This window comes from Lacerta agilis, chromosome Z (genome assembly GCF_009819535.1).
Source record: "Lacerta agilis isolate rLacAgi1 chromosome Z, rLacAgi1.pri, whole genome shotgun sequence".
NCBI lineage: Eukaryota > Metazoa > Chordata > Lepidosauria > Squamata > Lacertidae > Lacerta > Lacerta agilis.
The window spans coordinates 8,635,153-8,760,914 of NC_046331.1; the positions used below are offsets into that span (position 1 = coordinate 8,635,153).

General features: G+C 43.9%; 4 protein-coding genes across 4 annotated transcripts; 2 read left to right on the plus strand and 2 right to left on the minus strand.

Moving 5' to 3' along the window:
• The first annotated feature begins 4,104 nt into the window (after positions 1 to 4,104).
• Positions 4,105 to 9,250, plus strand: LOC117040439 (putative UDP-GlcNAc:betaGal beta-1,3-N-acetylglucosaminyltransferase LOC100288842). Its single transcript, XM_033138218.1, has 2 exons — positions 4,105 to 4,110; positions 7,898 to 9,250. Exons 1-2 carry the CDS (start codon positions 4,105 to 4,107, stop codon positions 9,005 to 9,007), a joined length of 1,116 nt encoding a protein of 371 aa, XP_032994109.1. The 3' UTR covers positions 9,008 to 9,250.
• Positions 9,251 to 11,212: 1,962 nt separating this feature from the next.
• PSMD5 (proteasome 26S subunit, non-ATPase 5) lies at positions 11,213 to 27,801 on the minus strand. The gene is made up of 10 exons (XM_033137371.1): positions 27,588 to 27,801; positions 22,745 to 22,889; positions 21,770 to 21,883; positions 18,240 to 18,368; positions 16,440 to 16,549; positions 15,162 to 15,304; positions 14,426 to 14,617; positions 13,739 to 13,848; positions 12,915 to 13,055; positions 11,213 to 12,104 (listed from the first exon to the last, which is right to left on the minus strand). The coding sequence occupies exons 1-10, from the start codon at positions 27,770 to 27,772 to the stop codon at positions 11,847 to 11,849; spliced, it is 1,527 nt and encodes a 508-aa protein (XP_032993262.1). The 5' UTR covers positions 27,773 to 27,801; the 3' UTR covers positions 11,213 to 11,846.
• A 3,749-nt stretch (positions 27,802 to 31,550) lies between these two features.
• On the plus strand, positions 31,551 to 43,864 carry LOC117040440 (protein CutA homolog). The gene is made up of 6 exons (XM_033138219.1): positions 31,551 to 31,649; positions 33,968 to 34,161; positions 41,533 to 41,592; positions 41,727 to 41,772; positions 42,153 to 42,202; positions 43,497 to 43,864. The coding sequence occupies exons 1-6, from the start codon at positions 31,551 to 31,553 to the stop codon at positions 43,597 to 43,599; spliced, it is 552 nt and encodes a 183-aa protein (XP_032994110.1). The 3' UTR covers positions 43,600 to 43,864.
• A 7,266-nt stretch (positions 43,865 to 51,130) lies between these two features.
• PHF19 (PHD finger protein 19) lies at positions 51,131 to 75,230 on the minus strand. The gene is made up of 14 exons (XM_033138220.1): positions 75,051 to 75,230; positions 74,000 to 74,081; positions 71,074 to 71,169; positions 69,781 to 69,881; positions 67,854 to 68,002; positions 64,439 to 64,534; positions 64,105 to 64,173; positions 62,348 to 62,468; positions 58,634 to 58,701; positions 58,087 to 58,257; positions 55,856 to 55,931; positions 54,228 to 54,313; positions 53,107 to 53,202; positions 51,131 to 51,546 (listed from the first exon to the last, which is right to left on the minus strand). Exons 1-14 carry the CDS (start codon positions 75,228 to 75,230, stop codon positions 51,195 to 51,197), a joined length of 1,743 nt encoding a protein of 580 aa, XP_032994111.1. The 3' UTR covers positions 51,131 to 51,194.
• Between the last annotated feature and the right edge of the window lie 50,532 nt (positions 75,231 to 125,762).

A 125,762-nucleotide genomic window follows, 5' to 3' on the forward strand; every position in this document is an offset into this window, starting at 1 on the left:
ATAATCTATTAAACATTAAAAGCTTCCCTAAACAGGGCTGCCTTCAGGTGTCTTCTAAAAGTCTGTTAGTTGTTTTTCTCTTTGACATCTGGTGGGAGGGCGTTCCACAGGGCGGGCGCCACTACTGAGAAGGCCCTCTGCCTGGTTCCCTGTAACTTGGCTTCTTGCAGCGAGGGAACCACCAGAAAACCCTCAGTGCTGGACCTTGGTGTCCGGGCAGAACGATGGGGGTGGAGATGCTCCTTCAGGTATACTGGGCCGAGGCCAATTAGTATTTAAATTATAACAATTAGATGTGATATTTAGAAGCACGGAGGCCGAGAAAGAATCTCCATCACATCGGAAGGACTGAAATCAGCCTGGCGACTCATAAGGCACGCTGCCATCCGTGGACACCAGTCTCTCATGTTGTAGGTATTCCAAACTGGTTAGCACATCAGTTGCCATTGCAATCACAGCCTTCACTTGGCAGTGCACAGCACAGGCTGAGGCAACAGGGGAGGCAAGTCGAGCCGTCCAGAGAGACACAAGAGCAGCTGTTGGAAAGTTCAAATCGCTGAGGCGTCGGCTCGCGCCAGGCTGGTTTTTGCACCTGTGAGGAAAGAGATCCCTTCCACATTCCGTAAAAACACTGCATTCTTGGCACGATCACCAATCCTCTTATTCTAGTTGGGGAACTTAGATGGGGGTTTGTCACAACAACTGTCACTCGTACCACTCAGTGGCCAACACTACATGTTCAAACAGAAAACAAAGAGCCGTGACAAGAGACAGTGAAAAATGTATAAATATACTATAGCAACAGTGAGAATAATAGCTGCAAAATATAAGATGCAAATGCAATGGCCTGACACGTATATTCAATGGTGCCTAAACACTACTAATCAATGCCAGTCTGTAGTGCAATAAATCAGATAGGAATCATAAATGTTCCAGGTAAGTATAAAGTTGATATTCAGTAATATTCTGACCTTGCCGACCTTGTAGATTGTATGTAATGCAGGAGCTTTTTAGCCATTGTTTAATTCTTTTATATTGTTTCCATTGATAGAGCTTGTTCCTTTGAGGAAACTGGATTTTCACCAGTGAAACCGGAGGTTTTTCAGCTGGCAACCCGTCAGGAAAGACGAGGAATTTTGCTTGAAACAGAATATTACTGAATATCAACTTTATACTTACCTGGAACATTTATGATTCCTAAGTGATTTATTGCACTACAGACTGGCATTGATTAGTAGTGTTTATGCACCATTGAATATACGTGTCAGGCCGTTGCATTTGCATCTTATATTTTGTAGCTATTATTCTCACTGTTGCTATAGTATATTTATACATTTCTCACTGTCTATTGTCATGGCTCTTTGTTTTGTGTTTGCTTATATTTTCCATGACTGTTTGTTATTAACACTACATATTCAGCATAAACCAGAGCAGGGTTGAGGAACTTTTTTTCAGAACTTTCAGGGAGCGCATTTCATTTGTGGGCAGGTCCGGAAACAAAAGTGGGCAGAGCAACATGCAAATTTTACTTTTGTGCAGCAGGCTAGTTTCTACAGAACCCTCAACAGATTAGCTTTGGGTCCAGTCTAGTTGGAATGTGTTCCTGACCTCTGCTTGTCTGAATGGATGGTGGAGGGGTGGCAGTGGCGGGTGTAGACAGTAGTCTACTGTGCAAAAATAAACAATCCTACATCCATTGCTCCACCCACTGTTGCCTCTGGTCCTTCCAACCAGTAGCATGTGGCCCCCCAGAAAGTTACCCAGAGGCTAATATGGCCCTCAGGCTGAAAAGGGAATGCCACCCCCTAGGGAAGCACCACTGCCCTCAAGAGCTGCTTGATGTTGCAAGTATGTGTCACCATCTCATAATAATAATAATAATAATAATTATTTGTACCCCAGCCACTCTGGGCGGCTTGCAACAAATATTAAAATACATTAAAATATCACAGATTAAAAGCTTCCCTAAACAGGGAACTGATTGCACCCTCCAACTGAATTAATAGGAGATGATGCTATTTGGATAAACACATAGTGCTACTGTAATTTTGTGTGTTTGTGTGCAGGTACACAGCCTAACCTCACCAAATTGTAGTAATTCCCATCTCTGCTCTGCAATAAAACACTGACCTCTGCTGGACCCCACTGTGCATCACAAGCTAAAACCCTCTTTTCTTTTTTAAAACTCATCCTCCTGTTTTGCATTATAGAATAATGGAATTTTAAACTTGGAAGGGACCACAAGGGTCATCAAGTTGTGGAGGTTGAACCCACAACCCTGAGATTAAGAGTCCCATGCTCTACTGCCTGAGCTATCCAGGAGATATTATTGATCCCTCTAATTTGTTCTGGAAGTGATCATTGCAAGCTACAACTGACATTGCTCATGTTGCCAAAATGGCAGCAAGAGAGAGGTTGTACCAGGGGGTTTTCAGGGGTGGGGAGCCCAAGGTTTGCAGAAATACAATTATTGTTTAGTTAAATATAAATATATATGAGTGGAAGGAGAACCCCAAAAAGAGTCCAGCGGTGACTGAGCAACGTGCTCAGCAGCTACAAAATACTGACTATGCCTTTCCACCTGCCTTGCCCCACCCTGCAGCCCTGGGAGCATTTTCCAGACCATGACTTTGAGAACAGCAGAAGCAGCTGGGAACAGAGGAGTTCAGGGATATTTTTTTTTAAAAAAATATAATAATAATTTTGTAAGTTGTGCGTCCTTGTTTCTCAATTTGATCCTTTTACAGAGTTTTGTATGTTTTGTCATATTTTATTGTGACTTGCCATTATTTTTATTGATGGTAATTGATAAGTGTAAACTGTTTAATTTTACTGTTTACTATTATATTCTAATGCATTATTGAATATTGCTTTATTTGATATAAGTTAAAACAAAATAAAAAAATTAAAAAAATCCTTCCAGTAGCACCTTAGAGACCAACTAAGTTTGTTCTTGGTATGAGCTTTCATGTGCATGTGTGTATCTGAAGAAGTGTGCATGCACACTTAAGCTCATACCAAGAGCTTATTTTGTTTTGACTATGGCAGACCAACACGGCTACCTACCTGTAACTTGATATAAGTTGTTTATCTTAAAGTTATTGTCACCTTTTTTGTATTGGATCAGATTGTTATTATTAATGTTTGATGTTTTTAATTATGTTTTTATATGTGTTGGAAGCCACCCAGAGTGGCTGGGGCAACCCAGGCAGATGGGCGGCGTATAAATACAATAATCAAATTATTATTATTATTATTATTATTATTATTATTATTATTATTATTATTATTATTATTGGTGCAGCAGCTGGGAGAAACAGAAATCTGAATGGGAATGGAAACAGAACCAGATATTGTTAAGGCAGCCACAGTGGATAACAGTGTGGGGCCTCCGTGGTGTAGCAGTTAAGAGTATTGGGTTTTAGTCCCTGCTCAACCATGAAGCTCATTGGATGGCCTTGGACCAGTCACTGTCTCACAGCCTAAACTACCTTGCAGGGTTGATCTGAGGATAAAACTGGGAAAGGGAGAGAACCATGTATGCAAGGGGTTGGACTACATGACGCTTGTGGTCATTTCCAACTCTACAATTCTTTGGTCCTATGTGACTCACTGAAGAAATCCCATTAAAAAAAATACTTTATATATATAGTTTTTTTAAAAAACTTACAGATGAAGTTCTGCTTAAATGAAGTCCTTTGTATTCTACCTAAGAAAGCATATTTGAGATTCATTTTTATAAAGTACCTCCAACAATAATGACACTATTGTTTGAAGAAGTGTCATTCATACATTTTAATATCACATTTGCACAGCCCCATTTTTTTTTCTTCGTGTCAGAAATTAATGATGTACAGAAGGATAATTGGCTCATTTTGATGCCACTGTAATACAATCACCACCCTCTGGAATTACATTTCCTTTGCTCAGAGCCAGAGCCGAATGGAAAAAAGAAAACCGAACTTGATTGTTAACACAGAGGTAACTTTATCCAGCTGGACCTACATGCCCAACACTGCTTCAAGTGCAGAAATACTGCCTATCTATCCAAAACTGCACACAATCTTCAAGGCTTGGACGATTCAAGCATAACCTACCAGCATCATGCAGGTAAGTCTTGAATTATCTTTTTATCGACAGCCCCCTGGACTACCATGTATACATGAAGACCGTTCCAAATGTTAAACCTCACTTTAAAAGTGAAGAGAGACATGAAATTACCGGTAACTTCAACATCAGTGCAATATGGAGGACAGGTCTGCCACGCAAAATACCAGTCTAAGAAACTGCCTTATACTGAGTCAGACCGTTGGTCCATCTACCGTGACTCACTGCCCTCCAGATGTCTTGGGATACAACCCCATCAGTCATGGGCCCCCCCAAGAAGCGAAAAAATAATAATAATTAAATGGTTATTGGCAGCCTAAAAGGGGAAAAAAAAACCTCTCCTAAAAATGCTCATGTACTGGTCTTTCTCCCACTCCCAAAATCTAAATAACAATTGAGCTCTGCCAGCCGGCAACCGGCCACTGCGTGTGTGTGTGTGTGTGTGTGTGTGTGCGCGTGTGTGTGTGTTTTGCGCCGGCTGATAAATTATTAAAAGGCATTAAGCAACTATTTTACTTTTAAAAGACAACTGAAGGCAGCTCTGTTTAGGGAAGTTTTAAATGTTTGATGTTTTATCATGTTTTTAATATTCAGTTGGAAACCGCCCAGAGTGGCTGGGAAAACCCAGCCAGATGGGCAGGGTATAAATAATAAATTATTGTTATTAAATTATTATTACTTGGATTCGGGATTGGATCAAATTAGAAAAGGAGGAGGCAACAGAGTTGGAGGGACATGATAACAGATTTGGTGGGCATGCATATTTGTGGTATGGGAAGGGGAAAGTTCATAAAGGATTTCACAATCATATAATAAGAAAGTTGCTAATAAAAGTATAGGGGAAATATAGAGATCTATTAAAACAAAAAACACCTTGGTGGTTATCTCCTATTGAAGCTTCATTTCTTAAACCGTTAAGCAAGAAAGGAATCTGGCCTACATACAGAGATCTATTAATAGAATAAGAAGGAAAATTAAAATAGAAAGGTTGTTGTTGTTGTTGTTGTTCAGTCATTCAGTCGTATCCGACTCTTCGTGACCGCATGGACCAGAGCACGCCACACCCTCCTGTCTTCCACTGCCTCTCGTAGTTTGGCCAAACTCATGTTAGTAGCTTCGAGAACACTGTCCAACCATCTCGTCCTCTGTCATCCCCTTGTCCTTGTGCCCTCCATCTTTCCCAACATCGGGGTCTTTTCCACGGAGTCTTCTCTTCTCATGAGGTGGCCAAAGTACTGGAGCCTCAACTTCAGGATCTGCCCTTCCAGTGAGCACTCAGGGCTGATTTCTTTAAGGATGGATAAGTTTGATCTTTTTGCAGTCCATGGGACTCTCAAGAGTCTCCTCCAGCACCATAATTCAAAAGCATCAATTCTTTGGTGATCAGCCTTCTTTATGGTCCAGGCAGCTCTTATGTCCATACATTACTACTGGGAAAACCATATCTTTAACTATACGGACCTTTGTCGACAAGGTGATGTCTCTGCTTTTTAGATGCTGTCTAGGTTTGTCGTTGCTTTTCTCCCAAGAAGCAGGCGTCTTTTAATTTCGTGACTGCTGTCACCATCTGCAGTGATCATGGAACCCAATTGAAAGGTTATGAAGAGTTAAAAGAACATGTTCAGAGTTGGTTGCATCACAGACAACTAAATGAGATCTTTAAGGAAGACAATAAGAAATGATTTAGTTATACAATCTCTAGATTCCAAAAGGAAATTATAGAGGATAATTCCTAATTATTAAAGAAAGCATACAATATATTATTAGAATGGGAAGCTAAAGATGAAGAGGTTAAATCAGTAGTGATTAAATGGGCACAAGATCTGGGACATAATATACAATTTGAACATTGGGAAAAATTATGGAAAGTGAATCTGAAATTCATGGACTGTGTATTGTTGAAAGAGAATGACATGAAAATGATGTATAGATGGTATATTACACCGGTAAAAATGGCAAAAATGTATAGAACAGGGTCAAATAACTGTTGGAAATGTAAAGAGAAAGAAGGCACTTTTACCATATGTGGTGAGACTGTAGAGTTGTAAAGAATTTTTGGGAAATGATCTATAATTAATTGAAAAAAATATTTAAAATGACATTTGTAAAAAAAAAAAAAAAAGCCAGAAGCCATTTTGCTCGGTATTTCAGGTCAAGAATTGCCAAAAGAAAAATGGAAAATATTTATGTATGCTACAACAGCGGCAAGAGTTTTGCTAGCCCAAGGCTGGAAGACAGGAGAAGTACCAACGAAAGAACAATGACAATAAAAATTGATGAACTACACTGAATTAGCAAAGTTAACAGACAAATTACATGAAAAGGACAATAGTGACGTCAAAAAGGAATGGGAACCTTTTACAACTTACCTACAGAAACAACAAAAAGAGATGGACTCACTGGCAGGTTTTGAATAAACATTCACAACTTTATTTAAGTAGAATATGAAGAAAGACAGCGCAACAACATGTATAGTTATTTAACATGCAGAAGGGTAACAAGTAATGTAATAAACCAGAAAGGGAAGATGAGGGAAGTCAATGGGAGGGTAGGGATTGTAAAATATAATATTTGGATAACTGTATTTGCAAATTGTTACAACAAAGAAACCCATATTTTTTTATTTTAAAAAATCTATGTTTTTAAAACCTACCACTCTCCTCCCAAAAGAGGGTAATAGCACATGGCTTTAGTATGCATGTGAAAATAAGAATGATGCTGAATATAATTTATCCATCTGGCACAGTATCACCTACACCGACTGGCAGCAGCTTTCAGGGGCTCCAGGCAGCAAACCTTCCCAGCCCTACTTGGAGATGCAGAGGATTGAACCTGGTACTTGCTGCATGTAAAGCTGATGCCCTTTCACCGAAGGGGGTGGGGACACTGTAGGCAGATGAACATGCCTGGTAACCTTAGGCACTCATATAGAATCACAGCAGAAGGAAGTAGTCCATATACAACTATGAGAGGAGGTGTTATTATTATTAATTAACTTTGTATGCCACCCTTCATCCAAGGATCACAGGGCGGTTTACTATATAAAAATACATAACATAGCAATAAAAACCACAAACACACACTGTTTAAGAAGCCATAGATTGTTTAATTAGCCAAAGGCCTGGGAGAAGAGGAACGTTTTAGCCTGGCAACTAAAAATGTGCAATGAAGGCAACAGGTGAGCCTCCTTGGGGAGAGCATTCCACCATAGAAAAGGCCCGTTCTCATTTTACCACTCTCTGGACCTCTCACAGAAGAGCCTCAGATGATGGTTGCAGGATGCTGCGAGTTGGTTATGAGTACGTTTCTGAGCACAATTCAAAGTGTTGGTGCTGACCTTTAAAGCCCTAAACGGCCTAGGCCCAGTATCCCTGAAGAAGAGTCTCCACTCCCATTGTTCAGCCCAGACACTGAGGTCCAACTCCGAGAGCCTTCTGGCGGTTCCCTCCCTGTGAGAAGTAAGATTACAGGGAACTAGGCAGAGAGCCTTCTCGGTAGTGGCGCCCGCCCTGTGGAACGTCCTCTCATCAGATGTCAAGGAAATTAACAACTATCTGACTTTTAGAAGACATCTGAAGGCAGCCCTGTTTAGGGAAGTTTTTAATGACTAATGTTTTAATGTATTTTTAATATTTTGTTGGAAGCCACCCAGAATGGCTGGAGAAACCAGCAAGATGGGCGGGATATAAATAATAAATTATTTGTTGTGGTGGTGGTGGAAGAATCCCTGCACAACACACTCTTGAAGAGGAAGCAGACACTAATCCTCTCCTTTTTTTTTGCCCTGCAGCTAATCTTCTGCCGGCTAAGGACCCACCAGTGGTGCTTCATTCTTTTTAATGTTGTTCTTTTCCACATTTTGTTCTTCGGAGCTGATCTTGTGGAAGAATACTTCTTGCGAGCAATCCCCACCACCTACACAGACATGAAGGTCCTCGAAGCCAGGGAGAGAGCACGGAAGCTGGATATGACCCCCTTGAAGGCCAGTATCTCCAAGGCTTATGTAGCTACCAGATCAGAGGCCTGTTCCAACCAAGAGATCTTCCTTCTTGTCCTAGTCTTTGGCAACCCCGAAAACTTGTCAAGGCGCAACACCGTTAGAGAAACATGGGCCAACCAGACACACGTCAGGGGTTATGGTACTCTCGTTTTGTTTGTGTTAGGGAAGCCCTCTTCAGAAGGCACCCAGCTGCAGGTAGTCCAGGAGATGGAGAAGTATCAGGACCTCATTCAAGGCTCCTTCCTGGACTCTGTAGAGAACCAGACACTGAAGACACTGATGGCTGTGGAGTGGGCGATAACTTTCTGCTCCAGGGCCCGGTTCATTCTCAAAGCAGATGAGGAGATGTTCATCAACCTCCCAAGTTTGGTCGAGTACTTGCTCAACTTAAGAACCCATCCCGAAGACATTTACCTTGGGAGGCTGGTTCATCAAGAGAAACCCAACAGAGACCCTCAAAGTCATGGCTTTGTCTCCCAACAAAAATACCCAGAAAAATATTATCCTGACTATTGCAGTGCAACTGCGTTTGTCATCTCACAGGATGTGGCTCGGAAGATCTACGTAACCTCTGGAGAAGTTCCTCTTTCACTGCCTCCTGGTGCCTTTGTGGGACTCTGCAGCAAAGCAGCTGGTGTGATGCCTGCTCACAGTTCTCGATTTTCTGGGAAAAAGCACATCCGCTACAACCGCTGCTGTTACAAGTTCATTTTCACCTCCTCCACAGCAAGAGATACCCAGCTGCTCCAAGAATGGGAGGAGATCAGCAACAGCAAGGACTGCACTGTACTAGAAACGTATTATGGGTTGGTATCCTGCAAAGTCATGACATACCTGGATGGATTTAAACACCTGAGTGTTGATGCCTTACAGAACGAGGCTCTCCATTTTGCTGATTAAACTGACCCCAAAAACTCACATTCCAAAGTTTGATTTTAACCATGGATTTTCCCTGCTGAACCATTTATGTTAGGAGCCATGGCCAGCATCCTGTTGCAAGGAGTTCCACTGACTACTTGTGCTTTGTGTAAGTTTTTCTCTATTCTGAACTTCCCATTTAAAACATGCACACAACAGAAGAGTATAGATGATGAACACTCACAGAACATGAGCAGGAGTCACAAGGTCATGTGAACTAGTCCACTCCACAAGTGGATGGAAGTTCTTTAAATGATGCATCTATGCTTGGATAGAACCTGTTTCCACATGCACTGGTGTGGATGATAATGTGACAGCCAGGCGTGGCATCAACCAGCTCCCACAGTATTCCTTGGACATGTATAGATGATTTCACCCACCCAAACACTGAATAGTCAGGAGCTCATCACCTCTCCTCCCTTCCCTGTTCCAATATCAGTGATCAAAGGATAGACCAATCCACCACTTACTACCCTTTTCAAGTTACGTTAGGGTAGCAGACAATCAAGAACAGGGGAGGCTGTTGTTGCTTTTACACTTTCTTGCAAACTTCAGTGGCATCTGGTAAGTCAGCATTTCCCAAACCTGGGTCCTCAGATGTTGCTGGGAGTTGCCCATCAGCCTAGGCCAGTATCCCCCAATGGGCAGGAGGAATGAGAACTGCAGTCCAATGATATCTAGGAATCCAAGATTGTGGTAGGTGACTTATCAGAAGCAGAGCAAGATTAGAACTGGGGGTCTTGCGCAGCCCTCTGGATGAGGTTGAGGAGGCCAACTCCCATTAGTTCCAGCCAGCATGGTCAATGGACAGGGATGATGGGAGCAACAACAACATCTAGGAGGGCATCAGTTTATCATCCCTAGAGTAGATTGTCCTCTGGGTCAATTGAGCAAATCAGTTCTCTTATATTAAAACTGTAGCTCTTTGTGTAAAGTTGTTCTTAAATTTTAAAGAATTCTCCTCTCTCAGAATGAATCACTAGTTGACCAGCTGTGTTTTCATACATATTCCAGTCCTGCCTTTTTCATGTTAAGAGCATCACTTTCATGTTCAGACTGAAAATAGTCAACTAAATCTCTTTATTTCAAATGAGCCACAAAGCATAATTGGGCAGACATACTTCAAACTATTGAACCTATTAAGTGTTCCCCATCCTGGCCGTGCAGCGTGAAACAGTTTTCACAAAACAGTACTAATATAACCACCGAAGTCATTTTTCTTTCCAGTGACATAAATCATAGCAAGGGCTCAAAGAAACCACAGAACAAGCCCAAGAGAAAACCTCTCAGACATAGAGAATCTCTTGTCTGTGTATATTTCGATTTATAATTCAAATCACACTTTCTGCTTATTTTCTAGCAAGCACCTTCACTAATAACTCTTAAATCAGTCCTCATGTCATATTTCGCATGAGCACTTAAACAGATGTGTAAATAATTTCTGAATTAATTTATAATGTAGTTTCAAAGGTAGTTAAAAAACAGAAGGAAAGGGGGAATGGCAGGTCTTTTCACTGGAATAATCTCCAGCATTGTAAGTGCTGCTTGGGGCAGTGTTGAAATTCTTTCCCACTCCCAGATCACTCACTCGACAGGATTTCTCTATCCCTCAATGGCGGGCATTCCACTCCAGAGTTTCTGGAGATTAATTCCCTGTTATCTGACTGCAGAAATAAGACTGCAAACAAATAAATCTGCTGTTGAACACCACTTAATAGCGAGTTTCAGAGCTCTACTGGAAGCTCCTGAGAGTTGTGACAGACCTGGATAAGCTCCTCCCAGGAAATCCCGAAGGATTGATTTTTCCAAATAGCATGGGATGGAGAAAAATTGCTCAACCTCTGAAGAAGGTAGTGGTGAAAATAAACCCAGATCACCTCAAAGCTTTGGTCTCTCTGCAGAAAGTGTTACCCTTCGAAGTTTAGTCATACTAACTTTTGTGTCTCTGCAGCTGCTGTTAACAATTAAGAATACAAGCCAACAGCATCTGGTGTATCCCTGTCTAACACACTACTGCACTTGGTAGAAAAGCTTAAGATGGATAAGAAGTAATAATAACAATAACAATAACAATAATAATAACCCCGTCATGTGAATTTTTTTCCTGGGCTGTACCAGTTCACACTGCACAGAGTGGAGAAAATCCTCCTGATTTCCTGTAAGATCTAGCATGCCAGGTAACTGTAGTTAGCCTTCTCAAAATTCAACCTTTATTTTATGTCAGGGAGCATTCCTCACTACAATCTGAATTGGAACAACCCAGCAACCTTCCCATTTGACACCTGTAGCAGCCAGATCTCTCCCTCTGCCCTTCACAGATCCAATATGTTAAAGGGTTTGCTCACCTTTCCTGTAAACAACAATTGGGGCAGTTTATATGCTGGAGGAAGCATCAATGAAGTACAGGCAAAGCATTTAAGATCAGGGCCAAAAGACTCAAAACACACACACCTCTACACTGCTTTCACCACTTTTAGGAGTCTGGCTACCTTATAGTGTTCAACTATGTTAACAATTCATCTCTCACTGAGGAATTAACAGAAGGCAGAAAAACCACTGTTTGTAAAGGATCCCATGATTTGTAGGCCCCATGCCAGCTGCTGACTAAGCATCCGAACTCTTAAATAAGGATAAACTTGACTGGCATAGTCCTTAACATGGTCCTCAACATTATTTCCCAGCTATGTGAAATTTCTGAATTAGAAATGCAGGGGGAAAAAATGACCAAACCAATTCCTTCCTCAGATATTTTCCCCCCTCCACATCCAAAGCAAAATCCTATCCAGAAGTCCATTATCACCAGAGAGCAGCTGTTCCAATGTTATTCAGCTCCTTCTACAGCTGTGGTCGAAACAGCCTTGACATAATAAGGCCCTTCGCGCAGGTATGCCCTGAGCCTCATGTAATGCTGGTTTCCAAAGATTTCAGCAATGGTCTTTGAATTGGCCAGAGCCTTCACAAGTTCATATTTGGCCTCCTTTGAAGATTTGTCTGGTTCCACCGATCTGTCTACGATGTATTCCACAAAGCCTGGACTGCTGAGCATCATCCTCTGCGCCCAAGGTTGACTAGCAATGGCCTACAGCATTAACAAAAGAGAAAGATTTAAGACATTATTCCTGCCCTTCTGTTCCAAAAATTGGATTTCCAGGGCAGTGAATGCTCCTACTAAAACAACCATTTAAAAGTAAAATATAGCAGCAGCAAAACAAAACCACCAACAACAATTCAGCCTGGAGGAGAACTAACACATCATAGCAATATTCTTGATTTTTTTCAGAAAACATGGAACAAGTCCAACACACTTCATGGGGAACACTGATCTAGAGCCTGGGTGACTTCAACTCACCTTCACCATGGGGAGAACACAGACCAAGAAGAATCAGAGATGGGTGTCCTAATCATAGCCAGCATTAATCATGTGAAATCTTGGGGTGGATCTTAGCTCAGGGATGGGAAATCTGTGGCCCTCCACATGTTGTTGGACTCCAGTTCCCTTCAGCCTCAGCCAGCATAGCCAACAGCCAGGGATGATGGGGAGTGGAGTCCAACAGCATCTTGATGGCCACCAGTTTCCCACCCTTGCCACTGAAGGCAACCTGCATGCCTATGGTAGACACAAGACTTTCTCCCACAGCCCATTTACTTAATGTCAGTTCATTCAGTTTCAGCTCTGCTTTTATCTCACAGTTAAATCAACTGAAATGTACAGTCTGAGCAGAGCTCCAGATTCCTCAAAGTCTGGAGTCCCATACAGGATTTCATTAAATCTGCAAGGACAAGACCACTCAAACAATGCGCTTGGGTAGTGCTGTGGTTCCCAAGGTCTCTCAAAAGGACTATTAGATACATTCAATCAGACAGATCTCTGTTGTGAAAAAGCACTTACAGTGAAGACCTTTAAGGCACCACAGTGGAGATCAGGGAAGGGCTGGGTACTGATGCTCCTGAAGAGTTCCAAGGGCTGGCTGGACAGAGAGGAGAACCACGATTCTGTCATGCCCAGAAGGTCTTCTGTCTGCTGGTCTGGCTGTATGTAAAATATAGCAATTGAGTTTGCAAATGCAGCTGATAATTTACTGTCTCGAGGGGCAGAACAAGGATGGTCAACTTGGTGCCCTCCAGATGTTGTAGGACTCAATTCTCATCAGACCATGGCCAAAAGTGTGGATGGGATGATGGAAGTTGCAGTCTAATATCTGGAAGGCACCGTGTTGGCTGTGCCTAGGACAGAGGAACACATCAGCCTCAAGCCATCCTACAATTTACTCCACCTACACACATGAAGTGTGCAAAACTTCCATGCATGCAAAACCTTTATAACAAAGGCAGCATTCTGCTTTTAAGCAAGTCTGTAAATGCACATTTCAGACTGATTTGTCCTGTGCACAAATATTTGAGGGTGAGTGGAAACACAACATTTTTTTCTTTAACAGTTTATTTATCTTTTAAAGGTATTATACAGAACCATAACGTTCAATAAACTCTTGAAGCACTTAATTTTTGTTCATACTTTTGGTAAATCTGCAAGGCTGACAAACAACAAGTCAGAAAAATGTGTGTTATAGTTCTCTTGCTTTAACTCATCACTAGTGGATATCACAGATGCAGAAAGCCACCCAATTGTTATTGCTTTCTTCCAAGGGCAGATTCAAACCTTTAATGCTCAATTTTTTATAAGAAACAGAATGTTTTCAATTCCATAAAACTTACCTGCAGATACAAGAGAGATGAAATTGCCTCAAGACACCGGACTCTCAGCTCTGTCGGGGCATTTTTTGCTTGATGTCCTATTCTGTTTAGCACATGATGAAATCTACTCCCTGGGAAGACAAACTTTTTTTTAACCTTTCCATTACATAGGAAGTTGCCTTATACAGAAACCAGACTATTTCTCCATCAAGCCCAGTATTAGAAAATACCTGCTTTTGACAGTAATATCTTGAATTAACAATCATTTTTGTCTGTGGACATGGATCTGTTGCTTGAGCCACAACTAAAACCAGAAAATCTCTAACCACAGTTTGTCAATAAAGTGGCTCCAGATCTTAAAACCAAGTTTTAAACTATGTTTTGACTCTCCCTCCCCAGTCTAGCTGCTTATGCCACGATAATAGCAGCACTGAAGAAGGTTCTGCCCGCCATCTATCCCAGCCAGAATGGCCAATGCCTGAAACACCTGGAGGCTGACAGATTCCCTATCCTTCCCTCCAGAGAGTATTACATTCATTAGCAACCCTTGTACTTGAGATGCATCATTTTCCCACTTCCAATCAAACCTCCTTTCAAACTGAAGTTCAGAATTATGCAGGGTACATTTACACCCTTCCTACATTCCTGTGACAAACTCTTCAGACCGATATGATTATAGCTACACATACACACAAATGTTGTACAGACCCTTCTTCTGTAACACTAGCTTCCCTTCCACATTTGACCCCAAGATCCCAAGTGTGTCCACTGCCACGCCAAACATGGTTGGGTCTTGGCTTTCTGCCATGCTGAATACTTTCTCCACAAATGCGGGGTATCGCTCACATATCTGCTGAGGACTGTCAACAATAGCCAAGTTGCCAAAAAATTTCACAAAGCCTGAAAAAAACCAGAAAATAAAACAACATGAGTTTGGTCACACTATACATGGAAAATAGCATCTGGAAAGAGAAATATAGGCAGGCTGGGACAATGTGCACAAGCAATGCATGTAGTGAAAAGAAAGCCTACCAAAAACAAAAAGAACCAGATGGTCAAGGTCGGGAGGTTTTGTTTTACATGCCAAGCAGACAAGTTATTAGTACAATGTCACCTGTCAGAATAAACTTAAGTCTAGGATTGGGGGTGGTCATCTCAGGGTCCAAGGCCTACTATTCTTCCAATGCATTCTATATCAGTCACCAGGGTTAAACTCAAACCTGCTTTCCTCTGGGATGCTGTAGCCATGTCTCTACCTGCTGTTGTTCGGTGCAGAGCAGGTAGGCACGATTTGGGGGAAACAGCCTGGAAGGCAAAACAGGGAGGCCTAGGAGGTCGAATCTGGCTCTTGGGCGAGAGGCTGCCTGTCCCTGAACTAAATAGTGATTTAAAAAAACAAACACCAAAGTAAAATCATGCCAAGAAGGAATACTTTTTAAATCACCTGGCAAGTAGAAGCTCGAGAAGGGATCAGAATCAGCCCCGATGATTATGTTGGAAATCTTATCAATGATTCCTTGTTGGGCAAGATATTGGCGTCCATGGTAAATATGGGCGAGAGAGGTCACCATCTCTATACACGTAGCTCTGCAACATAGACAGAACATTCAGGTGTATTGTTTAAGATTCCTTTCATCCTCAAAAAAAGTCCATCACTGAGTAATTCCTGGAGAAGAATACTACTTAATTAACTGTTAATGCTTTCTAGGTACTGTGCCAAGGTTTTATGTTTTGTTTTAAGTGGCACAGGCCCTGCCCTCGGGCTTACAAACCAGGACAGAGTATAAAAGGAAAGAAGGCAAAATTAAATAGCCTCCCAGTTAAATAGCAACCTGGTAAAATGGCTACTAAGCTGACAGCTCAAGGCAAGAAGCTGAAGTGCAGCTGCTCTCAGTTTAACAAATTGAATGGACTGTTGCCATCTCATATCTGAAACCTCTGCTGTTTGTTTGAGACAAGACATGTCTGAGCAGTAGGAAGTAGAAGGGAGGCACTGTGTATTTTTACACTAACCATGCATTTGTAATAATGAGGTAAAACTAATTTTATGAGCAGTTTTACTGGTATTATTCACTGCTGAATCACTGTTATGACTTTGTGGTTTAAATGATAGGTTTTTTGTGATAGTTTATCAATTTGTTCTTAACCACCCTGAGTTTCTGATTGTATGGAGAGAGGAAGAAAAACTGTGCAAAGAAAGCCCCTACATGATTAGGTGCCATTGTGTTGAGATATTTTGAGCTGCATGGTGAGGAAGGGAGGGCTACACAGTGAAATCAAACAATTTCCACATAAATCATGATATCTAAAGTAAAGATACAAAATTTAGTATCGGTAACAGCAACAATACTCCCGCCCTAGAGTCTGTTCTGCAGTCTCAGCTTTTGTAGCTGGAGTCAGTCAGTCAGGGCCCCACCCTCCCAGACCAAGTATAAAAAAGGCCTGCAAGACAGACAGCAGGTCTTCCAGGATTCACAGCTTCCAGCCTCTTCAGCAGCCTCAGCTTTTGTATCCAAAGTATGAACGTAAGAATCAGGGCAGAGACAGGCAAGAGGCAAAGCATGCAGGGTTTGGGTTCATGCACAAATACGCACAACTCTCAAAACTCTGGCATGCCAAGAAATAAAACCTTCTACTAACTCAATAGCAGCAGAATCACTCCCAAAGCCATACGTAATATGAAACAATCTAATGAGCGCCCATGACTGCTTATGCCACACACCTTAGAAGCACATCATTCCCCGTCAGCTCCCCAATCAGCTCTGATATTAATCCACTGTTCACACAGTAATTCAATGAATCTGCCGACACCAAGGAGATATTGATAACCAACTAAGACAGGAGAAAAGACAGGAGAAAAGGACATTTGAGATTTCTTTTTTAAAAAACAGAACACCTACAACAAACACACACTATATGCCATTCATGCATGTAATTGTGCTTGCTCCACTTATAACGTCACTTACTGAATGAGGCTGTAGCAACATTCAAGTCATAGCTACAAGCCTTGTGGTGGCTGCAACAGGACTTAAAAGGAATCAACATCATATTTCATGACCATATATCATGGGCCTATGGGGATGGCCACTGCCACCTCCACACCCTGGAACCATGTTCCTCATAGCGTCCAATTGCTCCAAGGCGCATTTGTAGCCCCATTGTTTATTTACCTATATAAATGTGTTTTATTTCATAGCATCATAACTTCACATTAAAAGATTAACAATAACCAACATTGGTCTCTTGTGGTTTATTTTACAGAACATGGCATTTAAAAACAATACAGCACAAGTGGATAAAGCAACATCTACACACACAATCATATTCATAAAGAGGGGGCATGCAATCTCAGTGTGATCCCCTTCAGGTGGTGGTGGTTGCACCAGCACACTAAAAAGACCGAGGGGGCGGATCTTGTAGGATTTTCATGTGGATTTTATAATAAAGGTCACATATTAGTGCAGAGATGAGAAGGAATGGACTTAAGACAGACTGCATAGAAAAGTGACACAGAACAGAGACTGGATTCATCCATCCATATTTTTTGCTCATTTTTTGTTTATATTTTACTGCATGATCCTCTGAGAGTCACCTTTTGTGCAACATTGTGAGGCAAAAAGGCAGGATGCAGGCATTTTGAGGCAGACTACTGTCTTGTCCATGCCTGGTACCATGGACCAAGTCAATCCTCATAACTCCAGTTGAGGATCAAACTGTTCAGGGTACAACCATACCCTGTAGGCAGTAAAAGAGCATCATGACCTGCTCAGATCACATTATTTAGAGCAACTACCGATGGGACTATTAGCAACATGTATCAGTGCACAAGCTCTTCACAATGAGCGTCTCCCAATTGAAGAAGGAAGATGCAATTAGGCATGGAGGCAAGACAACGTGAACCCAACAAAAGCTTTAAGACAATCATATTCCCATGGCAATGAATGGGGTGGGAGAGCTGCCAGTGTTATGATAATAAAAATAACTGTAGGTAAGATAACAAACTCACTTAAACCTCCAGGGAAATTGTAAAACCAGATCGGTCCAGAGACTCACCCAGGTGATTCTAAGCAATACTACATAGAAACTTGTGAACTTTGATGCTATTAGTCCAATTTGTACTTCTGCTTTATTTGAGGGGCAGGGAATCTTAGGTCCAGGGCAAGGGCCAAATGCCTCTCTATCTGGCCCTTGGGAATCTCCTAAGCAGCTAATTCAGTGTTTCTCAAACTTGAGCCCCCAGCTGTTGTTTGTCTACTACTCCAACCATCCCTAGCTAGCAGGACCAGTGGTCAGGGATGATGGGAGCTGTAGTCCAACAACAGCTGGAGACCAAGTTTGAGAAATACTGAGCTAATTGCATTCCCAATCTTTTCTTGGCAGCTGTGGCTATTCCACATCTGATGCCACATGCTGTCAGGCAAGTGACAAGTTGGCATGGCTGGCAAAAACTGCCAGAGACTCCCCACCCAATGAATTAGAATTAAAGGGGCAGTTAGAACACTATGGGAAAAGGGATGCTTACCTCATACACACGACAGCGAACAATGTCACTCCTGGTCATAACATTTTTCAAGTCAACTAGCAAGTTGCCCGCAAGCAGTGCCTCCAAGCTCTCTGCAGTTTGCGCTACCTTTGTCAGTGACATAATGGCCTAGAAAACAAAGGGGAATGGCTATGTGAACCGGAGAAAAATAGACAACAGAATTAGACACAAAATTAGATTTCAGTTGAGGAATTCATCCTCTAAATGTCAACATTTAAGTGCTTCAGGTGTTACGTTTTCCAGACACATGGCACTAAAGGCAGCCTCTGCAAATGGATATTCACACATTTATCTGGATGTTTAGCTCCCCCTACCCTCAAGAATTCAGGGGAGGAGGGGGCAGTGACATCACCGAAACAAGATGGTGATTTGATCTCCTGCTGCTTCCTTCCCCAAAAGCAAAACACTGGAAAAAATCATAATAGAAAATTCAATGATAAACATCTAGCAAGATCTCTGCATACAAACGCTGCAGAGCAGACATGAACTTAAAATTTACATCACAGCACTCTGTGAAGCTGACATAGGGTACTGATGGGGTTACCCATTCAAACTCCTAATAATTTATGAAGGAGTTTCTAGGTGTAGGGATTTTTCTGTTAGCAAGGTTGTGATTAGGGAGGTGGAGTTTGTGTTGAAGTTAATTCCTTTTGGAATTCAGTGCATCTTTATTGTGTGCTGATGGAGTATGAAATTACTGTGGTGCATAACAGATCTATTGCCTGGTATAGGCCGCATAATTTTAAATTTGCCATAGATTGCCACACTGTACTGCAATAATTTGGAATGTAAATGGCCTGGCTAAGTCAAATAAAGCAAGATTATTATTATTATTATTATTATTATTATTATTATTATTAATAGAAACATTAAAATAAATGAACTGCCATACTGATACAAAAACCTTCCTCCCAAGTGGAGGTGGAGGTTCATACACTTCACAAGTTATTTCCAAAAGTAGAGGATCAGCAATCTAGATTTCTCCCAAAACTGATTTTCAGTTAAAATTTATACTAAGTGCTTTATCTTCCTCAAAGGTCTGTTAGATTACTCCTGGCCTGCATTATGTTCCTAATACTCAACAAGAACAATTTCTGGATGAAACTTTTACATTAAGTAAGGCAAAGTGGTGATAGGTGGTGACTTAAATCTCTCATGTTAATAATAGGCAAAAAAAAGTCTACTAAATTTTATTTATGCAAGCAAGAGACCTCTGCCACTTCATAAAATCCTACACGGCCAAGAAAGGGGGCATAGTGGTACATAACCTAAAATGGTATAAGGCAGTGTTTTTCAACCTTTTTGGGCAAAGGCACACTTGTTTCATGAAAAAAATCACGAGGCACACCACCATTAGAAAATGTTAAAAAAATTAACTCTGTGCCTATATTGACTATATATAAAGTAATTTTCCCATGGCACACCAGGCAACATATCGCGGCACACTAGTGTGCCGCGGAACAGTGGTTGAAAAACACTGGTATAAGGCTCCACTCATAAAACACAATATCCTTTTGCTTTTACAAGGCTCAGACCAGGTCCCATAGTTAAAAATGGAGGGTGATAAGAGATCAGGATTTTATGTGCTCAGTCCCTTATCAGAAAATGGACAATAATGCACTAGAATATATTATTAACCCCTTTCTGAAATAAAATTTGACATGAAAATAAAAGAGATTGAAACTTTTAGCTTTTAATTCACCTTTAGTCCCAATAACTCAACACTTTTTCTTTCACAGGCTGATCTGCTAGGTTTTTATAAACTCGCGAGACTTTATATACACTAAACAAAAGACTGTTACAGCTCCAGGATTAAATTTTATTTAAATTTTATATTGGGAGATACACCAGATTATACATTTTCAAAATTAGTCAAAATTTAGGCATTATACAGCTTAAATAGTTTTGGCAGTTACTCAACTCAGGCAACCCACTGGGAAAGGGAATAATCTCCCAACTATAAAAAATCCTCACACAATAGGTTACCCTTCCTCTTACTTCATTAAGAAAAAAAGGGGGAAGATTCTGGAGAAGAATTAGAGGAACAACTCTAGGAACTACCATTTGGATCCATCTCAATTAGAAAATGCTGGTACCTCACTGGTACCTGTGCCCAGCCAGGTTATATACAATTAATCATAACACATCCAATCTTTGCTGTTGAGAATGGTTCTCTAGTACATACGTGGTGGTTTTGCCCAAAAATTATTCCCTTTTGGGAAACAGATTTTCAAACAATTAATCAAATGAGGGGATAATTGCTACAGGCAAACAAAAAAATAGCCCTGTATTATTTTAATGGTCAGATTAACAACCTAACCAATAAAGACGTCATCCTCCATTTATTAACTGCAGCCAGATTAGTGATTGCAAAAATTGGAAAACTTTAAATACAAATCTTTCTGAAGCCTGGATTTCGCAAGTATGGGACACTGTGCATATGGACAAATTAACAATTTCACTAAAGGAATATTGATCTGGAGGAAGAAAGATGCACACCTTCTAGACCAGGAGTCAGCAACCTATTTCAGCTGTGGGCCGGTCCACCATCCCTCAGACCATGGACTATATTTTTTTGGGGGGGTGGACAAATTCCTATGCCCCACAAATAACCCAGAGATGCATTTTAAATAAAAGCACACATTCTACTCATGTAAAAACATGCTGATTCCCGGACCGTCCATGGGCCGGATTCAGATGGCGATTAGGCCACATCCGACCCATGGGCCTTAGGTTGCCTACCTGTTCTAGACGATACAGTATCCTTTTATTAATTGATTAAGATAATCAAACATGGTTTGCACCCTCCATTGACTCATGGAAACTTATGGAGAAGTACTTTCATTTGATTGCCTTTTTGGAACATCTAAAACTACAACCATCAGTTACTATTTTGCTTTCTTTTCTGTACAACTACAAAGCTCTTCATTCCTTGTATGGGTATGTTTAGCTACTTGAAATTAAAAATCAATTTTTAAAAACTATAAAAAGAAGTCAGAAGAGGTAGCACATTATCATACACAAACCTGCAAGTTTGTAATCAGAAGAGTTTGTCTGTTTTGTGGCAACAGCTGCCCTGATTCACAAAACCTTCCCTGACATGGCACCTGGAATCCATCATTGCTCACCAAGGGCAACCAGGCAAGTGCTTATTTGCAAGCCTGTGTTTTATTTATTTATAAAATACCACAATGTCATTAAAAGTATCAGATCTGGTTTACAAAAACCACACAAAATTAAAATCACAGATCACCAGCTAATTATTACATCTCCCCCTTAATTATCTGCATAAGTCTGACAGCGCAAAAAGCCTTGAGCAAGCATTTAAAAATTCCTACAGAAACAGCTGGTAAAGCTCTAATGTGAGAGCACTGCCCACCTATTGCTGGGCCAATAACGCTGAAGGCTCAGTTTTGCACTGACATCAGAGGAGCCTCACCCACTTGATGATTATGCTGAAGGCTCTGTAGCCAGCTGCTGTTAAGCTGGCTCCAGTTTAAAGCTCTTACCTCTTTTGCCACTGCTAGTTTCTCATCAGCAATGCAATAAATGACCTGCCTCAGCAACTCAGGAGTGTTGAGGATTTCTCTAGCAGCACTGGAATCTTCAACTATCTTTCCAACCTACAGATTCAACATGGTGTTGAAAGGCATTAGGCAGTTTCCAACAACTACTCAGTGCACAAGTTTAGTTAAATAAAGGTTACTTCCATTCCCACCCCCACTACCAGCCTTTTTAAACTAAGAAAATGTTGCTGAAGAGCTGTAACATTTCAAGGAACTAGTGAATAAAAATAAACTGAAGGGAAGGGTTATATATTTGCTCCTCTCACTTTGTTGTTGTTGGGTTTTGTTTTTTTTTAAGGAGAGTGGTATGCAGACAGAGTGAAGTTTTATCCACTCCCTCTATGTAAAGAGGCCTAGGAGCTGGGCTCACAATGCCAATGCCCCAAATTGCTTTTGCTAATCCACTGACTGGACTGAAAAAGATTAAAGCTGCCCCACAAAAACTAGCTGGAGCACTTAAAAAAATCTGTATCACCCAACGATAGCTTCTTCAACAAGTGTGTGGATCATCTAAAAACAACATCCACAGAATGGTTTATCCTGAGAACTATTTTATTCCTATACAAGCTTAGCAAATGTAAATCTATTAAATTCATGATCCAAACACTAGCCATACAAATTTTAAGGAGTCATTAAGATTTGCTCCCCGGGCCTGGTTCTCCCTCCTGGCTGATGTCCTCTAAAAGTCACAGGTTGCTCAGGGCCATTAAACCCAACTCACAGCAATCCATGGATGTGTCCCAACCCATCCAGACCCTTCCAAATATACCTGATTTGGCTTAGGACTCGCCAAATCCTATGCAGAGCCCTAATGTATATGTATGTACATTATAAATAAGAAAGAGACAGGAGAAATCTCCTCCTTCTTGATAAACATCTCCAAACATGTAATTTTAACAGACAAGTAATCAAGCATACCTGAGCTATTGTTAGAATTTTGACTGAATTATCTGGATGGAAGAGCCCTTTCTGAAGTTCTTCACCAAAGTTTTGGATTACATACAAGGGATCCATGATCTGCAGTAACCGCTCCAGGATGGAAACACATAAAGAGATCTGCTCACTGTTTTGAAGGGAAAAAATAAGTTAGTTCAAAGGCTTAAAAAATAAAACAACCATTACAACCCCAAATGGTTTAATACATGGGTATCTGCTTCTTTACCAAAATCCACTCAAGGGACTTACTGATTCAAAAGAAAGGTAAGAAAGTACAAGAAACAAGACCCCTTTCTGCGATGGTATCCAGAGCACAGTCATACCTTGTGCTGTATCCGCTTCATATTGCATCTTTTCGCATTACGTCCTGCGGCAACCCGGAAGTACTGGAATGGGTTACTTCCAGGTTTTGCCGCTTGCACCTGCGTAGAAGCACTAAATTGCGCTTCACACCTGTGCAGAAACGCCAAATCGTGTTGCACGCCTGCACAAATGCAGCACTTCAAGTTACGAGCATTTCACATTACGAACGGGCCTCCAGAACAGATCCCGTCCGTAACACAAGGTACCACTGTACATTAACACCCTGTCCATGCTTATTAATTCAGCACCAAAATTTGCTCTTTTTAAAAGCACCAATTAATATCTGTTATATTCTTGTTTATAATAATGTGAAGTTTCTGAGTGCCTAGTCATTTGCTTCCATTAATTATCCTGTTTTATTCTTATTTATCCATAAAATGTACATACCATTTGATTGTAAGGGGGGAAAGCCTCTAAGTCAGGCATCCCCAAACTGCGGCCCTCCAGATGCTTTGGCCCACAACTCCCATGATCCCTAGCTAACAGGACCAGTGGTCAGGGATGATGGGAATTGTAGTGCAAAACATCTGGAGGGCTGAAGTTTGGGGATACCTGCTCTAAGTGGTTTACAAAGGAAGGTAAAAACAATGAAATCACCACTAGAAAATATACAAACAATAATCTAAAACATACAGGATGTTAGAACAGCAATAAAATAGATAAAACAAATTAAAATTCATGTCACCTTCTAAAAAAATGCCCCAAAACCACCTTGGTGAATTAAAAATGGTTGGAGCTACAAGGTATTTTAAAATTAAAATATAAACTAATACTATTTTTAAAAATAAACAAACAACAACTACTACTACTACTACTATGAGCCACATCCACATCCCAAGACATGGTAAATGTTAACCTCACCACAGGGCCGGATTTAGATGAAGAGAGACCCTAGGCTACTCCACTTGTGAGGCCTCTCCCAATCCCCTACCCTCACAACTAGAAGAAAATGGAAGTGTTATAAACAAAACTGAGTGAAGCCAAGGATGATGGTGGGTATTTAAAATTCTTTAATTCACAATTTCTCCTCTAAAGGACATCAGAAAACTTCATCAAAATCTAAGTTTGTCACTTTCAATGTACAGGATGCTCAGAGCAAACAACTTCCCTTGAGACATCATGACCCTTAATTCATTTTTAATTCTTTTGAGTCTTGAAAAACTCCTCTCCCGAGCAGTTAGTGACCATAAAGCTAAGAAATAGCCAGAAAATTGCTTCCACATTAGGAAAGGCCATCTGAATTTTTTTCTTGTATATAATTTGATACAGATCTGTATGAAACAGAGTGCTCTGCTGTAAGCCTATGACTTTGTCTCACGTACAGGTGAAAGTGCAAAAAGTTCATCAACAAGTTTCAGGTCAATATCTTCTGGGTATGCTTCCATCAACAGTTCAACACCTTGCTGAATTTCTTGCTTAGATGCTATCAGAATATAGCAAGAATGGAAAAACAATTGTGCAGTGCAACATCACTGTACACAGTACTTCTTTTAAATTGGCTTCAAGTGCATCTAATATAGGAATAAAGGATTTTATCCTAAACTTGTCTCTTGAAGAAAGTGCATCTAAGGCATCAGGTGCACTTCTGTCATTTCTTTGCCGTTCCCTCACTCTTTGTCTCCTTGTTTTGTGGCAAGGTGGCTTTTGCTTGTTTCTCAAGCTCATAAAAATCTTCTCTAATTTTCCTTTAAAAATCCAGAAGTGAACTGTACAAGCTTGCACAAGAACTCAATAACAGGTCTACCATAATTTCTGAAGGGCTTTGCTGACCTTGTGAAAATGACCTAGCACGCGGATTTATATCTCTAAGATTCTGCAGTTTTGGGCTGTGAACTAGGGCCCCACAGAAATTTTTCAATTTGGACAGTACTAGAGTTTCAAAGTGGGCCCCACTGTCTGGCCCTGAATCTCATGAAGCATCCTGCCCTTGCATGAAGTCTTGGGTTTGCAATTTTGGAAACTGCAATTTTGGAGAGACTGCCCACTGGGGGTGGCAGGCCGGGGAGACCCCCTAGATTTTGAGGCCCTAGGCTCCAGCCTACTTAGCCTATACATAAATCCGGCACTGCCCCACTCTTTTCTTCCCAACCCTATACTGCATATAACACCAATGTCTCACACCAAATGTACCGGTAACTGAAGAACCTGAAGAAAGAGACAATGCATGTGCTTTTGAAAACGAGGGGAAATTATTTTAAAGAAGGAGTGTGCGGCAGCCCCCAGTATTTAAAGAGCCCCCACCCCTGTTACATCATTAGAACTAGAACATAAACCTATGAAACTAGAAAAGAGCAAAAAATATCATTGTTTGGTCCAGATCCTAGGTACTCCACCCTCGCTAAAGGAGACTGTATGGATGATTCACTAAATGATTGTAGGATGTGTACCTCAGCTTATGGCCTCAAATTCTCTTTATCTTATATGTTGCTTTATTACAAAAATGACGACTAGACTCCTAATCCTTAACTGAATAGTTAGTTGCCCAACCACCCTCTCCAGAACCCACTGCTCTCAACTGACCCTCAACTGCCTCGCATTCAAACTCCCTTTCAAATCCTCATCCAATCATCACTCACCACCAGAATTCCACACTCTCTCTTTTCCCCTCCCTCCCTCCTTAACATTCCCAGTCGAGAACAAGGGGGGAAAGGCTTAAGAGTTCAGGTAGGTGGACATGCCAATTGAGTGAACTATAGGATAGGAATGCTTTCTTCCCGTGTCCACCACCCTCATGTGCCAGACTGGTGCTAGCATGGCTGGGAGCCTGGCGCCTGCTGATTGCTCCGTTTTCTTTGCAGGGAGGGAGCCTTTCCCCAATATATACTTTGTTCTGGCCAAATCCCTGGAGAGACATGACGACCCTCAGGCACTGGGGCAGAGGGAAGGAAGGGGTCCTTGTGAAACACATTTGGGGAGTCTGTGGCTTCCAGTAAGTGCTTTTCAGAAGCATGGCTCCCTCCAACAGGGGAGGCTGAGCATATCACAGCTAGTCACCTTTGATAGACATGCAATTGTCTAGCCCTCTTTGAAAGCCATCCCATCCAAAATGCTCTTGTGGTGCATCTGATTCTCCTATGCTTCCTTGCTCCTGCAAGGAGATGACTGTTGTGAGATCCTTCGGTTAACATCTATCTGGGCTGGAAAATATTAAAGAATCAGAGGACTGGTGAGCTTTCCTTGAAGCACAACTGATCAAAGGCAGGCAGATCCGTTAGCATCTTGAATAAAGATGCTCAGATGACAAAAGATGCTATCATACCCCACAAGCGATTCAGTAAAAGCTCCCAAGCTGATGGAGAAGAGAGCAGTTAAGTGGTCAGCGGAGCTCCAGGTTGCCATTTCTGGATCCCACCACAGCCCTTCCAAATTGCCCAAGAAATCAATGTCACAACAGTTTTTTCCTTGCGCCTCCTCCCCATGATTCCTCGTGGGGCCTTCACAGACATATGCTGTGTCTGAACCAGCAGATCCCACCAAACCAAGTAATCGAGGACCCAGTCAGAAAAGTAGTGTGTGCAGTCATACCAGAAATAAACAAAATAACTAAACAGGTTTGTACTAGAAGACACCCCAGAACTGGCCCTACTGAACATCTTCCAAGATAACAATGCCCACTCACACTACGAAGAGTTCATAACCCACCCACAGCATACCTCAATATGGCTAACTTAACCCGACAACCCCCCCCCCACCCACGCACAAACAAATCCCACTGCAGCCATCCAAAGACAATCAACCACACCTTAGGCCACCCCAACCTCTCTCACCACCAAGGAAACATAACAAGCGAGTAGAAAGAGAACTTCCCCAAGTGATGCTGACAGAAAACCTCCAAGCATACAATAAATAAAAGAACTTAAGCTTTGTCACCCCAGCCCCTCTCCCCCGTCCCCGCCTCGCCTCCACCCACACCCCTGCAATTCAGAGACAACGGGCTGTCGCCAGAGCTGGCTCTACCAGAGAACAAACTTGCTGAAATTAACAAACATGAGCAATTAGACGTTTGTGGGAGCGGAGCGGAGAGGCGGTTATTGGTTTGTGCTTTGCTTTGCCGTGTATTTTGGGGACCTCGTTTTCCATTTTTATGTTGCTAACCATCCCTGCGATCTTCCGGGTTAACGAGGGCGATTCTTAAAAATCTAATAAACAAAAATGGAGAGAGAAATAGAATCCCCCCCCGCCCTTTACACACACACACACACACACACACACACCTTTAAATAGGCAGGTGGGTCTGTTAAGCGCCACAGAATCACAGACATGTACAGTTGGAAGGGACCCCGAGGGTCATCTAGTCCAACCCCCTGCAGTGCCGGAATCTCAACACGCGTTCTCCGTGGCGGGCATCCTCCCTCCCCCGCAATTGTTGTTTGTTTTATACCCCGCCTTTCCTCCCCCCCCCTGACACGAACCCGAGGCGGCTTAATAAAGAGCAAGAGCCGCCCGATCTCTCTCCACTCACCTTCCCCCGCGTGCCGTGAGAGCGAAGAGTCCCGCCAAGGGGAGCTCGGACCGCCGCTCCCGCAGGGCGCTGAGAGGAACGGCGAGCAAGGACAGCCGCAAAGCGCGCAACTCCTCGAGCGGATCCTCCATCAGCGGGACCATCGCGAGCATCTCCAGCGCCTCATCCACCTCTGGCGCCGCCATAGCTGAATGTGTGGAAGAGCAGAAGAGAGTGCTGGGGGTGGGGTGGGGGGAGCGGAGGAAGAAGAGGAAGTGAAAGGAGTCTCGCGAGACTTCGGCCCTTAGCAACCGAAGCGGCCGCGTAACCAAGGCCGGTGCCTCATCACGGCCGCGGCACTCAGGTACAAAGGCAACGCCTCCTTTATCTTGAGAGCCCCTTGTGACTCGGAGCTCGGGCTTCTGATTGGCTGGGGGAGGAAGGAGGGCGGGGCGTGCTTAATTTTTTTTTCCTGGTAAAGAGTTAAAAGAGTCAGTTTTTAAGACTCGCTTCAGAGTTCCCACATGAAGGATATGCGGGGCTAAAACGACAGATAAATATAGATTTCGAAAACAGAAGGGGGGGGGGGGAGAACCGAATCAGAACAATGAGATTCTTGGCGTTGTTACGCGCTCCTCGAAACACAAGTTCTCCGCCTGCTGCAGGCAGGCAGTTTGAGCTCCAACCCCATGAATGTCGTCTCTTCCCTGGTCAGACGGTGACCGGAAATGATGTGGCGTTAATCTTTGCATTGAGTGCCTTCCGTTCTTCGCTCAGCAAAAGCAAATGTTCGCTGCCTGCAAGAGCGACGGAAGCAGCCATATTGGAGTTCCCAAAAGCGCCTCCGAGCATGCGAAGAGTTCCCTTCACAGTCGCCCCCCCCCCCCCCGGCCATTTAGCAGTATCAAGATCATAAAGAAGTGTTAACATTAAAACATGACGCGCAAATCCATAAAATAAATTATGGATTATTTGGTTAAAGCGTGTTACTGATAACATCAAGGTCACAGGTTCGATCCCCAGGTGGGACATCAGTATATTCCTGCACTGCAGGGGGTTGGACTAGATGGCCCTTAGGGTCCCTTCCAACTCTACGGTTCTGTGATACTATGAAATCAACGCACCGAGAGGTTAAGTATATCAAGCATTCCCAAAACCCCATTTTACACCAGGGGAAACCTCGACCAAAACACGGTTGCCAAGGTTTGACTGTAAGCACTGCTGTGGATATTTAAAGCACACATTTCATCCCTCCAGAAAATCGTAGGGAACTGTAATTTGTTAAGGGTGCTGGGAATTGCAGCTCTGTGAAGGGTAAACTACAGTTGATAGAATTTGAGATGTAGGAGTTGCACTTTAAATGCTCTTGTATGCATCAAATAAAGGAATGAATGAATGAATGTGCAGGGTGTCTTTGTTCAAAGGGATTTATCAAAAGAAAAAAAGAGATTTAAGGGCAAAGTTTGGCCATATAACAACAATGCAGCGAGATAATATAGTACTCGCAATAAGGCAATTAAAGTTGGTCTGCTCTGCTGCATCACTTGGGATAACATTTGGGTTTCACACGATGAAGCCCCAGTTACACCACTCCTTAATAACTTGGAACCAGTTTATCTACGAGATTGCCTTGTCCCCCACATGCCCACTTGACTGCTTCAGTCGGTGGAATTGGCACTAAGTACCACAGGCGCTGTGGGTTAAACTATAGAGCCTAGGGCTTGCTGATCAGAAGGTTGGCAGTTCGAATCCCCGTGATGGGGTGAGCTCCCATTGCTCGGTCACAGCTTCTGTCAACCTAGCAGTTCGAAAGCACGCCAGTACAAGTAGATAAAAAGGTACCGCTCTGTCGGGAAGGTAAACGGTGTTTCCGTGCGCTGCTCTGGTTCACCAGAAGTGGCTAGTCATGTTGGCCACATGACCCAGAAGCCAGGGGCGGAGGAAGGCTCTGCGATGTCCGGGGCGGCAGCGCGGAGGAGGCACCCCCTGGGGGCGGGATGTACTGACGTGTTGTGACATCACGACGCAATGTCAGGACGGAGCGCGCACGCGCAAAATGCCGCACATGTGCACTCTGTCGCTGGGCGGAAAGGCGGCTTGTGCGGCTGCTGCGCACAACCGGCAGCTCCCCACAAGCCGCCTTTTCACCCGGCAGGCTCGCAACGTCTCCACGAAAGCAGCAGCGCCAGCCCAGATGGAGTGCGCACACGCAAAATGTGCATGACTGTACCAGAGTCGTGCATGACTGGACCTAATGGTCAGGGGTCCCTTTACCTTTACCACAGGTGGCGCTGTGGGACGCAGGTGGTGCTGTGGTCTAAACCACAGAGCCTAGGGCTTGCTGATCAGAAGGTCGGTGGTTCGAATCCCTGCAACGGGGTGAGCTCCCGTTGCTCAGTCCCAGCTCCTGCCCACCTAGCAGTTCGAAAGCATGTCAAAGTACAAGTAGATAAATAGGTACCGCTCTGGCAGGAAGGTAAACGGCGTTTCCGTGCGCTGCTCTGGTCCGCCAGAAGCAGCTTTGTCATGCTGGCCACATGACCTGGAAACTGTACGCTGGCTCCCTTGCCCAGTAAAGCAAGATGAGTGCCGCAACCCCAGAGTCATCCGTGACTGGACCTAACAGTCAGGGGTCCCTTTACCTTTACCTTTACCTTTACCACAGGTGCCGGGGGACGCAAGTGGCACTGTGTGTTAAACCACAGAGCCTAGGGCTTGTTGATAAGAAAGTCAGTGATTCGAATCCCTGTGACAGGGTGAGCTCCCATTGCTCAGTCCCTGCTCCTGCCAACCTAGCAGTTCGAAAGCACGTCAAAGTGCAAGTAGGACCTAATGGTCAGGGGTCCCTTTACCTTTACCACAGGTGCCACATAATAAATACCCTGGCTATTGAGATCATGTAGGCACCTTTGCCTTTACTCTTCTGTGCCTGCTTAAAATATTATTATTTAGACAAGCCTACCCAGGTGCTTAGAAAGTTGAAGTAATTTTAATCTTTTTTAGTATTTTAACTTTTGAATGTTTTGAAGTAGGGATGGGAAGTTTTCATCATTTTACTGGTTCTTTTTGAAAGCCACTTTGAGGGGGGGTTCCTTCATTTTAAGCAGTGTATAAATTTCATTCAATACTTAAATAATAATTATTATATATCTTATTTACAAATTTATAATCTGGACTTTCATAAACACATAGCAAGACATAGTACAACATATAAGATAAAATGATCCAAAGATCCAAAAAACAACAACTAAAGAAATATTAAAATTGGGTAAAGGAAAAAAGGGAAATCATATTGCAAAGGCCTATCTAAACAAGTTTTCAAAGGATGCCTGAAGGAAAGGAAGGATGGTTGTTGTTGTTGTTGTTGTTGTTGTTGTTGTTGTTGTTGTTGTTGTTGTTATAAAAACGTTTATTTTTTATTCATTGGATTGGTATATTGCCTTTCTTCCCAGACAGTTTACAGTTTAAAGTACAAAGACATACTGTAATATAACATTCAAAATTGGGGTGGCGGTGGAGACTTCCCTTGCACTTTGAGTAATTATTATACAAAATCAACTAATGCACTGTTTATATTTCGGATAGGTTTTGCAACAAGTGTGAATCTGGTTTATCCCCGCGGGTGTTAGGCACCCGAACCAAACCGTTTCAGTGTCCCCAACCAAGCAGAGTACTTTAAAAGCCTTAGAGACGCTGGAGCGGGTTCAAATGGGGGAAGATGTACAGAGGAACGAGCCAAAAGGCAGCGCATCGGGGCCGTCAGCGGGGCTATGCCAGGGAGGCGGGCACCAGCCGCTTGGAAGGAGGAGTTTGCCAGCCGTCAGTCGGCTTTCCTTTGCAAGCAAACACACCATTTATTTATTTTTTTGCTTGCTTATTTCACAGCGATAGTCACGTCTGGAAAGGTGGCGAGCAAGTGGGCGAGGAAAAGGAACCGCAGCCTCGGAGCAAGGGCTAGTAGCAGCCATGGGCAGGTGTGCTAAGATGGCAAAAATGCCGATGGAGTGGTTTGGTCAGCGTTGCCAGGCTCTCCTCTCGGCGTCTGACTCGGCGTTGCGCCAGGGATACTTGACTTTGGCGCTGGTAAGTTTCACATCACTACGTTGCAAAGTTGAAGAGCGAAGGGAGAGCCGAAATTGAGCAAAAGCAGGCGAGAGCCACAGGGGAATTCCCCTAACATGACGTCGCACCTCTCTCCCCCGGCATTAAAAGACAAACTTTAAACTTGGCGGGGGGGGGGGGGGAGAGAATGTGGATATCATATGGGTTTAAACCAAATGAATTTAATGATCGTGCGGTTTTCTCAAGTTTTACTCAGGAGTAGACCCATTGAACTCAATGGAGGTAGGTTAGTTGTGTCCATTTTCAATGAGTCTACTCTGAGTAGGGCTGCTGCTAATATTGGATGCAGCCTCATTAGCCAATGTCTGAAATAAAAAGATACAGCTTCTCTCTTTGGAAGAATATGACTATCTCAGTGGTTTTGGCCAGCAACACTAGTTCTAATTTCTTGAAAAATTAATGCTGTTTCTTGCTAAGATGATGTTGTCTAAGAGGACACTGCATCTCTGCCAAATTGCCATGGACATAGTATTGTTTTACACTGCAATTTATCCTCAGAAATTAGCTGGGTTTTATAGGGTTTGCTCCCTGGATGTGTTTGGCTTGTGCAAGAGTTCACTGTGAATTGCAACTTTCCTTTGACTGTGTTGTAAAAGGTAAATAAGCTGCCCCCTATCAATAATAAACTTGGGAACTATTTTAATGCATCAGAAGAATTTCTGGTTTAATTTTTACCGAGGTTTTAATGATTTAGCAAAACATTAAATTGTGGTTAATTTTTTGTGTATCTTTCTCCCCATTGGGGATTATGCAGCTTATAAATGAGTTTAACACAGAGGTGACCCACCCCACAGCATCAGGAACAGGACTTTGCAAGCATGCATAAGGGTGGTTATGCTTGTTGCTGTTGTTGTTCAGTCGTTCAGTCGTGTCTGACTCTTAGTGACCCCATGGACCAGAGCACGCCAGGCACCCCTATCCTCCACTGCCTCCCGCAGTTTGGCCAAACTCATGCCAGTCGCTTTGAGAACACTGTCCAACCATCTCATCCTCTGTCGTCCCCTTCTCCTTGTGCCCTCCATCTTTCCCAACATCAGGGTCTTTGCCAGGGAGTCTTCTCTTCTCATGAGGTGGCCAAAGTAGTGGACCCTCAACTTCAGGATCTGCCCTTCCAGTGAGCACTCTGGGCTGATTTCTTTAAGGACGGATAAGTTTGATCTTTTTGCAGTCCATGGGACTCTCAAGAGTCTCCTCCAGCACCTTGGGTGGCCCTGCATGGCATAGCTCATAGCTTCCCTGAGTTATTCAAGCCCCTTCGACACGACAAGGCAGTGATCCATGAAGGAGGTGGTTAGGTATGCTAGATGTATTTAAAAGGTTTCAGTTCTGCCTTGTGCCTTCCCATTTCTGTGGTAGAAGAAGAAATCCCTGTGTTCCTCTGTGGCAGGGATGAGGAACAACAGATATGGTTGCACTGCCACCCCCCTCATTCCTGACACTGGTCGTGCTGGCTGGAGCTGCTGGGAATTGGTGTCCTAATACATATGGAGGTTAGAGCTGGAAATGGATCAAAAGGGGACAGCCAAAATGAGGAAGTGGGTGGAGGAAAGGTTTGTTGAGACAAAAGACGAATAAGTAGCGACATGATAGATGTGTATGAAATTAAGCATGGCAAGGAGGAAGTGGACAGAGAATTTCTCTCTCTCACACACACAATACTAGAACTCAGAGACATCCCAGTGAAGCTGGAAGATTGGAAGGTTCAGAACAAATAAAAAAAATTAGTACTTCTTCACTCAGTGGTTCCTAAGGTTGGGTTGGGTCTCCAGCTGTTGTTGGACTACAACAGCATCCCTGACCACCGGTCCTTCTAGCTGTCGTAAAAGAAACAGCTGGAGACCCAAGTTTGAGAAACATCGATTAGACTTCGCTCCCACAAGAGGCAGTGACGGCCACCAACTTGGAAGAGGAGTAGACAAATTCACAGAGGGTCAAGCTGTCAATGGCTACTAGCCGTACTGGCTATGTGTTGGAGGTAGTATGTCTCTGGGCAGCAGTTGCTGGGAATCACAAATAGGGAGAGCACTGTTGTACCTGGGTCCTGCTTGCAGGCTCCCATCAGGCATCTGGGGTTGGTCACTGTGAGAACAGGAGACTGAACTAGATGGACCTTTGGTCTCATCAAACAAGGCTCTCCTTATGTTTTTATGTCACAAGTGCTCCACTCCTGTGGTGTTATTAAACAATGACTGTTTCCCCGTCCCCCAGATACATTTCCTGCTTTTCAGAATATTTCAAAGACCTGTATTTGCATTGTCTAAGTTTGGAGGCCTATTCAGCTGATGTATGATCTGGTTTTTTTTCTCCCCCCCCCCCTCCTCCAGATTATGAGTTTCTCTTTGCTAATGTATCCAGTGCTGAGAACCATTGTCCTCCATTTGCACTCTGCTGTTACTGGTAGCTATATTCCTGGATCTCATTCCATTGCACTCGTCAATTGCCCCAATGAACAGACTGCTAGAGACATTGCAAGGTAGGGTGACTTGACACATTCTTGGCTCCAGCGGGTCATTGAATAATTGAAATATACTCGTTTGTTTGCTGGCTTGTTTGTGCTGTTGTTACAAACAGCTGAGAACATTCCACTCTTTATTCTGAGGTTAAGAGATCAAGGTGGGATGGGAATGAGCTTCTACGGAGCAGAGTTATATTTCTCTTATACAGAGCTAGATCATTTGTCTGTCTAGCTCTCAAGGGTCAGGAATGAAGGGAGTTGTGGTCCAAGAGTAAAGTCTAGTTCTGTGGAACAACATTCCCGTCAAGATATGACAGGAACCCACTATCTGCACCTTCCAGAAACAATTGAAGACTTTTTTTGTTGTTGCTAAAGGATTTCTCAGCAGGATAAATGGGTCTTTACCATGAATGTCCATTTGTTAAAGTTTTATTCTTGTTTTAAATGTATTTGAATTGTGGGTTTTATATTAATTGCCTTCAGATGGTGGTTTAGAAGGTGATTAATAAATTAGAAAGAGGAATAGCTGGAGGGTTGCAAATTCATCACCCTGCTCCAAGACTTCACCCTATCAAGCCAATATTCATAAGGACTAGAATCTTACTTCTAAAAACAAATGTGAATTTGGCACTTGTGTGGTATGTTAGCTGAAACTTAAGAAACAGATTCAGCAATCAGACCACACAAGCCTTGCCTGTAAGTGCCATAAAGGGGACGTGGCAAGCACCTTTGAAACGTCCGAGAGGGGAAATTCCACATGTCCAAAATCTAGCATGGTGGGGTTACATCCAGCTTCTGTTTCTGAGTTTGAATGGCTCTCTGTTTCAAGCACTCTCTGCCAATGAAATAAATGTTTACCAAGCAAAGCAGAGTTCCCTGGGACACCTCTGTATAAATAGAGGAAACTTCTCCCCACCCCACCTCTTGCCCCATAAGCAGAAAGGAAGTACAAACAGGCTGTTTTGCCCAGCAAATACAAACATGTTGTGGCAGCCTCTCCTTTACATTATGAATATTGACCCCTTTCAGCTACCAGTCGCAATGACAAACCTAGACAGCATCTTAAAAAGCAAAGACATCACCTTGCCGACAAAGGTCCGTATAGTTAAAGCTATGGTTTTCCCAGTAGTAATGTACGGAAGTGAGAGCTGGACCATCAAGAAGGCTGATCGCCGAAGAATTGATGCTTTTGAATTATGGTGCTGGAGGAGACTCTTGAGAGTCCCATGGACTGCAAGAAGATCAAACCTATCCATTCTCAAAGAAATCAGCCCTGAGTGCTCACTAGAAGGACAGATCCTGAAGTTGAGGCTCCAGTACTTTGGCCACCTCATGAGAAGAGAAGACTCCTTAGAAAAGACCCTGATGTTGGGAAAGTTGGAGGGCACAAGGAGAAGGGGACGACAGAGGATGAGATGGTTGGACAGTGTTCTCAAAGCTACTAACATGAGTTTGGCCAAACTGCGAGAGGCAGTGAAGGATAGGCGTGCCTGGCGTGCTCTGGTCCATGGGGTCACAAAGAGTCGGACACGACTGAACGACTGAACAACAACAACAACAACAACAACAAGAGTGAGGCTTGATGTGCAATAGTAGGGTATGTGCTTTGCATGCAGGTGGTCCCTGGTTCAATCCCCAGCGCCTCCAGGTGGGGCTGGGAATGACTTCTGCCTGCCTGAAATCCTGGAGAGCTACTGCCAGTCAATATAGGTAATAGTGAGCTAGATGAATGCATAGCAATCTAAGGCAGCTTCCTATGTCCTTTTGGGATAGGGCCATAGCTCAGAGGCAGAGCATCTGCTTTGCATGCAGGAAGTCCCAAGTTCAATCCCTCCAAGCAGGGCTGAGAGAATGATTCTTCTCTGAATCCATGGAGAGCTGCTGCCCGTCAGTGTGTAGATGATGCTGGACCCAATGTTCTAACTCAGCAGAAAGCAGCTTTTTAAAAAAATAAGTTTTATTACATAAAATGTATACAAAAGTTTGTAAATTTACATAAGAGTACATACTTACATAAAAAACAAACGAAATAGCCACTAGAAGGAAAAGAAGAGAGAGAACAGAAGAAGAAGAAGAAAAGAAAATAATGGAGTGGAAGAAAAAAGAGAAAGAAAAAAATAATTTTTTAAAGGAAAAATTACATTACAATTGGTTGACTTCCACCGCTGCGTAACACTACCTATTTCCAACTGAAATTTTCTGCCATTCTTTCCTTTGACACCATGCATTTTTTAATGTTACTGTAATTCCGCTTTAAATTATTCTACTCCAAACACAACCAAAACCTTTCATTTGATCCTTGTTTACTTAAATATTCATTAAAACATTTCTTGTGTTCCTGTTCATGTGTACATGCCATGCACAGTGAGCAACTCCTGAACTCAGATGGTGAGCAATGATAAGTCTGGCTCTCAGAAGGAGCCACTGAGAAACAGGAGAGAAGAATCAACATGACTGGAGCAACTCTGAGGTTCACAGGATTACAACAAAGCTAAGCTTGTTGTTTCTTTAAGGGATGGGTGGCAAAATCAGTAGCCGTGGTATTTGGAGCATCCTGGGACTTTGCCTGAGTAAATCCATCCACTAGGAAGCTGCCTGAAAGAGAAAATCCACTGGAGGAAAAGAGGTCACAGTACAAACAACAGCTGCCTTTTTATCCTACCCTTGAAAAAGGTCCTAGTCTTCACTGCTTCTGTGTAAGGGAAAGGAACTAAACTTATTTCCATGCATCCCCCCACTGTGGAGGTTTTGACTGTCTGGACTTTGCTCTTAAAATGGTGTGCTAAGCGCAGCTCTGATCACGATCCAGTTTGTGGATTAAACATTGTTCGGTCCTTTTGGGAACAGGGTGCATTTGTGAAAAAACTTCGGTGCACCCACTGTCTGCTTAAGCAATGGTGTGTCATGACTATTCCCTAATTTCATAACCTAAAATTGCATAAGGGGCACACACAGAAAATGTTTGTCAAGACCATTGCTTATTCTCACTAAGGACATGTGTTGTTTATTATCACTAAGGATCAGGCAGGACTACTGCAAAACAAAGAACTTGGTTTAAACAAGCTTTCTTTAACTCCTCTCTTTCTCTGACCCTCCTGCTCACTCTGCATGCTTTCTGTGTTGAATCACTTCCAGGTAGCTTCCCCTTAACCTATGTCTTCCTTTTGTGTCACTATGTTCGCTTGCCAACTGCTGTCCTAGCCCTCTTAACTTAGTTCCACATACATTAATGCATATTTCCTTTTATAACTTTAATAAAATAAAGTTATTATTACAGTTAACTATAAAGTTTTAAAAGTCCATATACCCCCTTGAACTTAGTCTTTTAGGCAACGAGTTTTTATCTGTTTTGCCACAGGAGGAGACATAATTTAACTAGAGGCAATATCAGGGGGGAAATTAAATATGGACACTAAATGGGCAACATACAGAGAGTTGTTAATTGAAACAGAAAACCAGTTAAAATTGAAAGACTTTAATGAAGTTAGAGAGAACGTAACAGATTGGTTACAATATTTTCAGCCAAATGAAATGTTTAAGAATGATAAAAAAGATAGGCTTTGCGTATGAAATTTCAACTTTTCAGAGAGAAATAATAGAAAATGATACGAAATTATTATCTAAAATGTACAATCTGTTGCTAGAATGGGAAACGAAGAATGAAGAGGTCAAATCAGTCATGATTAAATGGGCACAAGATGTGGGACAGAATATTCAGATGGCGGAATGAGAAACGTTATGGAAGAATGATATAAAATTCACAGCATGTGTGGCGATTAAAGAAAATTATATGAAAATGATGCATAGATGGTACTTAACTCCAGTTAAATTAGCAAAAATGTATAAAACTAGAGAAAGCAAATGTTGGAAATGTAAAGCAACAGAAGGGACATTTTTTCATATGTGGTGGGATTGTAAAATTATAAAGAAATATTGGGAAATGATTTATAATGAATTGAAGAAGATGTTTAAAATAACCTTTGTCAAAAAAAACCCAACAAAAGCTTTCTTACTAGGTATTATAGGAGTGGACCTACCAAAATTACAATAGAACTTGTTTATGTATGCTACCACAGCTGCACGGACTTTATTAGCACAATATTTGAAAGACGAAAGTGTCCCATTCAAAGAAGATTGGCAAGTTAAACTAATGCACTATGCTGAAATGGCAAAATTGACAATGAAATTAAGAGGAAGAAACGACAATGAATTTAAGGAAGAGTGGAAGGTGTTTATTGCATGTACACAGAAGCAATGTACACAGGCTAATACATTAGCAGGGTTTTAGGTTTACTTGAAATTTTACAATGAATGGATAACAGGTGATTTAAATAGGTTACAAATTTAACAATGGACATGCAGCATGTTGATAAATAAAAGAACCAAGGAAGGGATTAGACTGAGGGAAGTCAATCTGGTTTGTTTTGTTTTTGCATTTTGTTTTTGGAAAATCAATAAAATATGATTATTATTTTTTTAAAAAAGAAGAGCTGCTTCGTTCCATATGCATTGATACAAAGGCAGTGGTGACTGGTGCCCATTGGAATTGATAGGGTGCATAGGAGACAACTACAGGGGGCTGTGGGTGCAAGGGCACCCACAGTAATATAATTGTAGGGGCTGGGCACCCACACAGTCAATGAGAAAAGCCAGCAGGCAGCAGCGGTGATGCCTTGGAAAGAGAAGCAGTTCAACCAGGTGACCCTTTTCCGGGGGGGGGGGGCTCAGGTGTGGAGGCAGAATCAAGCCCCTCTCTGCGGAAAAGGGTGGCTCGCTGGCTGTGAAGAGGGGGAGGAAGAGGAACTGCTGTTGGTCACTGCAGTGCAGATGTTCGATGTCATACGTACATGCCTGCATGTACTGCATGGGACATCACATGCACTATGTGCAGGTGTGTGCATGTGATGTCTTAAGGCAGCCCTGTTTAGGGAAGCTTTTATTGTGTTTTAATATTGTGTTGGAAGCCGCCCAGAGTGGCTGGGGAGGCCCAGCCAGATGGGCGGGGTATAAATAATAAATTATTATAATATTATTATTATGTCACACGTCTGCATTGTGGCAGCAGGCACCCAGAATCCTGAGGGTGAGATGGCATCCCTGATGGGGAGGAAGACATGAAGCCCAGCCGTAGCGGGTGCCAGAGCCAATGCTAGTCAAAGCCAAATAATTATTCCTTTGCCACCATCCTCCTCCCTGCTGAATTCTACAAGGGAACACTGAGACTAAAGGTACCCCTGACCGTTAGGTCCAGTCGCAGACGACTCTGGGGTTGCAGCGCTCATCTTGCTCTATAGGCCGAGGGAGCCGGTGTTTGTCCGCAGACAGCTTCCGGGTCATGTGGCCAGCATGACTAAGCCACTTCTGGCAAACCAGAGCAGCACATGGAAACGCCGTTTACCTTCCCGCCGGAGCGGTACCTATTTATCTACTTGCACTGGCGTGCTTTCGAACTGTTAGGTTGGCAGGAGCTGGGACCGAGCAATGGGAGCTCACCCCGTCGCGGGGATTTGAACTGCCGACCTTCTGATTGGCATGCCCTAGGCTCTGTGGTTTAGACCACAGCGCCACCCGCGTCCCTTGCTGAGACTAGGGAGGAGTAAATTGGAAGGCAGTGCCTTGCTGTAGGCTGGTTGTAAGGATGAAGGCAGGTGCAGGCAGGTGGAGTCTGCCTGAGAGGCTTTGGGGATTGTGCCCCATTTGCCCTAAGGCTTTGGGGATTGTGCCCCATTTGCCCAGGCTTTGGGGATTGTGCCCTATTTGCCCTAAGGGACCACCCTCTCTGTAACTTTCCACCCATCTGTCTGACATGCTGGTTGTTCAGATGTGAGTAGCATGTGTTTTATTTTATTATCAGGGAGCAAATTTGAAGGAGCCTTATCACTTTGCAGAGTGGGCAGTACCAGCTTTGTGTTTCAGAGTCAGGCAGCAGTTTCCTATAGCAGGTTTTTCTCCCTAGCATTGAAATCCGATGCCTACCTCCCTTCAGTGGGGAGTAAGCCCCACTGAACGCAGCAAGAATTACACTTGAGTGAGTTACAAATAGACTTAGGATGCACAAGGTTTAACGTCTTGCTTACACCTTGGATATTTTGAATTTAACTTTTTCCTTCTGAGATTTGGGGGCAGAGGAGACTGTATCATAGTGAATAGGCTGGGCTATTAGGATACTGCCCTGTCGGTTTCAGTCTTTCCTCACCTGCCTGCTTTCTTACATCCAGCCCTGGGGGGTGATACTAATCATCAGCTCCCTCCTCCTTAGCCCCCTTGCAGAACTCAACATGGAGGAAGATGAAGGCAAAACTAGAATTGTTTGATTCTGACCACTCCCTGCTTTCTGCCCCACCGGTCCCAATGGGCACCAGGCACTACTGGTATCCTGATCACCACTCCTCAGGAGGAGCTCAGCAGCCTGACTGTGGTTTAAGCCATTTGGCATGCAGCACAAAGTGTGCCTATTTATATTCCCCGGGCATTCCAAGATGCAGCATTGCAGCGGGAGTATTAGCAAACAGTACTTTCTTGATCATCTGACTGTAAATGGTGGAATATAAAATGCCCTGAGATCTATAAATAGAATAAAGAAAACAAGCTTATTCAACTCTGGGTGAATTTGAGAGAGAAAACTGGGAGAAAGCAAATTCCGGACTAGAGATTATTTGGGGAGGGATTGCAAATAATTCCAGGCTCCGTAATAGCATTGTATACCGGAAAATTAATGCTGAGGCTGCCTTGGAAACACTGTGCCCAGTTTTGGTTGCCCAATATGAAAAAGGATATCATAGAGCTGGAAAAGGTGCAAATAACAGCAACCCAAGTGACCAAGGGGTCGAAGCAACTCCCCTAAGAAAAAAAGGCTACATCAATATTCCTCCCCTTTAGTTTATTTAAAGTAAGATGAGGATCGTGATATAAAACAAATGTGGGGGAACTTTTTCAAGCCGAGGGCCACATTTCCCTTCTAAGCAACCTTTCGGAGACCACATACCAGAGTGGAGGGAAGGGCCAGAGGCAAAAGTAGGCAGAGAAACAAATGCAAATTTTACTTTTGTTCAGTAGGCTGCTTTCTGCTATACACTCTCACACACCTCTGTATCCTCCATCCAATTAATCAAGAGGCATGATCAGAGTTCAAGGACACATTCCAGCCAGGCAAAAACACTCAAGGACATTGAGGGCAGGGCCAGTGAGGGGTGTGGCTGGGGAAAGAGAAGGTGACTAGGGAACCTGGGGGATGTCCTAAGGGCCAGATAGAGAGACCTCGAGGGCCACATTTACCCCTCACCAGGCCTTAGGGTCACCACCACCCTGTCATATCACAAAACTGATGACACTGGGAAGCCAGGAGCAAGGATACTTAATGTGCCAATTAACCTCTTCTGTTTCTCCTAGGGCAATTATGGAGAGAAAATTGGCTGCTTGCGTGAATATCCTGCCCAAGGCCTCATCCATGTGAGTCAAGAACCAAACCCATTTGACCACTCTGGATGAATCGTGTGTGATTGTATGTCTCTGAGAATACTCTGCATGTTTTGTTTGGTTGTTTGTAATTTTTAAGCATACTTTCTTCTTGGCTTTTTGTATAGGTATATTTGGAATGGAGAGATAGAGGAAACTACAGAGATACTTCTGGTAAGTGCAGTGGTGGCTGGTCCATTAGAGTGAATGGGGTATTGCACCACCACCCCCAACCTGCCCTCAGCCAGCCCCCACCTGCCTGCCTCCTTCCTTCCTTACAACTGGTCCAGAGAGTGGCCTTTGGCAGTTTCCTTCCTTTCCCCTTTAATCTCACTGTTGCCCCTTGTAGAACTCAGCAGAAAGGGTGGGGGACAAAACTAGACGGAAACAAATTATTTTGAACCCCAATTATCAATTTTTTACCACCATTCATTATTTCATTTCAGCTTTGTCCATCTACCAAGTGGTCTGCTTGGCTATAGCTTCACAAATAGACCTTATCATTAATGCATTGTGATGACGCCTGATCCTCATATTTTCCCTTTCTGTTACAGCTGATGAAAACAAGGACCTCCAAAATCAATGAGTTGTCAGAATATATCAGGTGAGGTTTCTTATGTGGCTATTTTTGTTCGTTGGTTTGTTTTGTTTCTGCAGAGGGGCAGGGACACGGCACAGCTTAAATCTGTCCCAAAGAGTTGCTTGCAGCAAGTGACGGCTGACTCCTATTAGGACTGGTAGGACAGAAGGCAAGGAGCCCAACAGCAGGTGGTGCCAGAGCAGCAGAGCCAACTAATTCTGGTCTAGTCCCCTGTCATCCTCCTCCCTGCTGAGCTCTACAAGGGCAACACTGAGACTAAGGAGGAAGAAGCTGAAAGCCAAGGCTACCCCCTAGACTGGTTGCAAGTAAGAAGGCAGGGCTGGCTGAGAGCAGGCTGAGGGTGATGGTGCAGTGCCCCATTCACTTTAATAGAACCAGCCTCCCCTGGACTTATCAAAAGTATCTCTGTAGCTCCCTTTGTATCTCCATTCCAAATATACCTACACAAAAAGCCACGATGAATGTCTCAGCTTGGTGAAGCAGTGCTTTGTAAATAGAAGCTGCTGTGTGACAAGTTTAAAAGTCACACATGCAAAGTTATTAGATGGACAAGCCAGTCCTGAAAGTAAGGTGGCCCACCCACCGGGCACGCTCTGGTTGTGGCCCTCTATGCCGAATACCAAATCTGCAGCTGGTTGCTGGTTGCAGGTTTGATGGGGCTCCCTCGGGTTTTTTTTTAAGGAAATGATAACAGCCTGAAAGCACTCCCAAGCAGCTACTGACTGCCATTGTGATTTCCCACAATGCAGTGTTACTCCAGGGCATTGTGGGAAATGAAAATGGCTGTTTGTTGTAGACCCACCTGACCAGAATGCAGGGGGTGGGTGGGGCCCACATTGACACAAGTGGGTACTGCCATGATGCTGGGGCCTTGTCAGCTGGCCTAGAATACCAGGTACCTACACCAGGCCTGACCAGATCCCACACATTCACGGTACCGTTGAGTGAAACACACAGTTTTGTCTGGCCCACCAGACCTCCCAATTTGGCGCATTAATCAGTTTTGCCCAAGTCACACCCATCAGCCTCATACCTGATGTCATATGGGTGAGGTATAGATGCAGGAAGTTCAATCCTGCTTGGTTACTATCTTCCCACTCCTGTTGGCCAACTGTCCATCACCTGACATGATTGACAAGTGCGTGGGCCTGCCGGCTGGAGCTTTATCTTCCCCTACTATGCCAAAATGCTCCTGCACACCTGTTCTGATATGCGGCTCGTATACTGTTTTTACCTGTAGTAATTCCATTCTTGCTTCATAGTAAGATGCAGATAATCTGTGCATTTCTTCCCTCAGCTCCTTGCATCCATTCGCAATCCCTGAATTTATCAGCCTGCTCATTGACCAGGGGAACCCGGCCTATTTAAAATGGATGGAGGAGAGTATCCCGTATGATTAGCCGCCATCATCTAGAAGATGCTTCTGGACAGACTTTCCCAAAGGACTTGTGGATATTGCCAGCTACCATAGCATGGCAGTCCTCTCTTTTCGCAGACATGGTAAGGTGGAAAAGCTGAGAATGCTCCGTTAGTGGTTCTGAGTTGCATGAGAGCGGGATCCTCTCTGGAAGAAACAGGATCTTTGTGGTGCAACTTGCTCAGTCTTGCTGTTTCGGTTTAATATTTTGTGGCTATAATTCTCCAAAGAAAGTAGCTGTACAAGAAGCAAAGTCTGAAACGTCTCCTAACATCCAGACCCTGCTTGCGCAGTTGCCTCTCTCACATTTTCGCTGGTATCTCAGAAGGAATTCGGTGAACAAGAAGTAGCATTGTGAGCCAACCCTAAGATTTGGTTTGGACTCTGATTAGGTGCTTTGGAAAACAGCTCAGTCTGAGAAACTTCATGGGTTGCCCAATTTGGCTTGGGAGGTACGCAAGTCTGCTTCATTTCCACTCACTCCATTCACTATTTCGGGGTGGCAGGGGAGGGGAGGGGAGGCTATAACTTTGTTCGCTTTTTTGCAAAAGTGGGTGAAATTTACAGGCATTCCATTACAAGGATTGCAATGCCAAATTACAAGTAAAGAGGTCAAAGGGCTTTTGTACTAGACACCGTTAGAGATTGACTTTTAAAAACAAACACAAACACCTATATTTTCTTATTTTGGGAAGAACTGAGTGAAGTTTGCAGCCATGATAATCCCTTATGAGTGCATGACACTTACCCAGAAGTGGTTTTCCTGCAAGGACAGCTGCCACAGGTTGGGTGTGTGTAAAAAAGGAATCAAGACCCTGGTGTTGGGAAAGATTGAGGGCACAAGAAGGGGACAACAGAGGAGGAGATGGTTGGACAGTGTTCTAAAAGCTACCAACATGAGTTTGACCAAACTGCACGAGGCAGTGGAAGACAGGAGTGCCTGTCGTGCTCTGGTCCATGGGTTCATGAAGAGTTGGACACGACTAAACAACAACAACAAGGAATAAACCTTCATTGGTGTTTTGTCAGCAATTGGGTTTGAAAACTGCAGACATGAGATAGGTGACTCTGAATCAGAGATCTGCCAAATTGCAGACAAATAGGTTCAGGGGTTTGGTGGTTTGATTTTGGGGTGGGAAGAATGAAAAAGGATTATCCTTCTAGTGGGCTTCAGGGGTTCCCACTTCAGCTTGTGCCCTCTGTGGAAAATATTAATCACCTCCTAAAAAGCTAAAAACCTTCTTATTCTTTAAATTCCCTATTCTGGCTTCTCCCTAAAAATAAAAATATATAAGCACCCCTCTCTTTCTCTATCCTCTGAAAAACACTACTCACTTCCAATTCCATTTGCCTAGACATAAGTGGATTTCGTCTATGCTCCTTGCACACAGACTAATCTCATCAAATTCAGTGGGTGGCTGCAAATAGCTTCCATCTCATTCCAAAATGGCAGCCTTTCCCAACATGCTGTCCTTCTTCATGCTGGCTGAGGCTGGGAGTTGTAGTCCAAAACATATTGGAGGGCTGAGGAAGGCTGGCACAAAGCCTTGCATGATGATTTTAAGTGCATGGGAAATTCCTCCTTAATCTGCTGTCAGTCCATTATGTGATAAAGCTCCTACAACATCTGGAAATGGATTCTGCTCCCCTCCCCTCCTCAAAGTTATTAGAACTATAGTAGCTGAAGCAAAACGACATGGTGTGTGTGTGTGTGTGTGTGTGTGTGTGAAACTAATCTGTTTATTCCCCCACCCCTTAAAATGTAGTTGTCATTCTCTACTCAAAAACTGAGAAAAGAGGGGCGGAGGGATTTTTCTTCTTCCTCTGGTTCTGCTAACAAGAATAAGCCCAGCTGATTTTTTCAACTGGGAAGGGGGGGGGGGTTCAGTGCAGTGGAAAACTGGCAGATGTGGAAAGGATTGACCTATGACTGCCCTACAACCCACCTTACCCCCTGTCACAAATGTGTTGGTTTAAGAACATTTCTATCCCACCTTTTTGTTTAGAAAGCAAACACTTCAAACCATTTATCGCATCTGAAAACTGAAATACTGTAGCCAACAAACTATCTCCTTGCCTGCCAGTGTTGAGCAAGAAACACATGTATACAACTAATGTCTGAATAATGCTTTCAGAAGCACAAGGGTAGAGATCTTGCAACCTTTCAGATATTGCCATGCTTAAAGCCCCCATCATCACTGGAAGCAGAGTCCAATCAACATGCAGAGGAACATTTTCTCTGACCTTTGTCTACCACAGCTCAAGGGCCACATGCCCTTGTGGGCAACCTCCTGAGGGCCATATGCCACTGGTGGACAGGGCCAGAGGCAAAAAATGGACCGAACAATGAATGTAAATTTCATCTTTGTGCAGTAGGCTAATTTCTAAGCACACTCACAAATATCCAGGCAAGCAAGAGGCATTATCAGAGCTCGAGGACACGCTGTGCCCAGGCAAAAACACTCATGTTTATGAAACAAGGGTGTGGTCTGAGGAGAATCCCAAGGGTCAGAGAGAGAGAGGGGCGTGGAAGGCCACATTTGCCACTTCCCCCACCCCATCCCGGGGCTCATCACACCTGGCCTAGAGTTTTCCTTTGTTTATGCCTTTGCCTTGTTCCTTCATCCCCACTCAACCCAGGATCTCCCCCCTCCCTTCTGGTCTCTCCCCCCCCCTGTGAATATCCGCACCCCCAAATCCATCACCTCTGCCAAGCATCTCACTTTGTGCAGCAGAAACGTCTCCATCCCAAGAAACGCGAATGCCTTGGTGAAGTTGAAAAAAAAACTTTATTTTTTTAATAATAATTGTACATCTGTCATATTAATTACAACTTGAATATAACAAAACAAAAGGTCAGTTATTAAAGAGCAGCAAGTTGAAAGACTGAATCTTTTCTCTCTCTGGTTTTAATAAGAAGGTGCACAGAAGCATTAAGAATATCAATCGAAACTAATGTAAAAAAAAAGAGGGGGGGAAACCCCCTTGGGAGGGGGGAATGATATTTTTAGAGCCCCACCTTCCCCCCACCCTCTCACTATGGCAGATTAGTCTGCTCTGTTGTGGGGCCTAGATTTAAGTCGTGCAATGAGAAACGTGCAAATACAACCACATTCAGATCCCTCTGCAAACTACTGGTAATGATAACAGATTCTTAACTTCAAAACAAAACAAAACAAAACAAAAGTCAGTGCTTGGTCATTTCAATGTGTCATCCACAATGCTGTGCCCAGTACTTTTTTTCAGGTAGAACTTGCCAGAACTCAGTTTTTGGGAGGGTGCCATTGCCATTCTAAGAGAATGAGGGAGACATTCATGGTGAATCCCAGCACCCCTTTTTCTACAAAAATAGCACTGGCTGTGCCTTTCATCGTCAAAGAAAATGCTAGGAGACAGAAGCGAGTCTCTCTCTTTTTGGTCTTCCTCATTTTGAGGAAATGTCCCCTTTTCAAATCTTCCCTGTGGTGAAGAGTATATTGAATGGTGTGCATACTAAACCTCAGGTGTCAGTGGCAATTCCCCTCCCCCCCCCAGAGCTACAATTCCCAGAACTCCCTGTGTGTAGAGGGGTTAATTGTTGAACACTCTGAGAACTGTGGCCCTGGGAAAGGGATAGGTGTCTCCTCATCGCTCTAAGCCCCCTTAATAAACCACAGCTCCTAGAAATCTTTGGGGGAAGTCGTGGCCATTTAAAGTGGTATCAACATGAAGGTGGCCTGTATTTGAATTTAGAGGCACTCTCCCGAGAGAGCCTTGTGGGATGGAGAACCCTTGTCGGAAACTGAAGGGAGCTCAGCTAACTCCAAAATGGTGGCTCTTTCCCCTGCTTTGTTTTAAAATTCCTGTTATCAAAGAGATCGTTCTGTCACACCTGCACTTCAATTATTAAACCCACAGACATTGGTGCAGAAGCCAGACGCGTGTTTAGACGCACAAACTGGCCAGTCATCGGCGATTTGGCTCCATAACAACATTAGCACTGCCTAGTGGTTCACAGTTAATGGCACAATGAGCTCCGTTGTAGGCAGTGGATGCCAGACAACACTGAAAATAAAATATGTCAATATCAAGGCTGTAGTTCTAAACATGCTTCCTTTGGAGGAAGCTCCATAAGTAAGTTTTCCTTGGAGTAAACCTACTGAAGTTAATGGTTCTAGTTTAGGGCAGAACCCTAACCTGAGATCCACCGAGATCCATCAGACTACAATGTGGCCGGTCTCTGGCTCGGCTGGGCTATGCTGGCATAAGCCCCCAGCCTCAGCTCAGCCAGAGATACACCAGCTTCGTAAGTCCCTCACCCCAGCTCAGCCAGCTGAAATGTGCATGGTGGATCTTAAACCAGCATGAGACCTGAAAAGGGGTCATTCTGCAAGAGTGTTGGGGGGGGGCAGTACCAGCAGGGAGGATTTGACAGCTTGGTCACATGACCTGGCAAACTGTTGTAAGGTAAGCTGGCAAAACTCAAACTCTGTTTTAAAGCCTCCTGTCCCCTCTGGTTTGGCTTAGGCTGGCTGAGATAGTGGTAGCCTCGCTCCCAAACAGAGCTTGGATCTGGCTTACTTTACTCCACCTTCCCATACACATGATCGCTCCCTTAGCTATGCTCATTAATTTCAACGGGTCTACTCCGAGTCAAACTTAGTTGACTACCTCCCAGTGGGTCTTACCACCAAGTAGACTTGCATAGGACTGCATTGCTCTCATGCGATATCAGATGCTGTCACTCAGCCAAATCTCATTTGGTTACATGGTGTCTTCATGAAACTGAATCAGATCTAAGGGAGGAAGCTTTGCCTACACTCTGATTTGGCTTCAGACACCATTGCTCAGCCAAACCTCACTAGCTTATGTGCTGTCATCATGAAGCCAAATAAAGCGATTTCTGACGCCTTTTCATATGAGTGAAAGTGTGGACATGCTTTTAGTGTACTATTTGATTAAAACTGGATAGGACTGCCGAGGACCAGATAAAAATTGCTTCAGGGACCAGATCCAACCCACAGGCTGGCAGCTGACCATCCCTCCTGCAGAGCAAGCAAACAGTACAGTAATAAATTTGATTCTTCCTGCCTCGTTGCGATATGGCTCCATGATAACACCATGCAAGCTAATGAGGTTCGGCTGAATTATGACATCTGAAGCCAAATCAGAGCAAAGGCAGCAATGCCCCCTGCCATCACTCTGATTTGACTTCATCACAACACCATGTAAAGCAATGAGAGTTGGTTGAACAATGACATCTGAAGCCAAATCAGGCTTCCTATTCCCACACTCAGGAACTGTTGGTTTGCAAAATGGCTCCTGGCAGCACTTTACAGTCCCCACTACAAAAATCAGATAAAGAGTCCCAACTTTTCAGCCTACAGAAAAGGTGTCAGATTTGATATTGGGGGGGGGGGGCTTTTGGCTCAGCCCTAGCTAATACTGCTTTACCTTCATGGATGACTATATAAGCAAATACCATCAACTTTCACAACTTCAGACATACAAGAGAGGTTGGGTTGCACTGCATTCACCCCCAGTTCTCCTGCTTCCACCTGAATCTTTGCAGGACACTTGGAATGGAACATTTTTTTCAGTTGATTCTACCTGTCTATTATTATTGCCTCTTCCTCCCTGCCTCCTCTTTCCCTGGCCACCCAGCTCCTCCTCAAAGACTTGTCATATTGCACATACCTATCAGAGCTATAACCTCAGGCTTTGCTTGCACACACAATAGAATCAGAGTGGCCCAGTTGCAAGGCAGAAGAATTAACTGGACCACTGCAGGCGTAGAGTAAATTCCATAAAAAATAATCCCATATGTTCTATATCTATATTTCCATCTATATATCTCCCCATAAGTAGAAAACTAGCTGGCTAAGAACTTGACTCCCTGATATTCTAACTTTCTGCTTGGATGGAATTGTTCCAATGGGGAAGCATTCAAACATGTGTTCATCTCCCTGTCTTGCAGACTGTATTGGTACAGCCACATGACCTGGAAAGTTGTCTGTGGACAAACGCCAGCTCCCTCGGCCTGAAAACGAGATGACCGCTGCACCCCAGTCACCTTTGACTGGACTTAACTGTCCAGGGTCCTTTACCTTTTTTTTAAATCTTACAGTCCATCCTACCACATTAAAATTCTACCACCTCATTCTCCTGGATATGCAGACCAGGCCTCATTTGTGCCATTTTCTCACAGAACACGTGGAACCCTGGTCTTCCAAAAAATGCTGAGTCAGCCACAGTTATATTCACAGCAACCAAGCACATTCACAACCAGTGCCGGATTTATGTATAAGCTAAACAAGCTATAGCTTATGGCCCCACTCTCTTGCCCCCCCCCCCAAAAAAAAATTAAAGGAAAAAAAAACTGGATGTACATTTCCAAAATATAAGAGAAAAATAAAATAAAATAAAACCTACTTACAGCAACAGTGGCAAATGGCTTTAGATACCCATTAGGTCCATAAATTACATATATCATATATTCAACACAAAAAAACCAGCAACAATTTGTTGTTGACAAAGGACAGCTGGACATATAAAAGGCCCCATTACCTTCAGTAGCTTAGGGCCTCATAAAACCTAAGTCCGGCCCTGTTCACAACATAACAGCCCTCACAGGCTGTGATTCCTGCATTGCAGGGGGTTGGAATAGATGGCCAAGCTCTGTGATTCTCTGTCATCACTGACCAACTATACCCTGTTCTCCCATATATCCCAGTTAATCCCCCTCAGCACAGCCAAGGGGTTAGATAAGCTTTAAGCGAACCTCTGATTGAATGTCACCTCAACTCTACAAGTTTAAACCAATTTAACTCTCAACTAAGGAATTCTGGGAACAGAAGTCCTGCATGGGACTACAAACCTTCAACAACAAAGATTTCCCCACTGCCTCTCAGAACTGCCACCCAAAAAGTTGGGCAGAGGAAATTTATGGCTGTCAAAACTGGTTTTGAACCAGTTTCAAATGCATAGCATAGATAAGTGGGTTCAAGAGACATTGGAGCCTAAAAGCAGCTTTGGCTGTTGCCCAGCTAACCTGAACCGACATCAAATGCAGGGCAGAGAAAAGCATGGCTGGGCTAAAAGCTTTTTTTTTGCAGGCACCGCCAACCAACTGTATCTACAATGCACAGTGCTCTGTGGGCACTGGTGCTAGTTGGCGAAGGGCTTGCAAAGTATCACCCAGAGTTATGCAATCCCCCAACAATCAGCTGGTCATTGCATGGGCAAGAAACAGGTCACCAGTGGGAGACTCTGCCCACTTATCAAACTTGGCTTCTGGGGGTGGAGGGTGAATCCTTCCCCCACCCCACCCATTCTTAAATCTTTCTGTCACTTCATCCTCCCTGCCAAGAACAAGGACCCAACAAAAACCATTCTTTCAATGAAGCCTATTGAAGGCACCTCATCAAAGCATTTCCCAAACCCCACCCTACAGTGCCCTTTTATTGGTGTTCAGAGGGCACGTTTTGATTGTGCTGCCCAAAATAAGCATAACGTAGCTTTATATCTGATCGCACGACTCCTCTGAGTTTATTTTCCCCAAAACACTTTCTTTTCTCAAGGGCAAGCCGCCCCAGACACTCAGTAGGGGGTCGTGCCCTCCCATTCCACCAGGTACTCAACTTTGCCATCCAGGTTCACCCTACGGGCTAACACTTGGTACTTTTCCCCACACACCAGCCTGCCAGCGGCGCCAAAATAGTTGTTGATTGACGACCTGAGGTAGGAGAACGATGAGTTGCCTTCACTCAGGCTCTCGAAAGCGTGACCCTCGGTGGGGTTCTCTGGGCGATCTGGGCCACCGGTTGCCTCACTGTCTTCTGAGGAGCAGCCAGGTGTGGCCCTCTGGGGACCCTCCGCACATTTCTGCTTCGTCTCAATAGTTGTGTAGCTTTTGGATGTCAGCTTACGCTTCCGGCTGCCCAAGTTCCTTCTAGGTAATACGTAATAATATTATTAGAATGATGTTGCTAAGTTACGGCTGTGGTTGTTTAGCTGACAGATGGTTGGGAACAGAGATGGGGACTCTGTGGGCCGTCAGATAGACTACAGCTCCCATCACCCCTCCAAATTTAGAACACATCTTTCCATAGTAGTTACTGTATTTTTCGCTCCATTAGGGCGCACCGGACCATAGGGCGCACCTCGTTTTTAGAGGAAGAAACAAGAGAAAAAAATATTTTTCTGGTTTTCCTCCTCTAAAAGCCCTGTGTTTTTTTTGAGGATCAGCTAAAAGTTTTGCAGGGTTTTTTTTTGCAAAGGGAAAAGCCCTGGTTTTTTTTTTATTTTGAGGATCAGCTAAAAGTTTTGCAGCTTTTTTGCAAAGGGAAAAGCCCTGGTTTTTTTGAGGATCAGCTAAAAGTTTTGCAGCTTTTTTAGCAAAGGGAAAAGCCCTGGTTTTTGAGGATCAGCTAAAAGTTTTGCAGCTTTTTTGCAAAGGGAAAAGCCCTGGTTTTTTTGAGGATCAGCTAAAAGTTTTGCAGCTTTTTTTGCAAAGGGAAAAGCCCTGGTTTTTGAGGATCAGCTAAAAGTTTTGCGGCTTTTTTTGCAAAGGGGAAAAACCCCTGTTTATTGAGGATCAGCTAAAAGTTTTGCAGCTTTTTTTGCAAAGGGGAAAAACCCCTGTTTATTGAGGATCAGCTAAAAGTTTTGCAGCTTTTTTTGCAAAGGGGGAAAAGCAAAGCTCCTTTTGCAAAGGGGGAAAAGCAAAGAGGAAAAGCCCCATTTTTATGGGGTTCAACTCACATTTCTGCAGCTTCTAAAGGAAAGGGAGCCTTTTCTACAGTTTCCAGACAGATAATCTAATCAGCCAGTCACATGTCGCTGGGGAAACAAACAACCTCCCTCTGCAGCACATTCAACAAAGGAGGGCGGGGCTGAAAGGGAGCTGGGACTCTTATCCCTCTCCCCATCTCTTGCTGATCAGCTGCTGAGCGGGGTCCTTTCAACACCCCCTTTTCTCTTTGTAAAATAAAAAGCATGATCCTCTTTTGGCCCCTGGGCAATTCAGTTCCAGGGACAACCATTCGATCCATAAGATGCACAGATATTTCCCCTTACTTTTTAGGAGGAAAAAAGTGTGTCTTATGGAGCGAAAAATATGGTAGCTGATCCCCCATTTAAAAATTGTTATATGGTTTTTATTGCATGGTTTTATGTATGACTGCTGTTAACTGCTCTGATATGTTTCCAAGAATAGCGGTCTAGAAATACTTCTACAAATAAATACATGTAAGTGTCTGGAGGGCCACAGGGTCTCCATTTGCACGTTCAATGAATCAATTAAAAACCATTCCAAATTACGAGTCCCGCTTAAGTAAGTGCGTAACTCTTAAGTTAAGTGCGTATACATATATACATGTTGCATTTCGATGGGCAGATGGATGTGCTTATAAAAACAGCAAGAGTCAAGCACCATCTTTAAAGTAAACAGCAGACAAGCCTACACTGAATGCAAAAAAACGAAAACGGAAGATAGCCCCTGGCCTCCCACCTTGATTCATAGGACAGGCTGGTTGTGGCTGAACCTGAAGTACTGGCAGCATCCGTGGAATCCACGTCAGAAAAGAAAGTATGGCTGGAGCTTCCGCTGGAAAGAAGCATGAAAGAGTGAGCAGGGAAACCGCCAAACTGCACTGAGCAATGGCTTAAGCAGAGGTTCTGTCACATAGCGCATGCCACCATCATATAAAAGAGTGCTTCTGAACAAGTGTCTGCAAACCTTGCTTTGCCAAGTTTTCACCTGGGAATGGACCACCCCCTCCCCCATTTGTGGAATGCCTTCCTGCAAGATATGCACCTGTTTCCATCATTATCAACTTTCAGGAGGAAAGTTTCCGAGCACAATTCAAAGTGCTGGTGCTGACCTTTAAAGCCCTAAACGGCCTCGGTCCTGTACACCTGAAGGAGCGTCTCCACCCCCCTTATTCAGCCCGGACACTGAGGTCCAGCACCAAGGGCCTTCTGGCGGTTCCCTCACTGCGAGAAGCAAAGCTACAGGGAACCAGGTGGAGGGCCTTCTCGGTAGTGGCGCCCGCCCTGTGGAATGCCCTCCCACCAGTGGTCAAAGAGCTAAACAACTACTTTACATTCAGAAGACATCTGAAGGCAGCCCTGTTCAGGGAAGTTTTTAATCTGTAACATTTTAATGTATCCTAATATCTGTTGGAAGCCGCCCAGAGTGGCTGGGGAAACTCAGCCAGATGGGCGGGGTACAAATAAATTATTATTATTATTATTATTATTATTATTATTATTATTATTATTATTATTATTAGAAATCATTCATGCTTATCTGGGCATTTGGTGGCATACAAAGGCATCAATCATACTGTTCTTGGGTACCCAGGAATGACATTCTTAATCATAAATGCTTCTGGGATATTTTAAACTGCAATTGTTTTATGCATGTTTTAACTTTTTTGGGGGGGGGGATTGCTTTTAAATTGTGGGTCTATTTTCCTGCCCTGGGCTCCTTTGGGAGGAAGGCTAAGATATAAGTTTTAAAAAGTAAGTAAAAGCAAAGCATGTGGTCTTCCACTGGGCTATGCCTCCCCCCGCCTCCCAATAGCCACCCTCCAAGCCTCGCCTGGTCCTGTAGCAGACAACTGTTACCTTTTCGAGCTCTGGATTTCGTCCACATTGAAGTCAAAGATGCTCGCCAGGTGATGGTTTGTGCTCCAAGCAGAGGCAAAATCAGTCTGAGAGTCGGAATGTGAAGAACAGAACGGTGACAAAACAGAAACCTCCATTACAAATATATACCGGTACCAATATTATTAAGTAGAGAGATGGGGGAGTTTGATCTGGACAGCAGACAGGACGCTTATCTCTCCCTCCCTCCTCGTGGGCTAATTTTAACAGATGGATGGGGTTGCCCACTTGCCAATCCAGATGTCACCAGGTGCACTTTTTGTGTGTGTGTACATTGTCAAAGGCATGGTTTGCTGCAATTGCCACCAAACAGCTGACAGTCAGCCCTTCCAGAGCTTTGCAAACACTAACAATTTGATTGGCTGTGCATGCAAAGCACTATGCATGGAATTTTGTGGGTGCTTGCAACCTCCCTTTTGACCCAGCCATGTCTTTATTTGCCCTCACACCTGACACTGCATGCAGTAGGTGCACAGAGCTTAGCTGGAATGGCCTGCTGGGCCAAATGGGGGTGGGGGAGATCAGGCCCACAAGCCAAAGGTTCCTGACCAGTGCTCAAGCAGTATAGCATGGCCAAAGGTCATCTCTCTCTCTCTCTCTCTCTCTCTCTCTCTCTCTCTGAGCTAGATTCCTCCACCCCTTGTGCCTTAACAGCAGGTTTGCATAGCCTGGAACAGAAGCAAGCCAACTGCTGCTCTGAAGCCTCTGCCTCCCCTAAAATTGTTCCTCAGCCCCCCCCCCACCCTTGTGAAGCCACTGGTGCAAGCACACAGGCCCCCATCCCATTCTGAAACACATCTCACATACATGCAATCAAACCAAACACATGTTCTTCCCATTCATCCCTGCTTGCCTCCTGCTTCCAACCCCTCCCTCTGTCATCTCCAGTGTCAAATTTTAGACTGTAAGCTCCTCGAGGCAGGGGGCTGAATTGTCAACATTCTGCATTGTGCCAGGCAAAGTGGTGGCGCCGTCCTGTTTGCTAATAATAGCAAGCTCATTCTCTGAGCACTGATCTTTACGTGGCCAAAAACAGTACAAGAGGGAGATATCAGCAAGCTCAGGGGAACCTGAAAGATTTGAAGAAGTATGAAAAAATATTGGGTGAGAGGGAATCTTAAGAGGAACCCATAAACAGCTCAGTGAGAAATGAGCGTGCTGAGTAGGCATGGAATGATGTCTGAGTGCTGGAAGGCAAGGGGAATGGAGCACCAGATAAGAAAAGAAATTGAACGGAGTCACTGGAACACTGAACAGAAGCACTCCACGCTGCAACATTTTACTGCAGGCTCCACTTGTTTTTATGCAGCCCAAATAGAGCCCTGCTGAAGTATAATGAGGACTAAGCATGCTCAATAGTCATGGAATGCTGACTGACTGTGGAAGCAGGGCAAGGTTGGGGTGGAAATGCAGTGAGGTGCTTTGGGAAAGGGAAGGGTTAACTGGCACCGTGAACAGCCCAAGCACATCAGCTGCTGCTAAGAAGAAGAAAACCATTATTCAACCACTCTGATTTGAGTAAATCAGGAAATCTACAGCAGAGTGAGGGGCAGTTTCTTTTCTTCAAAAATAAAAATAAGGAAACTAACACTGGGAATCGCATCCTCCAAGAGAAACTTTGACTTTCCCCCCTTCTTCTTCTTCTTCTTTTTGTGCTGTGTCGAACTGTGGAAAAACAATATTGAAAGAATTTATGTAAAGTTTTTGGTATTTCTTTCCCATGCTGGTTGCTTTCTCATTTTTTTCCCCACCTCCATAATAGCTGGGCAAAATGGCAAGATTTGCACCATTCCTTCTCTGCGTATCCGAATAACCTCCTTCCCTACAGATCCTTGCAGCTGCTGTGATTGACAGGCAGCAGACCTTTTTAGTACTTCCACCACCCTCAGAAGTTCTGACAGGGCCTTCTTTGCAACAGCCCCTGAGTTGCAGAATTCCCTCCCCGCAAAGGTGCAGCTGGAACCTTCATTACATAGTTTCCATCATATGCTGAAGACACACCACTTTACCCTGGCCTTCAACATATATATAGGGTGCACCCTACTGTTGTGACTGTAATTTGCAATAGTAAAAATACTATTGTGTTTTTTTAAATTGCTGTGACCCACCCTGGGACCTTAGGGCAAAAGGCAGGTAAGAAATCTAATTAGTAAGATTAAAATGACGGCAGTAATAATGCTGACGACTGAATACACATAAAGGGAGTCTAAGTTTGGAAGCAGGGGGGTAGTAGCTATTCTCGTGACAGAGTAAAAGCACCAAGGCTGGCTCTCCAGATGTTGTGGGACTCCAACTCCCATCATCCTTGTCCATTAGTCATGCTGGGTAGGGCTGAGGGGAGTCGAAGTCCAAGAATACCTGGGAGCAGCACCAGTCGCTGATCTCTGTTTGACACTAACTGGCAGCGGCTCTCCAGGGTTTCAGACAAGGATTCTCTCCCAGCCCAACCTGGAGATGCCAGGGATCGAACCTGAGACTTTCTGCATGCAAAGCAGGTGCTCTGCCACTAAGCTGTGGCCTTTCTCTGACATTCATGATCCTAGAGTAAACACAGGGAATGGGACACCTGTAGGCTGGGGCAATATAGTGATAGATAACAGAAAACTGGTTTGAAATCCACATCGTAATCACTGGTTCAGAATATTTGCCCTGACTATAATATTCGAAGCCAGAGAATGCTTTTGTCTGTTGCTCTTCCTTTTATATATTGCATCCTGCAGATGGCAGCAAAATACAGAGCAGGAACTTTCCTCTGCCTACAATGCCATGAGATTCCCTTACAAGCAGGCTGGTAGGTGCTGGGAGCCTCCTTTCCCCCATGGGGTTATTTACTTCTGAGCTTAAAAAACAATGAAATAAACCTTGCCCTGTTGTTTAAGCCTCTTCTTTCCTGAGTTCCCTTCCTCCTCCTTCCCTTCTCCCCTTCCCTCTCTCTCTCCCCCCCATTATGATCTCCCAGTTTAAAGAAGGCCCAAAGGGGCTCGCTCAGCTGAAGCACAAAAAGGGCTCCCGTGCCTCAACTGACCCATTTAAAGAAGCCCCCCACCCCTCCGGCATGAGCCAGAGCGGCAGTGGGGCTTCCTCAACAGGTAGGGCTGAGTGATGTATCTCTGCAGCTGCTTCTTCCCAGGGCTGTCTTAAGTAAATCTTGCGCCCTGGCGCAAAGATCCCTCCTGTGCCCCTCACGCTCCACAGGGCAGGGCCAGGTGCGGCGGGCAGCTGGAGGGTGCAGAGGGGCGGGTGGGGACGCTGCCAGCTGAGCTCCACCTCCGTCTCCACCTCTTCGGCCCTGGCTGCAGCGTCGACTGGAGGCTCGCTGACGGCCTCCACGCATCTGCAGCCCGAGAAGAGGTGGGCGAGAGTGGTGCTGGTGGCGGGGCTGGGTTAGATCTCCCCCCACAAAATGGTCCACAAATTTCCTGGCCCCGCTTGCCATCAGTGAACCTGTTATATGTTGTTGTTTTTTAACTGTATGGTTTCCTGTGCAATTGTTGTAAGCTTTTAATGAACAGCAGTATATAAATATTTTTTACATAGAACAAAGCATCCTGCTAGATTTTAGGAGGCAGGGGGGAGGGCTGGCTTACTCATTCTGTTGCCTGGCAGTATGGTGTAGTTGCTAGGAGTACTAGACTTAGACAAGTTGGATTCAAATCCCCCTTGGGCGACAAAACTCACTGGGTGACCCTGGGCCAGTGGTCATTTCTCAGCCTAGCCTACCTCACGGAGTCTTTCAGAAGGCTCCTTGAAGGAAGAGTGAGATACAAAAATGTATGAGAAACATTTCTGGTCACAAGCTTCACCCCGCTCAAGTGCAGACCTGCTTTTGTGGGAGGACTTGAGTTTCTCCGTTTTCTTCGGTTCAGAAGGTTTATCATCAGCCAGCCCTGGGACCTTCCCTGGCAAGAGTTTGCCTGGTGGGCTTGGTGGGACCCGGACCCGCAATCGGAAAATGCACTTCTTCTTCTTGATTTCCTTCCCACTTAGAAATCTGAAAGGCAGCAGACAGTAAAAGTTTGGTATTGATTTTTCAATTGGTAGTGATTCCCGCCCCCCCCACAAGAAAACGCAATTTTAAAGCCATCCTGCCCGGTTGCAGATTGGCAAAACGTTCTTAGCACTTGTAATGTCTACTGTGCTTTTAATTAAAAGCTTTTTGCTTGCAGGTTTGGCAGCATTTTGGGAAATGGTTTTCCGAGACTTTTGTCAGTCTCCATGCGATGGCTATCTCACCTTTTTCCATTCCAAACTCCGACCTCCAGGTCAACCAAATGGGAACTGACATCAGGAATGACTTCCCAAAAGATGTTGATTACAGGGAACACAATAAAAGTGATGTGGAGAAACAGCCCTTTTGTTACTCTTACCTGCTTTTGTAGCTGTTTAGTGTGTTAAGGATGTGGGGGGCTCTCTCTGCCACGGGAGTGTTCTTCAGCTGAGAGGAAGAACTTACTTTAGTTATTTTCAATTTCTTTTTAAATGATGCTTTAAAGGGTCAGAAGCCCTCTCAAGGCAGCCCTCCTCAAACTGCACCATAACATTTAAAACATAAAAACACATGTATTAAAACTCAGACAGCAAAGTACAAACAACTTGTTCCAGACCAGCAGCCAGCATAAAACATTTCAGACAGTTTGGAGTAATTTATAAAACAAAAAAAAGCAGCTTCTAGTTTAAAAATAAGGACGTGCATTATCGATTAGAAGCAGACTGGAACAAAGAAAAGGCCCATTTAAAGGGGCCAAAGACACGTTGGTGGAAGAGAAGCTTCCTTGAATGCAGAAGGCTGGAGGTTCAATCCCTGGCCTCTCCGCGTCTGAAACCCCAGAGAACTGCTGCCAGTCAGTGTAGACAGTGGTGAGCTAGATGGGCCATTGGTTTGAAGCAGCAGAAGGCAGCTTTCTATGTTCCGCGGGAGGGAATTCTTAGGACCAGGGCCAGCACCAGAAAGGTGTCAGGGTTAAGGGGCTCTGTGGGTCCCCGTCATTCTTGATCATTGGCCATGTTGGGCAGCGGGGCTCAGAGGAGCTGGCAGCCAACAAAACCTGGATGTAAGCTGTAACGGATTGGTCCTAGGTTAAGGGCTTCGGAGTATCCCCAGGGAGTTAAGAGTTAAGTTGCACTCCGTTAGATGATGATGTTCAACTGAAGGAAGATATGCTCTATCGTAACTAAGCTTGTAAACAGAAGAAATATTAAGACTGTTATGTTTGTTGAAAAATAAAGCCTTGTTCTTGTTGTGCCAAGACATATCGTCGATTATTTGATCCAGCAAGATAGGAGGGCTCAAAAGAGGGTGAACTCGGAGAAGTGGACCAAAAGACTTACAGGGTGATAAGTTAGGTCCTGGAGTTACACTAAGAAGGGGTGCTGGGACTAAAAGCCTAGAAGTGCCACAGAGTTTGCCCTGTGAGCTGAGGTAACAGTAGCAGGGAGGGATCAAATGTGAGTGAATCCCTGGACTATAGGCCAAAAGGACTTTACATCCCTGTAGCCTAGAGCCAAGCCTATAACCAGCCACAGTAGCTTGATTGGAGGACCCTTGTTACTACTGGACCCCAGTAGTGGAGGGGGGGAAATGTTGGCAGTTTAGACGGACCTCGAAGTACAGGTGGGGTGGGTGTGTAAGAGTACATGGCACGCCACCACAGAGAACTAAATAGTAACAGGTGGAATTAGAGAGGGGTTCCGTCGCATAAGCAAAAATCCAAGAGTGATAGGCCCCAACCCAGTTAAAGCTGGTCGTGACTAAGGCTACAATCCTAACCCTACATACCTGGGAAGTCCTGCTGACTTCTGAGTAGACATGGTTAGAACCAGTGATCTTTTTTTTGGGGGGGGGGGAGAGCATTGGCCTGCAGTACCATCACCTTTTGGGAGGTAGGGAGGCAGGAGGGCTCTCGGACCCTGACAGAGCATCGCAACTCCTTCCCCAAGCCCGGGAAGCATTTGCCCAGCTTAGGGAAGGAGGCATGATGCTCTGACAGAATCCTGGTGCCCTACTGCCTCCTACCCAAAGCCAGGCAGGGGGGGGGGGTCTCTTCACTTGGGTGCCAGCACCCTGGCAGGTGGGCAGGGGAGCGTCAAGCAGCTAATGCGCCCTTACTTGCCCAGCCTTGGCATCAGGCCCCACCCCTCCCCCACGCACTGGCCCCTTCCCCTGCTTGCTGGTGAGTACTGGAATAAGCCAGCCTGGTCGTGATATTTTATTAGCTCATTTGAAGCCTTACTATTTTAATCAACAATTTAAAAATCAATAAGAGTTTAATATTGCTAAGGGGGCCTAGGTGGGCAAGGCTTTGCATAAGCCCCCTCCTGGCCCCACATCATGGCTATGGGAAGCTGCCTTATGAAAAGTCAGACAATTGACCCATCTAGCTCAGTATGATTATATATATATATATATATATATATATATATATATATATATATATATATATATGCTTTATTTAGTTCTAAAACAATTACAAAAAAGAGACATAAAATACATTTATACATATATTCATAAAGTTTTGTGTGAAACAGTAAACAAAGAAAAACAAAAACAAAAGACAATCTATGCCCCCCCCCCCAATATCAGCTTCCAGCCTTCATGTTATTGCGGTTTGTACTAACTATATTTTTTTTGTATACCTAATCTTCTTCTTCTTCTTCTTCTTCTTCTTCTTCTTCTTCTTCTTCTTCTTCTTCTTCTTCCTTAACTTACTCTTGAGACCCACTTATATATTTATTAGAAGATTGGCTCTTTCTACTATGTTTCCCATATAGTTCTTAAAAGATTCCCAATCTCTTTCTACTGCTTCGTTTGTCACTCCTTTTACTTCTATTTTTCTAGCCAAATTCTGATATCCTAATAATTTTATTTGCCAATCTTCCAAATTTGGTATTATTGCACTCTTCCAATTATTTTTTTTTGCCATCAGCAGCCTCGCTGCCGTTGTGGCATACGTTAATACACATTTGTCTTTTTCTTTTATTTCATCTCCCAAGATTCCTCGTAAAAATATTTCAGGATTTTTTTTTAAAGGAGTATTTGACTATTTTTTTGACTTCATTATATATTTTTTCCCAATTTTTTTTTTCTTTGCAATGTATGATACTGAGTACCATCAGCCCTCCAGGGTTTCAGACAGAAGTCTTCCCAAAACTTCAACTGGACTTGGAAATGTCTCTACATGCAATGCATGTGCTCAAGCAGTGAGTTGCAAGCCTGCCCCCGATGGAAGCTGAAAGGGACAGGGGTATTGCAAGTGGCTTCTGAGGTTTCTTGAAGCGTGGCCAGACATTATTCTTTGGTTCCTTGAGGGCTAGCGACTTTTCTTTTTAAAGCTGAGATTCTGAATACCCGAACAGCACACAGCTCCTCATTTCCCAAAAAATATTAATTTAGCATTTACTGTTATTTACTATTTTTTATTCAAACTGTGGTTATTTTAAATTGAAATGGCAACATATATACTTCCACCAGTGAACATCCCGATTACGACCACAAGGTGGAGCCCAGGTTCCAGCTTTGAAGTTGTAAATCAGGGATAGGCAACCTAAGGACCAGGGGCCGAATGCGGCCCAATCGCCTTCTCAATCCGGCCCCCGGACAGTCCAGGAATCGGCCTGTTTTTACATGAGTAGAATGTGTCCTTTTATTTAAAATGCATCTCTGGGTAATTTGTGGGGCCTACCTGGTGTTTTTACATGAGTAGAATGTGTCCTTTTATTTAAAACGCATCTCTGGGTTATTTGTGGGGCATAGGAATTCTTTCACTTTGTTTTATTTTTCAAAATATAGTCCATCCCACCACATGGTCTGAGGGATGGTGGACCAGCCCACGGCTGAAAAAGGCTGCTGACTCCTGTCGTAAATGGAACCGAGCAAAGTTCTCAATGACTCTGTCACCCTGCTCCTTTCAAGGCAGAAGTGGGGAACTTTCAGACCGTTCAGATTGTCAATGGATTCTAACTCCCATCAACCTCAGCCAGCATGCCCAAAGTCCAGGTGTTATTGGAGTTGTAGTCCAGCAACATCTGGAAGGCTACCAGTTCCACGGCCCTGCTTTTAATAGTTTGACAGCCCTGCCACTTACCTTCCCAAGCTGCAGAAGGTTCCAGTGCTGATTGACAAAGGTCAAGATTTCATCAAAGTCAAAGTATTTCTTTTTACTTTGGACACCCAGGTTGTAGAGTACAAGATGCACGACGTCCACCCTGTTCATGGTTAAAAGGAAACAGAATGATCAAGATTTCCTGCAGAGGATCCATTCACAGAGCATTCATCCTGATTTTGCTTGCATAAATACTATGCGGATATTAGATTAAGGCCACATTAACACCATAGATTTAAAGCCCAGTGATACCACTTTAAACAGTCATGGTTTCCGCCAAAGAATCCTAGGAGTTTGTTGAGGCCGCTGAGAGTTATTAGCAGGCCCCCATTCCTCTCACGGAGCTACAACTTCCAGAGTGGTTTAGCAGCCAACCTCTGTTCCCAGAGAGATTGTAGCTCCAGGAGTCTATTTTCACTTACATGTACATTCTTAACCACACTTTTCTTCCAGCGTATGAATTCTTGTACATGTTACCTGGCTAGAGAGCTGCATTGCAAATTTCAGAGCAGAGCAAATTCTGAGGAGTGGTAGTGTTTCACTTCCCATTTTGTTTTGGAAAGCGTGGATTAGGTAGGTCCACCTTTAAACAAGACCTGAATCGAATTTCTCCCTCATCCCTAAATGCAGTGGAGATATTGCTCCTTGCATAATTGCCATGTTCTTTACCGCTGCCAGTTTACAAATTGCCTCCCATTAGAAAGACTCCAGAGGAACATCTCTGGCACCTTGGCTCTTTCCAAGCACCTAACACAACACAGAAGGATTGTTAAGAGTTCATACAAAACATGGTCATTTCGGTAAGTGCCTGTAAATCAACAATGTAAATAGAAGTGGAGTTAATGTAGATCTCTGGCTGCTCATGCTTACTTATGAGGAGGCCATTTCACATACAGCTGAAGCCTTGGCAATGCATTCAATGATCTAGTTATTTGACAGTGTCCCTGATCAGTTTTCTTCTTATATGTTGTTGCCTTGCAGGTCTTTTCCACCTGGCCTGGGAGGGCGGGTGCACAGGTTTTTTTTTGATCTTTTTAAAAAAAGATATTGTGATTTATGTTTTTTGATGTTTTAATTACTGTTTATGACTACTATTGTTATGTTGCAGTAATGTATTTTTGCATGTTGTAAGGCACATTGAGCATGGTTTGACTGCAGAAAGGTGGCACATAAATAAAATGTATGTTATGGTATGTATGTATGTATGTATGTATGTATGATATAAGCATGTCACACTCTGTAGCAGGGGTTCCCAAAAGTGAGTAGTACTCCACGGGGACCAGTGGGAGTACCTAGGAGGGTGTTAAGAGGCAAGGCAGCAGTACCAGATCTCTGGAGATGAAAATGACTATCAAGCTTTGAAAAGCTAGTACCACTGGATGAAGTTCATCAGTTTTGTTGAATTAATTAAACTAAATAGTTTTTGTTTCATTTTGAATGAGTGTGCAATTGATTGTTACTGTTTGGAATTTTATTGTGTTATTGTCTCTCTTAGTGGAGGGGGGGCATTATTTCTGAATAATGCTTTGTACAGGGTGGGGGGAGCACTCGGGATGAGTTTATAGAACCAAGCAAGGGTGGCCCACCCACCGCTCTACAAGTTTTGTCGGAACCGTATTTATTTCACTACAAATAAAATGTTCTATTAAAAAGAAAAGAAAATAAATACTGCTGCTTATACACAGCTGATTTCCATCACAATAATAAACGCTGAGAGTGTGCTACTGCCTTAGCCTTACCATCTCAAAGACAAACGTTTGATGTATTCTGGGCCCTGGTTACACACCGAGCAGCAGAAAACATAGAACCTGAAAGTTAAGAAACGAAACAAATACATGAACAAACAGAACTTTCTTTAACTCAGATTAGCAGCATTGTATCTGGTGTTGCTCAGGTATGAAGCAGAGAGAGAGAGAGAGAGAGAGGTCAGTAAAAGTGCCAGGCTGGGGAGAACATTCCACAGATTGGAGCCACCACCGGAAAGGCCCTCTTCCCTTTGTCATCCTCCTCCAAGCCTCCCTCAGAAGGGGGACCCCAACACAGCAATTCAAAGAAGGTGAGGGGACGACGTACCGGTCTCCATACATCATTGGGGTGCTAAGGCACTGTGTGCAGGCTTCATGGAACCATTGTTGGCAGCGGTAGCATTGCAGCATCTTCAGGTACCACCTGGAGGGGAAAGAAACTTGGTTGGAACGGTGAGGGTTGCAACACCTGTGGAGTATTCCCTACTCAAGTTTGCCCACCACCACTACAGTACTAGCATGTGTCTCCCAGAAGGATGCTGATGAGGAATTGCAGCCTTTGGGCTAAAAAAAAAAAAAAAAATACCCCACCCTCCCTAACCAGGTACCCTCAAGTTGTTGTTGGACTCCCAGTTACCATCAGCCCCAGCTAGTGTGGGTGGGCAAGGATTATGGAAGTTGTAGTCTAACATCTGAAGAGCACCAGGTTGAGGAAGTCTGAATTAAGTCAGAAGAATGTAAGAAAAGCCTCCTGAATCAGCACAATGGCTCATTTAGACCAGCATCCCATTCTCACAGTGGCCACAGAATAGCTATCATGGCTAGTAGCCATTGATAGTCATCTCCTCTATGGACTTCCGGCGGCGACGCAATCGCCGGGTGGTCGAGGGCTGCTTCGGGTCCGAAGCGCCCTGTCCATCCCGGGGGTTAGGAGCCCCGCTACCGCAAAGCGGGGCTCCGGTTGGGGTGCGGGAAGAGCGTCCCGCACCCTGGGCTCCCCGGCAGCGCCCGTGGAGGCTCCGAACCCTTCCCTCGCCCCCCCTGTAAAGGGGGAGTGGGGGTGAAGGGAAAACGGAGCCGGGCTTCGGGGACATGCCCCAACCGGGATGCAAATGCGGCGACAAAGCCCGCGGTGAGCGTCTAAGTTCTACCTTTGAAGAATGGAGCTAAAGGAACCCGGTGGTCGTGAGTAAAGAATCTGATTAGAATTCGTGTTTTCGGAACGATCCGGGGGGAAGGAGAAAGGCAGCCTGCCTCCCTCCCTTCGAGCTCAAACTAACCAATTTGAGTGACTACTGCTACAGAACTGGTTACAAAGTATTTAAAATTGACACATGAGACTGGCAATCTCTTTTTTGGGGAAGTTAACTAGAGGAAAATATCTCCATTTAAAGTTGCGGTATTTGTGCTCCAGCTCAGGAAAATGGCGACGAACAAAGAGGCAGGAGTAGAAATATGATACCCACTTCCTCCTCCTCTGCCAGTATGTTGGGCTTCATCCTTGAACTGGTATTGAACTCTGGACTAACAGATGAACAGAGACTCACTGCCTTGAAGGTGGAACTGCTTTGTAGAAAAGTCAAAGTCTTGTGTGGGGGTCTGAAATGGAACCAATTGCCCACAGAGGAGGCTTTTAAAACTTTTGACACTTTGGAAGAAAGCCTTGCCAAGGAGCTGAGAGGGTGGATGGAAAGATGGAGAGAAATGAGTGAGCTACTTCGGAGAAGAAATTCGCTTTTTGGGGGTGGCAGCCCCAAGGCGACGTCAAGATTTTTTATATCCAGTCCCCGAGGTGTGAGCTCGGGGGCCAGGGACAGAGAATTAAGGTATTTACAAGAAGAAAAGGAATGCTACAAAGAACCGAAGAAGCTGAGGGATGATGAGATGGACACCCCTGAACTCGTGGCAAGGAGAGGTTTGGACTGTGCCTGGATCTGTGGACGTTTGGAGAGGGAAGCTACATGGAAGTTCAGTGCTGATGCCAACAGAAGAAGAATAATGGACAGAGGGGGTGTGGGGTGAAGCATTAAGTAAAATTTAAAGTAGCCTGTTATGGTAAATTGAAATCGGAGGGCGAATACTGTCAACAATATTTCTTTTTATATTTTTTATTCGAACATGAAAGGAGATATTTCAAGTTTTTATGTTATTAGCAGTGGTCTTAAGGATAGAAGAGATAGACTTGATGTGAATGATTTGTGAAGATCTGTGAGGTGGAGTATAAGCAAAGTGAATTTTAGTGGATTAAGTTTATGGATTAAGATTAAGATGTAGATTAAGATAAGAAATCGATAAGAATAAGTGAAGAAGAATTACGACGAGGTATTATTATGACGATGTATTCTTAGCAAAATGTTGAAGATATAAATTGAATGTAATTATACAATTGAATTTAATTTTCTTTTCTTTTCTCAGGAGAAATGGTTATAAAGTAGATTAAGGATATAAAATCGAAGGTGAAAAGGCAGGGGAAGTCATAGTCAAGATATGGAAATAGAAATTTTTTTTTTTTTTAGAAAGATGCAGTAAGATAACTTGACATTGTTTGTATTTGTTTTATTTGTTTTGCATTTGTTTAATTGTAGGTGTGGGTGTGGGTATATGTTGTTATAGAAAAATGCTAATAAATTCTTATAAAAAAAAAAAAAGATAGTCATCTCCTCTATGAACTTGTCTAATCCTCTTTTAAAACCATCTAACTTGGTGGGGGGTCACTGCACTCTGTGGGAGTGAGTTCCAGAATTTTACTGTGTGCAACTTTTATCTGTCTTGAGCCTTCCAATATTCAGCTACATGAGTTCTACTTTGAACTCTGAATTAATGAAGAAGGTGCTCGTGCCTTGCTGTCTTCCCATTAGACCTTCTGGTAGGCCACTGTGAGAACAGGATGCTGGACTAAATGGGCCATTGGCCTGATCCAGTAAGGCTCTTATATGAGGTGTTCCCAATTTAATGCAAGTCAGAAAAACTGCAGACGGTAAGCACCATCTTAAAAGAGGCATTCATCTATCTATCTATCTATCTATCTATCTATCTATCTATCTATCTATCTATCAACAAGGGATGCCTCTTCTAAGCCAATGGCACACACATGCCTCATCTAAAAGCCAAGAAACATGCAAACTGCTGTAACTTATTTAATTTAACTGGTCAACTATTCACCTGCAATTTAACTGATTTATATTTCTGCAAAGCAGGTTGAAGTGGGCATAGCTCAATCGATAGAGCATGAGAACCTTAATCTCAGGGTTGTGGGTTTGAGCCCCACATTGGGCAAAAGTTTCCTGCATCGCAGAGGGTTGGACTAGAAGACCTGCATGGTCCCTTCCAACTCTACAAATTATATGACTCTATGATTCCAGCCAGGCAGAAACACAATGGGAGTGCAAAGCAGGGCCCATAAGGAGTGTGGCCTGGAGAGAGTCTCAAAGACCAGACAGAGAGGCTTGGAGGGCCGCACAGGACCCCAGGCCAGTCATTTCCCAGTCGTGGTGTAGGTAAGCCTCTCTATCTAGCTAGCTGTGCAAGACACACACATTTTAAAGCTTGCATCTGCACCCCTGGAGATGTGGACCACCACATGATTCAGGAGCTTAAATCTCCAAAGGAAGACCCCCCCCCCAAGAAGAAAAGGCCAGGATAGATTTGCTCCCGATTGTCAGATGTCTTCAGAAGGCTCCACCTCCTCAGAGGTGCCCCCCTCTCCTAGGTGCCACCTTTGTTTTCGTTTCAGGTTCTCTTACTCGCCAGGGCCGCCACAGTAACAGTAACACTGCTGGTGATTGGTTCTGTGGAGAGAGTCCCATTCCAACTCCTCCGGGTTATAGGACAGCACCATCTTGATCCTTTGCAGCGTCTTCGCAATGGTGCCTTTCTTCAGGGCTCCACCCTTCTGCAGAGGCAAAAAGCAGCAAGAGCTTCAGACCACACAAAAAAGGGACTGGCAGGTGCTAGAGGATGAATGGTGGCAGGAGGTAGGGGGCAGGACGCTGAGCAAAGCTGGGGTGGGCCGATGGTGGAATGACTCTGGGGAAAAGTGAGCAGTGAGTTGTGGGGTTCTGTGCCTCCACTGGGGAGAAACATTCAGCGTCACTCCAACTTTCCATGGCTGTCACAAGTTATGAGTAAAGATTTGCTCAGAGAGCTGAGTAGAAAGAATTGTTGTTTATCACCTGCGCCTTAAGGAGCTGACATAACAGGAAGATTCAGCAATAAAGAACTATTAAAATCCAGTTATTTGTCTTCATCGGTCTGGGTGTAAGGGGGTGGGGACTCAGTCAGAGGGAGGAAACATTCTGTAGATCAGTTGGCAGAGCATCTGCCTTGCATGCAGAAGGTCTCAGGTTCAATCCCCTTAATCTCCTGTTGTTGCTGGGAGAGACCCCATCCACCCCAAGACAACCACTGCCAGTCACTGTTGACAATACAGGCAACTACCCCACTTATGTGGGGGTTACGTCCTGGGCTCTCACACACATAAATGAAAATTGTGTAACTGGGGAGCACCCTCTAAAAAGCCTCCAAACGCCCTCTCTGCTGCACTCTCTCAATTGTATATAAAAAAATAACAAAACTAGAATTAAAGCTCGGGGGCTGGCTGGAGGCTGGAGGATGTACAGGAAAGCGTTTGCTGCTGCTGAGCTACCCCACGTGCTAGCTGTTAGGCAGGGAGGCTGAGCAACATAAACAAAGCCCCACTGCACCTCCTGTCTCTTCTGATGTCCTCTTCCAGCCCTGGGGAGGGTTTCCTCATGAGCCATAAGGACTCTCCAGCTCTCTCCTGGCGTTTTTGGGTTGGAGTATATGCAGTCGCGTGCAAGTTGGTCGCATGCAAGTGGGGGGATGCCGATTATCTAACAAGGCAGCTCCAAGAAAATAATGGCCCATCTAGCACAGCATCCTGTTCTCACCGTGGCCAACCAGATGCCTGTGGGAAACCAGTGGGCCAGAATCAAGTACAAGAGAACTCTCCCTGCCCTTGAGGTTTCTAGCAAATAGAATTCAGAAGCTTGACTGCCTCCAACTCTGGAGGGCAGAGCACAGCCATGGTGGGTAGCAGCCATCTGTAGATCTCTCCTCTATGCTTTTATTTAATTCAGAACCATGAAGGTTGAACCCTTAGTTTACTGTTAAGGGAACAGCCATATTTCATTGACAAGAGCACCTGCTTTGCATGCAGAAGGTTCCACATCCAGGAAGGGCTAGGAAGGATTCCTGCTTGAAACTGCTTTTCTTTCTCTAACACTTCTAATCTCCATTCTTGTTTTCTTTCTTTAGGTTTTCCTAGTTCTTGTCTTTGATTCTTTCTGCCCACGTTCTTTTATAGATTAAGTAGCTGTTTGTATCAGTATATTATAAAATGATACTTTGCGATGGATATGCAATTTTGTATATCTCTGAATACGTATCAATACATAAATTAAAGAGAGAGATATATTGAAGAAATTGTGCCAGCATAAACAAAAGCTTAAACTGGATGGATCAATCATCTGACTCATAAAAAATAATATTCTGGCTGTCCGCTGGCAGAGACAGGACACTAGGTTTGATCCAACACTAGCAATTACTATGTTTTCACAGAGGGGCATCCATAAAGAAGCACCTGCCAAAGGATGGTATGTTCCCGAAATGAGAGCTAGCAGAAAGCATTCCTTGAATCCTATCACTCACCCGTACAGCCAGGGCAAAGACGCATCTCCGACAGAACCAAGATGACTCCAAGGAACTCTCATTGCTGCTCACCACTGGGATATGGCATTGCTGGTGGTAACCTGAGAAGGAAAGTTTCGCAACTATGTCAAGAGGCTGAGCACTTTCTACAGGGTTGCACTAGGCTGAATCCATCACATCGTACATCGAAAGTGCATAGCTCCCCTCCCGAAGAATCCTGGGAACTGTAGCTTGTAAAGGGTGCTGGGAGTTAATAGTTCTGCAACGGGCAAACTACAGTTCTCAGGATTCTTGCAATCTTGTAACCCCTAGGCTACAATGTCAGGCAACAGAATGATAAACAAACAAACAAACAAACAAACAAACACACACACACACCCCTAACAGAAATTTTCAGTCCTTGAACACTGGAACAATCCAACACACAGTGGATTGATTCACTGTTTGCAAACAGGGCCATGAAATCTGGGGGACCATTTTGGGAAGAGGTCTAACTGTGAGGCTGAGCAGCAGAGTTTTATTTGCAGGGACTAACATTTGAGACAAACCCCTTCCTGCATTTACTGTGGGATCATGAATGTTGTAGAAGGGCCACAGCTCAGTGGATGAGCACCTGCTTTGCATGCAGAAGGTCCTCAGTTCAATTCCCAGCATCTCCAGGTATGGTTTGGAGAGATTCCAAAACCCTGGAAAACCATGGCCAGGAAATGTCAACACTAGAAAATACCGAGCTAGATGGACCAATGATCCGACTCAGCTTAAGAAGATTCCTATGTTCCTAGGAATGTCACTCAGCATGCCACTGCCAAGCTCTGACCAAAGGAAAGAACTGCAAAATGTCCACCAGGGAAGCTTCTTGACACCAGCAGGAGGCTGCAGCCATCTAAGGGCCACTTGGAGGCTGCTCTCCTATTGAGGCAAGGGGGGGGGCAGTCTGGCCCCATCCATCAAGCAAAGAGCAGCTGGGGGAAGCTTGCTTTCCAGTCACCATGACAGAAAGAAAACTAAAGTGCATAACATGAAAGGAAAAGGTATTGGGAGGGAGGAGGAAAAAAGCAAATTGGGGCATCTGAGGGGGGGGTGGAGATCATCTTATATGCCACTCTAGGAACCTTTTAGATCTGGAGAGCAGGGCTTTTTTTTTTTTTTTTAAAGAGATTTCCCGCCGACCTAATAATGATACAGCAAGCTTGCTGAGCGATAACGGCATTCTTGTTGCTGCCTTTTTCTGCCTCACCCCCCCCCCCAAGCCCCTAACACAGGGTGGTGGAACTTCCAGGATATTCTTCTTACCAAGTCCACATTTCCCGCATATCAGTATGTCATTCAGGGGGGCTGTTGTCTTTTCCAGACAGATGTTACACATTGGTTCTTCACCAGGGAGGCCAGCTGGAAAAGAGGACAAAGACGAATGTCAGCACCAATTGCCACAAAATCTTGGGGAAAGGGTGGAGGTTCTAGAAGCCCAATCCTACTGTCACTGGAGGTGGGAGATTTCCACCTCATATACAAAGATGAAAAAGCGTTATATCAGGGTCCCCCTCCAGAAATACTTTTTATATAACGCCGGTGGTGAGTTTTCTGCTCATGATGGTATTGGGGTGGTTATATGCAGGCCACATTCACACGCATAAAGCACTGTGATGCCACTTTAAACAGGAAGTGCTACAATTCTCAGAGTGGTTCAGCAATCAACCCCTCTTTCACAGGGGACTCTAGGAACTGTAGCTCTAGGAGGGGAATAACAATTATCAGCACCCTTAATTCTTTGGGGGAAAGTCAGGAGTGTTTAAATGTCAGAACCGGAAGGGGCCACTCCCTGATTCTGCAGACGGTTGATACAGACATGAACTTTTAAGCTCTGCACTGTACATAGTATGCACAATAAAACTACTAAAGGAACGGCTGGAGTTTTGCCTGGTTACTCATGAGCAACCATCCAATGACCTTGCATTAGGAAAACCCAGAACCCAGAATAAAAGATGCCATCTGAAATTCAATGCGCAGGGAGTCTTCAGCTTATATGTGAGCAACACCTAACTGAAGTGTTACCCAATATTACTGCTGCACTTAAACTGTGCTTGAGAATGCCTAGCACGAGATGTAAAGCTGAAATGAATTTTTCAAAGCTATTCTTTATAAGCTCTCATATGATGAAGCTGTATGTAACTGTTGCTAGAAAAATTAGAAAAAATGAGTTTTGTGAAATGTGCTCCATGTAGTACATACTTTCATAGGCATCTAAAATAGAAGGTTATATTGACTGTGGTATTTTATATGTTTTATTTCATCATTCTACGAGGCACCATGTATATATATAACATTTTCCTAATTTTCATACCCCCATAACTTTAAAACTATGAGGCACGGGGGTGTGGGAATTATTCACACCAGTGGTGTCAACATGTGAGATAATCCAGCACAGCAAATTTAATCAAAATCCAAGATGTAGTAGTTACATTTAAAAAAAAAAAAAAAATTGTGGTGAGCAGTCGTGGAACAACCTCATTGAAGAGGATGACAGTGGTCACCCAGACCTCATTGCTGGTTGCTTCAGGGACCCCTAAATGTACATGTATATTCTGGCGTATAAGACTACTTTTTAATCCAGGAAAATATTCTCAAAAGTCGGGGGTCGTCTTATACGCCGGGTGGAGAATCTGCGGTCGAGTATATCTCAAACTCTATATTTTAACAGGAAAAGTTGGGGGCCGTCTTATATGCCCAGTCGTCTTATACGCCGGAAAATATGGTAGGTCTGCCATGGCCCACAGCTTCCTGCTGAAGCCCTGTAATTTTTCATACCACAGACATTCCAGATTTATCTAGTCTGTAGCCTAGATTGCAGGAATATCAATTTAGAAAAGAAAGAAAAAACTTCACATCTGTAGGAAAAACAACAGGAATGTAGCAAAATGTTCCAGGAGGTTCTATGATATTGTTCCTTTCAACAAAAGATAATAGTATCTGGCTGAAAAGCTTTGAGATAAGTCAGAGGACCTAGCTCTGGTTCAGCAGAGACTTGCTGTCTCAGGAAGCCATTTTCATCTTGCACTATTTGTTAAAATATCTGAGGACTATTAAAGTGAAAGAAAGGTGTTTGTCAAGCAAAATAAAAAAATCCAGGTTTTGTCTTGCTTTTGTTGTGCTATGGTGCAAGAGCTGTCTCTTCATAAGACACCAATGCAATAATTTTGGAGAAGCATTGCACAGGAAAGAATAAAGAGGAATGGTGTGTGGCCAGGCCAGTAAATGTACCACTATTACACTATTGTTGTATCAATGGCATGTTGCAGAAAGCACCAGCAAGAAAACCCCAAAATGGGGAAAGACTCCCTGTCTGAAACCCTGGAGAGCAGCTGCCACTCGGTGTGGACAATATGGGTGGGGTACAAATAAATTATTATTATTATTAATAATAATAATAATAATAATAATAATATATTGAGCTAGGCAAACCAATAGCCTAACTTGGTACAAGGCAGCTTCCTATGTTCTAGCATCAAAAACTCCTGTAAGTTGGGAGCACAGGAAATTGCCTTATAACCAGTCTGACCATTCCCGCTCAGTATTGTCCACGCTGAGCTGAGCAAATAAAGGTTGGCATGTGAAGGTTGTGTTTACAGGAGTACCATGGGAGAAAGATGGAGCAGGACGTAAGCAAAGGATTGTTATTAGAAGCTGTGGTAGGGCCAAGAGATAGGGAAGCTAGAAACTTAATGTTATGACTCATAGATAAACTATTAGAATTTAGTTGAAGGTGAAAGTATTGCTATACATGGACATAACTGCCCCGTTGCTTGTAAGTGCTGTTTTCATATTTGATGTGCTATCCACTCTTTCCCTACTTGCTGATGGCGTCAGTTGTGTCACACCAGCATTGGAACACCTAAATAAACATCCTGTTTTGCTGACAATGAGGGGTGGGTGGGTGGGTGGATGTCTGGATTTTCTTGGCCATTCCAGGCAGCTCAGGGCATTGGGCTTGAACCCCAGTATATCTCAAACCTAACACATCAGGGAAAGGCTCTGCAGTAGAGCCATTTGTTTCAGGAAGTTTTGTTGTGTGTTTCAAAATGGCACCCACCTACCCCTGAAATTTAACATGGTACATTCTGCTCCCACACTTCAGGGTCCCCCCCCCTCCATTGTTCCACCGCCAGCAGCATGTAGGCTGGGCCCATGCAGAAGTCCCAGAGAGGACTACAGACTCACGCACCGTGCTGGATGTCTTTCCAAAGGACCCAGTATTTGGAGTTGTCTTCAAAGGTCATCAGGCAACTCTGTTTGGAACCACTCACCTGCAAATACGGAAACCAGGGGGCAGAGAGAGAGAGAAACTGTTAGGAACCAATGGTTCACACAAGATATTAACCCAAGCAAGACTGGTACAATAATGAGGTGGAATGAAACAATTACTTCAGTTGGTGGGCATGGAGGGCAGAAAACTGATGCCCCACAAGCACCCCACTCACTTCATTCTTACATTGGCTTGGCACCCTCTCCTCACTGCCTCACTTTGCTCTGAGATTTCAGTGGGACGATGATTGACGTGTTCTCAACCTCTCATTGAAATCAACAGCAATATAAGGTGCTTAGGACCCTCGTACTTAAGGGACCACCTCTCCTGGTATGTCCCATGTAGGACCTTAAGGTCCTCAAATAATAATCTTTTGGAGGTCCCGAGCAACAAAGACGCTAGGTTGGCCTCAACTAGGGCCAGGGCCGTCTCATTATTGGCCCCGACTTGGTGGAACAGTCTATCACAAGAGACCAGGGCCCTGCGGGATTTGGCATCTTTCCGCAGGGCCTGCAAGATGGAGCTGTTCCACCTGGCCTTTGGGTTGGTTTCTGTTTAATATTTATGCTTCATCTTTTATTGGTGGGTTATTTTGAAATTGAGACCTGCAGTTTTAATTGAAATTTTTAAATTTGTATTTTTAATCTGTTATTTTAAATTGATCGTTTTTATGTTTCTTTTGCTGTGATTTTAATTGATGTTAGCCGCCCTGAGCCCGGTTTTTTGGCTGGGAAGGGCGGGGTATAAATAAAAATATTATTATTTATTATTTTATTTATTTGATTTGCCCACACCCTGTGCAGAGTATGAACAAAAAGTGAAGATCTTGCTAATGTTCCCAAGAGCATAAATGATGTTTTGTTACCCTCCATGACAATAGGACCCAGCATTTCTTTGTCTAAGGAAAATGATTTATTTTTTTTCCAACAAAGTCTTTTTAAATTTAAAAAAACAAAAACACTTTCTTTACCCTCTTGATCTTCCCAAGGTAATAGAGCCCATCAGTCCAACAGCACAAGACGTTCTGTCCTTCCGTCAGCTTGAGCATCAGTTCTTGGCGCCTTTTATGGTTCTTGGCGACTGTATCCACCGTTGATTGCTCAACATCTCTGCTGCCCGCAAGTACAGGCTTAACACTGGCGCTCTCCATGACCCTGAGTGGACGCTGGTGGTAGAACATGAAAGATTTAATTTAATTTATTTTATTTTATTACATTTTAAAATTCAGCTTCGTTAATGAAGGTCAGGGGATACCAAACTTTTTCAGCTGGAACTTTCAGTTCATCTGGAACTCGGAGAAAGTGGCAAGGCACAAAGCACAAAATGGTAGCTGCATGTGATATGAAATAAATAAATAAATAATAGTATCTGGGAAGCTTCCAACATAACACAAAATAACATAACACAAAATGGTCATCATTCCCAGAGTTCCCTGAGGAAAAGGATGGATTCTTAAACCACTCTGGGAATTGTATGCCTGTGAAGGGAATAGAGGCCTCCTAACAACTCTCAGCACCCTGAAAGACTGCAACTCCCAGGATTCTTTGGGGGGAGACCCAACAGCTTAAAGCAGCATGGCACTGTTTTACATGTATAGTGCAGACAGGGTCCATGTGGAGGCCAACAGGCTGTGGAAGCCACCAGTTACTGAGGGTGATGTTTGCCGTGATTACATCACAAAACCACAACCGCCTCCAGGAACTCTTTTGGTTCAAAAAGAAGGAGGCCCAGCCAACTAGCCACCATGACCTATTTTTATCTCTTTGTTGGCTGCGGATGCCTTTGCTCAGCAGAGACTATGGAATTCAAAAGCCTACAAGATCAGCTGAGCCAACAACATCTAGCAGGTCACTCTCCAAACATCTGGCAAGCAGATGCCTTGCACAATCTTTTGGAACATGACCCTCTGATCATGTGTTGCTGCTGGCCGATCAGGATCCAAGGGTTGTGTGCGGAACACTCTGCAACAAGGCCTGGGTGTCAGTATCTGCCTCACTGAGCTCACACGGGACAGCAGCTGAGAAATGGCGAGTCTCAGGGTTATGTATACTCCCAGTCAATTGACATAAGCTCAAGCTGGTATTAGAAGGCGATCAAATACAGGTGAGTGGGATACTCTTGGGAACTCTGGTGGCTTCAGCTAGGAATTGCATGGTTTATAAAGGGAACTCAGGATAGGAAGCATCATGTAGCCTGACCACTAAAACACAACAATTACTGCAATGCACTCTGTGTGGGGCTGCCCACAATTTTTATTGCATGCAGGCAACTTCTAGGAGCTACAAGTGAGAGCTGAGTACAGGGTGGGGACCAAAGGTGGACAAAATACCAGTAGGAGCATAACATGTTCCCCACCAGAGGTATTACTCCTCCACTAACACTCCACAATACAATGAGCATCAACCAAAGACCCAGAGTAAAATCTGGTGAGGAATCACAATTCACCCATCCCTCCACAAAACCAGAAAACTGCTCATAACTTTGGGAGTGACCAGTTCTGCCAACATGTCCAGTGTGCGATAGCACCACAACCCAGGAAACAAATGGCCAGTTAAACCAGGGTAGCCGAGGGGTCTCAAACCCTCAGTGAGTTAGGGACTTCCCTTGCATGCGATGATGGGCTCTGGTGGATTGAATGGTCAAGACCAATAGTGGGTCCAATGGTCAAGAAAGCAGCTTCTGCATGTGCTGTAGAGGGGAAGTGAGGGGCCGGTGGGGCTCATCAACCTGGAAGTTAGCCCGTCTAGGAGAAGGAAAACTCTGATCCTAACCACCCGCTGCCTTGTGGGATATCTCTGGGAGAAGACAAGGCTAAGGAGTAAACCCTACACAAATCTGGGGTGGAGTCTCTAAGATGGTTGGATGTACGCCTTGTACGCCTCCTTCCACAACTCCTGCAGCCAGGCTGGTGCCAAGCATATTGCTCTGCTTTCCTTTGGACCACATCAGGGAGGCTGGTAGAGGAGTCTTCCCATCTGGGGAGCCCAGGACGTCCATACACACTGCCCAGATTTGTGCCCCAGGCAGCAATTTGACTTCACCCTTGGAGACGCACTCCATATTCTCTTGAGACAGAGGGATGCTCACAACATTGTATTGCATTCTGCTTTGTTGTATAAATTTATTTGGGCAGCTTTCTCAGAGACAAAAAAAAATGGGTTGTATCCAATTAAATTCTACTCAGAGTAGACTTAGCAAAATTAATGGACCTAAATGAATCGTGTCCTTCATTTCATTTCAATGTGAGTAGCACTAACATTGGATACAATGGATTGTCGTTGAATCATTGTTAGTAGTTTTAATGGATATTATTTAGTTGATCTTCAATTCATTACTGTGGTTGGGCATATACACATTATTGTCTTGAAAGAATCTTTGTATGTATGGAAAGGCAGGACATAAACTAGTTTCAAAAAAAAAATTAAATGAGCTTATTCTTATTTTTATTAATTTATATACTATTTATTAAATATATTTGATATTTATATATGTGGGCTGTATCCAACTAAATCCTGCTCAGATTAGACCCACTGAAATTAGTGGACCTAAATTTCTCATGTCTATTTTGAACTGCTCTACTCCTCATAGTCTAAGCTGGAATATAACCTACCACAAGATATAGCACCATCTATGTACATGGTGCTTTACAAATAACAGGTTGAAGAGGTTTCTGCCAGCGTTCTGAAATTAGCCGGGCACCAGTCAATTTTGCAACTGGCAACCGGCATTTTGCAACTGGGTGGAGATGTCTGGGCGCCACCCTTGGTGCCTAGCATATCCACCTGCCTGGCTGCAGTCAGCTGGTCTGCTGGGCACCACAGCAGCAAAAAATGGGTGCCGTTTGCTGCCATGCTACTCTGCAGACCAACTGATTCACCTGACAGCAAAGAAAAAAATATTGATTATTTTGCTGCCGTACTGCCAGGCAAATCACTTGGTATGGTAGCGCAGCAGCAGCAGCAAAAAAAGGTTGCCTAGACATTTTGTTTTTGCACCCACAAACTAGGTCCCAGGAGCCACACGGCTCCTTGGTTTCTTTCCTATCCCAATTTCTAACACTGGTTTCTGCCCCTGGGGAGCTTACAATTAAGGAAGACATCAGAGGAAGTAGGGGAATGGGGAGAAGGATAAACCAGAGAACATATGATTGTTTCAGGAACTAATTGTCTGATTGGGTGTAAGGCAACTTCCTAAGGAAGTTTCTTTGGACAGCTGTTCCTTAACTTTATTTTGCCAGCTGAGGAAGCCAGCACCAATTAGCAGCAGGATACAGCAGGCGCAGTCTGTTGCTTGTTAAATCAGTGCTGGAGATTGAGGCAGGTCAGGTTCCAAGGAAGCTCATTCTGTGCTCAGTTCCAAACTATGAGAAACCGCCTCTGGTTTTCCAAGAAAAAGGTCTGGAGTTCATTGGATTTGCTTCTCCAGCCTCACAATTACACAACGCACAAACCCGGAGGGACTCCAAATCTCCTTAAACAAACACACAATCACCACCCATCTTTACCAGGAAGCCTTTGGCACAATGTTGCCCACATGTCTTAACAGCTCTTGGTTTCAATATTGATCCAATTTTCAGCCTGAGCCCAAGGGGTGCTTACCTTAAAAGGTGATGTGTAAATCTATAAAATATATACCGGTAAATAAAACCATAGCACATTGGGATGTAGCCAATGCTAGGCCTACTCAGAGTAGAACCACTGAAATTATTAGCCATGACTAAGGCCACATTCATAGGTAAAGGTAAAGGGACCCCTGACCATTAGGTCCAGTCGCGGATGACTCTGGGGTTGCGGCACTCATCTCACTTTATTGGCCGAGGGAGCCAGCGTACAGCTTCCGGGTCATGTGGCCAGCATGACTAAGCCGCTTCTGGCGAACCAGAGCAGCACATGGAAACGCCGTTTACCTTCCCGCTGGAGCAATACCTATTTATCTACTTGCACTTTAACATGCTTTTGAACTGCTAGGTTGGCAGGAGCAGGGACCGAGCAACAGGAGCTCACCCCGTTGCAGGGATTCGAACCGCCGACCTTCTGATCGGCAAACCCAAGAGGCTCAGTGATTTAGACCACAGCGCCACCCACGTCCCTAAGGCTACATTCATACCATACATTTAAAATGATATGCTGCCACTTTAAACAGTCATGGCTCCCCACCCCAACCCCCCCACAAAGAATTCTGGGTCCTGTAGTTTGTTAAGGGTGCTTAAAGCTGCTATCAGAACCCCACTTCATAGAGTTCCCTGTACAGAAGAGGGACTGATTGTTGAAGCCCTCTGAGAATTGTATCTCCATGAGGGGAATGGGGGGGGGGTCTGTTTCCACCTCCCAGCACCCTTAACAAACTACAGCCCTCATAATGTGTTTTGCAGTGGTATCATCATAGCACTTTAAATAGGAAATGATATATGATAGCCACATTCAAATATCTTAAGGGCTGGTCCCATGGAAGATGGAGAAAGCTTCTTTTCTCCTGCTCTGGAAGGTAGGACCACCAGTACCAATGGATTCAAGTTACAAGACAGGAGAGTCCAACTAAACATCAGGAAGAACTTTCTTTTCTTTTCCCTCAAAATATTTTATTAAAGCCTTTTCATAATACAATACAATAAAATAATCTAATTAAAAACAAAAGCGGGGGGGGGGAGAAAACTCTCAAGGGTAGTTCTTAACCCTTTTCTCACAAAGAAAGGGATGGACCTCCCACCTCTCACCTGGGAGCTTCCTTTTCTTCTCCCAGGCTATCATTCTGGGAGGTCTTCCCTTCCCTGCCTCTCACTCAGGGTCTTCACCAACCATTCTTTACCTTCAAAAACTTCACAAAAACTTTCAGACTCTCTCCAGAGGTGGTGGACTCTCCTTCCTTGGATGTTTCTAAGATGACCCTCATGGTCCCTTCCTAACTCTACAATTCTATGATTCTAAGAAATGTATGGTGTGAACATGATATTACTTAAGTTCATTAAGTTCTTTGGATTTACTCTGGGTAAAACTTAGTTGGCTGCAACCCATCATAACTAGAAGACATGCTTGTTCCTCTCCATAGTTTACGCTGCTTCCATTTCCCTCTTCTCTCTCTGTCATCTCCCCCACACACCCTTGGTCACATTTTACACTGCAAGCTCCTCAGGACAGGGAACTGTCAACCAGAGCTTTTGCCAAAGGGCTCTGTACACTGATGACACTAGATAAATAAATAATGGTCCATGAGAGCAATAATAATAATAATCAGTAGCCCATGACATGGAGGGGCACCACTGCTCACCTGACCTCCAAGCAGTTGCTTTGATGCTGCCTACCAGGAGGAAGCAGGGAGGAAGTGGTGAGGTTGGCACAGTGCAAATGCACCGGAAGAGCCAATCGGGTACTCCTGCCAACGCATTTGCACCACTCTGACTTCACCGCCCCTCCCTCTCCCAGTAAGCAGCAGCAACACAACAACTGGCCAGAGGGGCAGGTGAGAAGCAGGTTCCTAAATCCAGGTGAGGGGCAGGTTCCCCACCATGCCTTCTGCTACTGGAACTTATTATTCTACATAAAAGGCTAAGGAGTAAACCATAAACAAATCTGGAGTGGAGTCCCCAAGGCAGTCAGATGGCGTCTTGGATGCCTTCTTCCTGCAACTCCTGCAGCCAACCTGGTGCCAAACGTCTTGTTCTCCTTTTGACCCACATCAGTTTTATTATTATTACAGTGGTACCTCTGGTTAAGTACTTAATTCGTTCCGGAGGTCCGTTCTTAACCTGAAACTGTTCTTAACCTGAAGCACCACTTTAGCTAATGGGACCTCCTGCTGCCACTGCGCCACCAAGAGCACAATTTCTGTTGTTATCCTGAAGCAAAGTTATTAAACTAAAGTGTTATTTCTGGGTTAGCAGAGTATGTAACCTGAACTGTCTGTAACCCGAGGTACCACTATATTTATTCATTTCCCATTTGACACATTACATCCATACAAGCTTTGCCTTAGTCTTATATAGAATTCCCAACTTATCTTTCATTGACACTCTATTTCACATTTTTAGTTTGCTACAACTCCTTACGTTTTCTCTTCCCCCCCCCTTTATTATTTCACTTTTCTTTTCTTTTCTTTTCTTTTCTTTTCTTTTCTTTTCTTTTCTTTTCTTTTCTCTTGTCTACTGCTGCTCATAGGCTTATCCTACTTGCCAGTTAACCTTGATACTACTCTAAAGTATTCTTCAAAAAAGCTCCCACTCGCCTCATTTTCCTTTCATCAAAATTTCTTATTTTGGTTGTCAAACTTGCTAACTCAGCAAACTCTATTAGCTTCTGCAACCATTGATCCTTTGTTGGAACAACAATTTCTTTCCTTTTTTTTTTTTTGCATAAGTTTGCCTTGCAGCCACAGTTGCATATAAAAACAGGTTCCTTGTTTTCTTAGGTATATCTTCCCCTATTACTGCCAGCAAGAAGGCTTCTGGTCTTTTAGGGAATGTGAATTTAAGGTGAGTTCCTCATATACCATTTCCCAATCCCCATACTTACATTGCCACCACATATGATATAGAGAGCCTTCCTTTTCTAAACATTTCCGATATGCATTGGATCCTCTCTTGTGCATTTTGGCACATTTACTTGGCATCGGATACCATCTATATACCATTTTGAAGTTGTTCTCTTGAATTGCATAGCAGGCTGAAAATTTCACTGGCCCATTCCATAATTTCCCCCATGCCAAAAGTTCAATGTAATATCCAATAACTGATGCCCGGTGTATCATTGCCTCTTTCACTTATTCATCTTTAGGTTCTGTATACTTTGTTATTTCCCAATATTATTTTCTCAAATTCCAATCCACCTTCTACAAATCGCTTTTCTTTGCCTCTTCTAAAAATCTCATTTATTTGGAAATACTGGAATCAATCTGTGACTAGTCTAATCACTTCTTCTCTCTTTTTTAAGTTTTACAGAGTTATCTTTAAACTCAATAAGGTCTTTATACGTTCCCCAGTTTTCCTCCATGTTCTATTTTTTTACCACAATCGCCTCCATTGGAGATATCCAACATGGGGTCTTCCTTTCTTAACATTTCTCTATATTTTGCCCAAACATTGTACACACTCCTCCTGATCACATGATTTTAAAAAAAAACTCTTATGCACTTTGGTCTTATTATACTACAAATAGCTATGCCACCCAAACCTTAGGTCAAATCCAAGTCAACAGTTCCTGCATCCTTTAATTCTAACCCACTCCTTCATCCACACTAAGCATACAGCCTCAAAGTACAGTTTCAAATCAGCAAGTGAGAAACCCCCTCTATTCCTCTCATCTATTAGTAAGGTAAAGGTAAAGGGACCCCTGACCATTAGGTCCAGTCATGGACGACTCTGGGGTTGCGGCGCTCATCTCGCTTTATTGGCCAAGGAACCCGGTGTAAAGCTTCCAGGTCATGTTGCCAGCATGACTAAGCTGCTTCTGGCGAACCAGAGCAGCACACGGAAATGCCGTTTACCTTCCCGCCGGAGCGGTACCTATTTATCTACTTGCACTTCGTGCTTTTGAACTGCTAGGTTGGCAGGAACAGGGACCGAGCAATGGGAGATCCCCCCATCGTGGGGATTTGAACCGCCAACCTTCTGATCGGCAAGCCCTAGGCTCAGTGGTTTAGCCAACCCACAGCGCCACCCGCGTCCCTTCATCTATTAGTATTTTATACTTAACCATTTTTATATGGCAAGACAAAATGCCAAGCATTAAGTCCTTTTTCCATTGTTTAATTTGGACCACATCAGTGAGGCCGAGAGGGAGGTCTTGTCACTTGGGCAGCCCAGGACCTCCATCCACACTGCCTAGGCTTCCACCCTGATGTCACTTCAGGGCTGGTAATGCAGCAGTGTGCCTCAGAGGCACACTCCATTGTCTCTTGAGACCGACAGATGCTGACAATAACCCCACCTTTCCTCTGGAAAAAAGGTCCTTTTTTTGGTCTACAGGATGAGGTAGAAATGCCACACAGGAATAAATAAATAAACACCCAAAGGAAGTTACAAAACACCATCACCACACACGTCTGTAACACAGCAATCTGCTACTACTTGCCTCAATGTCTAGCAACAGCAGGAACCAAAATCACTTAACAGGTAAGTAGCCGTGTTGGTCTGCCATAGTCAAAACAAAAAATAAAATAAAATAAAATAAAATAAAATAAATATTTCCAGTAGCACCTTAGAGACCAACTAAGTTTGTTCTTGGTAAGAGGTATCTTCAGGTATCTGAAGAAGTTTGCATGCACACGAAAGCTCATACCAAGAACAAACTTAGTTGGTCTCTAAGCTGCTACTGGAAGGAATTTTTTTATTTTATTTTTTATTTTGTTTTCAAAATCACTTAACTCTGCCTTCTGTGTCTTGGAAAGACTGTCAAATATCCCAGCACTTTGGGGTGCCAAGCAGTGGTGCCAATCTTTCTAGGACTTGGGGGCAGATGTCCAGGGCCCTTCTTAGCAGAAGGAGCTCGAAGGTCTCTAAACCCATCAGGTCTGGACTGCAGTGCAGGTGAGCCTGTCAGGGCAAGTAGGGCACATCCCCACCAACCTCAGAAAGCCCCCCCCCCCCGTCTGCCTGCCTTCTTACTTGCAACCAGTTCCGGGAGTGGCCCTGACTGCCAGCTTCTCTGCCTCCTTAGTCTCAGTGTTTCCCTTGTGGAAGTCAGCAGGGAGGAGGATGGCAGGGGACTAGACCAGAATTAGTTGGTTCTGCCTCTCATTGGCTCGGGCGCCACCTATGACTGGTCTCTCTGCCTTCTGCCCAACCAGGTGCTGCCCCTGGATTGTGGTGAGTGAAGGAACACATAGTACCACCTAAAGGGGCACACAAACCCTGCCATAAGAAGAGCAAGTCTAAAACAACCCGTTCCACTGAATGGGGTGCAGGTGAGGATGGGGGAATGATAGGACAGTCCAGCCATTTCTTTTTCTTTCTTTCTTTCTTTCCATCTCTAATTTAGTTGCCACAATTTGAATGCGAAAATTTGGCATGGTGGTCAGAATTTTTAAACAATACAGGTGGATTTCACACACTCGAGACACACATAATCAGCGGTAGCATTTTCATTTTAGCCTACAAGCTTTACCTGAACATAATAACATAAGGGCAGCCCTGCTGGATCAGACAAATCTAGTCTAGTTCAGCATCCTGTTTTCACAGTGGCCAACCAGATGCCTGCAGGAGACCAGTGAGCAGGATTTGAGCACAAGAACACCCTACCCTCCTGCATTTTCCAGTAACTGGAATTCAGAAGCATTGCTGCCTCCAGCCACGCAGGTAGAGCATAGCATTCATGGCTAGCAGCCAAGGATGGTCTTAAACTCCATGAAGGTGCATAGGATATCAGGTGCTTGGAGCAGCCTCAGTACGATGCACCCCTTTCCCGAGGTTACACCTGCTCACTGTCCCTGCTTTGCAGTCTCCATGAAAAATTCCACCTGCCTGAAATCCACCCTTGAACAGTGATAATGCCACTTGGATGAGAGGCTTCTGCGTGTGGGTGAAAACCTCTGGCTGGAATGCACCTACTGACCACTTGGAATAATGCAGAGAAGGAATCATAGAATCACCACGGCACATCTGCAGCAGCACAACAAGACACCTTCACCTGCCCCAGCTGCAACAAAACATGTCTCTCCCATATCAGTCTCTACAGCCACAGCAGGAGCTATAACTCTCCAAAGGTTTGACTTCACCCCTGAAGATGCATTCCACCACTGTCTCCCAAAGCAGGCACATGCCAACAATATATATATATATATATATATATATATAGAGAGAGAGAGAGAGAGAGAGAGAGAGAGAGAGTGTCACACCTGTAGCACCATATGCTTTTGGCTGTGGCCCTGCCCACCATAGACATGTAGTTGCTAGAAGATTGTCCATGGGGGAAATACAGTACACCCTTTGAGTGAAAGAGATTCCCTGTCCCTGGTATACTGTTCCTGAAGATGGAGGTTCCACTGAGCTCTAATACTATTTGACAAACCTATCCTTCCAGTGAATGTTGAGTTCTACAAGCCCCTTGCCAATTTCCTCCCTCCTCTTTGACCAACTATCAAGACTGTGTCCTCTCTCTGCTCAGAATAATTCAGGAGGCATCACTGTCTGGGGGGTGGGGGGCTCTCACTGTAACCAAAGAGAGAGAGTAAATCTCCCGCGTGTAGTTGACTAAGAGCCGGCTACTCACCGCGCTCTGATTGGCTGATTCAAAAAAAGACCCGTGCAAAAAAAAATTTTTTTTTAAGAAAATCCATTTTAGGGTGTGTGTGTGTGTGTGTGTGTGTTAACAACACACCGTCTGTCTATTCAAACCGAAATAAGTCAAAGGATGCGGTTAATACAAAAAGCGTCGCGCGCGCAGGGTATCTCCGCAACTAAGCGTCCCCTCTTTCTTATTCATCATATTTACTCAAGTTTGCAAGCAACTGTCGATGAAGTATCTGCACAGTCAGGCGCGTGCACACACCCCCCCTTGCGGAATCCCACTTTTTATCAGGGTTGCTGCAGCCCTACTCGGAGTAGGCCCATTGAAACTGGTGAGCATGACTCACGCCGGCCCATTCATTCTAGTGGGTCTGCTCTCGAGTAGAATTCAGCTGGTTACAGCCCACAGCACGAGACTTTTGGTTCCCAAAAGAATACAGAAGTGGTTACACTTTCATTTTTGATAGCAAAACAGGCAGCTTTCTTCCTCTCCGCCCCCATCAACCCGGTACCCTCAGGCGGCTAGATCTTCTGCCTCTTAATTCGGCAGTAACCCGCACCACGTTCAACTTAGGCGTGCAAAGGGACACCTTTGCTTTGCAAGGGGACAGAGTGCGTGGGCTTGCAAGCGCAATGTGGACGAGATCCCGAATACACGTTTTACTCGGAAGTAAAGCATCTCTCACACAGTTCAATAAGTGACTTGCTCCCTAAGCGAGGATACATAGCCTAAATATTCACAAATGTAACGATCTTGTCCCGGTTCATTATCTTTATTTTATTTTTTTAATGAACATGCAAGCTTCGTGCCTTAGGTTTTACAAAATCCTGTAATTGCCTCCCCACCCCACCCCACCCCAAAAGTTTAAAAAAATAAATAGATAGAAAACTCTGCAACTCTTCCTTCTAAAGCTAAGGCACGCAGCCGCCAGTTTCTCTGCAAATCCGCTCGCTTGGAGAGCTGCCGGATACCCCCTTCTCTGCAGCGCACCCCCGCACCCCCTCGCGCCGCCGCCAAATACAAAATCTTACCGGTTTTCTGATTCAAGAAAGTTTTCTTTTTTTCAGTTCCACTCCTGCTCCATTGGAAAGAAGAAAATGCCAAAAGTACGGGGGGGACTGTGCGCAAGAAAAGCACTAGAGTGCCGATCGGACTCAATCAGAGTCCCGCAGCGGGGCTCAAAGAACGGGTCCCCCCGCTGCACCCCGTGGCACTCCCCACCAGGTTCAGAAAGGTGTCTGTTCCTCCTCAGGCAGCTGTTGCAGACTGAAGATGCTGAGGATGTGAGGCGCCATCTTCTTTTTTTTTCCTCTCTCCTTTTTCCCGCGAATTATTTACGTTTTGCTTATGCAATTAGCGCAGGCTGCTGCCCCCACTCCCCGCCCACCGGACCGCCCCCGGCTCCTCCTCTGGGCTCCATCCCGCCGGTAGCACAGCCCTCGCTTCGACTGCGCGAAGGAAAAAAAAGGGATACGTTGTCTCCCAGTCCCACCCGCCCGCACCGCCACCCCTCCAAAAAGAAAAGAAAAAAAACACTGAGCGAAAAGACGAGAAAACTTTTTCTGTGTATACATTACACGATATAGGACTAGGACCAAGGTTCGGAATCCATACTCGGCCAGGGCTGTTTACTTGCCTCTCAATTTAACCTACCTCACAGGGTTGTTGTGAGGATTAAATGGGGAGGGGGAGAGAACCATGAACACCACCTCGAACTCCTTGAAGGAGAGGTGGGGTAGAAATGCGACATTAAAAGCACGAGTCTCTATGCTCCAATGCGGTGTACCCCCAAATTCCACGCCGCCAAGAATAAACCGAAGTGAGCCTCCGCCTTCAAAGCATGCCCTGTCTGAACTCCTGAGCTCACGTGTCAAGCCCACTTCACACACACACCCCACTACGGCCTGTTACGCCCCCACCCCCTTCTGGGCACTTCTAGGTTCCGGCGATGCACACGTGCAGTCGCGTGTCAGTTCGGATGTGTGTAAATTGGTGGTACCTAATATAAGGGGCTTGACAACGAGTCAACATAAACGGATTTTCCATGCCGTTACACCTGCAAAACAGATTGATATTGATTCATTGATCAAAGGGGGCCATAAAAATATGCCCCCCCCTTTGATCAGTGGATAGACAATGTGACAACTCTTGCAACGTATGGACAGATCATTTTCAGGCGAAGATTCGTATGGAAAAATATAATTATATTTGGAATGTATTTATTGAAACCATAGTGACTCATGAACTGATGAGGGGAATAAGAAGCTCATCTCCTTACATATGCTGTATACTACATTGTACTTTAACTTTAATTCCATTTTGAGTATACCCCTCCCCACTCTCTCACTATATATAAGGGTCTGGTGACTTCTGTTTCAGTGTATCTGAAGAAGTGTGCATGCACACGAAAGCTCATACCAAGAACAAACTTAGTTGGTCTCTAAGGTGCTACTTAGATAGTTCGGATGACTATCATATCTACTACTGTGGGCAGGAATCCCGTAAAAGAAATGGAGTGGCCCTCATAGTCAACAAAAGAGTGGCGAAAGCTGTACTGGGATGTAATTTCAAAAATGATAGAATGATCTCGATGCGAATCCAAGGCAGACCTTTTAACATCACAGTAATCCAAGTTTATGCACCAACTACCAGTGCTGAAGAAACTGAAATTGATCAATTCTATGAAGACTTACAACACCTTATAGAAATGACACCAAAGAAGGATGTTCTTCTCATTATAGGGGATTGGAATGCTAAAGTAGGGAGTCAAGAGATAAAAGGAACAACTGGCAAGTTTGGCCTTGGAGTTCAAAATGAAGCAGGGCAAAGGCTAATAGAGTTCTGTCAAGAGAACAAGCTGGTCATCACAAACACTCTTTTCCAACAACACAAGAGACGACTCTACACATGGACATCACCAGATGGGCAACATCGAAATCAGATTGATTATATTCTCTGCAGCCAAAGATGGAGAAGCTCTATACAGTCAGCAAAAACAAGACCTGGAGCTGACTGTGGCTCAGATCATCAGCTTCTTATAGCAAAATTCCAGCTTAAACTGAAGAAAGTAGGAAAAACCACTGGGCCAGTAAGACACAATCTAAATCAAATTCCTTATGAATACACAGTTGAAGTGAAGAACAGGTTTAAGGATTTAGATTTGGTGGATAGAGTGCCTGAAGAACTGTGGATGGAGGCTCGTAACATTATACAGGAGACAGCAACGAAAACCATCCCAATGAAAAAGAAATGCAAGAAAGCACAGTGGCTGTCCAAGGAGGCCTTACAAATAGCGGGGGAGAGAAGGCAAGCAAAATGCGAGGGAGATCGTGAAAGATACAGGAAATTGAATGCAGATTTCCAAAGAATAGCAAGGAGAGACAAGAGGGCCTTTCTAAACGAGCAATGCAAAGAAATAGAGGAAAATAACAGAATGGGAAAAACCAGAGATTTGTTCAAGAAAATTGGAGATATGAAAGGAACATTTCGTACAAAGATTACCACAATTAAGGACAAAAGTGGAAAGGACCTAACAGAAGCAGAAGACATCAAGAAGAGGTGGCAAGAATACACAGAAGAATTATACCAGAAAGATATGGAGGTCTCATACAGCCCAGGTAATGTGGTTGCTGACCTTGAGCCAGACATCCTGGAGAGTGAAGTCAAATGGGCCTTAGAAAGCCTCGCTAACAACAAGGCCAGTGGAAGTGATGATATTCCAGCTGAACTATTTAAAATTTTAAAAGATGATGCTGTTAAGGTGCTACACTCAATATGCCAACAAGTTTGGAAAACTCAGCAGTGGCCAGAGGATTGGAGAAGATCAGTCTACATCCCAATCCCAAAGAAGGGCAGTGCCAAAGAATGCTCCAACTACCGCACAATTGCACTCATTTCACATGCTAGCAAGGTTATGCTTAAAATTCTACAAGGCAGGCTTAAGCAGTATGTGGACCGAGAACTCCCAGAAGTGCAAGCTGGATTTCGAAGGGGCAGAGGAACCAGAGACCAAATTGCAAACATGCGCTGGATTATGGAGAAAGCTAGAGAGTTCCAGAAAAACATCTACTTCTGCTTCATTGACTACGCAAAAGCATTTGACTGTGTCGACCACAGCAAACTATGGCAAGTTCTTAAAGAAATGGGAGTGCCGGATCACCTCATTTGTCTCCTGAGAAATCTCTATGGGGGACAAGAAGCTACAGTTAGAACTGGATATGGAACAACTGATTGGTTCAAAATTGGGAAAGGAGTACGACAAGGCTGTATATTGTCTCCCTGCTTATTTAACTTATATGCAGAATTCATCATGCGAAAGGCTGGACTGGATGAATCCCAAACCGGAATTAAGATTGCCGGGAAAAATATCAACAACCTCAGATATGCTGATGATACTACCCTGATGGCAGAAAGTGAGGAGGAATTAAAGAACCTTTTAATGAGGGTGAAAGAGGAAAGCGCAAGATATGGTCTGAAGCTCAACATCAAAAAAACTAAGATCATGGCCACTGGTCCCATCACCTCCTGGCAAATAGAAGGGGAAGAAATGGAGGCAGTGAGAGATTTCACTTTCTTGGGTTCCATGATCACTGCAGATGGTGACAGCAGTCACGAAATTAGAAGACGCCTGCTTCTTGGGAGAAAAGCAATGACAAACCTAGACAGCATCTTAAAAAGCAAAGACATCACCTTGCCGACAAAGGTCCGTATAGTTAAAGCTATGGTCTTCCCAGTAGTAATGTACGGAAGTGAGAGCTGGACCATCAAGAAGGCTGATCGCCGAAGAATTGATGCTTTTGAATTATGGTGCTGGAGGAGACTCTTGAGAGTCCCATGGACTGCAAGAAGATCAAACCTATCCATTCTCAAAGAAATCAGCCCTGAATGCTCACTAGAAGGACAGATCCTGAAGTTGAGGCTCCAGTACTTTGGCCACCTCATGAGAAGAGAAGACTCCCTAGAAAAGACCCTGATGTTGGGAAAGATGGAGGGCACAAGGAGAAGGGGACGACAGAGGATGAGATGGTTGGACAGTGTTCTCGAAGCGACTAACATGAGTTTGGCCAAACTGCGAGAGGCAGTGAAGGATAGGCGTGCCTGGCGTGCTCTGGTCCATGGGGTCACGAAGAGTCGGACACGACTGAACGACTGAACAACAACAAGGTGCTACTGGAAGGAAATTTATTTATTTTTTTAATTTTGTTTTTATTAACCTTTTGTTATTGTTGCTTTCCTCTGCTTTCTGTTGCTTTTTAAGTATTTCCTCCCCTTCCCCCCTTTTTTTCTTTATTTCATTTACCTTAATTTATTGTCAAGCTTTCTCTCTCTCTCTCTCTATCTACCTATCTATCTATATATTCAAGGTAACCCCATCTTGAGAATGTTGAAATGCCTGAAAGATAGGATACAAGGATTTGGGCAACAAATATCACAACTGGAGAGAGACCTGTTGGAATGTAATGTAAAAGTATTGTCTAAAATGTATAAAATATTATTGGAATGGGAGACAAAGGATAAGCAAGTAAAATCCTCATTGATACACTGGGCAATAGGTATCGGTCATATAGACATGGAAGCATGGGAACAATTGTGGAATACGGATATAAAATTTACAGCATGTTTTAGTCTAAGAGAAAACTATATGAAAATATAGCAAGTTGGCAAAAATGTATAAATCTAAACCAAATAAGTGTTGGAAATGTAAAGAGAAAGAAGGTTCTTTTTTATCATATGTGGTAGTCTTGTAAGTAAGGTTAAAGCTTACTGAGAAATTATATATAATGAATTGAAAAGGATGTTTAAAAGAACTTCTGTAAAAAAATAATAATTCAGATTCTTTTCTTTTGGGAATTATAGGGACAGAACTGTATAGAAACCTATTCATGTATTCTACTAAAGCGGCAAGAATTTCACTTGCCCCAAAATGGAAAGAAGCAGAAGTCCCAGCAAAGGAAGAATGGATACAAAAACTTATGGAATATGCAGAAAAGGCGAAACTTACTGGAAGAATAAGAAATCAAGACAACAAACTTTTTTATATATATATGTAAAAGAATGGAAATGGTTTATTGAATATTTACAGATAAATTGTAAACAGATAAGAACATTGGCAGGATTATTTTAATAACCTGCAGTTTTATAAGAGTATATAGTTGAAAAGAGATGAATAAATGAGCAAATTAAGTTAATTTGAATATGCAGAAGATATTAAAAATAAATTTAAGGAACCACAGAAAGAGGGGGAAGGAAGTCAAGTTTTGAAATGTTAAAAGTGGTTGTAAAATTAGTGAAATGTATAAATCCGAAAAGCATACATAAAATTTAAAAAAGAGAGAATGTTGAAATGCCGAATACGTAAAATATCTAATACATAAAATAAAATGGGTTCCCAGACTGATAGAGCAGTGGTTTCCAATTAGCGGAAGACGCCTTTTTCAAAAGCCAAGCCACGGACCCCCTACTTTTGAAATTGCTGTTAACTCTATGGTACTTAACTGTGCAAAGCATTATTTATTTTTTTGAAGAAAATGTGGGGTAGTCCTTGATAAGCAAAGGATTTTAGGTATACGGAAAAAACAAAACAGACCATAAAATTTGTAGTATTACCACACAAAAATGGCAAAGGTTTAGTTAGTGCAGGAGACAAGTTTAATTTTATTAAACCCACCTTTGAGGGTGGCACAATGGAGCCCAAGGTGGCACAGAAGCCTGGGTGCCCCTGAGAGTGCAGCACGCCACTCACAAAAGCAGTACAGGACTGGGTTCACAGTGTGCCAAAGCTACTGTGCCCCACCTCCATGGCGCAGTGCCCGCGCAGCCGGCCCAGGTGCCAGCTGGGCTCGTTACACCACTGGTCTACATTCTTTGAAAAATGATTTATATGAATCATCATAAGTCACATCAACAGGTACACAGATAGAGTTGTTAGTTGTACAACGCCACATTCAAAAGGATTCCTTATCCATGAATTTTCAGGGTTTGCTGCAGGGAAGAAATCTCTGAAGCTAGTAGCTAAATCACACAGGTGCTCAGTGATGTAATGTTTTACTTCTGGTATCAATTCTTCATCGTTGGCCTCCAGTGTTGGGATGTTAGTGAGGCTGCCACCTTCTATTTGCTGCCAAGGAGTGTGGTGGAGTCTCCTTCTTTGGAGGTCTTTAAGCAGAGGCTTGACAGCCATCTGTCAGGAATGCTTTGATTGTGTTTCCTGCTTGGCAGGGGGTTGGACTGGATGGCCCTTGTGGTCTCTTCCAACTCTATGATTCTATGATTCTATACTCAGCTTGCCCATAACCAGTACCTTTTCTGGGGGGAACACAGGGGTGAGCATACCCCTAAACATTTTGTGAATTTAAGTTTGGCCTCATTGAGGCGCAGTATGAGTAGGAAAACGAGAGTATCCCTAAACTTTTTTTTTTTAGAAAAAAAAGCACTGCCCATAACCATAATTTTTAAATCACAGCCTCAATCTTGTCTTTAATGTAAAAAAATGTTCACATCACTAACTTGAAGGCTTGTGTTGAGAATGTTCAAGTATGTGAAAATGTCTGCTAAGTAGACTACCATACACAACCACACAAAGTTGTTCAACTGGTCACGTGGAAATTTTGAATCCATCAGAAAAAGTTGTGCTTCATCATGTGACTCCAAGAATTGCTTCAATATTTTCTCCCTTGACAGCCAATGCACTTCTGTATGTAAAAGTAACTGCATATGCATGCAAGCAGGAACTAGTCACGAGCAGAGGCTGGATGATCCATAGAAGGCTTTCACTGTGCAATTAACAAGATAAGTGAGTCTCCCAGCAGAGGATGGTGCCTAGGACCCCATGGATGTGTTCCTCTGCAAAAGCAGATAACACAAGGCTTCAGCTTTTGCAGAGACCCAAGCTCCACGAGGCACCTCCTGCCCCTGAACTGTGCCAGCTGGTCATTTTAGGAACAACCGTTTAGTGCCTAGATTTTTGTTACTGTTTTCTACTTCCTCCCCTGTCCCATTTTCCTTACGTGTCTTTTTTTCCCCTTCCCCAAATTGCAACCCAGCTGGTAGGGAGCATCTTCTGTTGATTGCACTACTGTGGGAGGCTTTTTGGCTGAACAGTGGGGCGCATATGTTCCCAGGAAATATATAGATAAATTATCAGAGCTCAAGGACACATTCCAGTCTGGCCAAAAACCACCCAAGGAGGATGCAAAGCAAAGCAGTTGAGCGTTTCTGGAAGTTTGTTCTAATATCCAGCAGAAGCCTGCTTCCCTATACGGTTCTAATTCTGCCCTCCAGAGAAGCAGAGAGGACAAGTCTGCTCCCTCTTCAACATGAGAGTTCTTCAGAGAGCCACCATAATGTCCACCCTTAGTGTTCTCTGCTCCAGATCCAGCATGCACAGGTTCCTTCAATTGTTCCTTATCAGACTTGGTTTTCAGATGCTTCACAAGAGGTGAACAGCCATTTTCAGCCCAATTCGCTTCTAGACAAGCTGCATGACGTTGATAGGCGGGGCCAGAGGCAAAAGTGGATGGAGAAATGTAGGCCAGTTTCTATGCACACCCCTCTCTATCCTTTATACAGGTGAGCAAGAGCCATGATCAGAATACCAGCTGGGCCAAAAGGCACTCAAGGAGGGTGCAAAGCAGGACCGCCCAGGGCCAGGCCATCCATGAGGCAGACTGAGGCACCTGACTCAGGCTGCAGAATCCAAGGGAAGCCTCCACAGGCACCACCTTGCACATGCTGGAGAAGCAAGGTGAAGCAGTTGTAGGAGCTTCTGGGTTCTGGGAGATCTTGTGAAAGCCCCTAGAGATCTCATGCAGGATTCCAGAGGCCTCACATGGCAGCTCCAAGACCCTGGGTAAGCAGGGCAGAGCACATCGCTTACTGCAGTCTCAGGAAGGCCATGCAAGGCCTTTGCACAATCGTGCAGGATCCCAGAAACCACAGCTGGGCCATGCTGTGAAGTCCAGCTCTGGCAGAGTCCGGGGGGGATGGACGGGTGACAGATAGCACACAGTGCACACATGGTGCAGCACCTTCCCATTTCACCTCAGGCCCCTCCCTGTAACAGCGGGTGCTTTCAAAAGAGGACAGTCCTCAGTAAAATAGCACACACAAAACCTTGTTACCATTAAGAGCCATTCCAGTGAATTGAATGCTTCCCGCTCTGTGGTCCCAAGAAGTATTTCCTAAGGAAGTTTACAAGCACTCAAAGGTCTAAAATTTGCAGTGAGTCATGATAGAGGACTGTGAGTCATGACACCATAAGGTTATAAATAACTCGTGCAACTAATTGTCTGTGCATCTCTTCTTTTTAATGCCTCTTTGTGGCGTCTGGGTCAACCTAATTCAGAAAAAGCTGCCACTTCATTGCTATTGTGATGGTGGTGGTGGTGGTTTATGATTTACATACAGTGGTACCTCTGGTTATGGATTTAATTCGTTCCGGGGTGCCATGTTCACCCCGAAAAACCCATAACTAGAGGCACCACTTCTGCGCACGACGCGGAACAATAGAGCGCTTCCGCACACACGCACAGTGTGCAGAGTGCTTCTAAACATGCGCAAGTGGCGAAACCCGGAAGTATACATTTCTGGGTTTGCCGCGTTTGCAACCCAAAAGTTACTTTACACGAAGGTAACGTAACCCGAGGGTCCACTGTACTGCCTTTCGTCACAAGATCACAGGGTGGTTCACAGGATGAAATACAAGGTAAAAACCACTAGTAAATAGTTGAAACAAAACAACAAAACAATAATATTGTAGAATGTTAATTAGCCAAAGGCCTGGTTTTCACCTGGTACCTAAAGATGTATAATGAAGGTGCCAGGTGAACCTCCCTGGGGAAGAGCATTCCACAAATGGAGAGCGACTGCAGAAAAGGCCCGTTCTCATGTTGTCACCCTCCAGACCTCTCAAGGAGGAGGCACAGGAAGCAGGGCCTCAGGTGGTGATCACAGGGTCTGGGTCTATTCATATGGAGAGAGGTGGCCCTTGAGGAATTGTGGTCCTAAGCCATTTAATACTTTATAGGTCAAAACCAGCACTTTGAATTGGGGCCCCAAAACTTGTATTTATTTATTACATCCTGCAGATTGGACTATTGTAAGGAGCTCTAAATCAGGCTGGCATTTAAAAAAGGGCTCATCTGCAGCCACACTAGTGACAAGGGGCCTGCCAATTAGATTCCATCGTGCCAATATCAGCGGCTATCTGCTCTGGGTCACTGCCTCATTTCTAGGCTCAATTCATCAGGATGCTTGTTTTCACTGTTAACTCCCAAGTCTAACCACTGCACCAGTTCTCCCTTGCCTGAACGTTTGGGCTATGACACGTAGTAGACCTGCAGAGAGACCAAGGCCAACTGGGACATGATATAAAATGAAATTTATTTCCTTCAAAAAAAATTTCATTTTTCATCTTAATCATAGTTAAAGGAATTTTTTTTTAATTAAGTGACTGAGCACTTTCATAGAAAGAACACAAAGTTCAGCTTAACATTTAACATGCACACCCAGCAATGCTACAAGGTGCTGCTCTGGGTAAAGGGACTCATCCTTCTCTGGTCATCTCTTCCTGCATCAGAGCGGGATGTGTGTGTGTGTGTGTGTGTGTCTTCCAAGGTCTTCTACAGTGGAGCCCTCAGGGTCAGATGACAGCAGTACCACATACCTGGGTGGGGGTGGGCACTGATTCTATAGGTTCATCTGTAGCAGGACCTCTGGATCTGGCCCTGCACACCTTTCCCCTTCAGAGTCATAGATCATAGAAAATGTAGAGTTGGAAGGGGCCCTGAGGGTCATCTAGTCCAGGGGTCCCCAAACTAAGGCCTGGGGGGCCAGATGCGGCCCAATCGCCTTCTAAATGCGGCCCGCAGATGGTCCAGGAATCAGTGTATTTTTACATGAGTAGAATGTGTCCTTTTATTTAAAATGCATCTCTGGGTTATTTATGGGGCATAGGAATTCGTTCATATTTTTTTTCAAAATATAGTCCAGTCCCCCACAAGGTCTTAGGGACAGTGGACCGGCCCCCTGCTGAAAAAGTTTGCTGACCCCTGATCTAGTCCAAACCCCCTGCAGTGCAGGAATCTCAGCTAAAGCACCCATGACAGAGATGGCCATCCAACCTCTGCTTAAAAGCCTCCAAGGAAGGAGAGCCCACAACCTCCGGAGGAAGTCCGTTGCTTATCGTCAGAAAGTTCTGCCTGATATTTAGTTGGAATCTCCTTTTTCTAACTTGAAGCCATTGGTTTGAGTCCTACCCTCCAGAGCAGGAGAAAACAAGCTTGGTCCATCTCCCACGTGACAGCCCTTGAGACACTGGAAGATGCCTATCACATCTCCTATCAGTCTCCTCGTTTCCAGGCTAAACATACCCAGATCTTTCAACCGTTCCCCATAAGGCTTGGTTTCCAGTCCTTTCCTCCATCACCTGATGAAGAAGAGTCAAGCTCCTGGTCCCTGACACCTTCCATGTCCACAAGCAGTTCCCAGAGTGGGTGGTGCTGCCCCTGGGAGCCAGTGGGATTACCCAGGAGGGCGCTAAGAGGCAAGGGGGAAGTGTTACGTATTGAAGTTCTCACCCTAGGCCACTAGGGGGTGTGTGTATATAGTTCATTCTGCTGCAGTTTTCACTCAGGTCCGCATATGCAAATGAGGGATTGAAAGTGACGTTCAGGGATTGGGTAACTACAGAAAGTTGTTACTGTTGCTTGTAGCTGAGTTCTATATAAGCAGGCTGCTGAGCCCTTCAGCTCACTTCTGTTCCAGCCTGAGAATAAACAAGAGCTGCTTGAAAATCACTGTGTCGTCTGCTGTGTCCACCCACTATTTAATAGGAAGCTGTAGGGCTCTGGAGATGAAAATGACTATCTTACCTTGAAAAGCTGGCATCACTGCATCAGTTCCATCAGTCTTGGTGAATTAATTAAACTAAATAGTTTTAATTGGATTTTGAATAAATGTGCAGTTAATTGTTTTGAATTTTATTGTGTTATCATTTTCTTTAATGGGTTGTGCAAATGGCAATTCTGAATAATGCTTTTTATAGGATACGGGTGGGAGTCACATGGGATTAGTTTATGGAAGCTGGGGGGCAGTAGCCTGAAAACATTTGGGAACCACTGTTCTACACCCAAACCAGTAGGTACAGACAGATCCTTCCCAACTCCTCTCCAGGTACCACCTGACTCTGCTCCTGCATACTGAGCACCATCCCTTGACCTGTCAGACTCTATCCTGAATCTCAGCATGTGAACCCCAGGTGATCTGTCTTAACCCAAACCAATGTCTATCCACAGCCCAGCTGGGAAAACCAAGCTCTCCCAAATGAGTCCATCATCCAAGTAGGTCCATGGAAGCAAGAGCTTTAGATGTGAAAAGTGTGTGTTTGGAATGTGCCACCATCCAATGCATTCCAGATGCAGAAGCACTGCGAAAACAACACTCTGCCAGTCACAACTTCCTATTTCAGAGCCTATTAAAGACCACAAAGGCACAATGAGCCCAATGAATGATGGTTCGGATTAGATCCTAGGTCGTTAAATGGAGATATTCCACTTGCAGCTGCCAACCAGGCCCTGCTTAAAGGAGATCATTTCGACATGCCCTTTTGAGTGTTTATTTAACGCAAATACAATCCACCCCCAGTTTGGTTCTGTTTCCTTGGAAGGAAACTTTCTGTGCATGCTTTACGGCAATTGCACAAGACAGGCACATGGAAAATGCAATAGATGGATGGGGAGCAAGCCTTGATCTGGTAGCCTCACTGTGGGCTAATCCATGATGGGAAGTGGGGCATTGCCTCACGAACCTCAGTTTGCACTCTACAAGGCCCCACCAACTTGCAAACCAGTCCAGGGATTGGCCTTGCCTGTCAGCTTCCTCTAAATTGGTCCCAGTATTGCCCTTGTAGAACTCAACAGGGAAGAAGATGGAGACAGATCTAGAATGAGTAGGTTCTACCTGTCATTGGTTCTGGTGCCACCTACTGTTGGGCTCCCTGCCTTCTGCCCTACCAGTTTCAGTGAGCACCAGCTGCTACTGCAGCTATTTACAGATGAGCATTGGTCAGGACCATAGCTGTCAACCTTTCCCTTTTTTTGGCAGGAAATTCCCTTATTATAGCATTGGGAAACAGCAGGGAGGGTTGACAGCTATGGCCAGGACGTGGGTGGTGCTGTGGTCTAAACCACAGAGCCTAGGGCTTGCCGATCAGAAGGTCGGCGGTTTGAATCCCCACAATGGGGTGAGCTCCCGTTGCTCGGTCCCTGCTCCTGTCCACCTAGCACGGGGGTCTGCAACCTGCGGCTCCGGAGCCGCATGCGGCTCTTTTACACCTTTGCCACGGCTCCGGGGCTCTGGGGCGGATACGCCTGTCCACTTCTCCAGCTGGCCAGCGGCAGCGGCCGCCCTCCAGCTGGCCGGTGGCCCGTCCTCCGGAGGCTGAGGGTGCTGCTGCTGTGCTGCTCTGCTCATGCGTCGTGCCTCGTTTCTGCCAGCGCAGGCGCAGCAGCAGACAGCAGCAGTTTCCCTCCAGAGGTGTGGCTGCTGCTGCTGGTGTGGAGCTGCTGCTGGCTGCTGCATCGAGGCGACGGCGAGGTAGGCAGCTGTGGGCTGGGCCAGGGGCGGCGGGTGGTGGGCGAGGGGGGAAGCCCTCCTTTTAAAAATGGTCGAGGAAGCTGCGCCTGTTTCCCTGCCGCTGCCTCCTTCACTCCTGGTTCCGCTCGCAGCCTCAGACCGCGCTCTCGCGTCTCTCTCCGCCCCGGAGCAAGGCCGGGGAGGGGGAGTCCTCTGCCGCTGCTTCCTTAGGTGTGTTGCTTAGGCTGCCGGGCGGAGCGCGGGAGCGCAAGTTGGCCGCCTGCGCCGCGCCCTCCGGCTGTGGCCTCTCCAAAGTGGCCTCTCCAAACGCGCGGTGCAAAGAGCGGCGCCTTGGCTTTGCCCCGGTTTGGTTGGGCAGCCTGTGGCTGGAGGAGATCCGGGGGATTCCTCCTCGGCGGCTGAAAGAGGGGCTTGTTCTCCCGCGCTTTCTTTTCTCCCAGTTCTAGGTCACTCGACCCACAATAGCACTTCTTTAGTCTCCTTGCCGCACGCGCTCTGGCAACTTTTCAGGCTCTGGCTTGCGTAAAAACTGGGAAAGCTTTCTCTCGCTTCCTTTCCCCCTCCCCCTCTCATTTCCTTCCCCCCTCCCCCTCCGATGCTGCTCTCCAACCACCTACCTGCTTGTCACAAGTTTTGACCCCCCCCCCCCGCTCCTTGGAAGGGTTTCATTATTGGAGCTGAGCTTGTCCCCTGCTGAGGTAAATGACTTATTGCTCTGCTTCGACCGGGGTGGTTGGGTGGGCTGGTAAAGAAAACCAAACCTGAGTAACTTATGCAGAGACAGAATTTACTAGGTGGGGGAGAAGCCCCTGTCGTGACTTCCAGGTGTTTGGAAGCACGGACAGCCCACCAAAAAGAAAACTTGTGAAAATGCTTCCTTCGCGAGGGCAAGGAGTAATAGGGGTGGAGATGGGCCGAAAGTCCAAAGCAAATGATTTCTTGAAGGGGGAGGATGTACTACGGGAGGCAGAATAAAGGGCTGGTTCTCACAGAGACATGGGTAGGAGAATGACGCCCCAAAAGGTTGCAGTTTTTCCTCTGTCCTGAGTGTGTGTTAGGGGAGCCTTGACAAAGCACTTGTTGGCGTGGAAGAGAGGAGTCCTAACTTGGATCTGTGTTCATGTGCAAAATCTATCACCATTGTCATTAAGGGGGCAGGGAACTCTCCTAAAAAGGTTTGAACACTATGAACTACTACAGCCACCTGTATGCAAGTCAGCACAAACATCACAGGCTTCTCTGGTGCAATTCTGTGCTTTATTTAGCAAGAGAGGAGGTTGGAAGAGGTGAGCATAGCCTCTGGTCTGGAATATTAAGGGTAAAAGACACTAAGATTATTGTAAAAGCCAGCAGTCTTCAATTAGACATGGGACAAACATTTAACACAAGTGTGCAGTTGAGGACTCATTTTTTAAAAACAACAACAACAAATCAAATATTTGTATGCTGTTGCAACCCACCTTGGATCAGGCTGTGACCTGGTAGTGGTCCCCAGGTTGGATAAAAATGAATGATTTTTAAAAAAAAAAATCAAAAAAATTGTATTTTTTAAATTTAAATCAGATTTTTTTTATTTAAATCGGATTTTTTAAATTTAAATCAGATTTTTTAAAATAAAATGCAGTGTTATATTTGTTTTAAATGTCGCAGTGGTTTTGCGGCTCCCAGTTTCTTTCTTTTTCTTCAGAAATGGGTCCAAGTGGCTCTTTTTGTCTTAAAGGTTGCAGACCCCTGACCTAGCAGTTCGAAAGCACGTCAAAGTGCAAGTAGATAAATAGGTACCGCTCTGGCGGGAAGGTAAACGCCGTTTCCATGCGCTGCTCTGGTTCGCCAGAAGTGGCTTAGTCATGCTGGCAACATGACCCTGAAGCTGTCTGCAGACAAATGCCAGCTACCTCGGCCTATAGAGTGAGATGAGCGCCGCAACCCCAGAGTCGTCCACGACAGGACTTAAGAGTCAGGGGTAGAGATGTGAAGGCCCAGAAAAAACCGGAAAAATTTGGGGGGGAAACCCAGTTTTTTCCGTTTTTTTCCTGAAGCCTTTTTTGTTTTTTTCTGAAAAATTGGAAAAATTGAAAAAAAATAGATTATGGAATGTTTTATTTTAACATGATGAATAAAATATTTTAAGATAAGGGGTTTAAATATTTTATAAATCATTTCTAAAAAAAATGTATGGTATCAGATTATTCTAATTTCTGTGAGGACAATCAAGTCCTAGGTTACAAACTGAACTCTCCAATGCAAGAACAAGATACATTTCTTCCTTTAGGAGGTGCTGTTGTCACTAGAAAAGAAAAAAGTTTCAGTTTAGTTTTTGCATGCGTGTGGTATGTGCATTGGTTCTGTTCGTCTTCACTACGCCTCAAAGCACTCAAAGAAAATATAGAGCAACAAAAAAGGCCTGAAAGTATATACTTAATTACAGGTCAGAAAATGATTCTGATTAAATTTCATGCCCATTCATCGAAACTTAGTCCTACTTCCTTCTTCAGTTCTTTTTATGAGAATGTTTTTTTAAAAAAATACTGTCGAGAGGAAATATGAATAATTGTTACTTCTGGATTTTTAAAAATTATTTTATGGAGTTTTTTTCCCTTCCACATAAACTAGTAAACAGTTCAGGAGATTGTTGCTCCATTTGTTACAAATACAAATAAGTATTATTTTAAAAGTACCGTAAATACTGTTTGTAATAATTGTTTGGATACACTATATTTTAAATATGCTAGTTGTGATAATTTTCTGCCCATTAAAATTGTCCATAGTTATATTTTATGTTTCTAAAGTAACAGAATGACTTTCAATCTGGAAAGGAAAAAAGAAGTGCAAATGTAGCATTTTTTCAATTTTTCCAAAAATTTCTGTTTCCCCCTGGGGGTGGGGGGTTGTTTTTTTCCCGAGCTTCAAAATTTCCGGAAATTTTACATCTCTAGTCAGGGGTCCCTTTACCTTTTATTGGTCAGGAGAAGATTGAGACCTGCTGAGGCCCCAAGCTGCACCAGGCTGAAGGAGCCCCATGGCCTGATCCAGCTACTGATGCTGTTTGACAACATATGGACCCCCAGCCTAATACAATTTTGATATTTCTGCACAGATATGACCAATAACTGTGTAGTCATTAGGGGTTCTTTTTGTCGTACCAAAATGATAATGTCTGTTTCAGAGTCTGTTTCCCCATCTTTCCATTATTTTTTGTAACTAGTGTTAATAGAACTAAAAATTAAGGATTTTTTTTGGGGGGGGTTAAATCTAGAGGACCCTCATAACCCAAGGCCCTAAAATATTGCTTACCTTTCTTGTGCATAAACCTGACACTGGCAGTGATCATGGTCTGGCACTTTCCCTGGGAGCTACAAAGCTACATACAAGGTCACCTTACTTGTGAGGAGAGCAAATGGCAGAGAGTTGGGGATCCTCAAGATGAATTTGCACAAAGCTAACAAGGTGATCCACGGAAGTTGTTTGCGGACAAATGCCGGCTCCCTCGGCCTGTAGAGTGAGATGAGCGACACAACCCCAGAGTCGTCCGCGACTGGACCTAACGAATTACCTTTACCTAACAAGGTGATTCGTCCAAGGCCTCATTTGCACAATACATTTAAAACAGTATTATATCACTTTAAACAGACATTGCTTCCTCCAAAGAATATTGGGAAATGTAGTTTATTCAGGGTGCCAAGAGTTGATAGGAGACCACAATTTGCCTCAACAGAGCTACAATTCCCAGAGTTCCCTGGGAAGAAAGTTCGACTACGGAATTCAGTTCCACAAGAGGCAGTGTCCTGGGTAGTTTCAAAAGCAGATTATACAAGTTTATGGGGGATTAGGCTATTAGTAGCTACCAGCCACAAAGGCTATGTTCTACCTCCACTTTCAGAGCCAGTTGCTGGAAATCACAAATGGGAAGAGTTGCTTTTGCACTCAGGACCAGCTCTCAGGCTTCTGATTGGGACATCTGGGTGGCCAAAAGTGAGAAGAAGAGGCTGAACTACGTGGACCTTTGGTCTGATTCAGCGGGGCTCTTCTGATGTTCTTATTCTACTCAACAGACCTGCCAAAGCCATGTAAATACAGTGGTACCTCGGGTTACAAACACTTTGAGATACAGACTCCGCTAACCTGGAAGTAGTACCTCAGCTTAAGAACTTTATAATGTGTTTATAATGTGTATATGGATTAAGATTAGATGAGAACAATGATTTTATAATGTTATAAAATTACTAAAGAAGATTAGAAATGAACGCATAAGAGAGGATGTGAGGAGGTCCCTAAACAATGTGAGGAATATGATAAGGATAGTTTAATAAGTGTTTGTTAAGATTTTTGTATTTTTGTGTTTCATTTTGTTATTTTTTGTAGTTTTTGTAGTTTTGTAGTGTTATGTATTGTTTTGTTGTATTTTGTGTTTGTTGTTTTAAATTTTTTAATAAATTCTTATTTAAAAAAAAGAACTTTACCTCAGGATGAGAACAGAAATTGTGCACCGGCGGCAGCGGGAAGCCCCATTAGCTAAAGTGGTACCTCGGGTTAAGAACGGTTTCCGGTTAAGAACGGACCTCTGGAATGAATTAATTTCATAACCAAAGGTACCACTGTACTTCAACCTGCTGCCTATTAATTCCTGTGCCCACCCCACAAGTTGCATTGTGGCACTGATGATTGAAATAGTGAGGAAGACAAAAAAAGGCAGTAAATGGGATTTTTGGTTTGCCAGTTATTATTCTAGCAGCCTGGCTCCACAAGGTCGTTCTGAGAGTTGGAGTCACTCAGTTTCCATGGGAGCCTATCTTGGCCATCACTGACAATAAGCAGAAATGTTCTGGTATAGCTTTTTAATTTAGTTGCCCCCAGTGCTTCTTAATTTATTGATAGCATTCATTTCCCAGCTAGGATTTGTTTACCTCCCATCCTCGGTTTATAAGGTTTATTTGATTATTCAGAACAAAACAGATATAAGTTCCTTTTTCATATCCAGAGCAAGGTAGAAGAATATAGGCTGGAGAGAGAAAAAGGATACAGCCCATGTCAGTCGTACTCAGAATAGACCAACTGAAATTAATGGATTCATTTTAATGGACTTTGCTTTGAGTAGGACTGAATTGGAGAGAGCCCAGAGTATTTATTACCAATTTATTAGCAATTATTATGTATCTTGAGAACAGAGCATTTTAGGGCTAGTTATATGACCAAACTCTCATCACTTTCCTTAAGAAATGCCTTGGATGGCCAGTCTTGGATGGCCAATACAACCAGGTTCCATAACACAGACAGACTTTGTATTTGTGGTTAAGCTCAGCTGGAAGACATCAGTTAGCCTGCTCTTTATCTAGAGACCCAAGAGATCACTTTTTGGAACATTTGCTAGCAAAAGCATGCAGGCACACCCCAGCAGAAGTGGTTTACCGTAGTTTCTTTTGGGTTTTTTTCTCAATTTTTTTATTTTCTAATATAAAAAAAACACAAAACAAACAAATACAAAACAACAACAATACAAACAATAAAACAACATCATCAATACATTATCATCCATTCCATTCCATTTTTCTTTTACATTGTCTTAATTAATGACCTCTTCACACCCCCTCCTTCTACGGACATTGTATCACATCTGTAGTAACCTCTAACCTCAAAGTTCTAACCAATAAAATATACTATTAAACTCAGTCCTTTATTTCTGATGTATTCTAGCTGTTGCCTTTTTCATCCATCTGCTCCTTTCTTAAATCTTTAATTTTGCATAATTTCTTAAATAGTCCTTAAATTTGTTCCAATCCTTCTCCACCACATCGTCCCTCTGGTCACGGATTTTCCCGGTCATTTCTGCGAGCTTCATGTAGTCAATCATCTTCAATTGCCATTCTTCAACTGTCGGAATCACTTCTGTCTTCCAGTTCTTTGCTAATAATATCCTTGCTGCTGTCGTGGCATACATAAAAATTACTTTATCTTTGACTGGGATTTCAATGGTTAACAATACCTAGTAAAAAGGCCTCTGTTTTTTTAATAAAAGTGTTCTTCGACACCTTTTTAAGCTCATTATAAATCTTCTCCCAGAAGTCTTTTACTTTCGGACATGTCCACCACAAATGAAAAAAAAAAGTACCTTCCACTTGTTTACATTTCCAACACTTATTACTAGAATCATGATAAATTTTAGCTAATTTTACTGGGGTTAGATACCATCTGTACATCATTTTCATCAGGTTCTCTCTCAAAGTATTGGAAGCTGTAAATTTAATACCGCTTTTTCACAGCTTTTCCCAGTCATTCATCATAATATTATGACCAACATCCTTCGCCCAATCTATCATTGCCGATTTTACCAAGAAAAAAAGAAGAAAGAAAGAAAGAAAAATACCGTAGTTTCTTTTGAGTGACAATAAAGCTGTATAACACCCTGAGTGGCCCCTCTATTCACTGGGCTGGGGGGGGGGGGGATTGAGAAAGAATGAGATAATCTCACTATAAATTGTTTTCGTGATTCAGAGGTTTAATAAGAAATTTAAAAGTTGTTATTATTTCTGCTTTCATCTTTTCTCAGCTGGCTACCATTTAACTTCAGCTGTATGAAATTGCATAAGGTAAACCATAAAGAAGGCTGATCGCTGAAGAATTGATGCTTTTGAATTATGGTGCTGGAGAAGACTCCTGAGAGTCCCATGGACTGCAAGAAGATCAAACCTATCCATTCTGAAGGAAATCAGCCCTGAGTGCTCACTGGAAGGACAGATCCTGAAGCTGAGGCTCCAATACTTTGGCCACCTCGTGAGAAGAGAAGACTCCCTGGAAAAGACCCTGATGTTGGGAAAGATTGAGGGCACAAGGAGAAGGGGGCGACAGAGGACGAGATCGTTGGACAGCGTTCTTGAAGCTACCAACATGAGTCTGACTAAACTGCAGGAGAGAGTAGAAGACAGGAGTGCCTGGTGTGCTCTGGTCCATGGGGTCACGAAGAGTTGGACATGACTAAATGACTAAACAACAACAAAAAACTTAGGGTGGACATCCAGCATTGCTGAAGATATGAAGGCATAGATGAGGTCAGTTCCTCTTATGGGAAGGAGATTGAGGTAAGCAGTGGAGGGTGGTCCAATGGTCTACTAGGTTCAATAAGGCACCGCTCAGCCCTTCCCATAAGACCAGGATCAAGGACACAGGTGGTTGGTTTCATTTGCCCAAGCAGCCTGTCCACATCCTAGGAGGTAACAGATTGGAATTGATCCCATGCAACTTGACTAGACAGGACTGCAGCACTCTCCCGCCCTAGCCATGCTCCCACAGTGAAGTCTACCTCTTTCCGAATCTGAGCGACTTTATTTGAAACCCAAAGCACATTGCTTCACATTGCTACCATCCCTGTTAGTGTAACTGCAGTGCTCAGATCTGTTCTCTTGCCATGCAAATCAGCTCCATTGCAGTAGCAAATCAGTCCTAAGCTCCATGACATGTTTCTGATGCAGTCCCCCAGCCGTTGGTTTTGTCATCTGCTTCTGCTTTCATGAACTTTTCATGATCTGGCTTCTGTAGCACACTTGAGGAACAGAGTGCCCTCTCTTACATAGGCATGTTTCAGAGAATGTAGTTTCGCCAAAGGAACAAACCTGGGGAAGCCAACTGACTCATTCATATCAGCCACAGGCTTCTGAAATGAAGAAGACTCTAGATCTGGGTGGAGAGTATTGACAAGATGGTCTCCATCATTCTGATCAAGTAATGTAATGGTTACCTGTGAGGCAGCAAAGAACAGGTTAGGTTTGGAAGGAAAATGAACTCAAATGTAAGATCATAGGAATAGAGGGGGGGAGCCCTGCTAGATCAGGGATATATAATTACATTAGAAAAGCCTGCTGGATCAGGCCAGTGGCCCATCTCCTCCAGCATCCTGTTCTCATTTCACAGTGGTCACCCAGATGCTCATGAGGAGCTCGCAAGCAGGACCTGAAAGCAAGAGCATTCTTCCCACTAGGGATCCACAGCAACTGTTTTTCAGAGGCATACTGCCTCAGTTAGTGGGGGAAGAACATAGCAAACATGGCTAGTAGTCATGTTTATCTTCAATGAATTATCTTCAATGAATTTGCTTAATCTTCAATAAATTTGCTTATCTTCAATGAAATTTGCTTGATCTTCTTTTAAAGGTTAAAAATCTTTCTTAATCTTCTTTTAAAGCTGCCCAGGTTGGTGGCCATCACTGCCTTTTCGTGGGAGTGAATTCCCTAGTTTAACTCTATGCTGTGTGAAGAAGTAGTTTATTGCATATGTCCTAAATCCTCCAACACTCAGCTTCATTGGATGTCTAGTGTTATGAGAGAGGAATTAAATATTGCTCTATTGTCTCCACACCTTGCATAATTTTGTACTCCTCATATGATTATCCTTTTCTCTAAATAAGCTATGAATTCTGCAAATGTTTCCTCAACTTTAATAAAGTAACAACGAGAGAATAAGAAGGGCCATGAAGGATCAGGCCAAAGGCCCATCTAGCCCAGTTTCCTGTTCCCACAGTGCCCATTTAGGTGCCCATTACGGGAGGCTGGGAAAACAGAAACTTGTGATTCCCAACAACTGGTAGCTGCCTCCCCAACAAATCCTTGGTGGGTGTATGTTTGGGTTCTTGTGTTGTTGATAAGTAAATGCATGCAATGACCAGGTGCTCATTCAAGAAGCACAAGATGCCTTTCCCACACATCTCAAGGTCAGCAAGTGGACAGATAAGCAGGCTGGGTAGTAGGGAGGGAGCGACTGCACAAAACATTTTAGCTTTAAACTACAACCCATCTGAACACTTTCCTGCCAAAGAGGGGGGTGGGGTGGGCCAAGGGAAGCTGTAGCAAGATCACACTCAAATGGATTATTCAAGCAATGTACTGGACTATGGACGTAATCCAGTCCAATTGAAGTTGGAACGTAAGAAGAGCCCTGCTGGATCTGACCTAAGACCCATTTATCTAGTCTAGCATCCTGTTCTCACAGAGGCTAACAATAAGCCTCAGGCAAGTCCGCAGTCGGCACCTGAGAGCAACAGCGCTCAAGGATAATGAATCTGCCAATTTCAGTTTCTAGCAATTTATCGTCTCTCTAGTCCTAAATTCAGTTCTCCACATTTCTCCAACAGTTTGTGGTGGTGTAATGGTTAGAGTGTTGGACTAGGACCTCGGGGATCAAGATCTGAATCCCCACTCAGCCATGAAACTCACGGGGTGACCTTGGGCCAGTCACCGTCTCTTAGCCTAGCCTACCTCACAGGGCTGTTGTGTGGATGAAATCGGGAGGAAGAGAACCATGTAAGTCAAGCTGAGATCCTTGGAAGATAAAGGTGACATGTAAATGTAATAAATAAGTAGATTTAAGAAAGGAAACCTTGTAAAAACCTGTACTCATTTTAACACCAATCTCTCCTAACATATGCATTTATGCAGGCAATGTTGTCTAACGTGAGCAATTTCTATAATGCATTTTTGGTTGTACACATCATTTGGTTGAAGGTCTGCAGTGCATGATCCAGAGATGTGTGAGTTCAAAGGATAGCTGCGTTTCAGTTCAGGTATTGTACTGGAAAGTGCATTATAATGCAAAGTGAATTGGATTTCTACCCACACCCGAATGACCTTCTCGTGTTCATGATCTGCAGCAACCGGTATTCAAAGCCATGCTGCCTCTGATCCTGGAGCTAGTAAACAGCCATCACGGCCACATCTGCTATGCTTTTAAAGTACTATGATACCACATTAACAGCCATGGCCTCTCTCCCAACAGAATCCTGGGAACTGCAGTTTGTTAAGGGTGTTAAGCTCTATTAGCTAGAAATTCAGAGAGTTCCTTGGGATGAGGGATTGATTGTTAAACCACTCTGGGATTTGTGTATATTAGCAGAAAAAAATGCTCTAAAATGTGAAGGGTTTCCTGTAACGACTTTATTTCTTTCGGGGGGGGGGATTGCAAACTGGTGCAGGGATGTGACAAGCTGAATGGAAGGAAAGTGAGAAACCAACATTGATAGATTTGCCTCTATGCACAAAGGATACAAAGATCCAGTTCATGGATTGTTTCAATGAGTACAAATTAGATAATTCTGCCTTTATATGCAAATTGAATCAAATTTCTCTCTCTCTCTCCCCCCAGCTCTGATCATTTCTTCAGACTGCCTCCCAAGCTGAAGTTGCAGCTTCTTTGTAAGAAGGCTTGGTTATCATGACACTTGGACTGGGGTCAATATCCCTTTTCTAAAGGATGAGTTTGAGGACTCTGGAGTCAGAAGATAACTGCACACAGGGCCAGTCCTAGAGACAAGTCTGCAGGATGAGACTGTGGCGCCGGAGTCTTCTGACTCGGAGGACTCCCATCACCATCACAGAAGGTCCAATACAACCAGAGTCTCCTCAGCTACATCAGAGTAAAAGACTGTTGCAGCAGAGATGCTCTTTTACTGAAAAGGCACCTTTCAGCAAAAGCAGAGTATACAATTGAGGCAGAACTGCTTGCTTCTAAGGTTGACTGTTGCTGAAGCAACATTGGAGCTTTGCTCTCCTCTAGCGTTCAGCCTGAGCCATGGACAGTTGACAGTGTTGGAGTAATCTCCCACAGGAAGGGGGAAAGTTAAGGTTTACTCCCTAACCAGCTTTCTCCTTCCAGGAGAGTTCAGCTGCATAAAGAAATCTCCTTCTCTGAAAGAAGTGTACTTGGCCACTACTTTGCCTAAAAAAGACATCCTTCTTTGGCATGTTGGAGAAAGAGAAGGGGGTGTCAAAGACAGAGGGGGGGAAGGGCTGCCCAATAATTTTTGGCTCTGACCTTGACCACTTTCAAGTTCAGCTCCACCAACCCACAATGCACAGCCCCCTGTTTGAAAGGTCTCCAGTTCAAGTCCAGTTTAAAGCTAAAGAACCCTACAAAGGGGGAGCAGAAGGTGGCACAATTGCAGTGAGCACCTGGGCAGTGGTAGAGACTGAGCAGGCATGTGAGTCACCTGGTCACAGCCTTCCCCACTAGAGGGAGCCGCACTGCATTTTTATTTAGTCATGACATCTAAATGTACGTCTATATAAATTAGCCTATGCAAATGTTATACAAATCTACAGTGGGGTGATTGCAACCAAACCTGAAACGTTCCATTAAAGCATCTGAATGACAGCATTACCTTGAATGGGGATCCAGTCCTGAAAAAAATGACACCCTTCATGGCCCTCAGAAAGCGCCGAAGGGTTCTGTGTAGAAGAGCATGAACAAAATAATGTTTAAAATACAGGTTTTTAACACGTACCCTGATAGGCCCTACATAACAAGCAAGAAAGGGAAAGCACCAAAAACCAAGAGAAGCAAAGGGAAAGCCTCAGGTGGTACCAAGAGATCAATCTTTATCATGTAATATTTTGTAAAAACAAAAACAAAACAAAACAAAAAAGTTCAAAGAAAATATTAAGAGGTTTGGTGAGTTTCGTTTGAAAGCAACCTTCTTCTGGAGCATCTAAAATACATCTAAAAGCAAAGTATCCCCCACACTTTCAAACTGCTGTTTTAATCATTTGCACATTCAACCAATTGATTGGTTAAAAAAAAACATATCTGATCAATTGGCTAAGATTTCTTTAATTGGTGATACTGTAAGCAGGACCTGACTGCATCAGCAACCCTCCTCGCCTGCAATTTCTAGCAAATGGTATTCAGAGGCTTCCTGCCTCTGGCAATGGAGGGAGGAGATAGCCATCCTAAATTCCTTGCCTTCCATGGTGAGCTGCCAGTTGCTGGGGATTGCAAATGTGAAGAGTGCAGTTGTACTCTGGTCCTGCTTGCAGGCTTCCCATTGAGGCATCTGCTCAGCCTGTGTGAGAACAGGATGCTGGACCAGGTGGGCTATGGCCTGATCCCAGCAGGGTTCTTTCTCCTTACATTTCCATTGCCCCTATTGATCATGCTGACTAGATTTGATGGGCATCGTAGTCCAAAACATCTAAAGGGTGCCGTGTTGGCAGCCCCTGCTTTTGATTTTGCCTTCCTGCAGGCTAGGACCTATTGGGTCCCTTCCAGTTTCTATGAGAGGTGGGACTTGCTAAGCATCTGTCGTGATGCCAAGATCAGTACCAGTTGCTGGGAGTGACAGGTGACAGCATTCTTCCTTATTGTGGGTTCCAGCAACTGGCACTCGGGAGCATTACTGCTTCTGGCTGTGAAGGTAGAATGTAATAATCGGGCTCAGTAGTTCTGTACCATTGCTCATTGGTTCCACTTGCCTTTATATAAATCTATGCTGCGACAATATTTGGAGTACTGTGTACAGTTGTGGTTACCTTGCCTCAAAAACATTACTGTAGAGTTGGAAAAGATTCAGAAGAGGGCAACCAAATTGATTCTCCTGTGAGGAAAGGTTGCAGCATTTGGGACTTTTTCCTTTAGAGAATAGGCAATCAACTAGTGACATGATTGTTGCTGTTGTTCAGTCGTTCAGTCGTTTCCGACTCTTCGTGACCCCATGGACCAGAGCACGCCAGGCACGCTGTCTTTGTCCATGGAGTTTTCTTGGCAGGGATGCTGGAGTGGCTTGCCGGTTCCTCCTCCAGGTGGATCACATTTAGTCTAAACTCCTCACTATGACTTGTCCATCTTGGGTGGCCCTGCATGGCATAGCTCAATAGCTTCCCTGAGTTATTCAAGCCCCTTCGCCACGACAAGGCAAGTGATCCATGAAGGAGAGTGACATGGTAGATGTTTATAAAATTATAAATGACACAGAGAAAGTTGACAGAGAAGTTTTCCTCTTCTCTCATAACACTAGAACTTATGGACATCCGATGAAGCTGGATATTGGAAGATTCAGGATGGATAAAATAAAGCACTTCTTCGCACAGATCCTAGGTGTGCAACTCACTTTACAAAAAAGTAATACTGACCAGGGTATAAATATAAACACAAATTACCCCCACTTCCCACATGAACAGTATTTCAGGATTCAGGTTACATTTGTTTAAAACACAATGTATTCTACAAGTATGATTAAGACTCTTTTATTTAATACAATATTAGATCTACTACAAAGCAATATAAATTTTTCCTTTAGAGTGTTAATTGCTTTCTATAACCTATTATCAAAACAAATAACACATTTCATTAGATACACATTTTATCTTTGTTAATTCATCTGACCTTTTTCCAGTTGATCCTATTTTCCCCTATGAAAGACCAAATCATCTTTCTCTCTAAAGCAAATACTTTTAAACACTTGTGCAAAACTGGAGATGGTGGTGTCTCAATAACTTCATGAGGACTAGCGGCTACCTGAAGCTGAACACACATACACAGTTGGTTTCTTTGCTCCCTTTTCCCTTTGGCAGGAAAATGAAGACACATACTGACAGTCCCCTTTGGAACTTGTTCTTACTCATAGGCAATAGGTAAAAGTTTGTCATGATGGCTATATGGAACCTCCAGGTTCAGAGGCATTCTGCCTTTAAATACAAGTTGCTGGAGCCAACCATGAGGGAAGGCTGGGGCCAGATGTATCTGATTGGCTACTATGGACAAACAGGATGCTGGATTGGCTGGGCCTTTGGCCTTAACTAGCAGGTATCTTCTTTTTAAAATATATTGTCTCTTTTTTCAAATTGCGTTTTCTACAGATCAGTTTCATTTGTTGTGTGACATTCGTGTTGCATGCAGTTGGGAAGGTTGGGAAGAAAAGAGGGGGAAGAGGGGGATGGGGGATGGTAAGTAGGGTGGGGTTGGGTGGTTGTGCTTCTATTCTTCTACTTAGTGTACGTGTGGGGTTTTGTGTCAGTATCACTTGTGTGAGTTCTCTTGCTATTCACTTGTTGTATTTCCCCGGTGGTGGCCTAGGGTGTGGTTGGTTGTCTTTGGTTGGCGGTAGTGAGATATGTTTTTGTGTGTGAGTAGGGTGTGTGTATGTGTGTGCGTTTTTGAATCAGGTTTAGCCAGATTATTATCTTTTCGCTGATACGGATTTAAAGGGAGGTTTAGACCACATTCTGGTCCATTGGGTGGGGTTAATCTCATAGGCTATGTCATGATCAAGGGAGTTTGTGGGATTTTGGAGCAGTATTTTGTATATTGTGGATACCATCCGTTTGCTGTGTCCCTCTGCTGTCCGCAGGTTTTTGAACGTGCTGATTTTACTACTGGATTGTTTAAGACGGCATTTAATTGGTGGTGTGGCATTTGGTGTCCTCTATTTTGTCTTGTATTTCTTGTGTTGATATGGGTTTGTTATTTTTGAAGCTCTGCTAGGCAGTATAAGACTTTGGCTTGCCAGGAATGGCAGATGAAAATGATGGACTATATGGAGCTCGCTGAGATGACCGGGAAACTTCGTGACCAGAGGGACGACGCGGTGGAAGAAGAGTGGAAGAAATTTAAATTATATTTAAAAAAAACTATTGTGTGATTGAAAATTAGATATAGTTTGGAAGAAAAGCTAGATGGTAGATTTAGAGTTTGGTTAAGTGTGCTGAAATTGTGAGGGAATGAGTTAAGATATTAGAGAAGATTAATGATTCTTTATAGTAAAGTAAGATGTTTTAAGATGGTAAGAAATTACTAAAGATGATTCACAAGGAACGCAGGAAGTGGAGACAGGAGGAAGTCAGGATACAATGTAAAGGATAGATGTTAGGGATAGTATAAGTTTTTTTGTTTCTATTGTAGTGTTTTATGGTTGTATTGTTTTGTATTTGTTTGTTTGTATTGATTGTTTTTTTTATAACATTTAATAAATATATATATATATATTTAAAAAGACTTTGGCTTGCCAGGTTTTTATCTAAAGGTTTTGTGCTGTGTGGTGGAATAATGGGTGGTGTGCCAGGGGATTAGTGGGGATGGGGTTGGGGACAGTTTACCTACTTCTTCCTTCCATGCTTTAAACATGTTCTCTGTGAACATGTTCAGTGTTGTGGGGATTTTCCTTAGTTTGTTTGGGAGGAATGGGTATGCTGTGATGGGGGTATTTTCGATTATGTCTTTCTCCAGGTGTACCCTGGGGTTATGTGGCGTACTTGGTTGGCTGTGTATTTGGGGTTATGTGGCGTACTTGGTTGGCTATGTAATATGATTAGCAGGTATATTCTTATGTTCTTAAATGGCCCCCATGGATCTACAAATATTATCTCTGGTCTTTGCTCCTTATTTATTCCCAGGGAACGGGCTTTCAACAGGCAACAAATAGCATCTTTCTTTGAAACATACATGAGTTCCAGTAAAGCAAAGCTCATCTGTACTCTGAGTCTACGGTTGGATTCCTCCCACACCCACATGCTCCAATTTAATACACAATTCAGGCTGTTTACAACGACCTTAATTGCAGGCTGGATGTTCTTACATGCATGTTGCTTTCAGGCTAAAGAGGCACTTGGATGCACTGTGTGTTTGATGTCATAAATTGTTCTGGAAAGGTATAGAGAACTTAACCATTGCTTGGAAACAGAACTGAAAATAAATGTTGACTCCACTCCATTAAAAAAAGAGAAAAACACAGTGAGCGAGAGAGAGAGGGAGAGGGAGAGTTCAGCTAGAACACTTCTACCTTTGTCTGCAGATTGTAAAGTTAAGGTAATTTTCCAGTCGGCTTAAAAGCCTGTTTATATTTTTGGAGGAAAATGACAGTTAATGCAAAGCTAAGTCCAGTACCTTAGCCAAGCCAGACATTTGAGCAAGGCCTGCTGTCGTCAACATTCTCCACTCTGACTAATTGCAGTAGGTAATATTAGATGCAAAGCATTCTGAAGCAAGCTGCAGATGAGATCCCTGTGTCAGAATTATCCCCACACATAGAAAGATGGCAAATCAGTGGGGGTGGGGGGAGTGGAATCATACCACTGGCCAAACCCTGACCTCCACATAAGAAGAGTTGGCTGAATGAGGCCAATGGCCCATCTGGTCCAGTATCTCATTCTCACAGTGACCAACAAGATGCCTCTGGGAAACCCTCAAAGCACGATCCATGCACAAGAGCACATTGCCCTCCTTGGGTTTCCAGAATCGTTGCTGCCTCTGAGAGTGGAGGCTTAGCCTAGCCATTTTGGCTGGAAGCCATTGACAGCCTTATTCTCCAGGAATTTATCCATTCCTCTTTCAAACCCATCCAAGATGGCAACCATCATTGCCTCCTGGGGGGCGGGGGTGAGATCCATAGTATAACTATGTGCTATGTGAAGAAGTCCTTTTCTCTGCCCTGAGTCTTCCAACATTCAGCTTCATTGGATGCCCACGAGTTCTAATCCTGCGAGAGAGGGAAGGAAAAACTCTCCTCTGTGCCAGGCATAATTTTATGACCTTCTGTCGTGTCACCTCTTACTCGCCTTTTCTCTAAACTTAAGAGCTCCAAATCGTGTAACCTTTTGTCACAGGGGAGTTGCTCCACGCCCTTGATCATTTTGGTTGCCCTTTTCTGAACCTTTTTCTAGCTCTAGGTGAATTTATGAACAAAGCCAATATGTGTGCAATTTGTGAATGCATAGTTCAGTACACATGTGAAATGGACCGGTGAGAAGGTTAGGTGAGTCCCTTTCTTTCTGACAAGGGATTCCACAATAAGGCTTCATACACACTTGTACCTTCAAGTCATCCTATTATTTCACCCACCCACCCCACACACATTTTACTTCTGAAGCGGCATGAGGTGGGTGGAAAATTCAATCCAGTTCACACTTAAAGGTGAATCTATGTGGTGTCATGGTTAATGTAGCTGCCCCAGTTCTGTTGAATAGCATTCTCATAAAGATACAACGGGACGCAGCTGGTGCTGTGGTCTAAACCACTGAGCTTAGGGCTTGCTGATCAGAAGGTCAACAGTTCGAATCCCTGCAACAGGGTGAGCTCCTGTTGTTTGGTCCCAGCTCCTACCCACCTAGCAGTTCGAAAGCATGTCAAAGTGCAAGTAGATAAATAGGTACCACTCCGGCGGGAAATGGTGTTTCCGTGTGCTGCTCTGGTTCGCCAGAAGCGGCTTAGTCATGCTGGCCACATGACCCGGAAGCTGTCTGCGGACAAACGCCAGCTCCCTCAGCTTATAGAGCGAGATGAGTACGCAACCCCAGAGTCATCTGCGCCTGAACCTAATGGTCAGAGGTCCCTTTACCTTTACCTTTAAAGATACAACAGGCACCTGCTTTCTGCACTTTCGGGGGGGGGGGAATTGCAGACATTTTTGTTCTAATAGGTTTTCCCAGCTGGATTAAATAGATCTTTACCACAAGTGTCCACTTGTTGCGGATTTACTATTGTTTTAAATGTATTCATTGCTTTTGTGTTTTTAATATTTTAAAAACTATCTTGTCTGTAAATCACCTTGAGATGTTTAGAAGGGGATTAGTAAATCAATGGCGATGATGATGATGATGTGTTGGACCAAGACCTGGGAGACCAGGCTTCAACTCCCCACTCAGCCAAGTTCATGTTCACTTGAGGCAGTCACTGCCTCTCAGCCTAGCCTACCTCACAGGGTTATTGTGAGGATAGATAGGAACTAGGGGAAACCAAGTATGCCACACTGAGCTCCTTGGAGAAAAAGGTGGGCTATAAATGTAATAAATAAATAAATAGTAAGGTAGAGGTAAAGGTAAAGGTAACCCTGACCATTAGGTCCAGACGTGGACGACTCTGGGGTTGTGGCGCTCATCTCGCTCTATAGGCCAAGGGAGCCGGCGTTTGTCCGCAGACAGCTTCCGGGTCATGTGGCCAGCATGACTAAGCCGTTTCTGGCAAATGTGAGAGCAGCTCACGGAAACACCGTTTACCTTCCCGCTGGAGTAGTATCTATCTGCTTGCACTTAGACGTGCTTTCGAACTGCTAGGTGGGCAGGAGCTGGGACCAAAAAACGGGAGCTCACCTTCTGATCGGCAAGCCCTAGGCTCTGTGGTTTAGACCACAGTGCCACCCGCGTCCTAAGATAAATAGTATGTGAACTAAAAATACAGTAGTCCCTAAAAAATTGTACTTCTCTGAATTTTGTGGCTAAAAAAAAAAATAAGAATTCACAGACTGACTTGGAAATGTGGAGAACTAAACTCAAGACAGGAAGAAAATGAAAAATTGAGAGAAATGGACAGATTTGTCCAGCCTTAGAAGTAACCCAGTGGCAGAAGGACTGTACTACATGGCTATGTTTTTTCATCCCTGAATTGCTGGTCCAATGTTTGGCCTTCCTTGATGCTAGGGCAAAAATAACTTTTATTTCCTGGGATTAGGTGATGAGCCTCCACGTCCACACTCCCTGCTCCCCAAATTCAAAATTTCAAAGCCCTGTAATATCAGGTACAGAACAATAAACAGAAAGTAAAATGAATGGATCTATGAGCAGCATGGCGTTTTGCCCAGATGTTCTTGATTTCCTCTGAGTGCCTGTATGTATTTGCAGAAATTAAGAATGCTTTGCATTTTATTCTAACAAACAGATATATAGCCTCTGAGAAATGTTTAAATCCAGATGAATGAAGACCAGACATACCTTTCCTGCTAATAGTAAACTTTCTTCTTTTGTGCTGCTAGGATCTACCTCCTTACAACTCTGACAAACATGGTTGTTATTGCGTCTGGAGTGGAGGGGAAAGAAAGATTAATCAAAGGGTCTCAGGTGACTCTTAATTTCCACCTGTTGAAGGCCAAGTTACCCGGTAACAAGGATAGGCAGCCTGGGCCCTGGAAATGTTCTGAACTACAACTCCCATCATCCCTGGCCATTGGCCATACTGGCTGTGACTAATGCAAACTGTAGTTCAGGGTGCCAGGTTGACTACTTTTGCTGCATAGTTTCTTTAGTTGGGGAGAGAACCCAATGAGAGGATTCATGGAGGTTTGATTAAGGCTAGGATTGGAGGAGGAATTTAATTTAGTTCACACTAAACAAAGAACCTACCTAATTCACACTTTGCAAAGCAGTATGTAAACTGGAAAACAGACATCCTATGAATTTTACCCTTCTCTGAGTTTTGCAATGCAGTTTTCCAGTCAAGTAATGTATACAAAAATGTGTGGAAAGTATGCGTAAGAAATGCATACATTACTGAAAATAACATACCCCAAAAAATCATAATATTTGGGGAAGTGCCTTGTGAATATCTGGGGTGTGTGTGTGTGTATGTATATATTGGGATAAATTTGTACTAAATGCAGACTAATTTTGATGGGGGGGGGTTGGGTTTCTTTGTTTTGTTTTGTTTTGCAAACCAAAACACAGCTATCCTTCGAGAGCCACACTTACCGGTATCTGAATTTGGCAATGCAGTTTCCCAATCAACTGGGGGGGGGGGGACATACAGGTGAAACTCGAAAAATTAGAATATCATGGAAAGGTTCATTTCTTTCAGTAATTCAACTTAAAAGGTGAAACTAATATATGAGATAGACTCATGACACACAAAGTGAGATATGTCAAGCCTTTATTTGTTATAATTGTGGTGATTATGGTGTACAGCTGATGAGAACCCCAAATTAACAATTTCAACTTTGGGGTTTTTATCAGCTGTGCACCATAATCATCACAATTATAACAAGCAAAGGCTTGACATATCTCGCTTTGCATGTCATGAGTCTACTTCATATATTAAACTCCAGTAGCTAATGAAAACAATTGCTTACATAAATGGACTTTTCCACGATATTCTAATTTTTCGAGTTTCACCTGTATATATATTAGAAGTGTATATAAAATTGCATACATCAGTGAAAACAAGACACAAAATGCATTATATAAGGGCAAAATTGCTTGCAAAAATGGGAATGAGTCAAAACTGCATACAAAAATGTGTATCTTTGGAGAAATTTGCACTCAAATGCTTAATAATAATAATAATAAATATTAATAATGCAGACCTCTGTGGAAATCTGGATAACTGACTGAAAAAAATGAGAAACTGACAAAAACTGAAATGGACAGGTTCATCCATACATACAGTAGTTCAACATTGTCTATACTGACTGGCAACAAGTTCTCCAGGTTTTCAAGCAGGAAATCTTTCCCAGCCCTTCCTGGAGAAGACAGGGATCAAACCTAGGACCTTCTGCATGCTAAACACATTCTCTAACACCGAGCTATGGTCCTCCCCTACAGCACTGTGCTGGATGGCCAAATAGCCTGGCCATCTCTATGTGCTCTGAATGCCTGGCTGGAAAGTGCATGCATCTTGACAGCCAGGGTGCCTCTCCTATGCTGTGCATCTTTCCTCTTGCACCCAAGCTTCCTCCTTCCTGCTTTGCAGCTGAATTTTCACACTGCCCTTTCCGTTCTCCCTCTCTCCTTCTCTAATGTCACATGACTCCTTCCTCTGGTTGTTGCTTTTTTGGTGTGTTTTTTAAAGGAGCTCTCACTGTACAATCCAGGCCAAGCAATAGCGATGTCCACAGAGGGTTTGCAGGGCATTCTTCAGCACATCCTTGCAGCAGCTGCAAAGATATTTGGAGTCGGGAGCATCCTTGCAGATGCTCAGAGGGTATCCAGAAGGTGACTTGGTTTTATTGGAAGAGGAGCTGGCAGTGGCCCTGCCAGAAATGCTGCTGCTGCTGCTGCTTCTCTCTGCCATCTGCAGCAATGTGCAGAAAGCTGTTTAGTTTTTTTTAACTTAAGCACATAGGCATGCCACTTCCTGCTGCAGTGCAAAAAAAAAACCAATCGCCTGGCACCAAGGCTCACCTGGCTTCATTGTCATCTGCTGCTAGTGATCTGTTTCATTCAAACTTGCTCTTAACATGGTGTGTGTGTGTGTGTGTGTGAGAGAGAGAGAGAGAGAGAGAGAGAGAGAGAGAGAGAGAGAGCGCATGACAAGAACTTTTGAAGAGGTGGCTGTAACAGGAAATCACTGGGCAGGCTTCAGATTTCCCCGGAAAACACAGAAGATAAGGATGAATCACGGAGAATGTTGCTTGCTTCTTTTGAAATCAGGCCTCTATCACAATCTGAAAGGCTTTCCATTTTTCTCCCCATGTATAAATGGACAGGAATGGGGGGCTCAACAGAAGAATGTGAGGGCCATCATGATAGATGGCAGCAGTGGGTTCTGTGATCTGGAAAATCCATCCTACTGTTGTTGGAATATTAGAAGTGGTTGCCATTCTTCTTTGGCTGGAAAACCACTGGCCCCTTTTGGCATTTGGAGATGCCTCGTTAAAGTAGTATTAGCATGAGTTGCTAATGTTGTCATTATTTGGGATTCAATTCCCTAGAGCTGGGGCAGGGAACCCTTCCCAGTCCAAGGCCCACATTCCCTTCTGGGTAACCCTTTGCGGTCCACATACCAGTGGCAAGCTGTGGTGAAGAAATTTATTTATTTATTTTTCTTTGTACAGTAAGCTAGTTTCTGTGCATGCACTCCTCTCCATCCTCAATCCAGGCAAGCGAAAGGCATGATCAGAGTTCAAGGGCATATTCCAGCCAGGCAAAAACACTCAAGGAGGGTATGAAGGAGGACCAGTGAGGGGGTGTAATTTGGGGAGAGGACCAGTGAGGGGTTTAATTTGGGGGGAGAGTTTGGGGGGAGAGAGGCCTGGGATCCACTTCTGCTCCCTGAGCCTGACCTGCCCTCCACTGCCCTGCAGACTCTAGACATTCAAGATTGTTTTCCAATGTTTGTCCTACTCAGAATAGGCAGATTGAAATTGATGGGCATGACTGACTTAGCCTCATTAACCCAATTACTCTCTGAGTAGGGATTAGATGCACCTTACCCTTATATCACATTCTCTAAATGCATGTGTTGTAGCAGTGGTTAGGAAATGTTATACCCCTGGAATTAATGGCCTTATGGGGGAGGTCTTTTACACGCTCATAGGTATCACTTCACTTGCTTCAATATGTGGTACTAGGAAACCTCTCTCCTGCTCAGTCTGCAGTTTCAAGGCCTGGACTTCTTTCCCAAAATCCTACCCTGCAAACACCTTTGATTTACAGGGGCTCCAATGGTTCAGGATCCATCTGTTCTGGATGCAAGTGGAGGTTAAGGTATCTGCATGATACTAAGGAAATGCACCATGTACGCTGAATGGTAATTCTCTTTCCGTTTTTATATTATCACTGGATGGTGTGCCATCTGTTCTGTTCTCTCTCTCTCTCTCTCTCTCTCCCCCCCCCCCCCGCTTTGCTCTCTTTCCTTTATCGTTTCAAGCTTTCTCATATCTAGAACAGAAAACATATCAGTTTATTTTGTCTAATTGGCCTGAGAAGGCCTTTCGGATTGCAGCTGCCTGCTAATCCACCTTGAGCCAAGTGAGACAAATCCCAGGCAATCAGGTCCCGTTCGCCACAAGGCTCTGGGATTTCAGTGATAAGGACCCAGGAGGTTAGATTTGTCTCTGATTTTCAGCAGGTGTTCTTGGGGTCTTTCCAGTGCTAACTCTGAGTTCATAGCCATTTGATTGTGGAGGGAATGGAGGAGGGAAGGGAAACAGAGGCTGGTTCTCTTGGCTATCGCCATTTCATTATGATAGGAAAAGTTCCATAGAGTAGCTGCAATAACGGTCTATTCACTTTTTTATTTTTATTTTTAATGAAAAGCATTATGATAAAACACTGGATCAGATTATAGCTCCATCTAGTCAATGGGGCAGGGAGCCTCAGCCCCCCCCCCCCCCAGGCTTTCTATTTGCCCCTTGGAATTCACATCAGGCTGCACTCCTTTCCCAGCCCCCAGCCCCACCCCAGTTCTGCTTTGCACCCTCCTTGACTGTTTCTTGCTGGGCTGAACTCTGGTCCTGCTCCCCTGCTTGGCTGGATGGAAGAGTGAGAGAGGTATTTCAAAATGTCAATGTTGTTGAGCTCTTTTTAGGAAACCAGCAAAATTATTCAGCTTTTTTGGGGGGGAACAAACCCAAATTGTTGAGCTTTTGGGGAAGAGAACCTAACCCCAAAATAGTGATTTTAAGCTTTTTGAGCTGTTTCTGCTGCTTTTTCCATCGCATTGCCATACACCCAGGTTTTCCCTGACGTTTAATATTCCATTTACAGCCCACCCCTTTGTGCAAAGAGCTCAAGGTGGTGCGCCTACCTCCCCCCCCCTCATTTAATCCCCACAAGCCTGTCAAGTTGGTTAGGCTGCCAGGCAGTGACTGGCCCAAGCTCAACCAATGAGCTTCAAAGCTGAGTGTGACATTCAAATCCTGGTCTCCCAGGTCCTACTCCAGCACTTTGACCACTGCACCACACTGGCTTATCCAAGGTCTCTGAGAAGTTGGATCCTGCCTGTCACAGAAGTGGAAAAACAATGGACGTTTCATCTGCATAGAACAATACCAAAAGTTGACAGCCAGGAATTGTAGAAAAGGAAGCCCTTGGGGAATCTAGGCAATTCATATAGAAGTGGAGTAAAAAAAAAAAAGTGGGGTGCTAACATGTAACCCTGTTTTAAACTCTGTTGAAATCATAGTTCCAGTTATAGGTGGGTAGCCGTGTTGGTCTGCCATAGTCGAAACAAAATAGAAAATTCTTTCCAGTAGCACCTTAGAGACCAACTGAGTTTGTTCTTGGTATGAGCTTTCGTGTGCATGCACACTTCTTAAGAAGTGTGCATGCACACGAAAGCTCATACCAAGAACAAGCTCAGTTGGTCTCTAAGGTGCTACTGGAAAGAATTTTCTATTTTGTTGAAATCATGTTTGGAAGGGTGGCCTTTTCAACCCACTCTAGGCCTAAGGCCAGTCAGTGAATAAATGGCTTTAATTAAAATCAATAATCTCTTGGCAATACTTGTATGGAGCGATTAAGCCCATTAAGTCTCTATCTGTTTATCAAATCAAAGATTGAAAACTGAAGCCTGTAAGTGGCTAGCTGCTATTTGCACTGGCCAGCCTCATCTAAGCAATGTGGGTCCTGCAGTCGTTAGCACATAAGAATAGTCTGCTAGATCAGCCCAGTGGCCCATCTAGTCCAGCAATCTCTTCTCACAGTTGTCGGCCAGATAGATGCCTGTGGAAAACTGTCATGTTACCCCTTGCTCTCCTTTTCTCTAAACTTAAAACATCCCAACTGCTGCAGCCTTCATTCATAGGGGAGTCACTGCATTCCTGTGAACATTTTGGCTGCCCTTTTCAGAACCCTTTCCAATGACGATATCCTTTTCGAATTGAGGTGACCAGAACTGTACAGAGTAATTTTGCACAGAGCTGTACACAGTCTATTTCCTTCAGTTGCAGGATGTTCCCAAATTGCAAAACACATGCCTCTGAATGGCCCTAGGGCAGGCATAGGCAAACTTGGCCCTCCAGCTGTTTTGGGACTACAAGTCCCATCATCCCTGACCACTGGTACTGTTAGCTAGGGCAGTGTTTTTCAGCCTTTTTTGGGCAAAGGCACACTTGTTTCATGAAAAAAATCACGAGGCACACCACCATTAGAAAATGTTAAAAAAATTAACTCTGTGCCTATATTGACTATATATAAAGTAATTTTTCAATTTTTCCCACGGCACACCAGGCAACATCTCGCGGCACACTAGTGTGCCGCGGAACAGTGGTTGAAAAACACTGAGCTAGGGATGGTGGGAGTTGTAGTCCCAAAACAGCTAGAGGGCCGAGTTTGCCTATGCCTGCCCTAGGGCATGCTATTTTAGCCTGGAGTCAAAGGGTTGAGCCTCTATTTCTGTGCCAGCCACATCCTGTTTTTAGATATTATCTGAGCTCGTCAGAGGATGGGTTCAGGGGATTTACCAGAGGAAATAAGCGGAAAGCACCAAAAAGTTAACATTTGTTTCACTGCTGTCACTTTTTCTTTCTGTTTTTCTTTCAGAAGTGGTGGCAGTAAAGGTTGAAACATGGGGAATGGAATGGTTTTGATACACTATCTATAGTGCATCCAGGCTGTCAAGAGTTTTGCAGGAGGGATCCAAGAGCATACTGGGAATTTAGGTTTGTGGAATTAAAGTGGATGAAAGCACACTGGTATCTGAAGAAGTGTGCATGCACACGAAAGCTCATACCAATAACAAACTTAGTTGGTCTCTAAGGTGCTACTGGAAGGTATTTTTTGTTTTTTATTTTGTTTTGACTATGGCAGACCAACACGGCCACCTACCTGTAACATTGTCTATGCTGACAGGCAATGTCTCTCTAGGATGCAGTAACTTGTGGAGGGTGACTAGAAGGCAGAAAACCTCAAGCAATCAAGCATGCAGTGCTTACTGCAGGCAGACCCATGCAATCATTCTTGCAGAGCTGTAGCAGGAAGTGGATGCTTTGATCATTCTTTATTTGTTGTAGCACACTGGAAGTTCTCTTGCAAGACACTAGTATGCAGGAGTGCCAACTTGAACAAAATATTTGGGAGCTAGGTAAGCCCTGCCCTGCATAATCTGTCTCAAGATGCAGTGCGTGCACACCATTTGAATGGCAATACCCATCACCTTGAGAGGGGCTGGCCCCCTCAAATATTTTATGGGGGGGGGGCTGAAAGGACCTCAGCCCCTAGGAGCTGGCTCCTATGCTAATTTGGCCCACCAGGTCAATTTGTGAATAGGGACTGTGGAGCCTCGCACACAGAGCTGTGCTGCCTCATTCATCTCACATTAGTCACACACCAAGCAGATTAGCCATTACAAATTAAGACACACAACAGTATGATCTGCCGGGGGGGGGGGGAGTTTCCTGGTAAAAGCCTGAATGCACTTCACAGTGCCCAAATGGAATACGGTCAACCATTTAATAGTCCACTGGGGGTTTTTTCTGGTTACACAAGGCTATATAGGAAACCAATTCATTTCCAGAAGGATAATCTTGGTTTAATAGCTAATTAAAAAAAGAAAAAAACACTCGGAGAGAAATAAGTTGCTTGCCACACATTAGCCTTCAAGGACTATTATTAGGCGTTTGGGGAGGACAATCTTTTCAAATTTGCTTGTTTCCATATAAACAAATCTGAACAAACTAGCTTGGAGCACTTGCCGGGTTATCGGGCCTGATCTAGAAACCATAGTTTGTAGACCATGCAGCAAGGATGGGAAAACTTTGGCTCTCCATGTAATTGATGGAATCCATCTCCCATAAGTCCCTGATCATTATCTATGCTAGGTAGGGTGCTAGGAATTGAGATCTGGAGAACCACGTCTTCTACATCCCTGTCTTACAGGGTTAGATCTCAACTAGGAGCTCAGTCCAAAAGCAAGATCCACTGGGATAAGTGAGTTTGGATTGTTGTTGGTGGTTCTTGGGCTTTCCTGGCTGATCCCCAAACCAGCCAGGGCTACACTAGTGTAAGTCACTTACCTCAGCTGAGCTGAAGATAGGCTGGCGTAAGCCACTCACTCCGGCTTATCCAGCTGAACTTAAACCAGTGTGAGTCCCCCTGAAAGAGGCATTCTGGGGGTATAGCAGGGGCAGGACAGGGCAAGGAGACCCACACCAACTGCCTTTAAGCTCACTCATATAATCTAGCACCTTGGTGGAATTTAGCCAACAGAAAAAGGTAACTTAAGTAGGGCATAAATGACACTAGCGGAAGTTAGATCCATTGAAATCAAGGAGACAAGATCATTATGATTTAAGTCCCATTTATTTTCTAAATGCCGACAATGGCTTAGAATGTCTCCAGACACCTGCTGCAATGCATATTCCTAGCACAAAAAAAAAGCAAAATACAAAATATGAATGGTGATAACTTTTGAATTCAGAAGGAAAACATATGGAATAGAGATGGACTCTTGGTGAGTTATTAGGATAATTATTAGGATTGTTAGGCTCATCCACACATTCTTTTGTCAGACTGCTTTCCCCCGAGGAAAACTTCTCTTTAGCACTCAGTCGGAGCAAATAATGGCAAACCTTGTTTTCTCTAGATTGTCGTTTGCTCTGATTTAGTGGTAAAAAGCAGCTTTTCCCTGTGTAAGGAGCAGGTCAAGGGGAGAACCACTCAGACGTATGCTGTCTAGGCATGAGACAAGCAGAAGTG

Coding starts and splice junctions, on each gene's coding strand:
- LOC117040440 (XM_033138219.1), top strand. CDS start 31,551: ATGGCAAAAATGCCGATGGAGTGGTTTGGTCAGCGTTGCCAGGCTCTC. Junction 31,650..33,967: donor GATACTTGACTTTGGCGCTG/GTAAGTTTCACA, acceptor AGGCCTATTCAG/CTGATGTATGATCTGGTTTT. Junction 34,162..41,532: donor ACTGCTAGAGACATTGCAAG/GTAGGGTGACTT, acceptor TGTTTCTCCTAG/GGCAATTATGGAGAGAAAAT.
- PSMD5 (XM_033137371.1), bottom strand. CDS start 27,772: ATGGCGGCGCCAGAGGTGGATGAGGCGCTGGAGATGCTCGCGATGGTC. Junction 18,369..21,769: donor AACTAGCAGTGGCAAAAGAG/GTAAGAGCTTTA, acceptor TTTGTTTTCTAG/GCCATTATGTCACTGACAAA. Junction 12,105..12,914: donor GTGCCTTAAAGGTCTTCACT/GTAAGTGCTTTT, acceptor TTAATGCTGTAG/GCCATTGCTAGTCAACCTTG.
- PHF19 (XM_033138220.1), bottom strand. CDS start 75,230: ATGGAGAGCGCCAGTGTTAAGCCTGTACTTGCGGGCAGCAGAGATGTT. Junction 54,314..55,855: donor TGGAGGATGCGATTCCCAGT/GTTAGTTTCCTT, acceptor TCCGACTCTCAG/ACTGATTTTGCCTCTGCTTG. Junction 51,547..53,106: donor AGCCTGTCCTATGAATCAAG/GTGGGAGGCCAG, acceptor CGTATTACCTAG/AAGGAACTTGGGCAGCCGGA.